Below are 144,179 nucleotides of genomic sequence, written 5' to 3'. Positions count from 1 at the left end.
ATTTTGTATATGGCGAAAATATACATAGCTTTTCTGCTATAGAAAGTACTATATATATGAACTACTATATATATGGCAGAATTACCTACTAGTGATAGGAGAATCCTTTGAAAAGAAAACCTAGAAGTTATTTTAGCAGAGAAATAGGCAACATTTTCTGTTAACCAAAATTTGTTCAGAAGTCAAGAATATAATAAGTGTTACTGAAGATTGTTAAATTTTATGGGGGTTCTTAGGTAATTTCTTATAAATTATATTGATATGTGATTTTATATGCAAATTGACCAGTGGTGGGAGTTTTGCTGTCTTTGTTTTCTTCTCTTCTATTTTGCAGCTTGTATATTTCAACTGGCATAGTTTGTGAACATGAAAATACATATTGAATCCTTAGTGAGCAGCTGATGTGTAAGGAAAAATAAAACAAAAATGCTTTAGCTTATTCCAGATAAAGACATTGATGTCCTAAGATAACTTTGAGTGAATGTGCTTTAAGTGTCAAAGCTGAAACACATGTGAGGTTGTATGTGGAAACGCTGCTGTGGATGTAATTAGTGTTAATGGGATTTAACCTATCGTGTTTCATACAGGCAAGTTCTCTAACCACCTGGCTAACGTCTATATGCTAAACCTTCTCTACTAATAAGAAATAGATTTTACACTGAAAGTGAAGCAAAATATATAAAGTCGTGCGTTTCATATATAATAAACATATACATCAATTTGCATGCATATAAAAAACGACTTCAGAGCTTTGGAAATCAGTTTTTGAAAGGTTATTTCTTTTTAAATTTTCTGAAAAAACTGGGTGGATTCATACACTTGTTTAGTATATGCATTTGTATGAATCAGGATTTTATTTGCAGACTGAGAGGCTCCGGTGCTTAAGGGAACTACTGACAGCTGAATGTCAAAACCAGTTTCTGGTTAAATGTTATCCTTGGTTGTCTTCAGGAGCACAGACTTTCCAGCCAATATTTTTTCTACAATTTTCCTGGTTTGTGCATCATGTTTTCCTTATCCTTCCCCAGACACAGCAAAAATAGGCTCCATTTTATAAGCACAGTAGTCAGCAATTCCTAGAAACGTGAATATTTGTTTTAAAAAGGAAAATACTGCAAGTGAATGATTAAAAATTCTGCTTTCAGAAGTTATTAAAATTTCTATTAGTAACTGGAACCTTCAGTTTTTTATTGCCCACGGTGTTATAACTAAGCTAAAATTCAGAAACACAGCTAGAGTGTTATTTCTTTGGCGTATTGCTTTGGACCCTTGGGGTATGGTATAAAGCACAGAGCATTCAGTGCACTGCAGCAGATTGCTGCTTACTGAATAACCAGGGGAAATAGCTGTAGAATGGAGTCAAGGGGAACAATGGTCAGAAAAAATTCTGACTAAACGGGTTTTCTTTCGCTAATGTCAGATTGCTGTAACCCTGGGATGCATTAGCTGTGATAACACTCATAAAGAGTTTCTGGTCACCTACCCCAGCCTGTACCCTAGACTAACCAACAACCCAGTGCTTAAAGGTGGGCAAGAAGTGTAGTTTTCCAAAGGTATGCCTGAGCCTTTTTGTTGTAGGCCTATCACTTTCCCAAATAAAGGTTGTTCTTGTTTGCACATCCCTTGAATTAGGGAGAAAAAGATGGACTTTGTGCAGTGAATAACTCCATGGTAGGTGGAAGATGATCACTGAGATTCCCTTTTCTGTTAATATATGATTGTTTACATGAAATTAAGTTATTCCAACAAAGGAGATGGATAGAGCTTAGTCCAGAATACCCCTCAACCAGTGACTCAGACATTCAAAGAATGATAGAGATTAAGGTTTAATATCCAAGCCTGCATCTAATGTCTCCTGGATGTCCTCAAACTGCTGGGTTACAGTTGTTCCTGTGGTGTGCTGCCTTTTTCTTTTCTTTTGTAAGAAAAATACTCAAAGGATATCAGTGGTGCTCAGACATCATCCAGAGCTGGTGTTGCTTAGTGCCTGGTTTCTGCCGTCACAGCCCTGTGGGGCACAAGCCTCTGCACAACACAGCTGCTTCTGCAGATAACCAGATATCCATATCTTGTTTGCCATATTGTCCCAGACATAACAATAGGAAGAGAACTGCCAACAGTCCTGTTAAACAAAGACACACACACCCACACACCCACCCCTTGTAATGTCTCTCCCATTATCTCTGATGTTACGGGACAGTTTGCCTTTGTGATACCTTTGGAGGCCTGTGGACCCCGGGCATGTGTGGGTGGCCAGCACAGCTCTTGCTGGAAGGTCACTTAGTTGTGAGTGTGCCTGACATAGAGCTTGGCCATCTTTGTGCCTTAAGGCTGTTGCTTGTCTGAGATCTGCAATAAGGCAAATTTGGACCTACACATCATCCTCTTGAGTGGAGATATGGTGAGGTGTTGCTTTCAGTAAATCAGGGTACATAATTCTGAACAGCTTCCTGGGTGCTTTTGCCTTGGGAAAACTAGTCTGTTCTAATTTTTAGGAACCAGCTACCAGGGAAAGATAGTGACAGAGGTGCTGAGAGGACCCCATGGTGAGAAGAGATGCCCAGGGAATAGGACCTTCTGCTTCTGCCTTCATCTGTGCATTGCTCACCCCCAGGAGAGTCTGCACACATCAGTTACAGCTCTGTGTCTGAGTGGGTGATGACACTGCTCCATGTAAGGCTTTTTTAACGTGTCTGGCTCCAATAGTGCAGGTCCATGTATTACCTGCACTATTGCTGCACGGCTGTGCTGCACTTGACTTGTGTTGTTGGCAGGGAGTTTTTTAAGTACCTCCTTGATTCAATTTGAGGTCTTGGGGTTTTTTTCTTCTGTGTATTTGTCATCTGAGTCGTAAATAACAGCACTGAGGAATGTGAGCCTCTAAATGACAGAACAGCCAAATCAAACTGGTTCATGCTAGAGCTTCCATCCATCTGTTTGTCTCCAGATGCGGAATGGGGAGTTTTGCATTCCTAATGCTGCTACCACAGGAGCACCAGTTCCTGCCTTCAGCAAGAAACCTGTTGAAAGGACCCTGGAAAAGATCTGTCTGCACTGCCTTTAACAAATCTGTTTACTGGGGAAAGATTTTACCCCTGTGGGTGTTTCCCCAAACTGTGAGCTGCTGGCAGGGGCTGGCTGTGAACTCTGAGCCTGTCCAGCAAAACTGTCAGAGCAGTGATCATGAACATCAACACCACAGTGCTGGTTTACTGCTGCCGAGGGCCCCGTCCAGCATCTATAGCTTTTTGCCCTGTAGGTAGCGTGGGCAAAGTAATACCACAAGGCAAGAATCACAACTGGATCCCAGGTTTTATATTTGGGGAATGGGGGGGATGTTTGCATTTCATTACTGTTAAGTTTGCCATTTCCAAGGATTGGGAAGAAAAATCTCTTCCCTCTTTGCTAGAATATAGAGTGGTGTTTACTTTCTCATTTTGAAATTTTCGCATCTTGTGTAACAGCTGTGCTAGGGCAGGACTCGCTCTCTGCTGAACTGCTGCTTTTTTCCTTTGGCCTTTGTTAAAATTTCTGATAAATAACAGACTGTCTACAGCTGTTCAAATGATGTTGCTTTTTCTAAGTGTCACTTTGGTGTTCATTCCCACCAATGTGGGCTTTGCTTTAGAAGGTAAATAAGGGAGAAATAGGGCTTGCTGTTGAGTAAAATTGAACATGTGGGCAGTGGGAAAAGAATCTGAAATGTGAATTGCCCAAGCCTGCAGAAGCCATCCACCTCCGGCTGTGATGGAGACACTGTGGCATCTTGGCAGCATTGCTGTGTGCAATTTTCTTTAAATAACTAGTGGGTTTTTTGTTTGCTGCAGTTGGTGTTATTTCTTCACATTTTCTCATTTGAAGGTAATCTGCTTCTAAGAAGTGATTAGTGCAATTTGTACATGGAAGGCTTCACTGGCTTTGGTTTTTTGCAGCGGCATTAGCTATGCTAGTGCTACTGGGATCACCACTACCATAAATAGTGAGAAAATAATATATGTGACTTACTAGTATACTAATCTATTGTTATAAAGATAACTTTGTATCATTTATATTAATCCATGACTTAATTTGTCTAGAGGCTTTCTCTAAAAACTTTATAAAATCACAGGTCTGGAATAAAAGGATCTTATGAGCAAGGACTGAAGATTTTCTTTTTCACACATTGTATTTCTCCTTTCCACAGCAGTAGTTCTGTCCACTTTTTGCTCTTGACCCTTGTATATAGATCCCTCTAAGAAGCTGAAGGGCAGAATTTGGTCTGGATTTGAAAAACAAATAAAATTATTGAGGAAACAATATGAGTGCAAAGTTTTATCCGTGCTTGAGATTAGAAATTAAATTTCTATAGTAGTAGTTAGGTGACGTTAATACTCAGATGAATTCAATTTATTTCCTGTTGCAAGCTGCTTATAAAGACAAAAATATATAATTTATAAATGCAAAGAGAGAGAAACGGGAATGAACTGAAGTAACTCAACTCTGTCCTTTCCACAGCTGAGGACACGAAGTAATAATTGTTGCTTAGCTAAATTATCACACAAAAGAACAGCAAGTCATTCATTTCCACATGAAAAAGCACAAAAATAGGGTTTCTGTAAGACTGATTGGAAGGTTTAAGATGAGAATGTCAGTGTTAAGTTTTCCCTTTAAAGGTGTTACATTTGCTTAGGCTGAAATCGGTCCTGCTTTTGTACGAGTGTAGCTAGTGTGAACCCATAGCAGCTGAATAAATGGAGAATCAGCACCATGGTGTAAACATTTTCTTTTTACAAATATGATTGGCCAGATTCCTCAGTGCTTCTAATTTTTTAAACCTTTCTCAAGGTTGTTGGAGTTGAAACAATTTACATCTTATATAAGGAAAAGTTTTAGTTCCAGTGTAGTGCTAGCATGCACTTACTGAAAGATGACAGACCCAATGGCCCAGTAATTCCCTGGCTGACTCCTTCGATACAGAATGCTGGCTAACAGCAGCGCTGCGAGGCAGATAGATACCATCCTGTTGGAAGACATCAAATTCTGGTGCTTTTGGAAAGAAGCTGCGTTTGACAGTTACACAGAAAAAAAAGAACTTGAGAATTTTGTGAGCATGTGCTTCAGGTTTGCTCAACATTTTGAGGTAAGTGTAAATCACTTTAAGTAAGCCGTGATGAAAGAAGTGTGTGACTAATACCTGCACTATCAGTAGACTCATGTGGGAATAACAGTGAGAAGAAGCCAAACTAACTCCTTTGGTTGAATATGACAATTATTTCTTGGATTAGAGGTGATAAACTGGGGACTTCAGCCAAAATCTGGGTGATCAGCCACTCCAGGCACTTTTCACCAGAGAGGCCAGGGACTGAGCGGAGGTAGAGGCTGAACTGTGCCCTGGTTCCTTGAGATAGTTCCTTCTCGTGAGGGTTGTGGGCAAAATTGTGACTAATGAGAAATGCATGTCCTGCTGGAGTACGTCTGCCTGTGTCTGCTGGATGAGTGAAGACCTGGAGGCCACTTTTCTGTTGCAAGTGTTTTAATGGTGATAAACACTGGATTTTTATCAGATTTTCAAGCGATGTTGAAAATGCACGTACAAACTGCTGATCTTGGTCGATCTCGGGACCTATTTTTCCTGTGACAGCTGGGGCCATCTTAGAAGAAAGCAGCGATAACAATGCGATAAAAGCATTTCTCTAGACCTTTTTAGTTGGTGAGAGAGGATGTTCAGTTTACCCCAGATAGTAGCCATAACGTGTAAACAGCACGGCTTGTACATGCTGTTTTCTGAAGCGTGGTTCAGGGAGGCTGACCACTGGCTGCTGCTAATAGCAGTGGAACAGCCACACTCCGAACGTTGGGCAGATACACATCTAGGTCACCGTCATCGGGAGCCAAAAGTGTGCGGCTGCAGCCACGTGGGGAACGTATCTTTGTCACTGCTGTTAAGCATTTCTAACTGTTGTACCGAGGCCCTACATCTGCTAGGAGCAAGATTTTTTGTTCGATATTTAAATACCTTTGAAACTGGTCTTTCATACGAGAGAGAAACTAGTGTTCTTCATTTCGTTCGTGCAAAAGGGTACTTGGAGAATTGAAGATTTTCTAGGTTCATAGGATCACTTCATCATTAGCTTTATTAGCTGGCACAGCAACCCTGTTCAGTCTTGGTAGCTTGTACTTTGGTTTGAAAGCAGAAATGAATCCAGGAATACCAGCACTGGTAGGAATCAGGCAGGGCTTTGCCATGTCAAAGCTGGTGTCATGTGGGATTTCACCTTGGACTGGCTGGTGAGAATTTCAAATGTGGAGATATTAGTCAGCATCATATGTTATACTATGTTGAGCTTTCATTGCCATGTTTTTTTTAATGAAAGGTGGCTTTTATATACTTAGAACAGGAAAGCATTCGTTCCTGATGTGTACTATCTGGACACAAATATCGTATCTAGAGATGGTGTTTTTAACAAATAATTGCATTTTCTTAATAGGTGCAATAGATAGAGAAGATCTACTCAGGCAGGTAATCCTTTGCTTTTCTGCAAAGGATTTCTACCTTTTGTAACTAAATTGTAATATTTGCTTGTGTGTTCAATTGAAATGCCCAAAGCAGAATTTCTGTATCGAGAATTAGAACTCAGGGATTCCTAATTACCATTCCTTTCCACATCAATTGTTTTTTAAACCATCTTATAAGAATCCTGCTTAAAAAAAAAAGGAAACAAACCCCAACCCGCCCCCCCCCCCCCTTTTACTGCACTGATATTTGTGGAAGAAAAGCTGCAAAAACACTTTATGCAGAGTGAAAGGTAAATGATTTTAATTTTTAAGCATAATATTTTACTTTCCTGAAATTGATCTTCTCTCTTGGAGGTTCTGTACAAGAAAAGAGGATCTGTAACCCTTCTGATAGCATTGTTTGGGATCTTTTCTAAATTTTCTTTAATTACAAATGTCTTGAATACAATGTTGGAAGGATTTATTGGCACGACAGAGCCAATTAAATTATGAATATTTTGGCTTGTGCCATATCCCAGTACTTTCTTACCTGCCTATCTTTCCATACGCATAACATTCCTATTAACTTCCTACGTCATATTCTCTGCTTCCCACAGCAGAATAGGCTTTGCTTGCCCCTTTTCATTTCAGTAGCAAACAGAACGGACTAAAAACATATGTGTGTGTGCGCATGTGTGCGCGTGCCTGTGTGGCATCCGGTGTTTACACTTTTAGTGGACATTTCACTCAGTCTTTTCCATCCCTGATGCTTTATGTGGTCAGCTGTGGCTCTGCAAACCTGGCCAGCACCCTGTGGGAAGGCATGAATAGCCCTTGTTGTGCTAGCACACCTGTGTTCTGCGCACAGCTGTTTGGTTCACAACAGGGTTGCTGTTAGCAGTTATGAAACGTTTTCACACCCCCCCCCCACTATCCACTGGTTTATAACATTTGCTGGCACTTCTGTCCAGCTTGAACTTTTTTTTTAATTTAAAGGACACCAGGATACTTTATGTATAGGAATAACAAGCCAAATTGGCACAGCATCTTATTAAAAATATTCCCACTCTCCTGTGTCACAGCTTATTCTTTTTTTGTCTGTGGTAAATCCACAACTATAAGAATAAAAATATATTTATTTTACTGTTTTTTTCCCCCTAATTATCAGACATTTTTGTGCTGGCCAGAATTTAAACAGGCTGGAACCTTACTTCATTTTTTTTTCTCCATATTGTTGGAGATGCAGAGTCACCCGTTTGTTCTGCATTTTATCTGTATGTTATAACAGAAAGTCAAGACACAGAGCAATGGAAGGCTACCCGTATAGCTAACTTTGTAAACCACCAGCACTGGTTGGATGGATAACTCAACTCTGATGAAAGGAAGATGGCTAACATCTTGCTTTACTGGAACTCTGGATGACGTCAAATCTCCAAAATGGAAAACTGAGCTAAAACAAAAAACTAAATACAAAAGGAAGTGGCAAAGTGAAACAGGGCCTCTGTACAGAAGGGAAAAAAGTCAAATTAACTTAACATAAAACCGCTTCATTTCTATAGGAGAATGCTATTTAAATTAATAGATTAGGAAGACAGCTGAACTCTTCCGTGTAGTTTTATCAGCTGTGTTTTGTATCTCTCCATGACACAGTATGTGGCTTTTTTCTGAAAGCAGGACAATGTGTTTTGACAGCCCTTGGCAGTGAGAGCAACAGTGAGAAAAGCAAACCAAAGTGATTCAAATTAACACAAGCTGGCTGTTGCAAAGCCGGACTGTCCAAAGCATTTCCTATGAATAGAGAACTTCAGATATTGTAGGGTGCAACATAGCCAACTGGGTTAGAAACAATGAGGAAGGGCTGCTGCTAACACTGCTTGCTGTGCCGCCACCTACAGAAAACACAGTTTTTCTTTGGTGAGCTACAGGGCCACTTAGCTCTAGTCCTGTTTGACAAGGTGAACAGATCCTGTACTGAGCTCTGCTTAGGACCTGCAGGGAAAATGGCATCAAGTGTAAAGGCAAAGCTTAGTTAAAATTGCTTCAGGAAACCTCCACCATTACTGTAGGGGGTGGCTTGCATGGGAATTTGTTGTCCTTCTCGATTACACATGGATGTGTGGCTATGTTTTAAACACTTTATTGCTCATCAAAAGGAAAAAGTTTGGTAATTTATTATACCGCATACATTTAGTAAAGTCCTTCTAATTCAAGAGAGGCAAGTATTTTTGGTAACCTCAGAGTTAAGAATTCTCTGCTGATGCTAGAGCAATCCCCTTGAGGTCCAGTCCTGCTCATTTGACTCACAGGTGACTGGTTTGTGGAATTCAAAGTAGCTCAGAGAAGAAACCCCTTCAAAATACATCAAAGCTGAAAAAAATTATTTCTGTCATTCGCTTCCTCTTCTGGTCATGCAAGACTATCTTTTCCTTTCATATCCTTTTGCTGTTGGTAAGAACATGTTATTTTCTGAGGTGTACAGTGCTATGACATCTATCTGTTTTGTGTGTTACAAAGTTACTTCTGCCCACGTTCTGATTTCCTGAGAATCTTCCTTTCACTTAAGTTCCTTCCATTTTGCTTCTCTTCTGAGTGTCTTCTCCCATCTCATCACCAAAAGACACTTTAGATAATTCAAAGTAACTTGTTTTCTTCTCCTTCCCACACCTGCCCACATTTGACTTTTCTTCTCATAGCCAATGCCTTCCCACTCTCATTCCCAGCTGGAAGACCCCCTCTTCTCATTCTAATAAAACCTTTTTTCCCCCCTTATGAGTTATGAGGAGGATGGTAACCCTTCTGCTGGTATTTCAGTCCCTCATGATCCATGATAGATTTTATCTGCACTGTGAAGCAAGGAATTGTTGTAGATGCAAGGAATTAAGTGATTTGCCCAAGGTCAGAAAGAAAGTTAATGGGTAAATTAAGCCCAAACCTTGTGGATCCCAATTCAGCTGCGAGAGCTGTAATAGCAATGGTATGGAGGGTGGAAAGTCCAGGCAGATGATTTGTATGCCTTACTTATGGCCAAATATGACACAAATAGAGGGACCCTGTTCCTGACGAGGAGAGGCGGGAGAGTGGGACATAATTCATGCTATTCAGATTCTGCTACTTAGCATTTGCCTATCCCTAATGGGATATTTGCAAAGTATAATATTTTCTAACAGCTGTAAGGACAAGAGAGCCTAAAATTTCTCCCTATACATAATATCCATGAAATTGCATTGAATATTGTAATGATGTGTTATGCTGCCATTAGCTCCCTGTGAATACCTAATTTGGAAGGTTAATGAAATTGACAAATGTGTGTACTGTATGTGCATTGTCAGTGCTAGTTAATGGCAACTCTCACATTTTTATTTGGGAAATTATATAAAACTGAAAGTGACAATTATTGTAACTTCATCTTTTTTGGAATCTAGCACAGTGTGCAGTTTATTTAAATAGGGTTGTATGTGTTTTAAATTTGTATACCATCATATGAAGTCCTTTGCTCATCGTGTGATTATATACTTAATTTTTGTATGAATGAGTGCATGTATTGTGGTCTTTTATAGCACAGTGGGCCAATTTTTTGGGTTTTGTGTGCATTCCACACTGAAATACCGTAAGTCCTTGTCTTCCTGTTGGCTCAACAGTGCTTGATTACAAAACTGGTGCCAGTTAATTCAAAGAGATATCACACTTCCAAAATGAATTTCCCCAGGCAAGGAAAGTATGCTAGAGTACACTGGAAGAGTATGCTCTTGTATTTTCTGTAAATGACTGAACACCATGAAAGGTCACTTGCAGCTGTTACCGCTTCCATGTACGAATTTGATGAGATCCTTGAAGTTTGGCCCCTACATATTTCTGTGGCTCTAGGAAGTAAGTACTTGTTCAGGTCAAGGTCGCATTTTTATGTGTAAAGAGTCTGACTTGAGATCTTCTGGTCTAAAGCTGTTTGATTAGACAGAGCTTCATGTAGTGAACGGTCCCCGGGGACCTCAGATTCGTCTGCTATAAAGTGAGAAGAGACATCATGATAATCCTCTGTGACACCACAATGTGGATGATATTGCCTCATCCAAGCCTTGTGAGCTGGAAAAGGGTGGACTTCCCTTGTTGATTCATTTTTGGGCATCTCTTCAACTCCTTGTGAAGTTTCTTCTGAGGGAGCAGGTGTCACAGAGGAGGGCTGGTGCCCCGAGGAGGCCGTATGTGTCACTTCCAAGAACAAAGCAGTCTTTTAAACCTGGTGCTATATTGAGCCTGTGAGTCATGAATCTTTAGATCAATAACCAAAATGTTTTTATATGTGGGGGCAGTCCCAAACAGAGTGACTCAGCGCCAGCAGTTCCTCGTTCAGCACACTTCGGTGCAGGATCTGGTTAGAGATGACTGGTGGCGGGACTGGGGCAGGGTGGTGTGCAGGCTGAGGCGCTGGTTGCAGACACAGCAGAGCCGAGTTTTCTTTTTGATACTCGCCACACCTGCCCCTCATTCAGCTTCATGCAGGAGCTGCATTCTCAGGCTGTCCAAGACGCTGCCTGCAAGTCAGCAGCCCGTTTGGCTGTCCCTGGTGTTTTTTAGAAGGTGACCTGGAGATGCTGAAGTTTACGACATCCTTAGGCTTAGATTCTGTTGTGGATTTTTCCCTTTTGTTATGTTGTATTAATAAATATCTGGCAGAATCTGGTGGAAGCACACATCTGTTCAGACCCTTTGTTGAGGATGATGCAGATTCCAGTGGTCTAAAACTATGAAGAGCCATCAAAGGCTTGACCCTCTTACACCTGACAACAGGGACCCTTTCTGCTCTTGCTCCAGTCCCGGTCGCCATGTAACATCAGGCTCATGGTAACCCTCTGGGAGAAGCTGGGGTCCATCAGTCACCCCAAAAGCACAGATCACATGTAAACATTTGCATCAGCTGTGGTTGTCAACGGATACATTGATTTGAAATAGGAAATTTGGAGCCTGGAAAAACTTCACACTGAGATTTGTCTTGGTAAGCAGGAGTGTTTTGCTCCTCTGTGGATTAATGATTTACTGATAGATCAGTAGAGGATAAGGAATGTCTGCACCTGGCCTATTAAGGGACATTTGCATTTGAAGGAGTTAGGCCAGTTCACAGTCCAGGCTCTTGGGGAGCACATAAAAAGCAGGTAACATGCTTTAGCTTTCCTCTGAGAGCTCTGCTTCTTTTATATTGAAAGGTGTTCGGTAGTTCCTGCAGGAGTGAACATATTTGATGCATATATGAATTCTTCTATGCTTTTCTGACCAATTTGCTTCTGGACTCTGTTTGCAGGAGGGAGATAGATAAGATTGCTACTGATGAATCAGATTTACTTCAAGGTCGGGAGCTAAGTTACATACTGTTAACTCATGAAATTGGAGTAACTTAGAGAAGAAAGTAATCATAAAGAAATATTTCAAATTAAATTATTTTTCCTCAGGAAGGATAATAGGACCATCAGATTTTTGGAGCTTTTTACCATTTCAAGCAGAAGATTAATGGTGAGTTATTTCAAGAGAAGATGCTGCCAGGGCACTGTAGGGTCTGGGGGCCAGGAGAGGCAGGGGACTCCCTGGGCTGACAACGAAGGAGCTTTACCATCCAGGGCCTGTCCCACCAACCCTAGCAGTGATTTCTTCTAGGAAATTTATTCCTGCCCTGCAGGTACTAGGTCCTAACTCCTCAAAGAGCATTGACTTTGTCAAAAGCTAAGATGCCACCAAGAGAAAGGAAACCTCTCTAGAAGAATGATCCCTTGCCTGTAACAGAAAAATTATGCTGGAAATTTGGCTGCACGCACAGAGTGGATGCAGAGCAGTAGAAAAAAATAAAACTGATTAACATAACAGAAAGATCTCCTGATACCTGTGGAACATAACAGAACTCCCAGCTATCAAGCAAGTGTGGATAATTTTTGATTCGTTATGATTTATTTCAATACCCAGTGAAAAAATTCTCACTGACTTCAAGGGATGCCGAATTGAGCTCAGGGAAAGATAAAATAAAACCCTGGTCATTTACCAGTAGAATCTGGAGAATGAAGGTTCCATTTATTTTCTTATAAATTCCACCAGGTATGACATACAGAAAGCCATGTTACCTACTGCTTCCCAGCTTGAGACACACCATTAGGGAATGTGTGATACCTGAGATGTGGGAAATGGTGTTACACTAGGAGAGGCAAAAATTTGAGGTCATAGTCCTGATAAGTGTGATTATTCTGTTGCTTCTTGAATATATTTGTTTCATTTGTGAAAGTCAGCATCTTTTCCTAAAATGTCTATACTATCAAATAAAAAAAAAAAAAAGAGGAAAGGATGCCATTTCTCTGAATGTGTTTAGTACTAGCCATACCTCTGCCTATGAAGCTCTTTCCCAAGCTAGAAGAAAGAAGAATTCTCTGGCATGAAAGAGCAAAGAGGTTTGATAAAAAGTCATGGTTTAACCTCTGACTTGTTAACATTTGGTTTTAAATCCATAAAAAGCAAGAATACCTATCACCAAAATTTTTTCATTGAATCAGTGAGATATAGACAAAATAACAATGTTTTTATGTGAATTTGTGCTGTGGTACCTTCTAACTGGGAGGCAAAATTTGAAATATTGCCTCTATCTGAGGTTGGGGGTCAAAACCCCTAAGTTCAGCCTATCCTGATTTCTTTGCTAATCTTCTGCTTTCACACGTGATGAACTAGAAATTAGGATATTTAGTTTTGTTCACCCGCTGACAGTATGGAAATTTTCATGGCTTTCATGGTTCTTCTGATCTTCTCTTTATCTTTTAATTAAATGTGTGTTGGACATACTCTTCAGCTTTCAGAATTTTACTCAATTTCTCCTATGACTAAGTTTGTCATAGTCAAACCAGAAGTTCAGCCAGGTGGAAGTACTCTGTCCGTTGTCTGCTACAAAATGGTTCAGACTATGTAGAATTAATTTTCCATAGCTTCAATCAAGTGTTAGCAGTGTCTTTTGCAATCCACTTGTCATTCTTGTTGCCCTGGTAGAAAGATCATCTTTCTGGATTGTATTCAAGTTATTCAGGTGCCACAGGGTTCAGCAACAGCATCACTAGGGAGGTAGAGGAGCCTGTCAGCTTCACACCATCACTCCCTGATGCGGTGCAGGTTCTTGTCATAGTACAATAGGTCACATCCTGGCTGTGCTGGCAGCCAGCGTATAAATGCTGGAAGTAAAGTGTGCCTGTCCCAGTCTTTCCTTTGTGTGCTCTGTGGCTTTAGCTCACTATGCCAGCCTTTGCTGAACTTCTAATTTGTTATTGTTTCCAGGAGAAATATTGCTGCCTGAGCAGGTTAGCCTTGTAGGAGCAGGTTTCAGCGGGCAGCTTAGTGGGATACAGGCAGCGTGTGGAATACAGGGCATGAGGGATGCTCAGCACCCAATGTTACAGGATTCTTCTTTTTTCTTGACTTTGGTGAGTCTGTCTGGGTGAATGAGGCTTACCTGTGGGAGTTGCAAAGTATGTTGCTAAGCTTATTTTTGGTATTTCTTTTAAAAATTGTCTGTGCCTGTTGCCAAACATGCGGGGTTTGTTTTCAAGACTCTAACTTCTCAGGTAAAGTTGTCATATTTATTCTGACTCACTACATCAACACATAAATATGAGATTTTTTGTTTGTATTTATTGCTTTTTGTGTATCTTTATATAGCCTGGAAATATTTCTTCCAAGGCTACATTTATCTCCCAGGTATGAAAGAATGAGTGAGAAAAAAATCACTGTATAACTTAATCTCGGAAGATGTGTTTGGGTTCATGTGTTGACTGTGATACAATGGACTACGGTTAAACCTGGGACAGATCTGGGTTTACATCTTCCGAGATAACTAACTACCTTAGTTTTAACCATCATTTGACATTAAAAAGAAATTTCCACTTTTCAACATGAAAGCCGTGAGTCATCCTCCAAGTGAGTGTCACCCGTGCAGTGCATTTGAGGAACGGTTCGGGACAGGCTGACTTGCGTTCAGAGGTTCTGTAATCTGTCACCCACTTTGCAGTACTTTAACTTACAAACATTTTCACAGGCTGCAGACGGTGGCTCTCTGCTCAAATTAACCACAAGCTCATTCTGCTTCACCACAGTTTGACCTCTCTGATGAGCCACACATTAATGTGTTTACATGTATATCTGGCTATAGACTTGTCAAGTCATGCACAGTGCAGGAATTGTTTTTATTTTCAAATGTGTTTGGTTTTGGCTGTGATTTGGCCGATCGCTTATTCTTGGTAAATGATTTCTGTGGTATTGACTGGTCAGTGGTGAGTGCTGTTAAATATTGGCCCATAGTTTTCAAAAAAACGAGAGAGAAGATAATTCATGGAGGGTGTTACAGAGTCAGGTCGGAAAAGACCTTGGGAGGTCATCTAGTCTTTCTGTGTTGGCTTAAGGTAGGCAGTCCAAACCAGTTAGCCCCCCTGCTGTCTGCTCCAGCTCACTCCTGGAGACTTGTCCTGCTCCCTGTCTGTGTGGGGATGCTCAGCGTCCTCTGACTCACCACAGTTTATGAGAACAGACCTGAGTTTATTTTACTAAGGCAAGCCACAGGCTTGTGGAAGCCAGATGAACGTCCTACTCTATTTTCTTGACTAGGTGGGTGGAGACAGGCAGAGCAGTCAGCTGAAGGTCAGAACTGAGCGAGGACAGCTGAAGCTTGCTTCCATGGCATATGCATTCACATCCTTGGCTTGAGCTTGTAACTGCTGAGTTTGGGCACCTGCTTCTCAGCTGCATCGGGTCTTTCATGGCTGACCTCAGCAGAGGCTGCTCTGAAGCGAGAAGCAAGCTGAGCCTGCAGTCCATTAAATTAATGCTTGCAAGTGGCCCCTATGAGTGGACAGATGATCAAATGTTTCAGGGAGACTGTACTGTGCCACAGGAATGCATGTTTTTGCCTGAGGCACCAATGCTTTGCAAGGTTGGCAGCTCCAGAGGCTGGTGGACCTTGCTGCTGGTGAGGGATGTGGGTGCTTCCACATGCTCTTTCTTGCGGTTCTCTTCATCCTTTGTAACAACTCCATACTGAAACATGCTTTTCAGAGCTGCTAGCTTGTTGTTGGCTGCACCTGCCCCCAGTGAAAGGTGAGCAGAAGGAAAGCTCTGATGCCCACCTTGCCAGCCCATCACAGAGTGCCAGCTGTGGTGCATTCAGTTGCTGTCCTCTACAGCGCGCAGCCCCACGTGGTTTCTGTCCCCTCAAGTAGCGGTATGGGGTGGGTGGACTGAGGGATGTGAGTAACAGCCTCCTCCAAGGCCAGGCATAAATAGATGCCCATTAGTCACCACCTTCTGATATAAACTGTTCCTTTATTTTCCATTGCCTTAGTTTCAAAGGAGATTGTCCAAATGGTCAAACAGGAACAGTCCCAGGAACTTACTCAGGGGTTTTAACTGTTTTATTTTTGGAAAGCACTTTCTCGCTTGCTTTGACATGAGACTTATAAAGGTAATGTGCTCTTCTCCCTTTCTCTCTCAGTTGTTTTTTTTTTTAGTTCCCCTGCTCCCCCCCCCCCCCCCCCCCGCATGTAGAAACTTGTTATCGGTTTCATTGTTCAGATGAAAAACTGCGTCTTGAGCAACATCTATAAATGTCACAGGGCTGGGTTTTTTTGAGTGTTTGCTGAGAACATATTATGTTTTAGTGTCTCTATCATAAATACCTTTTTGTTAATCTTTCACCCTCACTAAATCTATTACAAGCTTTAATCAACCTTTCTAAGCAGTAATAAAATGTTATCAGCAGTTGGCAGAGATTATAAGTGACAGACCCTAATGTTTTCTAATGATTGTCATTATTTAGAAGGTTGTTTGTAGTTTTACAGAAAAATAATTAGATCTATTGCATACATTTGAAGAGAGGGGAGTGTGCCTCCTCTGATAGTTTACTCTCAAGAAATCTAATTTGTAAATAATTACTTAAAAAGAAAAAAACCCAAACAAGCCAGGGCTGAATGGAAATTCAAGATCTATTTAAGCAAAAGCAGGTAGACAAGAACATGGTTTCGGCTAAAAAGACAGGATATTCCCCAGGTTAATATATTCAGTTCAAGTTTTTCACCTATTATCAACAAGATCTGAAGTCTGAATTTCCAAGAATACATTTCGCTCTTTATCTACTTGTCACCTTGTCACACACACAGAAACAGACTTCACAAAACTAATATTTTATATTATGCAAATTATTTGTTCCTTTAAGAACAAGTCAATACTCTTACACGTCATGTTTCTGCAACTGATGGAGTGGAAGATTTTGTATGGGACATAGATGAAGGTTAGTATTTCTTGGTCCCCTTAAAGTTTAAAGGGTTGGGGTTTTTTTTTTGGTGGTCCTGCACCCAAAAAAAAAAAAAAAAAAAAAAAAGGAAGATCCTGTAAGCTCTGTGTTCTGGCTGAATTTCATCTGGTACACTCAAACAAGGTACATTTCCCTGAATTTGCAATGCTGTGAATGTATTTTAATTTTTACTGTCCTGATTTGTGGCATTGCTGACTCTGGAGAAGGTGCAGCCTTAAGTTTAGCACAAGCTAAATGCTGGGCTTGTGCTCCAAGCGTGGTGCTCAGTCGGCTGCCCCCCACCTCCTGTCTCCCATGTACCACGAGTTCACCATGATGCAGTAGCTCGCTCATTCTGGGCTCTGTTGAGTCCCTGAAGCTGCAGAGGCATTTTGCTGCACTCCTGGTTTGATCCTTGGGTTTAAAGAGGATCACAGGCAGGACACACTCGTGGGCAGCAGCCTCGTGGCATCTCCTTCTCTCCTTCTTGTTTTCTCTCCTTTTATGTGACCCCAGATGTGTCTGTTGAGAAAGGGTACTTATGAAGCACTGTGTCAAATACTTGCGGGGAATGTATCTACAGTACTCCCAGATATTTGATTGTCCCCCCAAACTGAAATCCTTGCCAACACCAGGCAGGGAGCATTTTATAGTTTAATGTTGTTTCATGCCCAGTGAGTGCTCACTGCTGACCTGCTTTTAGAGGGTCTAAAAGAATCTGTGCAGGTGTTTAGGTCTCATGGATGTGTGCGCACCAGCAAGCACGCGCGCACACACACACGTGCACAGTCCTTAAGGCTAAGTGACCAGTTTAAGCAGAAGTGCAGACCAAATCAGATTAGTGTAACTGAACTGGATCTTAGCTTTTTAATCGCAGTCCTCATCCAGTCTGCTTTTAAGTCTCAGACTTGAAACTCATTCCCCAAGTACACCCTCTTCCCTGACATCAGCTTGCCTCTTGCTCAGCATGAGGATCAGCCATGCACTCAATGTGAACTTGCAAATGATTATTAATTTCTGTGTATTTTTTGAAAAGTTTGGTTTATTTCTTGTGGTGGGTTTCTGTTGGCCAGCATAGATGTTGATTCTCTTTATTCCTGTCATCACCTCTTAGGCATTTCTAGAGTGTTATGCTGACTGCCTTTTTCTGTCTCTAGTGATCTCTGTTTCTGCACATCCCAGAAACTTCCTTGTTTAATTCTGCTTACAAGGAAGGATGATATGTTAAAAAAAAAAAAAAAAAATTAAACTGATTTTTGGTTCCTTAGTAAAAACTAAATGGTGTGCTTTTTCTAAGCAAACTAAGCATTTTTAGCAATTAATTTATTTTCTCAAACTCTCCATTACCCTGGAGAAGGATTTGCATCCTGAAGATATTATAAAGTAAGCAGAAAACCCAACTTGAAAGGACTGGAAGTGTTTAAAGTTAGCATTTGGAGTATATCTGCAAGAAGCAGCAGCAATGTTTAAATGGGAAATTCCAGACTATAAATTCTTTTTCAGCTAGATTATATGCAGTACAAGTGTTGACTTTCAATTTATACCTTTGATATGACTCATTGAATGTTCTGATTCTTAGTTTATTTGTCCTGTCTTCAGCAAAATGGATTGAATATAGGGTTATCCAACCATGATGCGTTGTCTCTGTGCCTCAGATGTTACACTGATGAAATCTTAGTGTCTGGCACTATCTAAGAGGAATATAAAAAATTGATTTGGTCTGCAGCCAGCTTTCCTCCCACTCTGGAACAATGATGGAACATCTGGGAGAACGCTGTATTCATTAACCCAAATCCTGAACACTTCGCATAATACCTGATCCTGTAAGAAACTGCTTAGTTTTCCAGCCTTTGTAATTTGTGCTGGATGGAGCTAGAGCATATTCAGTCAAAGGACCTTGCCTCTTTTACGTTTTAGAGCTTTTATGTGACATTATGCTTTGTTGTAATTGATGATAACAAGATTCCCATTTGTTATCTGATTTGAAATGCCAGTTACATGCATGGTGGCTCACTCCATTCTCTCTCCTCCAGAAATTTCTCTTTATTTGTCATCTGTATTTTCAGCTGGAGACCTTAGGGCTTTATCTTGCCCATAGTCTCAGCTGAAGCCATATGCCAAGAGGCCTTTTAACTTTCCTGAGGATGGATCTTGGAATATCAGACGGGCACCAGTGTGCCACCCTTATTGTTTTTCCTGTTTTCATAATCTCCCCTTCTCACAGTGGCAGATGCACACCAGCACTGTGGCTGACAGAATAGCCACTTTCCTCCTGGGGTTTGATACTGCGCTCTGGCCAGCTGCTGTGGGGTATACAGAAGGGATGCAGTTGGTACATCCCGAAGTTTGAACGTCCTCTGTGATTTCCTAGTCTGTGCTTGCCTAAGAAAGGGGTTGTGTTTATGTCTCCTTATGACCTCAGATCCTCTGCATGGATCTGACTGTTCATGAGACTAAAAAAAGCTAAACTCCTGAACTCTTATTTAGAAATGGCTGTCCTGATGCAGAACATGGGAGCTCAGCTGTCTGTTTTAGGAAAGGAGGGATAAGGCAGTGGTTAGAGCAGTAACCTGGAACTTTTTTCTCCCTTTACAGGATGGATATGTTTTGTGCTTGACCTTGGGCGCGTCACACAGTCTGAGATCCAGAATATACTTACGTGCCTAAATCCCATTGTGGGATTTAGCCACCTGGATAGGAGAAAGGTTCAAATTTTCAAAAAGATCCTAAATCTTTCAGAGCTCCTTATCTGCAAAATGGACATAGAAGCTCATGGTTTTCTTCAGCAGGATATCATGAGAACAGATGCACCGCGTTTGTAACATACAAACTGCTCATCCTTGCCAAGCCAAACAGTGAATCAAAAGGAGGTAAGAGTGTATGCTATGCAGCTACCTGCCTCTTCTACTGATGTTTTAAAAATGTACCATTTTCTTGCAGGGTTTGGCAGAGAGGGAAGAGTGAAACAGTAAATTCCATCTTTGCATTTTGTCAATACAGCCTACCAAAGGTTTATGTAATGGTTTGTTTTTCTGTAATAGCTCAGCACCACCTTTCAGGGCCTTAACATCAGTATGGCTGAAAGAGTTAAGGCCATTAGCTGTGTGCCATAAAAATACTTAGTATCTCACATCTTCAAAGCAATGTACAAATACTAACTAATTAATCTTCAAAATAGCCTTACCTCCACACCCCACAGTCAACCCTGATTAAAAAGTAAATATTCCTCTTGCACATGTAATCAAGACTCCGAGCTCTATGCTCTAAGAGGGTAATTGACTTGTGCCTCGTTTCTGATTTTGATAAACAATTCAGAGTGGTTCAAAGGATGCAGAGCCAGAGGGAAGGTCAGTAGCAGCACTGAGGTACAGAACGAGGAGTGCTTCCTCCCCAGACGTCGTCAATGTATTTCTGGACCTAGCTCTCTTTCCATATTGATGTGAGAGTGCTGATACTTGTGGTAAGAAATACTGTGTCTGACAAGCCTGAACAACAATGAGAAGAATGCGTGACTGTGATGGTACTTTAATATATTCTTTTAGGTACCTAAAATTTCCTCTTGTCATTGCTCATATTTCATTGGTGTGCAGAAGTACACCGCAAGTCAGTTCACTTGCTTCAGTTCTTTCCTGAGAGTGGACCCATTACTGGATCCAGTGACAAAGTGTAATACTGAAACCAAATTGATGGTTAGTGCAACGTAAGGGGAAATTGCTGTACTTAAAAAAGATATGTATTTATTCATCTCAGATGAGGCTGTGTCTCTGAAAACCGACCCTAAGAACAGATAGATGGGAGATGCTTCACAACAATTGATTTGTCTCTTGCAGCTGAGACAGTGACATTTAAAATAAAAACACTTAGGTGACTTCTTATTGGAAACTGTTCTCATCAGACCTTCATATTCATGGTGCTGCATCAGGTGAAACTGCTCAGCAGTCTGAAACTACCTGCTGCTGCACAGGTGAAACTCTTGCAAAAGCACTCGCTACTTTAAAATGTTTTGGTACAATAGGGGTGTGCAAAATCCCATTGCAATAACTAGATATTTACACATGGAAACAGCTCAACAAATAAATGCTAATAAACACCAAAGTTCAGGGAATGTGAATCTCAGACCTGCAGCCAGCGCCAGGCTCACAGGCTCTGCAGGTAGCAGAAGGGAGGTCTGTGGCCCTGCAGATCAGTGCAGGGAAGGGAAGGAAGCGGCATCTACTGATCCGCTTGCTAGTCTGTGAGCTCAGCTGTGTGAACGAGGTATTGTGGTAAGTTGCTACAGTTGTGCTCACCCTTGATTTTAGAGCACGGGCACACTGACTGCTGAATCTTGTATGTATTACTGCAGATTCATGGTCATATCTTATCTGGCTGAGATCTGAGACTTAAAAGATGCGTTTTTCTTCTCGGTTGAGAACACAGTCCTCCTGAGTGAGTGCAAGAGGTCATTCTGTCCACTCACTTGCAACACATGGGTCATAATTCTTTTCTATTCAATGCTTTAAGGATAAACATTTCAGGTGCTGAAGTGTATTACTGCTGGGGATCAGAGGTTATTGATGTGTGTGAAGTTAAAAAAAGTCTGAAGGCAGGGAATTGAAATTTGTGTAGATGAGTTGGCAGGGATGGGTATCTGCATCAAGAGAAGAAATGTACTTTTATATCCAGCAAGTTTAGGCAATAGTTCCATTGTGAGCATGGTATTTGGTCTTCTGAGTACTGAAGTTGGGACTTTGAGTTACCATTGGAGTACTTGTATCGGTAAAATGCCATGTACCAGCCAGCCCAATAGTGTGCTGATTCTCTGGATGCATAAACGTCATGTAAATCTTCTTCACAGACCAGAATTTTAAACATCACAGAGTAGTTCTAGTAATGAATAATACTTATAAAAAAGCCAGTAAATTGGAACACAGTAAAGTATTAAAATATACTGTCTGAAGTTTGGGTGTGGTTGGTTAACAGAGTAAAAAATAATGGATTTTCACTGTGCACAAATTGAGTTCAGTTTGCAAGATATTCCCGGTCCTGCTTTTGAATATTAAAAATTCAGTATTTGTCACAAAACCTCTTCAGCTCAGTTCAACACACCTGGGTGCATGCCACAACGGGATTATCTCTGATCTAATCACTAGGGAAAGTGGTCTTTTCAGGTCAGGACTGAGGTCATGGTTAGATTGTAGATAGAAAATTATGCCTCCTCTCTCTGAAGCGTGCTTATTTACAGTATCAGGTGGTGTTCACTCATGTCTCCTCATTTCATCATTGAAATGCTAATACTCATTCATCAGTGTCACTGATACTCTGTGTGTGTGGGAGTATGTTTTATATTCTCAAATAGGTGGTCTGGCATTGCAGTATCATTTTCAAAGGTAGACCTTCCTTAATACGTTTAGGTGGCTCTATGTATGTATTTAGGTCAATGGCTTCAATAGATACAAAGTTTTCATCCATAATAATAATACTGGGCCTTTGTATTTTGCTTGTTATTAGTAAAGCCATGAAGCACATGTGTAAGGGTTTAAGCAATTGTAAAACATAAATCATTATCTTTGTGTTGAAATATGAAACGTTCAGATATCATGAAGCTCCACATACCAAGGATGCTCCAACAGTACAAATTCATTGCTTGCCTGCTATGCTTTCTGGTTTATATCATACCATAGCCGTATCAGCCAATAATTGATTAAAATGCATATATTTAACAAGGACAGCATTCTTCTTAGAAATGAGATGAATATTTTGAGATGAAATACTGGAAACAAGGTGAAATCCAGCTGACGGCAATAGCTGTAAAATCTTTTGATCCTTTCTGTCTCTGTGTTATCATTTTCCTGGATCTCTTTTGGTATAGCTATATCCAGAGGCTCTGTCTCTCCCAGCTCCTCCTATTCCTCCAGCCTATTATATTAAAAGTAGCTCAGCTTTTGGAAGTCCTATAGTATCAGCTTGGTGATTCTTAACTCAGGATTTAAAAACCTCTAGCAAATGTTAGAGCCAAACTGGATGCAATATGGAGACAGAAGGAGATCAAAACAGGTTTTAGTGCTTTTATTCCACTGGCCTACTCATCTGCATGTAGAAAGTAACTGATTTTCATTGGTATTTCAAGATCTTGAGACATGGTGCATGGCTCAAATTATGTTACATTCCAAGATGTCATGTGAGATTAATCACTAATCTCATGTAGAGGGACATGTCTACAACAGTGGGCAGTTCCAGGGAAAATGGAAGCTGGATGTATAGATAATGACAAAAGTTTTAATAACTGTGGCTAAAAATAGTAAAGATACAGGAAGAACAGGGACCTCTGCAACCATGGCCATGAAAATGGAAGATAAACAGTTAGGTAGAGGATGTGGAAGAACATAAATCAGTGCACTGTAACTGCTCAAAGTCTACGCTCATTTTCTAGACACGTTTAGCAGACATCAAAGAGAAATAAGCACTGCTAGGGCATGATCTGTGTCACCCTAAGTTTGACATCTGAGTTCATGTTAGTGAAGCTTCTCTTCCTCTCTGTTGACTAGCAGATGGGAGTCTAGTCTGCTAAGTCAGGCACAGACACGCACTTTATAGATAGTCAGAAATAGGTGAGGTGATCTGCGTCCTGATCATGCTGGGGACACACTGCATGGTTTTCATCCATTGCACAACATCTCACTGTGGTCGGAGGGTCTGAAAGAGCTGTTTTGTGCTGGTAGATAAAAAAGGAGAGAAACCCTCGACAAAAGGCCAGGTGGGTTTTCACGGTATCTGGAACACAGCAACATGATTTTCCCAACAAACAGTGCAGTTTATTCTGTTTCTATTGACATCAAAGAGATTTTGCTACTGCATCTGGTGAGGGAGGGGACAGAGCTGGGCCCAGCATTTCCATTTTGGAGCCCTTATTAACCTCATTTCAGAGCAGGTGAAGAGCAGAATGCAGATGTTGCTGGTGAAATAAAGCCTAGATTAAATAGTGCACATGTATCTTTGCATTAGTCCTGCTCACATATGCTTCAGGGATAATGTGTGTGTTGAACTCTGTGTTTTTTCTTGGGCACAAACCAGCAATGCGACTCTCATGTCTTCTTTGGATACCATGCACACCTAATGAGAAAACATCATCCAGTTTTGTCATCTAAATCAGAAATGATATTTTTTAAAGCTGGCAGAAAAATACGTTCTTGGTTTGCGAGTGTACAATAGTTTGAAAGGTATTTGATAACCGGAGACTTGTTTTTCTCCCTTCCCCATTCTCTAGTTTCTGTAATTGATTTTCTGCTCACATGTAGCTTGGGCTCATCTGCACCAATGTCAGCAGTAAGCACTTAGAGCAGCACGGCTGCAGCGCCACTGAAAGCCTTCCTGGGGCTCATTCCTGACATCGCAACAATGCAATGCACTGAGGTGGGAGCTGCTGGCATTTCAAAGGTGCTCAATTGCCTTAATTTTCATCGTCTGTGATCATTTGCTTAAAAAAAATAGAAGAAAAAAGTCCAAACCATTCTATTTTGCAGTAGGAAAATCTTTTCCAAGTCAAGCCATATGTTCCTGGGGTACTTGGATTAGTAGCTAGCCCTCTCTTTGTTTATAGACACACATACAGCTGGTATGAATCTCTCTCTGCATTTAACACTATTGCTGCTTAAATAGTATTCCAAAGGACAGCTCTGTAATCTGGCAGTACACTTTGCTTTGTGTTTAAGAATGGGGAAGAGTACCTGTGCTCTACTAGAATATCTCCTGAATATTGTCAAGGATAATCTCTTTAAAGATACCTTTATTGTACAAGGCAAAAATCCATCAAGTTTTATAGTCAAAGAGTTTTGAATCCAATGGGCACACAGATCCAAACCCTACTAAAGAGGATGATTCTTCTGTACACAGTAGGCAGTGGGATGTGGAATGATTTGCCGCAATATATTTTTTAGGTTGAATTTGGTAAGATTGACAACTATAATAGGCTAAGCAAACCTGCGCTCTGAAAAGAGTACTCTGTGCTCCTCATATATGAAGCTGTAGCCAGCTAGTGTATTCTAAAAGGGTGCATTCCTTTTCCCATCTTTTATACAACCACTGCATGACAAATGCTTGCACACCACAGAAATGAGGACCATTTAAATATTTAGCTACCTTATACTTTTTGGTGTTTCTCTGCCTGAAGGCGTATATGTCCAGAGACATGTCTTCTTTTTCACCACCCAGTTAGTACCTTCCTCTGCACTCAGTTACTGAGCTGGAGAAACAACTATTGGTACAGCTGCTTGACTTTAAGCTTGTGATTCATTATACAGAACAGAAATTGCAGGCACAGTAGTGGGTCTTGGGCCCACTGAATGGTTTGTTGGGGCCATTGTATGTGCTGGAGAGGAGAACAGCAGGTGTAAAACTCAGAGGAGGATAAATGTGCCTTGCTCCCAGACCATTCAGGTGTTGTGTGCATCTACCCCATTTGCAAACACATCAAGAACGGTTTGATATCTCTGGAGACCATTTGGACTGTGCACTTCCCAGAAGGATCGGCAGGCAAAGGAGCCTCTCTGGCATTCACACCGCTTAATGATGGCCCAGCATCCCAGCCCCAAACTGGGCCCAGTGTGGCATAGCAGGTATGTGTGGGACACGTGAACTGACACGTTCCCTACCATGTTACCCCAAGGCTGTGGCCCACTGCACTGAAAGCAACCTGGGATCTCTTTGCCTTTTTAAAGTCTAGGACTTTTTATAGTTGTGTGGAAGGGTGAAGGCAGAGCTAATGATAGGTGTTTAAGAAACAGTAAGATGTGCTGTGCTGGTAAGCAAAAATTTTAACCTGACATGCTTATTTCATGTAGAGGCACCAAAGACTGCGAGGGAGGGTTAAAACATCAAAAATTGTTATTTCCCACTGGAAAAGGAAAAAACAACAGTGAGTGAAACATACTTCTCAGTGTGAAGCTTTTCATTAAGAGATTGGCGTGGTGTGATATGAAAGAAGAAATCAGGGTTTGCACTGTTTTCCTAACAAATAAGAAGATTTTTTTGATGCTGAGGCACTGCAACTCGATTTCCCTCTGTAAAAGTCAAGGTTTGATTATAGTTCCTGCATTATTATTTATAGTTTAGCAGTTATACATGCCATGTCCTTGGCTGTGGCATTGCAGTTTGCACCATCTATGTCTGCTTCCTAAATTTATTGATCTCATTAGAAGATAAAAATGACAAAGATAGCTCATAATACTTCTGAGAAATGTAAAACCATTAGCAGGTCATTGTCAAAGTTATAACATGTCCTTTTAAGCTGCTTAGCAAACTGGTGGCAGCCTATGATACAGGGATTAACCTGTGCCAGGAGTGACTGAGTGGATCGCAGTGGATGGTTAATATTCAGCCTGCCTACAAAGCTTTGAAGCTGCCTCACAAAACGATACAATGAAGCGATAAACAGAAATGCATTAAAAACAAAGGGAACAGAAGTTTTCTCTTCCTGTCCTTTATCTTGGTCTCTGACATACAAGAAGCAGAATGGGTGTTAAGAGCTTTGGTCGGAAAGCAGAGTTGCTTTTTTTAAGCTGGGTTTTGCTCCCCCAGGCAAAGGTGCCTCTCGGGCTTTGCTCGCTTGAGTGCAGGCTGACCTTGGCTGAGACCCTGCGCCAGCTTTTCCTGAGGTGGCACCTTGAAGATGCTCTCCCAGAGCCATGTTTAGATGTGTAGTTTTAATAATGAGTATTTCAGATGCACGGTGCGCAGCTGTATTTTGAAGCCAGCGTTTGTTGCCCCGGGCGTAGCCCATTCCACACTGCCCAGTGCACCCACCAGTGCAGTGGGCATAGCAAGGCTTCCTACTTTTCTACAGGAGAGATATACATCTGCATTGTTATTATTGTTTACATTTCCTCCCTTAAAGAAATGGCTGCCCACACTGACTAATTGCATTATTGCTTACTGGACTCTTTGTGCTTACAGAGAACATGGTTAAACTGGGCAGACCACATACTGCTGTATAAGATTTGGGCCAGGGCCCAGGGTTTCTGCATTGGTTCTCAGGGACAAGAGCAGGATAAGTGGTTAAGGAGAGGAGGATGTGGGCAGAAAGACTGGTACCTAATGGCTGCCTTCAGTATCTTGCCTGACACTTCACTCACAGTGGAAGGCATAGCATTAGCATGGTTCAGGCACAGTTGCTGCCAAATCCCTTTATGGGTCAGTTGGACATACACGGGTGGGCTCTGCCAAGAGAAGCAAGAAGGAGAAGAGAGAAAGGATAGAAACCCAAGCTCCGGTTTGCTGTTGTTGAGCATCACGTGACCCAATTTACACCAATGCATAATTCTCCTTTAGGAGCATTTAATATGTACATTCCAGTAACAAGTAAACAAGTGTTAGGGCAATGATGAATTAGCCTAGACAACAGTTTACAGATTACGACAGGAGAGAATGAGGATAATAACGTTATTAATCATTTCAGTTATTAATTCCTTTTTTAACCTGTTAATGACTATTTGCTTATTTTATCTGTTGGGAAGTCAGAATTACCAGGAAGGGGACCCTTGAGCACTGGCACACAAACTTCTCCCAACAAAACTTGGCCCTGTTTGCTTTCTCTATGTACATAGTAGTGATGTTAATTTGAGGCAACTGTACAGTCTTGGCTAGACCACACATCTATAGACTGTAATACTACTATATTGTCTAGCTCACCAAGGTGGTTTTGGGTTAATTGGTGAATTTCAAATACTCAGAATGCTTCACAACCATGCTGTATAATTTTTAATGTGTATAAGCATTCTCAACCATTAATTGTTCTATCATTGTAGTCTGGTCTGCTAGCATTTGATTGTAATAGAAATATTATTTTCTACTTGATTTAGCAAAACAGTCTTTAATGGTTAAAGAGATATTTTCCCAGTCACAGATCTTGTAAATGCTGTTATGGGATGCAGTCAATAAAGAATGAAAAAATTCTAATATCATTAATAAAATCATGTGAGGAAAGCTGATTCAATTTTTTTCCTAGAGAATTCTGAGCTTTTTAACAAAATTTTTTGATTCTAATTCAGCTTGGAAAAAACCCAAAACATACTAACATAGTAAAATTTAAATTAACGTGTTAAAGACTAAGTTCTAGAGACTCTGGCTCTGAAGGACTTTGCCTTGTTCTCACCTCCAGCCACTGGATAGAGAAAATTCCTTAATTTCTGTCCTGAGAACAACCTCCCAGCCTGGCTTAGTTGGGGCCATGCAAAAAGCTGATGGCCACCGCTTTTAATACCATTCCCATGATTAGTGCTCCAGAGCTACGGCTGTTTCCCATGGATTTCTATCCCAGAATCCTGTAATCCTTTTGCTGAATGTCCTTACTTCTGAAGGATTAAGGCGTACTCGAAAGGTTGCAGAAAAGAACAGCAAGAACAATTGAAAGTCTGAAAATCCTGCCTGACATTGAAAGATTAAAGAAGCTCAGTGTACTTAGATTATCTGAGGGAAGGTTAAGAGGTGACTTGATCATGGTCTTAAAGTCCCAAGTTGAGAAACAGTTTTCCAATACACAGGGAATCTCCAATTTAGCAGACAAAGCCATAGCAAGATCCAGTGATTGAATGCTTAAGCTGGACAAGTTCACACAGGATATAGCAAGTATGAGACTGTAGCAGCTACAGCAGTTTTTTTAGGGTGCTGGTGGACTCTCAATATTTAAGATTTTAAAACATATCTTTACTAAAAGCTCTTCTAACTTGGCCAGAAATTATTGGGTTGGTGCAGAAGTGCCTGGGTGAAATGCTATGGTATGTCTTGTCCCCAAGGGCAACCTATACAATCATAATTTCAGAATAAATTAATTCTTTCGTAATGAATATTCCTTACTGCTACATAAAATGGGCCCATATAACATACTATCATTTGAAGTTTTCTAGCCTTAATGTCAATATTCAGAAGTTCATCAAAACTGTTCTGTACCTCTGTGTGCTTAGCCCAAAGAAAAGGAAAGCTAGTTAATATAAAAAAGTATTTTTAGCCTTTCTGAAAGCTTTTTATGCCAATCCCTAAAAAGAAACAAGAATTTTCTCAAAAAATGCAAATGCTCTGTCTAGAAGCAAGAGTATCATTTTCAGTTTTAACTGCTTCATCATTATGTATCACTCCCTATGTATAGTAAGTGCTGCATGACAGTTGTTTCTAAGAGACAATCAGGGACTTTTCCAATAACTACATAATTATATTTCATAATACATGGATTTGTGAGGCATGGGGTTTTATGTGTTCAAAGCACTTAGCAGTCATTAACTAATGCTCACAGTACCTCTGTGGAACAGGTAAGATAGTATTATAAAGTCAGATGGTCCTCAAGACCACACAAAACATTGCTAGGAGAGAAAGGAACGGAGTTTTGTACCTTCGGATCTCCAAATTGCATGTTCAAGTCTCCAATCCAAAACATTGTATTAACGATGTAACTATAGGAACGCCGTTTTTAGTATTATGTCCTAATACTCTGTCTCTTGCAATGATTTTGTTGGCCTCCTACACTAATGCAAAGAGTAGTGCTGTGACACTACTTAATTTGTCAAGATCAGCAAGATTATCCTCTGTAGTTCTTACAAGGGCTTGACCTTACTTATTGGGCTAGTCCTACTGAAATTAAATCACTGCATGAAAAGTATGTTTCATTAAAAGTAACTGTGAGGAAGATGTGGTCCTGCTTATTTTCAAAGTTTGCCTTTATGTTATGGATCAACGGCTTTATGATACAGTGGTAACGTCCACAGAGCAGCAGGGGCTAAGTGCTTGCTATGCCAAGCACAGCCCTTGCTGTTAAAAGAGTGCTTTATAAAAGGGACTACTTGAGTAACCAATACCAGGCCAGCACAAATAAAATGTATGAAAGGCCCTCTAAACTATTTAGAGTCTGTTCTGTCCATTTTGTGTGCAGAAGGAAAGTATACATGTCTGCTGTAGAAGAATATCCTTTCAGAAGGGGATTCCTTTGGCCATGGGTCCCAACACCTACCCACAGCCTTTCTTCCTACCCCTTGACCCTACGTGTCTGGCAGAAGCATCTTGAAGTCACGTGTAGGTGCTGTGATGGCAATGCAGAGTCCAACCAATTAACCCTTATTCATGAATAAATCTCATGCATGCCAGACTTGAAGGAGGAACCGATAGTCACCTATGTCATCCAGAAACATTCCAGTGCCATGTTGTGCTTTCTTACTATGTTTTCCATGAATTTGTGAAAGCAGGGCAAATGTGAAGGAGCGAGTTGTGGTAGAAACGCCGTGGAAGGAAATCATATGTTCTAGATGTGACTTGCAGTCTGGATTTATTTTGCCCTGAGTTTTGGGCACCGTCAGGCATGGCTTCTGGACTTCCTTGCTCCTAGGGGTTGTCACTGTACCTTGATGATTCAGTAGAAGACTACTGAGTAATGGACAAAGGGGGAAATGGGAGGATTGCCATACTGTCACTTCACAGACTATCACGAATATCTACCAGTTTATTTCAAAAATGGATGCCGGGATGAATAACCTCATACCAGGCCTTCTGAGTTTGCATTTTTACCACTTCTGATGGAATCTAATCCAATAACCTGAGAAAATACAAATTCTACCAGGCTGCTGGTATGTGTTTTGAATTAGGAAAGGAAAAATCTCCCCCTCCCCCAAAGACAAAGTTTCCTTTCCTCTTTTTGGTTTCTGGCACAAGACATGCAAATGTGGGAGGGAGAAAATATCCCACTCAAAAGAAGAGAGTCTTGGGAAGTCAGCAATATAAAAAAAAAAAGTTTCTTGAAGAAAAATAAAACCACCCACCAATGCAAACTCAATGTTTCACTACAAAATTAAAAGTAAGGTACAGAGAAGGCAGCAGTTACAGATCTGTTTCTTTCATGTTTTCAACTCACCTCATTCCAGGTAACTTCTGGTCAGCAACTTCCATACCACCTAGGCTCATCTCAAAGACTTAAGATGTGAAGAGGAAAAGCACCACCAGTTTTGCAGAATATGATCCTGGCAGGTGGGTGGATCAAGGACCTTTATAAGCAATGATCTACAGAGCATAACCAGATCATTAACTTTGTTGTAAATGAAGCAAGTTATTCTTGTGAGAAACAGAATCATGATACTGGAAAACACAAAGCAATTATATGGTAAGATATGTGCATCCTCTGCATTTTTCAAATGCTTATTTAAAGTGAATCTATATGATGGTATTACTGTATGACTTGCCAGTGCAGCTTACTGACCATACAATGCCCCAAAAGGAATCTGACCATTTGCAAAAATCAATAGTGACCAGCAGTCAGCAATTGAAATGGGCTGGAGAATGTCCATTCCCTTCCAACAGGTATACAAACACTTCCTATAGAGGCAGAATAGGAAATGAAGGAAGAACTTCAACATTTCTAAAAATGTACATCTAAATTATCTGTTAAACTACTCTTAGTAGCATTTGGACCCCAGATATTAGCTTTCTTCTGAACTCCAAAGTTACTCAACTCAGAAAAAAAGAGCACAACAATTGAAAGTAGTGGCAGGAGAACTGAGGTTTTCTGCCTATGTTTTGCAGCTATTTTTGAAGGGGAAGGTAGGGTCTGAATTTGGAAGCTCCATCATTGAAATCTGGGGCCATGGTGCATACTGAGAAATGGTATCTAGCCAGAGAGCCCTGCTCATAGGGAAGGAAATAAGGCAAATACATACAACTGCTATTAGTCACCACCATGGCATCATTTCCAAGTGTAAGCACTTTGGGTTTGGAGGTGTTAAGAATATTGTATTTTCAGAAGAAGCAGATGCCTTTGTGGAAAGCTGACAGTAGCCCCATACAAAAACCTTTCCAGAGCTATTAATGAGAAGTAAAGTTTCGTGAAGTGTTTTCAGCCAAAAGATTTTTTTTAAACTTCATACCCTAGCATGCTGTTCCTTAGTTTTGTGGTGCAGGATATTTGAGGAAGACCCTTTATTTTGTGAACCGTATGTCACAGGTACCACAAGAAGTACCAATAATCAAACTGTGCAGAACTGCCAGTATGTCATCATAACAGACTGATTTCTAGTATTTATTTAATCCCTTTTTCCTGGTTCTCTGCTTCTCTGTAAGGACTAACTAAAAGCCTACAAATAAATGGTCAGCTTTTCCAGTAGAAACTCATCAGTGAAGTCCCTCAAAGATATACGCTGTTAGTATATATTATATGTCAGTATATAGTCCCTGTTATTAGAAGACCTGGCAGATGAAATATTGAAGTAAAGTAGCTTACAAATAATACAAAGCTATTAGGAGAAATTTGCAGAGGAATATGATGGTACTGACTGACTGTGACAAAATGTCAGATACAATTCAGTGGTAATAGGTGTAAAGTGGTGCTAGCGTTAGATACACGGTAATGGCTGTGGCTCTCAGCACTCAAAAGAAATCTTGGAGTTCTCTGAAAACATCAGCCCAGGACTCAACACAGATGAGGGCAAGAAAGGTGGTCAAATGTGTGGAACAGCTTCTGCAGACAGAGAGATGAAACAGGCAAGGGGATTTCAGTGTGAAAGGAGGAGGTGATGGAAATCCCTGAGATCGTGATAGGGGAGGGGAAGGTGAATAAAGAATGATTCTTTAACACTTCTCACAACACTGGAACTAGAAGGCATCAAAGGTAAGCTACTGGATGGTGGTTTGAAACAAATACGCAGTGTGTAGTTAAGACTGTGAATTCACGAATGCAAGAAAAAGCTTAGACCTGCACAGAAAGTTATTAAAACAACTTCATGGAATAAAAATCCATTAAGAGCTATTAAAATATCTTCTTACCAGAGAGTCCCTGGCAACACATCATGAAGGGATGAGTGAGTGAACTGAGAAACTGTGAGTATGTATTTGCCCTGTTCTTTTACTCTTCCTTAGCTCCGTTGCTGGAAATGAGACAAAAGTCTGTAAGGACCTTTGGTCTCATGCAGCAAAACTGTTCCCGTGTTGAAGGGTACTTTCAGATATTCTGTTTTGTAATTGATATGATATGTGAAGTGTATGTGTGAATGTGTGTGGTAGCTGGTGGCAGTTGCTGTGACCACAGTGGGATGTTCAGAGCAGGGCCACTTGCTTCCCAGTCACAACTTCCTCATTGCGCCCTTTGGTGCTAATGAACCTGAGAAGAGGGAGGGGAATTCAGAGTTTCTGTGTCTTTTACTCAATTCCAGTAAAATTATGCCAAGAAATGGCAAAACTTATTTCTGTGAAATGGTGATGCTAGTGTTTTGTGGCTTGGCTTTTTTGTGTGTGTGTCCTTATTTAATTTAACCAGGCAGTCAAATTTCAATAATCCCCATCACTTTTCGACTCACTGTTTTATGTTTATTCATGTTCTCCTGGTTGTACCACTCACCAGTTCCCTCTCCTTAATGTGTTGATACTAATGCTCAGGGATGGTATAAAAAAATTGGAGGGAAACACGGTCATTTACTCCCTCTTGTCTTGTTTGTTTGCTTCAGAAGTACTTGCACTGGCACAAATAGACTTTCCTTGTGCATGGAAAGAGATAAGGTTGGGGTTTTCTGTTTTATTTGTTCTGTACCATACATACTTTCCCCACCCACTCCCTCCCTCACTTCTATACATGCTCACACACAGATGTACTTGTATACTAGCAGGTTTCAGAGAATTTCACTCAGCTGAGGAGAATGTGACCAATGTCTGGGATAAAATGTTTATATTTTCAGCATCACGAGTCATTTCCACCAATCTTACCATCACAGGTGGGTGTTTCTGGGAAGGGTGCTAAAGCACCTATCACTCAGCACTTAGGACACTGAAATAGCGTTAGCGAAAGTAGTGCTATGAAGAGCTGGGGTGCACTATGTTGTCACAAACTAATTGCTGCCCTCCCAGTTTAGCTCCATTTTCAGAAGCAGAGGAGGGATTTAGCTAACAGGTGATGCAGTTGTCTGTGTCTTTCTTGAAAATGTCAGTGTGGCTCATAGTTCTGCCTCATTGCCGTATCTTTGACTACTACTTCTCATACAGGAAGCTGCACGTAGATGGTTCGAGTGATTTTATGAATAGAGGGATTTTTCTGAACCTGCTGCATTTTGCTCAAGTGCTCTCCCTAAGCTAGGTGTCTCTGAAGATAGACGAGTGCATCTGCAAGTTTCAAGATGTGCAGTTTCTGTGGGTGGGGTGGGATGAGTGTGGTGTGGTGAAAGAAGAGAAGAAGAAACGGTCTCCAGCGTCAATAAAATTTCTGGCGCCTCACATCACTATCTGTTCTCTTACAGGTTCTGCTTTTTAAACACTGACCTCAAGAGAAGCTATGCAGGCTGAAAGGGTTATTATACGACTGGACACCTTGAGTCACCTGGGGTAAATTACTACAGTCTCTCAGTTATTAGTTAAGTCCTTGTGTTCTGGTGAAATCAGTGGAGCTTGAGTTCACTGGTGTAGTATCTGAGCCATCAAGTTTAATGAATCGTTACAAATAATTTAATCTGCACTTGCAGGTGCTATTAAAACATTTATTTTTATTTTTTTTTTTTACCAAGTGCTTCTTTTTACCTAGGAAGAGAAATCTTTCTCAGTCACAAAGGTTTAAATGGAGTAGTGGTATAGGTTTTGTTCATTAGAAAGCCTGATGCTGAACTGAATATTCCCTTCTGCTAAACTTACCTCCTCCAGAATTTAAATCTTTAAGTTGCAGGGGATAAAACATAAGGCCCTGGTTAATTGCAAATAAATAGTGCCAGAAATATGTACAGATGGTACCTGAAGTTCACTGCTGAAGACTATCCAGTAAACTATTTATAATTTGCACGACATGTATGTACAGGAAGCAGGAGAAAAACTTTTTGTGGTTTCTCACACTTGTAAAAAAACAAAACAACAAAAAAAGAAATCATAAATGAACACGCTTGGTCTGTGAAACTTCTTTTTTGGGAAAACAACAACCTGTATTTCTATTTATTTACCTTAATTAAATTAATTAATCTAACAACTCTGAAGATTTCGGCATTTTCCAGGATACAGGTATAAATATCTGGCGAGTAGAGTTGTGTATATTAAACTACATCTACTTAGCTAGTAAATATTTTGCTGCATTAGTTTGCTCATTCCCAAGCAATCAGTTGTGAACTCCAGTGTTGTAACGGGTCCACAGGGAACATTTGTGCTTTGGTTGGCACTTAGATTAAATTCATCAAATGATTTTTTTCCCCCCTTCAAGGCTGACATTTCAGAATGTTTTTTTTAAAAGGTTGTGTGCCAACTGCCGAAGTCAATTAATTAAATGGTAAATCTGAAATTTGTAGGGGAAGACTATCATTCCATTTTGCTGTGAGACCTTGGAAAAATGAACATTTAATCCACAAAACACATGGCTTACTAGAAGGTCCTGATCTGCTCGCATTGAAAGTAAAAACAAAACTCCCAGAGATTTTTTGTGAGATTAGGGATTACCTCAAGGATGGCGTTTTGCCCTGCATTTTCCTTCTGCTTTTGATACTTGGTGGTAATGAGAATATCCTTTGAGGTCCTGCTATTCTTGATAGTTCAAAGGATTCAGCACATAGTAGAAGGGAAATGTGCAAATGTGTGGCCTCACTTTCTGTATATTTGGAAGTACCCCAGACAAAGGCACGATGTGCAGTCCCAGAATCTGATTCCTATGCTGGCCAAAGAACTTAATCTCAGATCCATAAAGGAGATCATAGAGGCAAAATTCAATAAACACGAGCAGATGGTGATCCTATTCTAAGATAGCATAGGCACGACAAATCTCTCCCCAAAACACACAGTTCCCAAGGAGTGTACATGCCTTCAATGGCTGCAAAGGCAGCCTGGTTTCAAAGATTAGGCTGGACTTTAGTCCGCTGTCTCCTACTCCCCATCTCACTTTTTGTGCATTTTACTGAACTAATACTGTATTTGAAGCTTTACCAGCATAAGGTGCTTGGAAATGACTGCAGTGCACTGATTGTTCTTCAGCTGTTAGTTTTCCTGTTGTTACTTTTATATTTGTTTTGTGTTTGTTTGTTTACCCTGCCTTAAGTCTGTGGTGTGAATAAGGACCCTGTATGTGGGGCCGCAAACATGCAGGGAATGGAAGGACAGCCCAAAGGCAGTATAAAAGACAGTAGAAACAGTGAATAGGCCAGGTGGGCTGGGGAAGACAAGATAGGTGACATAGTACTTTTCTCCCTTTGCCACTTGAAATTCTTTGATTCTGTGTTTTACTACAATTTCAAGTTCAGGACTTGTACCTAATCTGTGGCCTGGCTGTTCCCTGTTTGTTTCGTGAAAGTAGGTGTTTGTTTCTTTGGGAAGAGAAAAGCTGCCTAAAGAGAGTTGTTTCCTACATAATTAGAAATTTATTAGGATTTATTCTCTAATTTAACAACTAGGCATGAGAGAAGCTTGAGGAAAGGCACTGATCAGCCATCTGTAGTAGGGAGAAGTGGTAAAAACTGCTTGTGCCAAGGGTGTTTCCAAAATACCTTCCTTGTAGGAATGTAGGTGCTTTATATTAAGATATAGGAACTAATTCTTCTCAGGATTCAAAATCTCGTACCTTCTCATACCCCTTTGCTTTATAGAATGAACAGAGCAGCAGTTCTTTCTTTCAAAGGACATGTTTCTTTCTTAGGACATGTTTATTTCTCCACCACGTCTTTAAAATTGTCCTGCCTGTTCAGATATAGGATATCTTGCGGTAAGGACATCTCATAATTTCTTGCTGAAATGGTTCCTCCTTGTGAAAGAGGCCTGCAGCTGTGATGGCCCAGGGAGACTGAGTCACCAAAGTGTGAGCAGAAGTGGGAGAACTTCAGCCCTGCTTTTCTGAGCCACTGTTACTATATTTAATTTGAGGGATGTTTGATGTAAAACATTAGCAAGAATGCCTCCAAGAACGAGGTAAACGAAGGATTCCAAGCTGTGGATAATGCTGGAAGTCAAAGCTACTTTGGATTCCTAGCTTCTTCATACTGTAAAAATTGGTGTTTCTATGTATGCCTAGAAGGAGAATCCCTGAGAGGATCTGGGAAAATATAAACACTTGAAGGACTTCAGATGATGCCAAAGCTAAGCAATAGATGGGCGGAAGTTTAGAATATTGAATTTTGGTTTAAATCCTATCTGAAGACCAAAAGTGTTGGGTGGGTCTAAAACTCAGCTGATGTGTGTTTAAAATTCCTTCCTGTGGGACGGATGTGTTGATATTTATCTCAGGGGAACGTTGGGCAGAGATATGTGTCAAGTGCTCACTTATTACAGTAATAACTGTACCATATATGGACTTAGACAGATAGAAAAGGTGTTTTAAATGGCTTGTAAAATTTGGCAGAAAACAACTTTCACAAGTGTTTCTAGATGATCAATAGTTTCCCTTAAGTGGTGTTGGGTGCTTATCTATATTGTTTCTGTGCAAAACGCCTGTTGTCTCCCTGTGAGATGTGAATCCAGTTTTCCAAGACATCATTAAACATGAAAGAACTAAACATCCTAAATTTTTTCCCTAAAGTTTTATCTCAGCATTGTCTTCATCAGTAGCCTTGTCTGCAGGAAGTGTAAAGTTTCCTGCTATGATTGTTTGACTGCTGCCAATTATCAGATCGGCTTTTGGCAGCTTTCCCCTCAACCTGCTGATTAGCTAATGTGTGGTTACTAATACAATATGGGAAACTGGTGTAAACGAGGAAGCAAAAGATTTATTAATTTCATGTGCTAAATACTGTTTGTAATATAATTATCAATACTGTGAAAAGAAATCCTGGCTTAAGAAATAGCCAGGTTTCTATGTCTTTTGTGAAATGAGGCACAAAAATTTTGTGCAGTAAACAGGTATATTTTCCCCTTGGCACACACACATAATTTTCATTAGATTCATAGATTTTAAAGGCAGAAGAGGGACCATTAGAGCATCTAGTCTAACTACCTGTAAAACGCAGGCCACAGAGTTTTATCCAGCTACCTGCATCAGAGTTAATAGAAAACAGGAGCCAAATCCTGAGCTGGATGTACAGCACTGTTACTCCACCAACCTGGAATAATGGTGGTTTATACCAGCTGAGAATTTGGCAGTAGACTTGTCAGACAATGGATTCTTTTTGCATAAACCTAAATGAAAATGGTCACATATATTTTAATAGCAGTGTTGAAAGATCCTTCTTTTTTTGAATTTTTTTTTTCAAAAAACACAAATTTTTGAGAAGTGTTTTAACCTTTAGAAGAAAATGTGTTTTTTTCCCAAACCTTTCTGGGATGATTGTGTTCCCTGTTGTAATCTAATATTGTCCCTTCACTGGATCTCCTGAAGAAAAGGCATAAAGTTAGCAGGAAAAAAAATGTTTCTCTTTAAATTGAAACCTGTGCCAAGATTTTTATTTGTAATTAATTCATGCCCTAGGATTTTAGTGGGGGAAGGAAGAACTAAATGATGTAGTAAACCCCTGAATATTCTCATAACCAAGAACATGAACTCAAAAGTTCAAAGACTAAAAGTCTCAAGAGCTAAAATGTAGTCTGTGGTTTCTTTCATTACGTTCTATATTTGGCAAAACAAGATGTCTCATCACTCTTTTGTAGCCATCTGTACATGTGTGTGGATGATGTTATTATATTTATAGCAGATAGAGCCTTATCATTTAGCTACAGACAGAATTCTACCTGCTCAGAGCTACAGGGTTTAAGAATGCACTCAGACAATATTGACATAGCCAACTCCATAACATCCTGCAATCTGCACAGAAATGAAGACTTTGTGCACACCAAAGCTGAACAAAAAACTTCCTTCCTGCTCCCCTAACCCAAGAGACTGTTTAAAGGAAAATACCAGCGTGGGGAGAATATCCTTCAGATTCCCAGTTATTTTCTGTCAGTTCTAACTCAGGAGAAGGTGGCAAAGACTTGAAGAATACAAAACATGTAGAATATATAGCAAGGGAGACAGATTCTTATTAGAGTAGCTGCTTCTGTGGACAGTCAGCAGAGAGAATCTCCTCTCATCGTATTCCCATTCTCAGTGATTATAAGCCAGCTGCTGATCTGGCTGATGAACAGTTGGAGGTGCTTTATATTTGCTTAAAAAAAAAGTAAACAGAATACATACATTTTAATATCCCATACCTTTTTCCCCTTGTGTTTTTCTTCTTTGGAGCTGGAAGTCTGTTTCAACGTGTCGCGGCAGATTTTGGTGCCACTGTCACAGGGAGAAAAAATTATGATAATGTACTGCACATATAAACATCAGAAGATGTGCTCTGAAGCTTACCGCTACACCCCTTTTCTCTCTTTCTCTCTCCGTACTTTAAGCAGGACTAGAAAAGCCAAACCCTCCTTGAGAAGCAAGGTTTCTCTTTGTCCTTACCCGGAAGGATGTAAGCGTTCGCCATCCATTAGGAAATCCTCACCTCTATCGCACCACTATGTGTTCAGTAACATCAAATTTGCCTACAAAGCTTGTGTGAACATCACATGCTTCAGCCTGTCACAAACAACATCTGCCTCGTGAGATACACCCAGCTGCTGAACCGTTCTGCCCACAATGCCTGGACCGTGCTCATTCAGCACTCCGTAAGAAAATTGAGAAAAAAATAACTTTATATCTATTTCATGCAGCCAGGCAAGACCAACCTTAAATACTCTCCCTTCATGAACATCAGCCTGTTAGCATATGTTAGGTGCTACTGTGAAATGGATCCTCAGGAATAAAACATTGGGAGCAGTGGCTTGTGAATGAGGAACACTCTTTGCAGCACCCTGCCAAGCTTGGTGATGTATTGCAGCATGTAGGGGCCACTTCTCCTCCTCATCCTGCCTTATTGTGGTATCTTCTGTCCGAAGAAAGGTGTGTGTAGAGCATGCCAGCATACTTGCACTGTGACACAAGGTAAGACAAGACAAAACATGAGTGCCATGGAGACTCTGACTGAGGTCTGTGCTGTATGTGGTGGGTAACTTGGTACGATCCTGTGTTTGTTGCCTGGTTCAGTCCTACATTTCTCAGGCCACCTCCAAGAAATATTAAAAAATAATGTTTTCCAAAGGCTGAAGTTAGGCAATTATTATAGAAATATTGGCTGTGGTTTATGGTCTTGCCAAATTAAGTTTAGCTTCAGTGAATGTGACATGAAATCTGTAGAGTATAGCCCCACCAGTGAATAAAAAGGCTTCTTCAGCCTAGTCATGTAGAAATGTCAGTAATACAAAATTCTGACAATTGTAAGAGCATTGCATTTGCAGAAGCTTTGCACTTTCAGTCTGGTGATAAAGCATCAATCTGTATATAGTTCCATTTTGTCATTTGCTTGTGGAGTACTTCTTTCCTACACTAAAATTAAAATTGAAAAGTCTTTTTCACTTTTGAGGAAAAGAGCACCGTTGAAGAGAAATTCTCCCTGGCAAATTAATAGATAAGGTCTGCCATGCTAACTCAAAAGCAAGCAAAAGGTAAAAATTGAATCTCTTTATCACAGTTAAGTCATTTTTCTAAACTGAGGAAGTAATATAGGATGGAAGATATAGGATAGATTCTCTTACAGAAAGTGCTTTTAAACTTTAAAAGATCCATAACTAATATTGGGAATGCTTATAAATTACAGTCTTCTCTTTTAGATTATGTTGCATTTATTACATTCTACCAGGACTTTATGGAGATTCTCAAGGAATTAAAGTTATATTTATGATAAAAACACGGAGCTGCTTCTAAATAGCATTTTCATCATATTAACTGTTGCCTAGATAGCAGGCATATCTCCTTGAGCACCTCTATTCTGGTTTAGCACTACAGCTTGCAAATTAATACAGTCATTATAAGACAGCAAAGCTATATCACTTACCATTTCATTATTGTTCAAATCAAAATCCATATTTTTTCAGTTTTCCCTAGGGTTACAAACTGGATAGGGAAACGTTATCATCTTGCAAAATAATCTCTCAAGACTCGCTCTCTTTGGTGTTAAGAGGAGCAGTTAATCATATTACAGTAATTTTCATATTAATAGGTACTGTGTAAAGAGAGAGTTAATGCTCTCCTCCTACATTCAATCCTCCAACAGAGCTTTTTATATATACATATATTTATATATGTGTGTATGTGTATATATATATGTGTATATATATATTAATCTGCTTGGAACTGGATTAGCACAAAAGATATCACGTCCTACTCAGTATATGCATCAGGGTCAAATCAACAGCATACCCTTAAATTTTTAATCAAAATGGCAATCTGTCATCCCTAAGAGAGTTAGGTAATGTTTAAGTGAATAACATGAATCCATACCATGTTTTAATGGAAAATGGGAGACCTTACTGCAGCACAGGAAAACACTCCACAGAGTGTCTTGCAGATACTTTACATGAGAAACTGTGATCCTACAGCATGTGTATCCACTCTAAAACAAAAATCATCTTGAGACCTGAATACTATTTTCTGAGGGATTACTTTACTTCTGAGGTCTCCTCACATACTGTCATTTTCTGAACACTACCCATACAGTGTTGTGCATTTAATAACGTGATGGTGTTATTTGAACTGGAGCTTTAACTTTGTGTGTGAGCATTTTCTGGTGCTTTTTCTTTTTTCCAATCTGCTAACCTGAGTAATGCGGTCTGTTCAGAAGAACCTGAGCATGAATTTAAGGAGCTAGACAAGGGGTCAGGTGTTTGCCTAATTTTTGACAGCCTGAATATGAAAGAGATGTGGGTCAGGTCTGCGGAGACGTCGGGGAGAGCGGGCTCGGCTCTGCTCCCGCTCTGCCCCGGCTCAGTGGGAAGCTGCTCCACGTGGGAGCCTGAGTGCTGCCCAGGTGCTGCAGCTAATGACCACCACAGAGAGCGGGATCAAGACCTGGAACACAATGCTGACTTAATGTGGCCATCTGGCTCCTGGAGCCAGTTGGCTTAGCCCATGAAAGAGCCCACGGCATCTTCTTGGGCAGTGTGGGAAGACACTCCCTTGGTAAACCTGCATGTTCTGTCAGTGGCCGCTTTCCTTTTGCTGAACTCCGTTGCTGTAATGATGCCATCTCTCTCGACACCCGTCATTATTCTCCCCACCGTCATTCCCAGGGGTTCTGACTAAAATCGGTGGAAAGTTCCCTTGGATTTTACAAGCTTTGGTACTCGGAGTTGTCTGGTTTTGACTCTGTTTTCTTTTTAGACCCACTTTGGCCACGTCCCTCATCTTCCCCCACTTATGTGTACTTTTATTTCTATTCCTGACCTGCTCAACAACTTAAATTACTTAGGCAGTGAGTCAAATGCAGACTAAAGAAATGCTTTCAGCTTTGAACTAAAATGTGTTGACAGAACTCACAAGAGACCTAAAGGAGACGTGGAGAAGTGGCATCATTTTGGGAGAAAAAAAGCTGGAAACATGATTCTCATCAGATCTGTGGACTCACCATGGTTTTGTGGCAGCGCTCCTGGCTGCCTTAATGAAGTCATGAGTCCACTAATGCTGTGTACAAACAGTTTTAATTGGTGATAATATTAACACTTGTTTAATGCATCTTAATGGTAGCTGGAATTCGGTTCTATCCGCACTATACTGGTGGAAATCAAAGGTAATGTTATTCAAACTTATGTTCTTCTTGATTAGCAGCACTTTAAAAGAAATCATACTCTAATGCACTTCTGAATTTCAGATTTTCTACTGTATTTCCATTTATAACCTGACATAATTCCCACACAGCATATGGTATTAATCTGGTGTAAACACCATGTTATGATGATACCCGAACACATACAGCTGACATGAAAATGTCTTAAAGCACAATATTTCCAAAAGCAATTATGTCTCTATGGTTGGTGGTTAGCTTGCCGTGTGAATTTTTGTTTCTTTCTGATGCATACATGAAGGTACACAGGATGAAACATTATAAAAAAGGAGGTATTTTCACTGTTCGCAAAAAAGAAAAAAATAATTCAGGATGGTCCACTTTTTTTTGGTCAGGCTTTCATAAGGAGATCTCACCTTCATGTGAACACAGTATTTTTGTGGTGTTGGAATTTCCATTGTTTGTTTTAGAGAGTGGATGTGTAGATCAGTGCATGGAATACAGTGACACAAAGTGAAACCAATGCATTTTTGTAAGAGAAAACTATGTCCAAAATAAGTATTTAAGTTTTTTTTTTTAATTCTTAGTGAAGGTAATACTCCTCCTGATAGGTATATGCCCCAGATATCAACCTCTCCTGGTAACCAGACATTTTTCAATGTTCCTGCTGAAAGGGGTGGGAGACCAGCTCCCCTTGTCCAGGTAGATGCAAGTGTGAAATCCTTAAAAAGATTGCCTAACATTGGAGTTGAGTCAATAATTTTGTTAAAAGGAGATAAATAAAAGCATGTCTTTTGGAAAGTAAATGCGTGTGGATGGTAATATTTTTGCTTGAACACTTGCCAGTAGGGCCAGATTCACAGCTGGTGTAAACTTTTCTAGTGCCATTGAGTTAACACCAGTTTGAGATGGAAAATTCATTTATTAGGATGAAGTACAGCTTTTTCCACAGATTGTTTGTAGCTCCACCTGCTACCCACACTCTCATTTTTTTTAGTCTTTCCCTTTTTTTCTTCCTCATGATCCTTTCTTAAATATGATCCAAAGACAAACAAAATGAAGCAACCTCAGTAAAACGCTCTCATCTTGAAAAGGAATTACCCAACAATTGAGCTCTGCACTCGTTAGCATCAGTATAAATCTACAATGCCTTTGTTCTAATTACTTCATATTTGCACTATGGTGAAAAACAGTAGGTTAGGCTGTTGATGGCTTTGTAAAGTGAGCATTTCCAGCTCATCTCCTATTATCCAATGCAATATCTTAGCTTTAAAATAGCTAAAAATCTTGCAACAGGGCAAGTGTAAATCTGGAATAACTCCACTGAAAATTTACACCCATGTGACTAAGAATTGCATTTAGCTCATTTGGTTGAATTCCTGTTAATGGGTTCTGCATGTTCAAGCATCCACCAGAGATGAGATGGAAACCAGCATACTTGCTGTTATCTGCGATGCAGGCAGGACACCAGAGGTGAAAGGGTAACGCATTATCACACTGTGCCACCTGGGCCATCCAACACAATTTGAGCAACCATAATTGTATTGATTACTTCTTGTGTTCATGACTAATGACCTCTAGCTGCAACCTTGCATTTTCTAAATCTTTTATATTCTGATTTAATAATAAGATTTGATTAAAAATTGCCATTAGCCAATGCCAATGATTAGTCAGCAGGACCGAATGCCGCCAAGTTCCAATGAGTTTCATTATTCTGGAATTAAAAAGGACAGAGAACTTCTCTGGGTTAATAATACAATGATTCTGTCTCAATCAGGAATGAAAGGAAATAACTCTAATGTACAAATGCAGCAAAATGTATGGCTGTTACTAATAGCTACATTTTACAGAGAAGTGTTTGAAGATTTAAAGGGACTTTGTCACAGATGGTGGGGACAGTTTGCTTTTACTTTTTATATTTGATTGGAAAGCCAGTGTCAGATGGTGTGTGAGGGGGCATTTTCCCAAAGAAGGCCTTTTCCTTTGATGAAACAAGAACGTGGGGTTTATTCAGTTTCTCCGTGCGCATCTCTGCCATAGGAAGACAATGCAAAGTGTACACAGGCAAAAATGAATTGTGATGGCTTTAGAAAATGGCAAGGGGATTTGTCCAGGCTGTTCACTTGCTGTGAATATATTAACCTATGATATTTTTTTTTTTTCCAAAATGGTGATTTAATATTTAAACACAACGACATATTGTCACATCTAGCCCAGAAAATAAAGTAGTATGCTGTTTCCTTTCAGGAGGGTAAAGTATTTAAACACACACTGATTTTTAGACATGTGTCTAAATCCTGCTGAAGTGGTCTTTTGTTAGGGATAGACTTAAGCATGCACTGAAGGGCTCTGCTGAACCTAAATCGATGCCCTGGTGTTCCTGAATGTGGGGTGCACTACAGAAGATGCTCTAACGGGGGAAACATCTGCTGCGGGATGTGATGTTACCTCAGATCCTGTTGAAGCTGGCTGAAGGACTAGGTGACATTGAAGTCAATGAGTGCTGAGAGCACTCAGCACCTTTCAGGTTCAGACACTAAATAATAGAAGACTCTTGAGGCACAGCAAAAGCATTTCCCCTCTGTCACACAGGAATAAGAAAACTGTCCTGTCTCCATTTCATCCTCCAGAAAATATGTCCCAAATCTGAGTCCTTTAAGATTTTTAGGGTGTTTGAATAAAGAAATACCTCTTTTAATTACTGCATACATAAAACTTTTTGTCACCTTCAGGAAAATAATTTTTAAGCATACTTCGTTAATAAAGTTTGCTTTTGGCAACTGTTGTTTTCCTCGCTTATTATAAGTGCCTTTAAAATGTTTCCATTAATTAAGGCTGCTTTTATGAGCTACATCCATTTAGTAAAATTACAGAAAGAAGTGCTGCCGACACATCTGCCATTGACTTCTGTTTGCCTGAGCATTTTATACCCCCATGAATAGCACAGTGGGGAGAAAAAGCCTGCGAAAGAGAATGATAGAAAGAGGTGAATTCTGTCCAGCAAAACATGGGGGTCAGGAGAGACTCGGCTGATTGCATACTCATGTTTTCCAGTATTGCATGAGGAGAGTGGAAAGTTGGTTGAACTCTAGTTACAACACAATAGCCCTCTTAAAAAATACTGATTGAAACGCTCAGAAAATAAAAAAATGCATAAAGCATGAGTCTGAATATATGAGATTGTGTTTTGGGGGAGCAGGCAAGAAGGAGTTTGATCTGAACATCTCAGTATTAACTTACGGAGGTTTTTATACACCCTCAGCTGAAAGCATTACTAGCCAGATTATAATTATAATTACCTTGGCTTCATCTCAGTGTTTATCTGCCATGACACCCACCCAGCCACCTGCCTGCTATTAATTCATTCAACACTAACTTCATCTTTTTTCCTTTTATCTTGTTTTTTTCCTGTTATCCTAACTTTAAAAAATGTGTCCGTTATTAGAAACAAACTAACACAATATTTGTTTGTCCATGACATCATGTGTTCCTTTGTTTAAAAAAAAAAAAAAGAAAAAAAAAACCCCACGAAATTCTTCATATTATAAAAATAACCTATTTGTATTTTATAGTGAAAACTGGAAAGATCTGGCATTTGACGAAAAAACTCAGAACAGCTGATAATCTTCTTTTAAATTAAATCTTTTTTTTTTTTTTTTTCATCCAGAATACTGCCAGATATTCAAATAAGAGGAAATTCATGACAAGGGGCAATAAGAACGATACACAGTGGGCTTGTAGGATTCCACTGTGGGTGTGATTCTGTACAGGTCTGGGGTATTTCTTGCTGTTATTGCTCCTGAGATGCTGAAGTTTGTTGTTTGCTGTGACAGAACACCAAATGTCCAAGTCTCCTGTAAAATGATGGTTTAAAAACATTGACCAAACAGGAAAAAAACTTGAAATCACAACCATTCCCACAGTGCTTAAAGCCTTGGAAAGGCTTAACACTGCATTCTGCTATGCTGTTTATAGGACAGAAAGCACTTCTCCCCAGTACGCCTGGGACCATGCACTGATGCTGTTGTGTGGATGTCCTTTTGGAAGATCAGTGAGTGGTAGATTGAAGAACAAACTGTAATGTGTCAGAAAGAGCTAATTATAATAATGGCTTGAGGTCAGGTAAATGCTTCACTATGTGTCTGACCCAACCATTGTTTATTATACTCCTAGTGTCAACACATTTTTACAGAGTGAAAATTAGCAACTCATTAATTTAATTTCAGGATTTAATGCCACTGTGAAGGAAAATAAGCAAGGTTTATATTGAATAGTGATGTTTCTAGAAGGCAGCATTATAAACATGGAAGTGAAGAGACTTTAAAAGCAGCTTTGAGTTGAATGGTGTAAAGGTCTGATCTTGCAATCATTCATCAAACCTCAGTTCATCAAACTGCACTTAACTTTAAGTAGCCGGTCAAGTCTTGTTCAAATCAAAAGCATGTGTTTAAATGCTTTCCGCACTGCAGTCTTAGACCATGCTCAAGCAACGTTTCTGACTTCACGGAGCCTGCTTGCCTGGGTAAATGTGTCAGGGTGAAGGCCTAATTGCCCGTATTCTCTACTGTTGATGCTCTTTTTTTCAATGGCATTTCTGCTCTCTGTCAGTTAAAGTCTGGAAATGTCAGAATGTAAGACACGTTACCCAGACCTCTGTACAGATTTTGGGGGCACAGTTCAAGCAAGAAAATGAATGAAGGAGAATTTCTAAGGGAGTATGCTTATTGCTTATTATATTTTTCAGCTCCCCAAAGTATGCAAGCTGCTGTTTATCCAATGTCGGTTCCTGACCTGTTTCAGCTAATGCAGTCTTCCTTTGGCATAGCTTACAAAGGCACAGCAGCACGTTGTGTTTACAGAGACAATAATTCTTCTCACTGTTACAGTGTTAACCTGAAGACTTCCAATACTTTAGGACCTACTAAGGCTGGAGCTTTCCCAGTTTTCCTGCTTTCTGTCATCTTTTCTTATATTGCCTTCCCCACTTCCCTCCCCTCTATCCTTTTATTATTAAAGAAGGTCAGTACTAGGGAAGTGAAGACACGCTCTTCCCAGGTCCTGGAGGATTTCTTTGCTTTCACTCCAAGCTCTACTGGTGGATGAAACCCCCTCTTCCCCTAGGCCAGAAGAGAGTCCTAGTGTGTTCAACCTGATCCCATTCTGTGTGACTGAAGGTCCAGGGCTCCAAAGCATGCTGCAGGCTGCAGGTACTGAACAGTTTCCTATTGTTTAAGCCCCAGGAGATAAAAGAAATCTGTGTCAGAGCTTAGAAAACAACCCAGATGTCTTAGCTGTTCTTCCCCAGACTTAGACATTAAGCAGCTTTCACTCCCAATGCACAATCATTGATTGCTGGGATTTTTTATGTTACCCTTCAAAATTATGGACCACTGCATGCAGGAATCCCTATTTTTAGACTTATTTTTCCTAATGATAAATTCAGGAAATATTTTAATAGTGTGCAATTATCAGAACGCGGCTATCAGTCTAAAACTTGTATCCAGCACTGTTCTGGTTTGGCACTGTGTGGCTAGCCTGGCTCTGTCTTCAAAGCCATCTTTTGTGTCGGATGGCAATTGCTGCAAGGGCAGTATGTACAGCTACAGCTTTCACCAAGGCATCGACAGCTCTGAGGCTGGGGACTGAGGGGGCAACGCGTAGGTCTTATGATCGTCCTCATTTCATTGGAAAAGGTCACAGAAGTCATCAGATTGACTGCGGAACATTCCCTCAGAGCAATGCACCTTTTGTACTGCAGAGCTGCTACTATTTTTGAAGCCATGGTCCATGCGGAACACAAATCTTTCTTTAGCATGTATATCAATGCATTAGAAATACCCTCGGGGATGGGGAGAGGCTTCCTGTTCAGTGCAGTATTTCAACAAAATATTCTAAATGAATGTAAAACGGGCAAGAAAAGCTATTGCTGGGTTTTGTTCCTTCCTTCCAAAAGCAAGTCAAGGAAAAATTGAGGAATGGAGATCCTTGACTGTAGTCAGTGTATGTGTTTTTTCATGTAAGGAGGTAATAATAAAAAGATCAATGTATTGAAAGTCTGGATTCTTTTTACATTACAAAACTCATCAGGTTAAAACCAGCTGGCAAGGAGTGCTGTAGGGACAGCACAGCAGGCTGCGGACTGTGTGTTTTAGGGGAGAGCTTTGAATGTGCCCCATGTCCTCTGCTTCTACCACATGGGCCTTGGCACAAAATCTGTGCCCATGAAATGGTCAGCCTGTGAAAAGTAGAAAGCACTTTATATAGCATATATTGCCCTTGTTTCAGAAGTATCTGCAAAACAGTCATCTACCTGACAGGCAAATGTCCTAATAATATATAGAAAATGGCCCTTCATTGCACATAAATGAGTTACAAAAAGGAAAAGCCGCTAAAAAATATACAGAGGTGTCCACAAAGTATTTTCTCCTACACTCTCAGGAAACATTTTTCAATCTCAAATATTTTCCTGTTCACCAGTGCCCTGTGGAAACACCTGATGAAGAGGTAGATCAACCCTCATCTTGCATGGGTCTCGGCTGTGTCTCACAACAGGTTTGCTAGCAAGCATCCCTGCTGCAAGCAGGTACTCTGCCTGCAGCCTCTGGCGTTAGCCCCGGCGTGCTGAACAAATCACAGCCCTGCCAAGCACCTCGTGCTGCACCTGAAAGAGAGGAGTGAATTTCGTGCAGGTCAGATCCTGCAACGACATAGCATACTAATCACAAGCCGGAATGGCTCTTTGGTTCAAAATGGCTCTTTGATTTCTCTTGATGACTGAATGAACACTGTGAAGGCTCAGTAAGGCTGAACTTTGTTACTAGGCTTGTTTGACCACCAATATATGAATGCCCAGAGGTATGAATAAACCCTGTATGGAAGGAAAAAAAAGCCCACCAAGCGAATGAATGCCTAAAACATGCTCACTGGTTTTCAGATACAGCACTATGGAATTTCTTCACAGAATTTAAAATCAGTTTAACTGCATTTGATATCTGTTTACAAAGAAGCCAGGGGAAAAAAAATAATTAAATAACTACCGACTTCCATGGCTTTTTCACAGGCTCCAAATGTTACCATAGGTAGGTCATCTTATCAGCCAATATTTCATTAATAATATAATTTTTGCTTCCACTTTTTTTTGTTTGTATTTTTGGTTTTTGTTTCTTGTTTGTATTGTGAGCTTCTGGGAAGCATGGACTTTCTCTTGTTGTGGTTTTGGAACACATACCAGATACACAATCAAGTATGAATCTTCAGACATGACTAGAATAGAAACAAATAATAGTAAATGATTATTAGTCATTGTTTTAGGCTATGTGAAAATGTACAGGAAAAAAAATCATGCAAAACTGACATGTTAAAGCACTGGAAATGGACTAATGAGACTAAGTTCTCAAAATCAGGGTAAGCCAAGGCTGTTGCTGGTTACTTCTTAATTAACTAAATGAAGCATACACAGCCAATAAAGATCTAACTTTTGCAAGGCAAATAAGCTAGGACTTTTATGGATGCCGATAAAACGAATGTTGTCTGGGCGATATTCATTAGCTGAGTGGAAGATGTCTGTAGCGGCTATGGTCCAGAAAGTTGGTGGGTTTAATGGCACGGGCGCGAAGGATTGTATAATAAAGTGAGTGAAGCTGGTAAAAGAAAAGAAGTAGCACTTCTTCAGTGTGAATATGTTTCATTAAACCAGCAGTAAATTGCATGGACTTTTATCATCTCCTTGTCTACATTAGCTAAGGTCTGACTAATGCTAGTGGGTCTACCCATTCATTTGCAGAACAGAAAGACTGGTTTACTGTTCCTCATGAGCTGAAAGGTAGATGAGGAAAGCGTAGTTGGATGTCTGCCTTCTGTGTGTGTGTGGAGGTGAAGAAAAGCATTTGTGTAAAAGCAAATTCTCAGGTATGTCTAACACCCTTTCTTTCCTATTTGTGATTGTATGATTAGACAAGAAAAATGGAAAACCTTTTCAGCCATGGTTCATTCCCACCCTGACAGTGTTCTCCTGGCAGTTTGAGACCTTTTCATACTGTGACAGGTTAAAAAGGAAGGAAGGAAGGAAGGAAGGACTGAAGTTTCTGGAGAATGAAAAATATCAGAAGTAGAAAAAATGGTAGCGTGGTCAAGAGCAGTATTACATATGTACACCTTCAGAGTCACGTGTGCCCCTTGTCTTTGGTCAGGCTGTGAGGAGGCTGGTGACCCACCATGCACCAATTGTCTTGTGGAAACCCCTGTGGTGTCCAGGAGCAACGTGATGACTAAGGCTGTTTCTCTGGGGGATAGCTACTTTGTGAATTCGATAGCTGTTCAAGTGATACGTGAAAGAGTGTGTGACTCAACATGCCCTAGTGGCTATGCAGTTATTGTGCTGAAATAATGATCTAGTATCTGTTTACTTCTTGCTCACAGACCAACTTGTACTTTGCAGAGGGCGCAATATTTTAGCTTCCTTTTCCAGTTTTTTTTGAAGGCAAGGAAAACCAGTAGCAGGGCCAGGACCAGAACCAATATCCCATGAATTTCATCACTACCACCTCCAGTGTTTCTCATTGCTTCCCAGTTGTTGGCTGTGGTGCTGGTCCACACTTATTTTTTAGATATGTTTTATGTCATGTTTTAAATCAACAAGGGTCTGCCACCCTGAAGCCTTTAGTGCTTCCAGTTATCTGGTGTCTCATGTCTCATGGAAAAAACATAGTTTTGTGCGCCATCATGTAAACACCCAATTTGTTTCCAGATACAATGGAAAAAGGCTGGAGAAAGCTCAGGGAGATCAAGCAAGTTCAGAATATGGTTTACTGATCATCAACAGATGTGCTTAGTGTTTGGGGTACACCTAAATGCAAAGACCCCACAATAAATATGCATGTAAAAGGCATATAGGTGCTGGAATAGTACAGGAAACAGTGAGAATGAATTACCAAATAGATTTTATTTATTTGTTTATTTAAATCTCCCTCTTCTCTTGTGACTTCTCCTGTAAATGGACAATGCCTGACAGAACCTGGGGCTTGTATGATTTTATGTCTGAAATGTGCAGAGCTGTGGAACAGTTAAATGGATATTAAAAAATTTCCTCAGTCCTTATCTGGCAAGTTTTGTACCTAGGCTGTCAAGCAGCAATCATTTAAAATCATACATTGTTCTTCTGATGCCAAAGTGGTGGCTAGTTCAGCTTAAAGTGGTGGCTAGTTCAGCTTAAACTTTGTATCACATGAACAGGAATATTGAATCTGAGAAGAAAAAGGAGCAAAGAGTAACTTCACGCTACTTGCAATGCTACTTCAGCACTGCAAAAGCATGTTTGGCTGTTTGCTTCCTGCAACTCCATAGCTGTTTTACTACCGGTAATCAGAGCGCTAAGTTGAATACTTGTTTTTATCTAGGTTGATAAATGTTGATGACAACTGTATAATATTCTGAAAAAGCAGAGAGAACGTTTTAGTCACTATAGCAGGGCAAATTTAGGATCTGCCACTGAAAATGTACTGTGCACATGAGTAACTGCTCTTTTGGTGTGACTCAGTTGCTAACTGTTTAGCTCTGATAACCCTAATATTTACAGTTTCAGAGCCTTTCTGGGATCTGTTATTTTTACACTGGCACATACAAAACTTCTTGAATAAATCTTGACTGCAGGCGTAAGAGATGCTCCTCAGCGTGTCTACAGCTGCTGGCCAGTTTGGCCACGTAGCTGCTGTTTCCCTTCGAGTCAGCCGAGACTCGGAATATGACAGCAATAAGTAACGAAGCCTCCCTGACTCCTTTAGAGTTAGATGCTCTAGATGCTGTGACATTTGAATTTACTATGATACAAGCTACCTGAATATGGTCATGTTGCCTCCTGATAGAAGTGGAAATGAGCCTACATCTGAACTGTGTGTTTGGGGCTGCCGTACTTGAAAGACTTTTTGGAAAAGACCCTACAACTATGGCTAACTATATTTTGTCATGAAGAACTGAAAGCATAGTAACGTCTTATTCTGTTTTCTCTAGTCATTTCTCCAGACCGCTGATTTAAGAAGAAAATGTTATCTTTCTTCCTTCTCCTTGCCCTCTGAGAAATTCATATTAATTTTTAGTTAATAGCTGAAGCATCCGGGCAAATGCAATTTGTGTTCCTGCATCTATTAGTATATAAATACCTGTCCTTTTCTCCCTCCTGCAGGTCATTCTATTTTAGGAGAGGCAATGGTAAATTTAACATCCAAGGTGTCATGACTGCAAGACTAAATGCAGGTGTAGAAAAATCTTACAGTCATGATTTCAACAAATGCTACTTTTCTATGAGTTTTATAAGGAACCGAAAAGGAAAGAATTGCACCTCTGCTGTTGGCACAGAAGCCTCACTCAGAGCATGACATGGCTTACTGACATGTGCTGACTACACAAACAACTCTATTTCTTCTTGTTTCAGCCTCTTCTTTTCGTCTTAGCTGGAGACAAAATAGCAGTCATAAAATACTTGCAGAAAATCAGAAGAGCTTCCAAATCCATGTGCGTACCTTGTCCAGATAAATAGAGTATCATTCTAGCCCAGATTTTGTTTGTGTGCAGGATCCCACTGAAGGTGACAGGTGAGGTTTTCATTGGGGTTTCTTCAGCACCTTGAGCCCACTTCACCTTTCTGGAACATTTTGGTGATGCTGTTATTTCTTTTTTAAGTAAAAAATCCTATTCTGTACTCTTAAAAGCTTTGCGTCCTAGTGAAGCTCTTGAATGCATATTGATTCTCTTGCTTCTTTCAGAGACAGAAATGTTCTTGTTCTCTGAACCTGAAACAACACTCCTGGTAGCCATGATGGTCTGGAGAATATAAACTGAGATAGGTATTTAGAAGAAAGGTGTGTATCTCTTATTAGGAGAACTGACTTGTCTGAGACACTTGGCCTTTCAGCAACAAACCAGACCAGTGGTGTCTTAGGCCATGGCTGGAGCTTTTGGCTTCTGCAACTTTGACCCAGAGTCCAGGGTGCATCCAGATTATTTGGGTACTGTAGTGATTTCAGTGTGGTATGGAGAGGTCTCCCCTCAGACACTGAAGAGCTCTTGATATAAACCACTTTATTCTGAGATCAAGGGCTCTGCAAGCTGTCCTGCTAACTGGCTTTACCATTTTTCCTCCCCTCTATGCATCTCTGAAAAGCACAGACCACCTTCTGAGACCCCAGTGCTGACACCACTAACTTTTTTTTGGTGTCTGTAATCACTTTCTTATTCTTTATTACAGAACATGTAGCAATTATGTAGTTTTCTAACATGCTTTGAGAGTTACTATGCGCACTGTGTTAATTCAGCATTATTTTTTGACCCAGGGCTGACTACAGCTATATCTACAAATTTGTGCAAGAAGCTCATTTCACTGTTACATTTCACGTAGACCACCATGCTGCTTTCTAATAGTTTGCAATTAGTTTGACTAAGGTATCAAACAGTAACGAATATCATGAAACTGTCAGTCATTAGACATTTTCTCTCCTTAATTGGTCAGTGATCTTCTTGTTAAGAAAATGTAAACACTTTAAAGTTAAAAAAAATGTGAATAAACCATAAAAACTTTCGCCTCTTCAGATGATGTAGCCATCAACTATTAGCAAGCACATTATTCCTCAAAACCAGAAGAATTACATTTTAGTTGTCAACACACATTTAAAAATAATTGGGACTAAAATGTTCTCCTTAGTTAATACCTTTGAGGATACATCTGCAGCTTGACCTCACCTCTATATTGAGCTAGTTTTGATGTTTTAATAGGCACAATATTACAACTTCACACTGTGACATAATATTTTGCCTTCAAATACATACACGTAGGCAACACAAGGAAATGTTTGTTGTCTTCCATGTGTAAGAACAAGTACAATGTAAGATAAAAATGGAAGCAAAAAGCTTAGGTAGTAAAACATATTTTATTCCTCCTGGTTTTTCCTGATGAGGTTACAGGAAAAATACACAAGTTGTTTGTTTGTTAGGTTTCCAAGCTGCCAATATGTACAGTAGAGAAAAAATAAATAAGTCAAACTTCTGACAGGTGCAGAAAGAGAGAGCTCTGAGGTAAACTCTGACTCCCCAGGGTATTTAAAAAATTTTCCTCTTGCCAGACCCAAAATAAAATTCAGTCTCTATGTCCAAGAAAATAAACAGTTCTGTTGAACTGCCAGATATCAGGGCTTGTCTTGGAGTTTTTGTGAGATACACGTAGCTGAAATTCAGATTTATTTTTTTTTTACCATGGGTACTGGACTTAAACAATACAGTTGTGTGAGAAACATGACTTTGCATTTTGGAAAGCAAAGGTTTTTAACTTATGGCAGCTGATTGACATGAGCTGTTCCAGCGATGCCCGAGGAAGCATGCTTGAGCAAGCTTATCTGACTTCTTATTTCAGCAGCTTCTCTTGGCTGGTGCTTTTTCTGGTCTTCCGGTCCCTTCCCAGCTCTCCTTTCCTTTCAAATAACTGCCATTAAAAATTCCAGTCCAGACAAAATATGTGTAAAATATTACAAGAATTGAGTCATGTGAATGTATGGGGGAGGTGATGGAGCGATGGAGATGAGGTGAATCTGATACTTACCTGCATGATAAACAATCACAGCAGTACCGTGATGTATGCCTTGGCCATCTATTGCCCAGCTGTATCAGTGCAAAGAATGCAGGGTTTGGTGATGGCAAGCTGCACAGCCCCTATTAACGTGTCCCTTAGTGGCAGGTTGTGCTGCGAAGGGATGTGCTGCTTGGCATGGAGCCATAGTAGGATCTCCACTACATTTTGGTGGAGCTTATTCAGCTCCAGTCATCTGCCCCTGCACATGCAGCATGACTCAGGGACCTTCCAGATGGCCACCTCAATCCCATTTGCCCCAACTGACATCCTAGTAAGGCCATAATTGTACCCACTATGTTTTAAAACTCAGTTTTGAGGAGGTAATCCTGGTTCTATCACAAAGTCTCATAAATTAAATTGAAATCAGTCACATTTATGACTGGTTGTTAAAAAGCTGTAAGTGTTATGAATTTATGACACTGTGCTCATATTCAGCTGTTCACTGCTTCTGCTTCTAGGTCTTTTTCTCCTATGTGGGATAAAATTTATATTTGTGGGTGAGATCATTATAAATCTTTTATGTACCACAAGTGCAATTTTAAATGTTTGCAGGCATGGAGAACTGTGCCCATGAGATATCAACTATATTTCATGGGTTATTGCTTCATAGAACTGACAAAAAAGAGCTTTGCAACTAGTATGCACTCACACACACTTCTTAAGTTTACATGTTTGACCTTTAAAAGCTGGTAGGCAGCATGAAATGTGCAACTTTTAGAAAATAAAATGCTACATGGTTCATATTTTACTTGGATGCCAGCTGGCCATGTTAATTTTCTTTCTTAGGCAAAAACACCTTCTCGGAAGACTTGCCCATGCCCAATCCTCCAAAACTTCTTGCTGATTCCAATTCCAATTGGACAAGTTCCTCAGGAGTGAGTGTAGTTTACGTACAGCTCTGTACATCACATCAGTGATGAAACACAGGCCAGCAGTGATGAATGCGTGGCTCACACTACATGCAAGCCTGTTGCTGAGTTCTGCAGCCTTCACACTGAGCTTTCCTATCATCACAGTTGTTAGAGATGATGTATTCAAGGCACCAGGTACAGAGGAATACAATTTTTTTTAAAAAGGTATTTTTTTCCTGGATGGAAAGATGTATGGGCTGGGAAGATCTTACTAGAACTGGGTGACCTGTTAATAGATGACAAGCTGTGAGCCAGGTCGTAGTGTGGCATTAACTTAAAAGAGCACTTGAAGAAATATGCTTTAATGGAAAGCACATTGTGTTGAGAGGTGGGAAGACTGGAGTTTCCTAGCTGTGTCATTGGACTACTGGGACAAATAGTTTCACTTCTCTGTGACTTACCTAGCTGTGGATTTAGCAGGGGAAAAGAGGTTAGAGGAGTTTTCTGTCCTCTCTGCCCCTGATTGACAATTGCCCATAGCACACTGTGCAGGGTGCGACAAGTCTTTCTGCTTCCTGGCTTGTATCCCAGCCTTGGAGCACTTACTGTGCTGTGCGGAGCAGGGGAGAGCCATCCTCTACAGCGCATCTCCACGGTGTTGGGGACATGTCTCTGAGACATAATTTAGTGTGAGCTTCTACAGGCTTTATCTACATTGGCACCATCCTGTTATTTACCTCATTTGCTCATTTTGGACAAAAGGCTCCTTGAGATTCAGACTGTCCCTTGCTATGTGTTACTGCTTTTGGTATCCAGTGTAAATATAAAACATAAATATAATTTGCCAAGGTCCTTGTGTCCTCTATAATACTGTGATGAGTTGGGGAAGTATCAACTAGCTTCAGGGAATATCTAATCTTTCACCTATGAATTTCCTATGTATTGTATTGGATATTGGTAATCCCCTTACTACTTTCCTTTGTTTAACAATATATGCAATCTCTTTAGCTTTTGTAATGTTTTTTACTATAGGTGTTACAAATTGTATTAGATTAAATAGGGCACATACCATTGTCTGTGTCCCCTGATTTGGGTAAATGGAATCTTGACGAAGAGATGTCAAGATGGCAGTGAGAATGTTACCTCCATCAACATTAGCACAAATGCACGTGTAAATGTTTTAAAGCACACGTACTTCCTTTGAATGTTTTAACAGCATAACCTAACTACTGAATATTCACAAAGCTCAAAATAAATTCATTCATGGTTTCTATTTGAACAAAGAGGCACAACCTTCTTTAATGCAACATTCATCCAACTTCATAGTATGCATCAAAATACATTTGGATGGTTTATGATTGATGTGGTCATCCTCTTATGATTCCTTTGGGCTAGATAGAAATAGAAATGTAGGGCAGGAGTGTCCATTACTGTGCAGCTGCTTTTCTCTGCGCTGTCAGCATAAACTAACGTGAAAGCTGGAGGGTCTGGCTCAGCAAAAATGTAATTCTGGGAAGATGAGCTGCTGTGGGGCACCTATATTTCTCTTTGTTAGCGGTGTTAGGATAGCATTAAAAGGGTGCATGGTTGAAGGGAGAAGGCAATGGGAAAGGGATCGTAGTGTCTCAGTCATGCTCATTCATGTTGTCTCTTGATCGTGATTTTGGCTCATAGTGTGTTACAGCTAAGCATTAACTGGAAAAGCTTTTGAGCATTTCTGACATAATGGAAAGCAAATGGCCCTTTCACAAAGCAGCACCAATTTCAGAGGTGGAGTTAGTTAATGACTTCTTTGCTTCAGTCTTTACTGCTAATGCCACCCTTCAGGAATCTCAGACCCTGAAGGCAAGAGAGAAAGTCCAGTAAAAGGAAGACTTTTGCTTGATTGAGGAGAATCACGTTAGAGACCATTTAGGCAAACCTGACACCCACAAATCCATGGGCCCCAGTGGGATGCACCCCCAAGTGCTGAGGGAGCTGGCAGATGTTATTGCTGAGGCACTGTCCATCATCTCTGAAGTGTCACGGAGGACAGGAGAGGTGCCTGAGGACTGGAGGAAAGGCAATGGCACTCCACTTATCAAAAAGGGCAAGAAGGACAATGCAGGAGACAACAGGCCAGTCAGCCTTGCCTCCATCCCTGGAAAGGTGATGGAACATCTCATCCTGGAGATCATCTCCAAGCATGTGGAGGAAAAGAAGGTTATCAGGAGTAGTCAACATGGATCCCCTAAGGGGAAATCATGCCTGACCAACCTAATAGACTTCTATGATGGAATGACTGATTTCTGGAAGACACACAGGAGCTTAATTCTCCCTTTCTGGTGAAGCTTGAATTCTTACTTGTTTGCTTTTCAAAGTGGGGCTTATCTGTGGGATTTAGACTGCTAACGAGCTTAGGAGCTCTGAAACTGTTGATGTCCAGACTGAAGTCTGTTTGCATCTTTCTGTAGCTGCGATCTGTCCAGATCCCAGGATCTGTTCACTTTCTGTTTTATGAATAGCTATATATAGAAGGAATTGAAATACTAGATCTAAAGGGAAGGAAGAATAGAGGAAAGAAGCAATGTTGCAATACTTCAGCAGAAGAAGTCTGTCTGATATTATTGGATGTACCTTTCACTAACTTAAACGTGTCTAAGGGAAATGGGTATTGAAGAATTTTTTTGTGCTCTCTGACTCTGCATATTTTACATTAATTAGTTTTGCCTCTTTATAGTTCTCTTCCTTAGTAGAACCTGAATCCTTAACTAAAAAGTAATTAAGCCCTTAATGTGACTGTGAAGATTTAAACAAACGCACAGGCAACCATTGCTTTCCTTAATCAGAGTAACCCCATTTATTTATTCTTTTTTTTACACAGTCTTTTAATCCTTCTAACATTCTCCAAGACAAGCTAACTACTGTCTGTGTATCTGGGGGATTGCACAACACAGCCTGCATTTGCTGCAGCTTTTTTTCACTTTTTAAAAAATCACAATCCACTTAATCTGACAAGTGAAACCTTTGATTACATGTTACCTACACAATACTGCTTTTTTTCTCGTTAAGGCAGAGAAGGAAATAAATGCAGAAATATGTCTGCTAAATTTCCAATGTAGCAATCTGTTGAAGGAAACCGTGATCCTGACAGGTGCAAACGCTGGACTCTCAGGCTTAGGGAGTCTCATGAGCCTTTCAAAGGTTTCTCACCTCACTGATCCAAAATAAACTTCAGTGCTTAGGAAAAATCAAAACAAGAAAAATGTTTTATGTAGCACAATCTGGTACAGAAGCAAAGAAAAGGAAAAAAGAAAGAGAAAGAGGAAACCTCAACAGGTTATTCCTGTATTTTGGGCACTAATTGCAATTCTTCTATGACTCATCTTTTGGAGCTGACCTTTCCCTGAATGGCTCCATTGCTGGGTGTAGCAAAAGTAATGCTACTTTTAAAATACTAGCCATGTCACTAGTAGTCAAAATAGCAATTGTGTCTCTAGTACATAATTTAACAATTTGCATAATGGGCATTGTGAACACTAATACCTTACAGTTGCCTGCTTTTACCTTAAGGACAGTTGCAGGTTTTGGTTCTTGACCAGCTTTGGAGGTTTGTACCACTGTACATCTCATACAGTTAAAAAAATGTCAGGAAGAAATATACTGTGAAATGGAGAGATATATCATGCATACAGGTTATATCAGCTGAGGTGCAGCCTATCGGACTGGAAGGCAAATCATTCTGTGCACATTTCTCATCTTCAGGTGCTAGGAAAAGCACTTCTTGAGAGCTTTTAGCTAACAGTGGACTGAAAAGAAAAGAAAAAACCCAACACAACACTGTTTCACTGTTTACCTTTAATGTACAATCATTGATCACTATCTTCTGCCTAAAATAAGTGCCTTCAGCATAATCCTTGGCCTCAGCCATCAGGTTTCAGCCACAGTGCCACGAAGATGTGAATACGAGCTTGTAGAGTCATTGTATTTACTGAGGTTTCTTTCAAATCAGCTGCTGTAAAATAATAATAATTATAGAAATAATCTGCTCCTGTGGAAGGACTTCTGAGATATTAGTTCAGCCCTCAGCACATCTAAAATTAATTGTGAGACAGATAGAAAATTCTCTGCGCCACATATGTATGTGTATACACACAAACACATATATAAATTGCTGTAGTTCATCACATATCTATACATGTGTGACTGCTTCAGGAAAAAAACCAATGGGACCAAAATGCAAGGCAGAAATAAAGCATCTTCCTGTCTCAAGTAGAATAAATTATTGCTGAATGCCAAGGTTAATGTTCACTCTGAACTGGGGTCTGCGCAGCTGGGATTCTCAGTACTGTTTGATCTGCCCTTTCAAGCTCTGATGATCCCACTAAATTGCATTTAATGGACACAGGGCTGAAGTGCAAAAAACCGAGAGGGCTTGTTATAAAACAATGGAGACGATGTAGCTCACACGCACACCTGTTCTTTGTACTTCATGAAAGGCTTTGTCCTGGCCGGGTGAGGGGGGAACATTTTCTGAAAGAGGAGCAGTAAGACTGGTACACTGTAAGGTCCGCACATATCCCTATGTCACATGCATTGATTTCACTGTGACTGTGTGTGGGGTTGTGGAAACCTGTCTGAAGGATGTTTCCTGTCATAGCATGCTTAATATTGCACTTGAGGAAAATTTTCCAGATCGGCTAACAAAGAAGATTTTTTTTTCTTGGATATTTTCCATGTGGTAACAAAAATTGTGGGGCAGCTGAGGAATGCTGGTAGTCTCTGTGGTTAGGAAATGTGTGACAGCACTGTGTAAAGACTACTGCAGGAGAACAGATCTGTATTTATATATTTTAAACCCACAATGGGCTGTCATAATCCAATTTGACCTTTGGTATATTTCCCCTCCTTTCCTGACTCTTGAGCTTGAGTTTACCTTAACTAGTTCCTACTTCAAATCTAAGAGTTGTGGCTGAGTTGGGATATTAGATAAATTCCTATGGACAGAGAAGGCTGAGGGGTGGCCGTAATGAGATCTCTCCCAGCTGGTCCAAAACTAGAGTCTTCTAACTACTCTTCAGAATTATTCACCTGGCTACTGAAGGGGGACAAGAGTAGGATGATTTCCACTGGGGTACATTGACTGTATGGAAACATGAGAATAAGGAATAGTGCCATTGAACTTTGCATTTCAGGTGCTTAAAACTCACCCTGGAGGAGCTTTAAGGTACATTTCCTCTCCTTCAAGGAAAGAGAATATGGTTTTAAGTGGTGGAGTGTTTCTTCTGGGAAACTGATAGGAAATGTGTTTAGAAAATAGCCAGCAAAGGTGAAATGGGAATAGAGAAATGCAGGATAAAAGCAATTATCTCAGCTACTGCAGGGAGGTAATTTAATTAGATGATTCAGGGAAAAGCAATTTAGCTTGGTACCTGTCCCGTCCTCCCTCTCCCTCTCCCTCTCCCTCTCCCTCTCCCTCTCCCTCTCCCTCTCCCTCTCCCTCTCCCTCTCCCTCTCCCTCTCCCTCTCCCTCTCCCTCTCCCTCTCCCTCTCCTCTCTTTTTTTCTTTTTACATTGATGTGTTGTGACTAGCAAGAGGGAACGGCAAGAATACAAAGCAAAGACTGTCAGTGACAGGTAAGTGTGTTGCTCTCTATAGTGATTGGTTTTGAGGCAGGTTAAAGCTGGCAAGCTGAGAAAATTAGAAAGAGGAGGCAAATTTAAAAAAGAAATAGTGTTGGCTTTCCAAGTCATATTCTTGCTTGAATTCCAAATGTCTGCAGGTGATGGACTTAGTTTGGCCTATTAAACATCTAACTTTCAAATCTGGATTGAGATCCAAATCACTGCTGAATGTACACTTCACTGAAGGCAAGAGATCAGATCCAGAGCACTGATCAGTGTCTGCTGCAGTGAAAGTCCATCTGTGTTTACTTAGTTCCTTATTTTATTCATCTTTACTTTTTCCAAATAATCTACTCTTAAAGGTGGTCAGATATCACAGTTATGAGAACAAAAGAAATAAGATGCTCTGGAGTGAAGTTTTCTCAGTATTTGTCTATAAGACAGTGGTTGCTTTGTAAGGCCAGTGTGCCTGCTTCATGGCTGGCCTCAGGCCCCTGCAAGTAACAGTTGTCCCTTGAAGATTTTCTGATAAATGTGTAGAATGGTGTGAGAGAAATGTTGGGTATTGTCAATGGGCCACTGAGCCAAAAGCTTTGCAAATTATGAAATTTGGTTGGTTTTTTCTTCCTATGAACTCTCTTTGATTCCACGTGCTATATCTGATTTGATTGTCATGTTTAGTGGTATAATATGAAAATGGCCCCAGCAGGCTTTTGATGCTAAGAATGGTAGGTGACTTAATGGAGCTCTATTTTTTGCCTTAAGTATCTTGTCTCCTTATGCCCCATAATGAACACTCCAGGATGGAGTTTCCTCCAAATTAGAACAGCACGTGTATGCGGCAGCTACTGTAGAGCTGGCTTGAGAACTTGCTTGGAGTGCTGAGCAGCAGTGCTTCCAGAGGGTGCCTTCATGGAAAGGACTGGGAATTACAGAGGGCTGAGAGTCAGGAATGAAGTGCTGCAGCTGCAGCGACCTGTCCCTTTGTTTATCCTTGCAGAGGCTCCCTGCAAGGAACTTCAGATGATGGTACATTACTGTGCTAGTCTGCTCTCACACTGTAAATAACAACTTTCTAATGGAGGGGCTGGCTTAATACACTAGTTTATCAGATACATATAAAAGAATAGCAAATGGATAGTTTTATAAAGAACAATGGTATAATAGTATAGCAATAGTTGAATAAACGACAGTACTTTTCCTACAAACACATGTAACTTTATGTAAACAGTCTGTATCAGTAAAATTATGGTAGTTGTGGAGAGTTCACTGTTAGCATTATCTAATTATAAAAGATGCAGAAGTACTAATCTGGTAGAGAACAAGGGACTCTGATATTTTTAGTCGAAGAGGAGGCATGGTGTGCTTGTTGGGGAACAAGATGATCTTGATGTCATTAGCATCTCTGCACAGATTTACTCAGTGACCTTCCCTAGTCATTGAGGTGAAGATTTTCAGACACAGATAAAGTGCTTATATCCATGTTTACTATTTAATAAAAGTGGCTTGATTTTCAGAGTGTTTGTGTCCCCCCACCTCCTAATTCCAGTGCAAATCACAATTACTTGCAACCGAGGTGAATTTGGCAGCTGGGACTATAATTACCCTTCATCCTTCCCACTCAATGCAACTGATGTTAGTGGTGTTCTCCAGATTTACTGAGCAAAATTTCACTCTTGGCTGAGCACTTCAGGCTAATATTTTCAAAAGCATCTACAGGGAGTTAATGTCCAGATCTTACTGAAAATCAGTAGGATATTGGTGGTTTATTCCCTTGGATCCCTTTGGGAAAAAAAGTCTCGATTTGATGACTTTGATCATACAATAGATGGTGGAATTTATTTCCACCCTGCAAGAAGTTTTGTCAGGTCTTACTCAGAGCCCAGCGCTGAAATATTCAGAGAACAGTGATGTCATACTAATGATGATAGCATAACTATGATGTGATTTACTTCCAGTTATGAAAACACAATTTATTAGCCTAACTACAGAGTCCTCTATTATGCTAACGCACTTCCACCCAGCAGTGGGAGGAAATTGTTTGCATTACCTCTTCTATTTCCTTTCCAAAGGAATGAAATTTCATATATCTGCAGAACCGGGAGAACCCCTATTCTATGAAGAACTCATCCATTCTTAGGACTGATTTAAGATGAAAGGATCGGCAGGGGAAGAACTAAAATCCCTCTCTCTTCCTTTTCATTAGCCCGGGGCTGGTGTGGTACATGATACAAGATGCCTGATGATGACTCCGGTAAAGGTTGCTGCTGCTCGGTCAACATCATGGGGAGGGATAGCAGCTGTCTGCTCACTGTGGGCAGTTTCCTTCTCATTCTTCAACTGAACGGAAGACAATTTTCCCCCATCCCAGAGGGATCTCTAATTCAAGGGTTGAATTTGAGGGCCATTACAGATCAGCTAAATCAGACATTTACAGTTGTGTCGAAGTGAACGTTCAAGCTGCTATCACAGAACAGTTCATGCAGGGTAACTTGTCACCCAACTCCCTGTTTATATGCTCGTGCACCATGGTAATGTAAAGTGAATCAAGGTAGCTAACTTTCAAGGAGACAAGGTAATCTTTGTATATGATATCTCTAAAAGAAGAAAAGGTTTCTTTGCATTGCTTTAAATATGATATGTGCTTTTTACAGTGTGAATAACATTCTTTAATATCTATATTTGGTTTAGCAACTACAATAAATCTGACTCTGGAACATAAGCCTAGAGAGCATCTGTTTCTTTTTGTTGGAAGGGCTAACGATGATAGTTCTGTTTCCTTCATAGTATATTTTTCAGCTTTCTTTGCAAAACTTTTAGTTTCCTATGAAGGGTTTTGTCTGTGTTTGCATCTATCACTGGAGCTTGTACAAACTTGGAAGTCCTTTCACAATATGCCAGCAGTCATTTTCCTTTCAGTTCTGTCCATTTCTAGAAGAAAGAAAGAAAGTTGGCATGCTGTGGGGCTTGAATACAGTATGTTTCCTCTTGTCATACTATTCCAGCAGTCATGCAAAGATCACAGATTTTTTCCTCCTCAGATGGCCATAAACCATTTTACATTAGAAGTTTTCAGGTAACTATCGACTACTAAACCAACACACAAGCAGCATGATTTATCACAGTGAACAGAGCTGGCTCAAAAATATTCATGAGTCGGTGAACATTTAGAGCTCGATCTAAAAATGTTGCATGCAAGAAAAAAAGGAGAGCATTTAATAGAAACTTCAGGCTTTAATCTCTTTCGGCTTTACAGACATGCTAGCATATGGATTCACATGTGTCCGCCATGTGGTAGAGTTTGTACTTCTCAGAATCCAAAGCAAATAACATTTTAAGCTTTTTTTTTTTTTAGGGGAAGAAAGGGACAAAATATTCAGATACTAATAGCTCATACAACAGAATAGGAAAAAACTCAGCCTACTTGATCCATGTAAATGGAGAGCGATATCGAAAGCCCCAGCCTGGGGTGTTTAAATGGACTCCCGTGTACCAGTACCGAAGAAGGAGAGGGGAGGCCAGCTAACGCTTGCATGTGAAGCCTTCAGGGCAGGAAATCTGGAAAGGGAAGCTGAGAGCTGAAAGGCAGTGGGCTGTTCCACCGGCAAGAAGACAGGTGCCTGGAAGGATGCATCGCTCTGAAGGGGAGCGGGGCACGGGAAGGCATGCTGCACCAGCTGGAGAGGACGGCTGCAGCCCGTGCAGAGTTATCCTAAGCATCCTCTCTGAGACCGTGCAGGGCTGAGCTCCAGTAACTAAAGGCAGAGAGTAAGTGGCAAATCCCAGTCTGATATACATATAAATATAGCAGTCAGCTCAGAGCAGGTGGACTCTGGCTTTCAGGCGGGATGGGCCTGACATGTCTGATTGCAGGACTGGTTATCCTTTATTAAGGATTTATTTAGATCTATTTTTTTTATGAATGCTTTATTATTTAAATGTTTCTTGTGCATATTGGAAGAAGAAAACAAAACCCCCCATATGCTTCAGTGTGTTCTTACAACCCATCAGATACAGAACATGCACCTCATTTGATCACTGTCCACTATTCAAAAAATCCCAGACAGTATATTTGTTCCAAAACAAATTACCCTTAGAGATTTTTTTAGATTATAATATCCAGGGTGTTCCTATATATACAGCAGAAGGGTTATTAAAAATAAATCAGATTCTTAATAATGGAATCATTCCCTTGAGTACAAGAGCCGAATGGCATTTGCCAGTTGAAGGACAAAACTTTGTCAAAGCGGAGATTCAGAAACTTCTAAACAAACCCAGTGAGACCCTTTCCTTCTCCTCGCCTGCTGAGGACAAACACTGGTTAGCTGCCGGGAGGTAGACGGGGAGCATGTCCAAACCCACAGTAACTATGGGTGCGATTGTTTGATAGGTGACAAGCCCAGCAGAGCACTCTGGTTGCATGACAGCTGCCCGCAGTCAGCCGCACACTGGTAGGTATAGATAGATGCATTCTCCTGGCGGGACCCTGCAGACAGCTGCATTCTTCCAGTCTTGTTCTATAGTCAGCTCACTTTCAGCGGCTTATATTGTAATCAACTACATTCTTATATTAATATGTTATAGCCCTTCCTCCTCAGGGCTGTGTGTTGCCCTGCCAAAGTCACTTGCTATAGTCAATCAGACAGACACAGCCTGATAGGTGTGTGAAGGAGACAGAAGTTTTTACTGGGAGAGAAGTACATGCGGGCTGTTGTAGCATTATAACCCCATGCTATTACCAGACCTCTGTCCTTTGAAGTATAATGATGAGTCAGATGGCATAACCATATGCTACCTTCCATACGTTTTCACTGAAGTCACTTTGCTCTCAAGGTCTATGCTGCTGGTTCCCAGGGGCCTCTTCTCCATCCGATAAGCTCGAGTGTCATACTTGATTTGTTGCTTGTCCAGAAGGTGTAGCTCCCTTATTCACCTGCATGCTGGTGGCTATGTAGATGTTGCCTAATGAGCAGCTGAGGCCTCTTAAAGTTTCTCAGGACTTTCACGTTAACCTCCTTCCCCTCTATTCCTGCACCCTGTTCCCCAAACCTTAACCACAGGAACTGTCTCTGAAAGAAAGAAGAAAAGGGACAATTGACTTTTCTAGGTAAAACCAAGTGAAATGCCAGAATGGGGAAGAGTTACAAACTTCTCTGGCCTCCAGATTTTAATGAGCTTATTAGGCCTACCTCTCAGTGTGCAGAGTGCTGTCAAGCAGGTATCATTCCTTAGGTTGTCTTGCTTTATATAGCAAGACATTGCCTACAAAAAGCTTAGAGTTTTAGAATAAAGCATTTTCTTTTTTTCCCCTCATGGATTTATAAATTAGTGGTGAGTTCTCTTTCAGACTGGAAGAGATCTGGATAGGCTTGTATCTTCCTGCATTGCACCTTGCCTATTCTTCAAGAACCCACAAAAGCCAAATGTCTGGCAGGGACAGCAAATATAAACTCAAGATACGTCAGATGTTGTCTGGGATGCTGCTGCTCTTACACTGGTCTAGAATAAGGGCAGTAGGAATACAAAAGAATTTCTGGAACTATTAATGCTTCATTTGCCCATTTTTAATTCACCTCCCACCAATACAGGTAACCATCACTGTTTTCATTCATGTTGCATTTAGGTCATCACTTGCTTCCTTTGAGATGTCAACAGCAGTAAGTTGTGGAACCTCAGCCGTTTCCTTCTGTGGACCATGCTGTGCACCCCAATGACCTCATTTTTTTTACTCCTTTTTTAAGGACAAGAACATTTTCTTACTTGTTTAGCACCAGCTATATATTTTATACCTTACAAATTACCACATATAACAATTGCTATATATAAACATAATTAGCAACGTAGTTACCATATGTAACCGTTACTGCAGCTAAGATATGATAGTTCTTTGAATCAGCAATACACCTTTGGACCATCATTAGGTGTCACCACTGAGTCTTGGGACACTATGCCAGAGAAGCTGTCTTGTCTATATGGTAACAAGACAAGGCCATCATCAAGTATGATCATTAAAGCCTTCAAAAGCATTTCTTAACAGAAGTAGAGGTGAAGTGCCTGCATACTGTCCAAATTCCTGTGCAAGTAATTGTATTCTGCTTCCCCAAACTCTTTCTGTAGCTTTGATAACAGCTCTTATTGTTGTATAGCTTTCTGAGGCTGTTGGTTAGGAATTATTAAACAGTAGATAATAAAGCAGAGCCTTGTGTAGTGTGCCACTTGTCAGACAACCTGGAGATCCACTGGAGTTGGAAGTTGCTATTTAATTGTAAGCTCGTGGTCATAAATAAATAACTTAGTCCAAGTCTCCCCTTATTTACACATGGTGTATCCTCATGGCCTTGACTGTAGCTGCACGTTGTGCAAATCGGAGTAGAATCAGGTTCATTAATTCTAATTCTGTTCTGGCTGGACAAACAGACGATGTGCCCAGACAGAATTGTCATTGCATATAAAAGAAGTGCTTTACATATTTTCAAAGTATCATTAAGACGCTTATTTGGGCTGCAGTCTAGGAGCATCTCAGAACACAACCCCAATGACATTGCAGCTGTTGTGCTTGGGCATTAAAAAGGCAGTCTTTCCTTTCATTGTAATCATTTAAAAATTACCAGCCATGTGTGGACTCTAAGAGCCTGACCCTCAGCCCATGTGAGTCAGGATGGGAGGCAAAGCATGTCTTTCCATTGAAGTGTGCATGCTTTGAATCACTTTTTGGATTTTGAGTGCCCAGCCACTGGCACCAGGTAATGGACTGGTTTTTTAAATAAACTGAAATAGCTAGAATCTGAGGGTTGTGTGCTGTGTGGTAAGCACAGCATAGGTGGGAAAAGGGCCTTTTCAAGCACTTCTGTTAGTTTAATGTTGGAATTCCTCCTCTCAGGTGAAATGAGGCAACTCTTTGATGCTGTTAGCAGTAGGGCAACCACACCCACAGCCCTTTACTGTACAACAGCCTTTTGAATTTGCAGTTATAATGTAATAGTTTATCTGTGATTCATTACAGTGTGTGAGTGTGCCTGTGTTGCCTGTGTTGCGGGAGGGGGGGGGGGGGCGGGGGGGAGGGGGGTAACATCTTTCTTCCTGCAAAGAGCAATGCTGTATAAGTGTAATCTTATCTTATGTTACACTCCAAGCAGCATTCTCTTTCACCACATGTTGTAAAGTGTTGGCTCCTTCCTCAACTTTGTCAGCCCTATTTTTGTCATAGAGGGGGGTCCCATGCTGATATTACTCCAAATCAGTGTTGCACAACTGTTGAACATGGCTGAGCGCTGTGCTGTTCCTGGCAGTACAGCCCTGGATGCCATAAAGCCCCAGGAAAGGCACTTCACGCTCTATCTTCATGTGTGGGCTTCTGCTTAAAGGATGTAGCACACAGCACAGACATTGCTAAATTGTCAGAGTTTCTTGGGTTTTATTTTAGCTTACAGTGCCTTCACTAGATTTTGTGGTGCGGGCCTATATAATGACTTATATTCATAATAATGTATAGATATATAAATTATAAATAAAATATATATTCATATTTTATGTGGAAAGGCATATTAGAGGGAGGCAATTCACACAATCAGGATGTTAGATCATGCAGTACCTCATATCAGATGGAAGAACTGTAACAACAGCTTGGTAATAATAGTAAATCCTCAGGTTTATGTAGTAGAAGCAGTTTTTCTCATGTACCCCATTGCCACCTGTCACAGGTTCATAGAAAAATTCAGGTTCGATGTGACCTTAGGAAGTGATTTAGTTCAAACTCTACTTTGCAATGTTTTTTGCCGCTTACTTTATAGCAAGCACGTTCACAATGATAGAGTGGATTGTTTGCAGTGGTAAGGTTTTGCTTCCCATAGTGATGCTTGACATCAGGTTAGTGGGCAGTGGGTTAGTGCTCTTGCAGGAATTAGTGGTCTTTAAAAGAGCCACAGCGCACACGCATCTCCGCAGATGACTGAACATCCAGAGAACAGTTTTGATATAAACGTATGCACAGAAGCCTACCCATAATATGGAAAAAGATTCTGGAATTATTCTAGGACAAGTTCTTCACAAAGATAAGTGGTATTTTAGGGAGTGAATGACAGAGACTACAAAATAATTCCCTTTCTAACCTGCTTCCATGCAGCTGGATTTTCTTCTGAGATATACATCTGTCTGAAAGAATTATCTCAGTCCTGTCTCAAATATTTACTGTGTTTAATAAGGGTGAGAAAGTATCCTTTGCTGTGGGAACAGAAATATTAAGCATTATGAAGAAAAAATGGGAGTGAACGTTACTGTAAGAAAAATTACCCTTTCAGTTTTTTAGTTTGTCATAGATATAAGGTTTATTAAGCATCACAGAAAAATAGTGTAAGTCCACAGATATTTCATATGTCAATATGAACACACTGCTGTGCTAATTGGTTCATAGAATTTCCATTTGTGTCCAAGACATGCACAGCATTTTTTTTTCTTTCTTCTTCTCCATCAGTTTTCAGTTTTCAGCACCAGCTGTAGGATCTCTCTTAGATCACCTGAGAACGCTGGAAAACAAGTCAATCCTGGGCACAGAGGTCTGCAACCAGGCTGGTTGCTTAAATTTCCTGACACAGCTGGTGAGTGTGCCAGCTCTGTTTGCAAACAGAGAAGGACTTGTGGGTGATGTGATGGTTGGAGGCCGTCTTGGGCATAGCAATCATGAAATGACAAAGTTCTTGATTCTTGTAGAAATAAGGAGAAGGGTTAGCAGAACTGCTACCTTGGACATCCAGAGTACAGACTTTGGCCTGTTTAGGATCCTGGTTGACAGAGTCCCTTGGGAAGCAGTCTTGAAGGGCCAAGGAGTTCAGGAAAGATGGACATTCTTCAAGAAGGAAATTTTAAAGGTGCAGGAACAAGTCGACCCATGTGCTGAAAGATGAGTGGTGAGGAAGAAGACCAGCCTGGCTGAAAAGAGAGGTCAGGGAAAAAAAAAGGGAGTTTATGTCCCCTGGAAGAAGGGGCAGGCAACTCTGGAGGACTACAAGGATGTCATGAAGTTATACAGGGAGAAAATTCGAAGGGCCAGAGCCCAAATACAAATTAATCTGGCTACTGCCATAAAAGATGACAAAAAAGGTTCCTATAAATACATTAGCAATAAAGGAGGGTTAAAGAGAATCTCCATTCTTTATAGAATGTGGGGGGAAACATAGTGGCAAAGGTTGAGGAAAAAGGTGAAGTACTTAATGCCTTTTTTGCCTCAGTCTTTAATAGTAAGACCAATTGTTCTCAGGGTAACCGGCTCCCTGAGCTGGAAGATAGAGATGGGTAGTGGAACGAATCCCCCTTAATCTAAGGAGAAATGGTTAGCGGCCTGTTACACCACTTAGACATACACTGCTGAGGAAGCTGGAAGAAGTGCTCACCAAGCCATGTTTAGTCATTTATCGGCAATCCTGGCTAACCAGGGAGGTCCACGTTGACAGGAGGCAAATGTAACGCCAGTCTACGAAGAAGGGCTGGAAGGAGGATCCGGGGATCTACAGGCCTGTCAGCCTTGTCAAGCATTGGAAGAGGCTGCCCAGGGAAGCGGTTGAGTCACCATCCCTGGAGGTATTTAAAAGATGTGTAGATGTGGTGCTTAGGGACATAGTTTTGTGGTGGACTTGGAAGTGTTAGGTTTATGGTTGGACTCAACGATCTTAAAGACCTTTTCCAACCTAAATGATTCCATGATTCTGTGAATTCTATAATTTTGACTTCTACTGGCAAAGTGTTCCAGGGACAAGGTAGTGAACTGAAGGATCTAACCTTAGCTCTGCTGAGGATCTCATCTATGGTCTTTGCTTCTTTGATGCTCAGTTCTATCTCTTGGATAGAGTGCATGCAAATCTGCAGATAGATGTTATCCAAGAGTAAAATTTTATCTTCACCATTAAGAGGCCTTGCAACAGTAAATAATAATAAGTAATGCAAAGTTTTAATTACGAGTCAAAGTACTTAAAATTTAGTATTTTTCAATCTGGTTTGATTTTGAATTTCAATCAAACTTGAATCAGATTGTCAGTATTAAGGATACAGGACATAGGACTGAAACAACTGCTAGAGAAGAACTGACCAGCATCGGCGTACAAAACATACCTACTGTTAATGGTTTCTGAGCTCTGTTATGCCTCATCTTTAACAGTAGTAATTTGTTCCAGACAACCAGGCACTCTTTCTGTCTTTGTTTTCCTTCCTACAGATAATAGTATCGTGTTCTGTGCACAGCTGGAATCTGAAGGGTACTGAGGAGAGGCATTATATTATAGCCACACTGTAGTTGAAGGAATTGCCCTTGTTTCACTTTCAAGGATCCTACTGTTCTGTACAAATTTGGTCTTCTTTCACCATGTCATTGAAAGTGATCTTCATTAAATAAATATGAGCCTGAGAATTAATAGACGTTTTGATATCAAAGGAAAGAATCCTATAGCAGCTTGTTTGTCAAATGAATAATGGTTTGGTTGTTCATCCTTTTGGGCTTTTGTTATTGGAAAATGTTATCTGGAGCAAGCTGAAATGTATAGACTCAGAGAATATCTTGAGTTGGAAGGGACCCATAAGGATCATCAATTCCAACTCCCTGAAGCAGGGATCTGTATTTAATTCTCTGGGCTGCATGCAGGTACGATGGTGTTGGTGCCTCTTGTCTATATGATAAGGAGGTTGAACTGCACTAACTGTTAATGGGAGAAAAGGTGGCTAGACACATTGCCTCTCCCCCTGGGAGATCCTTCCGTGGATCCCTTCCATTACAGCGAAGGTGACTGCTGCTGCTTCCAGGGACCTACTTAACGTTTGGCTGCCTAGAAATTGGTCTTTCTGGAGACAGCAAAAGGCTTTCTTCTGTAACTAAAAATGATTTCCATGTGCAAGTAATATCTGTTCAAGGACGTATGTCTGCAGAGGCCTGTTGTTTTTTGTTTGGTGTGCCTGCTTACTGATTTAAAGTTGAATTCTGCAACCTTATATCAACACAAGCCCATTGTCTCTGGAGATTGAGAACAGGGTTTGGCTCTGGCACCAGAGAGGTCTACCACAAACCATGTAATTCCAGTGTATGTATGATGTGTGACTTGTAACCTTGTTCTCTGCAGAGTAAGTGGTTTGTACATCTCTTATGGAGACACGGTAAAGAATTCCAGCACTGCAGCTGAAATTCATTCTATTTTAAATTGCCTGCATTTACAAACAACTGAGTTTCCCTTGCCCACTTCTGTATAAACAATGATTGTGGTATAAATAACCTTGAATACTTTGTAGACTGAGTCTGTGGTGGGATGAGTGAAAGGTCAGAACGAGGCTGAGAGAAAGCACTTTCCAAATAGGATAAAGAACATATAACACAAAAGCTGTATGGTTAAAAAAAAAATAAATCCCATTCTGCATTGGTGTAAACTACTCTTCCTTAAAGAAGGGAGCAATATGTGAATCCCAAACCTGGGCTGTAGCTTTAGAGACTTTCCAGTTAAGAACTATTTTTTGAAACGTCAGACTGATGCTTTTTTTCAACCCAAATGGTTTTAAAGAGTTTGAAACCCAAATTCTAAGGAGCATTTTCTCCTGTATTCTAAACATCTGTGCTGTTTATTAGGAATGGCATCAGATTTTGGCAATTCAATCTTATTTTATGTGTGGAGCTTGGAAGAATAGAACCACTCTTCCGTCAGCACAATTGCTGGAGTCTAGGGATTTCCTAAAACTGCTAGTAGAATATCACCCTGGAAGTAATTTATTTTTTTTTAAAGGGACAAGCACACAAGAGAGAAGAAAAAGGCATAAGATATGTTCCTGATTTGTGCAGCTTCAATGTACAGTGCAGAAATTGTTTGCCACTTCATTTCTACGGCCAGTTTCCTATTTTCTTAAGGCAAAATTGTCATTATATTTTAAGAAATAGCTGATTTGTAATAGTAATTACTGTAATATTACCAGCTGTGGTTTTTGAGTAGATTTTTACATTCTTTCTAATGTCTTTCTCCTTCAATTGAGGTAATAGTAAAGAAAGAGGGAGGATATTAATTTTACATTACTGTTAATTTAAGTTTGGGAAGCCTCATTAGAAGAAGTTTAGTCCTGTCTGCAGTGGAAACTGCTACACATGCTGTGCACAAAAGTATGAGACATAGAGCTTCTTATGCAAGGAGAGGACTCTGAAGTGAATCAGAAATGGATATGAAAACTGGCTTTAGTGTGTCCTTTGTAGTGCCTTCAGTACAGACCTCTTCTTGAAAAATAGGACACAAACCAAATAATATCTGCAAAACTTGTCAACATTTAATGAAGTTTTCTGTGTTTTACGCATGCATTTTGTGGAAGCTAGAAGAATACTGTATATGATATTGAATCCCAATGTTTCCAGCTGATTAGACTAATACTACCCCTCCTTAAAGCCTGGCTTATTGTATACGTTGAAGCACCTTTTATTTTGGCATGTAACCTACTTACCTACTTCTTCCCCCTTTGCACTGTTAGGGTGTATTGTAGCCTTGCCTTCATTTGAAAAAAAGTGACGTCCTTTAAGCTAAAGAGGCCTCAGCACTTCTCAGGTGCTCAGCTTCTCACATAACCAGCCTGGGGATGCCTTCTGTGGTATGTGCAGCTCAGGAGCCTAGGCCCTGGGAACAGCTGTCCCCTCATGAATCATTCATAGGGGTGAGCTGTGATTATGAATGTTCAGCTGCAAACAATGCATAACATTAAGAGAAAATAAACTCATTTCACTGTAATTTCATTCCCCCCCCCCCCCCCCCCCCCCCAAGAGATGGGGCAGAGCCCCAGGTGTCTCCATGGCAGGATAACTTCAGTGATGGAGGAACCCTGAAGTCTTGGCCACTGCTTCCTAATGACCCCACAGGTCTTCTCAAGACCTTTCCCAACAGGAGGAGGTGAAACAGCAGTGATGGTATGGTACAGATGATTAGGTGTGGACTAGGAAACAGAAACATTTGTTCATGCCTTTAACTTTTGTTATATTCTCAGATTTTGGAAAATTCATGAAAAATTAAATGGGTGACTATTTTCTGGCTGGCTGGGGAATGCCAAGTCACATGTTGTTTCTGCTCTTTGACTGGCTGCCTTCTATAGCTAATCAACACAGTGTCATTTTGAAATTCACATCTGGGAACTCTTTGAGCTAAATATGCACTTTTCATAAGCTCTGGCAACTGTAAAGCTCCAAATGCTTGAATATTCAAGGAAAATAAACACACATGCTAAGAACGTGACAAAATGGAAATCTGTGTCAAGTTTGAAAGAACACTCTAGGATATCCTCTGCCCTCTGCTCCCTGCTCTCCGCTCAGCTGTGCTCAGTACCAGGGGTAGATGGCAGAAACATGTGTCCCTTACATAAGTTGTGCTCACAATGCCCCTGAACTTTTGGCATCGGTTCAGAATGTAGTGAACTGGATCGTGCCAGTTTAAATATATCTGGTCATTTTCCAGTACGCTGCTCAGCTGTCTACCTTTCAGAGCCCTAGCTGGCATCTCTGTAAGCTCAATCTGCATTTCTGTGTTTGCTAATGCTACCAGGTTCTCTAGTGGGAAAGTGGGTAGTGTTACGTTGAGAGCAGGGGACTGGGAACTGCAAGATCTGGTGTCACTTTTTGGTGGCTACTGTGATTTCCTGCAAACTTCTGGAGCCATTCTTCTTCCTTTTAGCGTTTAGAGCAGCTTCACAGACCCCAGTCTAATGAAGCACATTTTTAATTTTGAGCATGTGAGCAGTCACATGGCATTTAGAGGACTGAGGCTTTGAACTCTTTAGAATTCAGCTTCCTGCATGTATTTCACAGTATCTCAGGATACTGAAGCACAACAGTTTAGAGACTATTGGGAGGAGTCATACAGTCAAAATGACATGCTTCAAATTTCAAAACCAAATCTGCAGACTTTGATATTGTTTGCTACTACTTGCACCAGAAACAAGAAGGTCCTTCTGAAACATTCCCAGGACCTGCTACTGACTACATCAGACTAAATCCTTGTTCTGCCCAGTGGACTCCATGATAGCATCATGACTCTTTGCTTATATCTATTTTTTTTCTCTTTTTACTGTGTTACAGGATGACTGTATGGAGACATGCACAAAGGCTGTGACAAGAATGGTCTTCAGGGATGCAACTTAGCTATAGACAGGCATAAAGGTCACTGCTTGCAGAATTTCTCTGTCCTGTGGAGAATAATTCAAATTCCAACCTGCTCTGAGGATCCCCAGTTTTGCTTTGTTGCTGTCCCTGAAAGGGTAGTAAATGAAGTTCTTTAATAATAATCGTGAAGTACAAGATAAACATGGTATCAATGGAAATAGTTAAGTCCAAATTCCTTGCTATGGCTGAATTGAAGTGCCTGTCATGCCCTGACTCTGTGGCAGAACACATTCTGAAATTAAGCTGGATAACTTAATTTCTAGCTGTGGATTCTATGGATCCCCCTTGTATACTGCAGAAAGGCCAAAGCAGAAAGGAGGGAGGAAAGATTAAAAAGACCAGTGCCAGTTATTTGGGGAAGTCATTGTTTCTCTGCATTTAGGAAGAAAGGGACACCATTTGGCAGCATGGGGTGCCACTGCGTTGGTTCCAGCTAACGATCATTGTGTGAATTGAGCTGTAAGGAGAGCTGCCCATTGACCAGCATTGATTGCTCTCATGGACAGGTGCTAATGTTCAGAGGGCAGATCACAGCTGCTTGCACAGGGTTCCCATTATCCTTTGCTGGGTATTGATTCTCCCTGTGGGATGTTTCTTCCTAGCTGTGTTAATTTTCAGACCACATATTTGCATTGGTCTGTGCTGAGAGGGACAGGCAGAGGTGCCTTGGCTATGCCTTACCCCCTTCCTTTTCACATACCCCCACCCACCACCCCCCTTGAGTCTTTAGAGATCATGTCTGTTGGGATCCAAGTTTCCTCTAATTATGGTGCACATTAAGGGATAGGCTCTATGAAGAATATCATTACTACTCCTGTAATTGTTTCAGGTGCACTCAAAAATTAATCAGAAAGTACACAATGGGGTTTTTGTTTTGCTGTAGGTTTTATTCTGAATCCTTTCTAAGCCTGAAGACTTGCTGCCTATGTGTAGAGTTCACACAAGTATGACATGGAAAGGATTGGAAAGTAGTACATGAGGTTGCCAGGGCAGGGACTGTTGTGTCCCTTTGGTACTATTTTGGCGCTGCACACAATTGATTAACTGATGGACCTCTGTTGCCATCAAACCAGAGTGGCAGAATAATACATTCATTTTGCATTGGTATAAATATCTTTCAGGGTCGAATGGATGTGTGGATTTGTCTATTGATAGGTGTCTGTACAGTGCCTAGAGCTGTGTTGGGATCTTGCGAAGTCTTGGTACTACATAAAGCTGTTTATAAGAGTAGTGTCTTAGCTGTCTACTGTAGTACGTCAAAGAAGCCTAAACCAGAATTTTTTTCAGACAAGGGAGTAATAGCGGATGACAGCAAAAATATTCAGCAACTGAGGCTTTTGTTTGTTTTGGCAACTATAATCACCTCAGTGCAAATACTGCCTCCACATATGAAAAAAATGTTACTAATTTTGTCTCTGTAACATGGAAATGGAACAACTGATATAGGTTCCCTGAACAAAGTATACCTTTACACTGATAAACAGACCCCAGTTTCCAACCTTTCCTTAAGGCATCTTTGTTCTTGAGGTCTGTGTCGAAAGAAGAGGGTACATCTGAACCCCATTAGCCCTAGGGCTGAAACAGTTAGGTTGTGGTGTTTCTGTAATCAATAAGAACCAAAAGATGTATGTAATTATCTCCAGCTCCCCAGTTTAAATGACCAGGTAGTCATTTATTGCTGAATATCCTTCAACATGGGACCAACACTTGGATTAAATCCTCTGGAACCACATCCCAACATTTGTGATTTCCTTGTGGAGTGAGCAAACATAGCATGATAATAAAAATAACTCTTCTTCAAACTTCAGGGTACCAAATTTGTTACCTCACCTGCAAGTATGAAGCCCCAAAGATCACATTCTAACACTAGGAGTTTTCTTGTTTTTCTAGAACATGTTTCTTATAGTGTATGTGCTTGGCTTTGGAATGCTGGTCTACAGGCATGAATGTTGGAGTGTCCTTTTTAACCCTGGTGTGTTCACAGTGCACATTGCAAAAATGAAGCCTGGGTGGGTGGATTAAAAAAAGGATGTGAAAATACAGAAAACACTGTATATTTGAAAAAAAAAAAAAAAAAACCAGGTAGGGGATTTTGCAGCATCTGAATAGGAGGCAGATGATGTGTTCCTCTCTCCATTTTTCCACTGCTGAAGTTGCTTTACCTTTAATGCACAAGGGGTTCTGCTCATCTTGACTTTCCCAGGACTGCAATCACTTCTGTGGTTGCTGGAGTGAGTAGCTTGTGCTGCAGTGCATGCAGGATTGAAAGAGACTGTTTAATCCTCAGTTGCAGCACATCAGCTCATTTAAGCAGCTGTAGTGATGCAAGTGTGGACAAGGGTACAAGTCATCTCATTAACTGATAACTGCTGTTTGCTGTTGGAGAGTGCAGACTTAAGCTACTCCTGAAATGAAAAAAGCCAGCTGTTTAAGATCAGCTGGGACATCAAATTAAAAAAGTAAAATAATAAAAAAACCTCACCAGAAAATCCTAGCCCAACAGAGAGCCCGAGTCTGCTCTTGCTTAAGCTTGGATAACTCAAGAGAAATGAAACAGAAATTAGTGCAGTGAAGCCAGTATAAAAGCAGTAAAAACAAGATCAGTCTGTGCCCAAGAGGGAAAGCATATGTGAATTTTGTAGGAAGAAGGGGAGTGGGAAGAGAAACATTGGTAGGGAATAGGTGAAGACCAGGAATATTTATTAGCAGCTTATGGCAATGCTTTTCCACCCTCCTAGGATCAGGAATGTGAAATTCTTTTCCATTATTTGTCATACTTTGAACAGTTGTTTCCCAGTCTGTTCAAAAGGAAACATCCCAGTTTTGCCCAGGAAAACGTCCCAGTTTTCTTTACTGGGTTTCTTTCTGGGTCTAATTCTTCTCTATGTGAGAAGGGTACAGACCTGGTGCTGCTCATTTGGGACATGCAGCACTGTATTGACGTAAAGGAAGCAAAAGGAGAGAAACCTAGGCTCTGTGGCTGGAAGGGAAACTCATGAGTTAAAAAAGAATTATTGTTGGGGGGGGATTATAAATGCAAAAAATAAATTAAAGAGTTGAGACTTAAAAGAGGCAGGTGAAGCTGAGAGACAGAGCTTTATTGAAGGGGGTGGTGAGATAGTGTGCTGTGTAAGACAGGAGTTAGCTGAAAGAGAAGAAAATAATTAAATTCAAATAGAAGGCTAATTAAAAAATAAGAGGGAGAAAAGAATATATTAAAAATGAAAAAAAGGAAATAGAAGGGAATATGAAATAAGAAAAATGTAAGTACTGAGAGGTAAGAGATGAAAAATATCTTTATCTGAAGCAATTGTACAAAATTAAAAGGAGCAGCAATTTTATAAAAGTCTTTACCTTTGGATTGACAGCTACCCTAAAAGATCTCCAAGAAAAGCAATTCAATTCAAATTTGACTATAGTTAATTAAGACACCAACGTAGATTACTGATTTGGGCAGCAATTCAATGTAGTTGTAGTGGAGTTGTCAATCAGTACAATTGCAATCCAAATTAGATACCAACAAAAAAAAAAAAAAAAAAAAAAAAAAAAAAAAGGGAAAAACCCTAAAAGGCTTGATCTTGCTTTGCTAAAGTCATTAAGAAAACTCCCATTGACTCAACGGGACAGGAAGAAACCATCCTAGAAAAAAGCCCATCATTGGAAAAGAGAGCAAAGGACAGAGGTTAAAGTCAAAGAGGTTATTTGGGCTGCAAGCCGTGATGTGAAGATGAAAAGTGAGAGCTTCCTTCATACTAGGCCCTTGCTGGTTCCTGGCCCATTCTGCCAGGTCAAGTGGAAAGCTTAGGATGGGGCTGTATTTTCATAGAATTATAAAATAACCTGAATTGGAAGGGACCCAGAAGGATTGTTGAGTCCAAGTCTTGATGCCACACAGGGCAACCTAGAAGTTAGATCAGGTTTGTAAGATTATTGTCCAAATGCTGCTTGAACATCCAACAGGTTTGGAGCCATGACCACTTCCCTGGGGAGCTTGTTTCAGTGTTTGATCACCCTTTCAGGGAAAAACTTTTTCCTAAAATCCAATCTGACCTTCCCCTGAGGCTGCTTTAAGCCATTCCCTTGTGTCCTAGCACGGGACATCAGGCAGAAGAGATCAGCACCTCCCTCTCTGCTCCCACTCTTGAGGAGGTTGTAGACAGCGTAGAGGTCACTCCTCTGGTCTTCTCTAAGCTGAGTATCCTCAGCCACCTCTTACAAGTCGTGCCCTATTGTCCTTTCACCATCTTTGTTGCCCTCCTTTGGGCACATTCTAAAATGTTTATATCCTTCTTATACCGTGGAGCCAGAACTGCACACAGTACTCGAGGTGAGGCTGCACCAATGCCGAGTATAGTGGGACAATCACTTCTTTCAGCCAGCTAGCTATACTGCGCTTAATGCACCCCAAATGTACAGCTGGCCCTTTTGGCTGACATTGTTGACTCAGAATTAGTTTATCATCAACAAAAACCCTCCGATCCCCTCTGCAGGGCTGCACTCCAGTCTCCTGTTCCCCAATCTATATGTACGTCGATTTCTCTCTTCTCTTTAAGGCAACCAGCACGGGTAGGGTAGGAAGGAAAATGTGCCTTCTTCCCTTGGTTTGGCATGCACAGGAAGGAGGCTTGACAGTACTTCAGAGGAGCGATGCTGAGCACAATACTTCCTGGAGCTACTTCAGGGATGGTGCAGCTTACTCACCACCCATTATCTCAAGCTTTTCCTGAAAATGCAGTTGAATTCCTGAACATTAAAGGGACAAAGTCTTGCAAGACCTTGAGTATGCAAGTTATTATCCATGGACTAAAATGGAAATAATCACCTATAAAGCATGTCATATACTGAATGCTCCTATTGGTTGCAGCTGTAATGGGTCGGGAAAGCAACCTCTAGCTGGGATTCTGCTCAGGTCTCAGGCCACTGGAGGAATTTGCTGTGTTCAGATCTTATCTTCTGTGCGCGCACCAGTTCCACTCCAGGGAATTAAATAGCTCTTTTTCTTCTTCACAAAGGTGTTGTGTGAGAATGGACCTGTGACAAAGATAAAATGATAAATGAATCCATTCCTGCCAATGGCACAGCCACAAGTAACGTAAAGGTCTGTGAGTCTTTCAGACAAATCTTGTTCTTGTGCAGATGGATATAACATGGGCTGTGCCTCAAAACTGTTAGTCACCTGTTGGTCACCAGGTGCAGAGCTTTGGCCTTTGGCCCCTGCTAGCCAGGGGAGGCAGTGCGTGCTGGACGGCTTAGGTACAGGGGTGCGGGAGAGGGCAGGCGGATCAGGGGGAGTGTAGTGTACAGGCGGAATTCAGGATGGTATATAGCCCAATGAGTTTAACAGCCTTGCTTAATGACATCGTTACCATACTACACAAACTCCCATTGAAATTAATGGTATTTCACATAATAAAGAATGGTGCGAATACTCAGTTATGTAGGACATTAATGTGCCTTTAAGAAGTCATAAAAACAGAAAATCAATTTCTTCTCTGTAGCTATATTTGAAGTGGGGGCTCATAATAGAAGTGCCAGCACACCTAAGCATGGAAGTCCTCAGCTTCTGAGGTTTGTGCTCATTTGTTCCCTGTCACTTTAATCCTATTAGAGGTTTTAAAATAAGAATTCTTTCCTCACTGTTTTCTTTTTTTTTTTTTTTTTGCCTGTCAAACGTAGTTTCCCCTTGGGTTTCTCCAGTGCAACACAGGACAACATAAATCTATGTTTATTGTTTTCCTATGTATACGCCTGGCTCACAAGTAAAACTAGCAATGAAGTATTTTTTGTTGTTGACAGAACTGAAAAAAAAAAAGACAAAATGAAACATTTGTACTCATCCAAAACAACATTTGTTTTCGTTCCCTCCACTAAACAAAACACCAACTCTTTAGACTTCCCAAATTTAAACATGTTTTCCTAGAAATCACTATTGGCAAGTATGTGAACATGCTGTTTTATGTTGTAAGTATTCAGGAGGGCATGGATATATTTATTAATACCTTCTCAGAGAGCTCTGTTCAGGTTTTTGGAACTCTTTTGCTCCTTGCTTACTAGCACAAGATAAACATGATAAATCCTATATACATTTCTTTGCCTTTTCCTTATTCCTCTGGTACATCATTTAGGCTGGAAGCAGGTCCTCTGGCATCCTTTAAGATAATTCTCTTGCTGCTTTGTGAATAAGGCAGTGTTTCCACATCTTGAGCTGATCCATGAGCTAAGTCAGATCCTCCCCGCTGCATGAAAGTACAGGGTTCGTTGTCCTGTCTCTCGTGACCCTTCTCCCTCACTGCTTTTGTGTGTGTCTCTCAAATCCTCGGGATTTTTCTATTCCTCATTCCTCTTGGCAGGCAGGCAGGCAACGTTCATCAGTCAATTGCTTGAGCCAAAGTTGGTCAAATCATAGTAGTTAAGATTAGCAGTTCCTCAGGGTTCCTCATCTTGAAAGAACAGCTGAGGTGAATTCACAGAAACATTTCACAGCCCAACACTTTTCCTTGTAACTCCATCAGTGACCAGAATTTGTCAGGTGTACTGGGGCAGGTTCACCAGCTCATCACAGGAGGCACCACTGCAACATTGCTGGTCACTTCCTCTGTGCAAATTTTTCTTCATGGAAGACTGAGAACTACAGTGCCTATCAGGAGACAAGTTGATGTCGGAAGAAATGGGGACTTGCAGAAGTATCAGGTGATAGATGCAATGAACTATATGCAGATACAACTAAATATATGAATATTGCATGCTGGGAAGCTGGCATCACGTCGTTCCTGAGACAGGGCACTGATCTGTGATGCGAGTCACTGGTCCCAGGGAGCCGGACCATCGCATGAGTCTGTCCTATGGCCTTATGAGGCGGTTCATTCTGGACAGTCACATGTGGAAAAGAAACAGTAGGATCTGAAGGAAGGAACACAAGAATTGCAGAAGGTACAGCTAAGTGCCCAGAAATGCTCCCAGCAGAGCAGGTAGTGATCCACTGGGCTTTAAGTCCAGCGCTGTAGAGCAGGGCTGTTGTATCACTCTCAGTTCCATAATCATCACCCCACATAACCCACATTTGTATGAAATCAGAGGCAGAGGCAGGAAGCGTGTTAAGACAGGGAGAGAAAACAGACTGTGGGGAACCGAGTGGAAGGATCTAAATGCAGGAATTGAAACAGTCAATGGAGACTGAAAAACTGCTGAGGGGAGAAGCATCTAGGTTAAATTTCCCTTGCATGACTTATATATGTACATGATGTGCACTGTCGCTATGGCACAGGTTTTTTTGTGGGTGAGTTGGTTTTTTTTTTAAATATTGTGAATAATCTGAAGCATATATTTTTTAAGATATGGTTTTTCCCCCCCTGTGCTCTGCTGAGTAGGAGGCAGTGCTCTGCAACTGCTCCCCAAGTGACCAGGAGACTGGTAAGGATTACTGGATATCCCCAAGGAATTTGGGAAATGTCATGCATCTAGGACCTCACTAAGGGTCTGGGGAAACGTGCTTGCATTCCAGTTCTGATAGCAAGATTATGTAGCCTCCTTCAAAGTATATCTTCTCCAATCAGTCTCTTCCAGAGCTCTGCCCAGAGCTCAAATCATAATCATGCAACTAAAGAAAGAAAATCTTACTCTCCAGGGAAAAATTGGCAGTGGTGAGAACTGGACTGTGGTTGGTTTTAAATGAAACTGAGTTCTGGTGAATGGGGACATGAAACTTCCTGTATCCATCTAGGAAGTATAAACTCTCTTCTTCTGCTGGAACATATTGATGCTCAGGTTTTTTAGCATCTATGACACATTAGACATCGGAGTCTGAGTTGAACCATGTCAGGGAAATGCAGAAGGCAACTGAGTTTTCCACTTTTTATCGCTGAAATGAAAGACAAAGTTCACTTTGATCAACACCTTTGATTTTCTGATATTTTAATTAAATTTTGCATCTTTGTTCATTTAATTGTTTCACATATAAAGCTAACTATAGGTTAATCTGGGGTTTCTCAGTTTTCTTCTGTGTTTTTCTTCTGGGATTCAATCACAATTACTCTTTTATCAGCAAAACACTGCTAATTCGAATACTTGGGCTTAGATCAGTCACAAGATCTCTGTTTTGCTTCCTTTTTCTTTTCCCTTCAGATCCCAAACAAGACTTACATATTTTCTTTCACTGAGTATGTTACCTGCTCCTTAAGTAAATGTAATAGCCTGCTCTTCCTGAATTCACTGAAAATTTTTAAAAATTGTCAAGTGCATCAGGTCTTGGACTTGATAGAGGTAAGATAACCTGGTTGGCTTCCTCCTTAATGGCACCTGGTGCTTTCAGAAGCCAAATGAACTATTGTTTAAAAGCCACTTGCTTTCATGCCTCTGAGTGAGTTTCAGCTCCATGGGAAATCTTAGCTTTGCTGGTCTTCTTTCACGTTATTTTGATTTCTTATTACCCCCGTTGTCTTGCAGTAGTCAGTAAGAGCATTGGGCCTGGAGGGCTTTAAACAAACTTTATTCAGGCACAGGATAGTAAGTCCTTCTGGTTTACAGAACACAAACCCCAAAGATATCCTTTTGCTCGAGTTTCTGGTGTCTGGAGTAAAAGTACAAAGTTCTCAGCACATTTGATCTTGTAAGAATAAGAAAATTATCCTGCTCATAAGGCTGGAAAAGGTTGGGAAGTCAAGAAAACTCTGCACTCAGTAAAGGAAATGATAATAATCTGCCTGAACTGTAGCCCTGTAGTGTTAGTTGGGAGCTCACGCTCAGCTCCCAGCTCCCAGCTAGCCCACATATTTCACCTAGAGCTATGAGGAATGGCAGCAGTGCTGGCTTTTAAAAAGAAAAAAATTGCTGGTAGGCTGAAGGCTCAAAAATGGACAAGAAGTTCTTCGAATCCTTTTAAACCAAGCTGTAATCATGATAACACCATTCATCATAGCAGCACAACACACACACACCCCGCCCCTCGCCAAACCAGCCCCTTTAAACACAACTCCTCCTGCTGCATAAAGTCATTGAATGAAAGATTTTATTACTGCTGTCTGTACTGTTTTTCCAGGGTGCTACCATAATAGAAATCAACACAGAGAAATCGGTAATAATCACACATGTTTCATATTGGTTCCCATGTGGAAAACATTTCAAAGGTGTCAGTGCCTGGAAAACCTGACGGTTTCATTGAATACCAGAATGAAACTCCAAGGCAAACCCTGAGGAGAGATTAACACTTGGAAGTATAAAATTCAGGTAGTAATGAGAAGCCAGGTGTTCACTGTCAAGGATTCCAAGTTTCCCTAATTATGGGCGAGTATCTAACTTTAACTGCCTCTCTCAGGTGAGCCAGTAATCCTTTGTTGACAAAGATTTATAAAGAGAAAAAAATAACAATAGGAAAAGCAAAAGAAATATGCCTCTGTTTGCTGTATGGAGAAAATATTACACAGGCAGACCTATTTCTAACTAAATTAAGACGAGAGAGGGAGTTGGAAGTCATGTTGCACCCACAGTGATCATTCTGCAAATTGCAATATGGATCTAGAATTTCATGTTAATTACATTTTATTTGAAAAGTGCTGCACTACACAGTATTTTCCACAGCAGTGTAGGCTTGATTCTGCTCTCAATTAGGTAGGTGTAAAGTGGAGTATCTCCAGTGAAGCTAATGAAGTTAGAGTAGTTTAACACTGAAATGAGGAAGATTACAATAAGGCCCTAGAGCCTGCAATATTGCTACTGCAGTTAATGATCATTGCTGCAGAATGCTGTAGTCTGGTAATTATTTTGTTCATGCAGGTAGAAAGATATACAAAACTGGCATGGACTGTGCCTGTAAGAGAAATAGTCCAGAATTCTCCAACCTAATGTTGTCTCTCCAAATTTCATGGTGTGTTCCTTTTTGTGTGTGTTGTGGATCTGTGCAAAAGGGAGTGTGTTTGGATTTTGAGGAGGCTGGTTTAGAAGATTGCATGGAAAGCTGAGCGAGAATCAAAGTAATAAAACTGCATCTTCTTTTTAATTTATCCTTTAGGCCGCTCTGATGTTAATTGCGATTGTGCGGAGAGCACGTTATTTTTGCTTCTTTTGGGGCTTTTTGATACAAACTTTAAAATACGACAGTCAGTCCCAGTCAAAACCATATTCCAAATCTTGTCTCACCAGCTGCATGGCTATATGCCAACCAGGCTTGCCCAAACACCATGTCGGGGTACGTTTAGGGCCACAAGTTGGACCCAAATTCTTGCTCTTGGGATGCTGGGTGCAGCAAGCCCAGGTGAGACCTGGTGTTGGCAGCCCAGGACAACAGTGGATATCTGGAGTTCGGCTCTCCCTGGGCCATTGTGGACACAGGAGCTACACCTGTGCTGGTAAGCTAACCTGGTTGGGATTTTTTGCAGAAGCAGTGGTATGTGATTGTCCACACTTAAACTGCTAGCGGGGTCCCTGTAATGGATTTAACCAGCACGTTATCTCAACTGTGGATGGATGGGAACAGAACATATAACAAGAACTATCCCCAAAAAGCAGTTGGGATATGGCCATCCTGTTCTGGGGGGTCTTCAGTGAGTATGAATGCCGGCTAAGCCATGCCACTTGACTTCAAAGCCTAAAAAAGATCTCTAGTCTGCTCATGGTTGTATAGTTGTAGCATGATACAGATGCAGCGGTACAGCAGCCATGAGGCTGGAGCAGAGATACATCACCACTATCCATCTTATTTTTTCCTTGAAGCCCTGTAGGGCCAAACTCAAGTATCAGCTTGGTAGCCCTGGGCTAACTCAGTGGCTACCACCATTGAGGAGCTAAACTGTCAAGGAGCTCAACTGTATGCTTTTGGGGCACAAGGGTATTCCACTTGGACAGGCTTGGATCCTCTGCCTGATGATTGCATCCATCTACCCATTGCCTGAGCAATGCTGAGCCACCAGCCCAAATGTTCTGCCTAGAGAGGCCCCAATGTCGAGGAGCACCAGGGTGCAAGGGAGCTGTAGGCAGCCTGGTGTGAGTTTAGGGTCTCAGGACATGGGCTTCTGCCTGTTTCTGGGACTGACCAGGTCAGGTACAAGCTTAGTGTATCCTTGGATTAAGTGATGTGAAGGAAATTATGGATTATGGCACCTAGCATTTTAATTCTACTTAATTCATACTTTGACATAGTCTAAGTGTATAGCGAATGCCAGCCCCTTTATTAGTATAGCTATCTGGTTTATATATATTGATATATATATACTAATATATTTATTAAAAGGGCCTTTTTTTGTGAATGTATGTCTTAAAAAACTCACCATAACAACCTGTTTTCTCCAGCCAGGTGACTCAAGCTGGACATCAATATTTGTAAAGAATTTTGAGCATCTGACAACATATCAGTGACAACAGAACAGATAAATTGAAAAGATATTATTAAAAGGTTTCTATCATCAGATTAACTGTTTCCAGCAATGCTGCAGTCCAGGTATATGCAGATTTAATAATAACTCTAACATCAGCTACATTAGAAGAGGGAGTTTAAGGCAGGAGTGCAAAGGTCCCCACAGCTTAGCTGGGAGAGGGGAGGCTGTCTTTATGTGTCTTTTAGGCTCCTGGAGATTTCCCACCTTCTGGGATTTCCCACCTTCATACACTGGGGATGGCAAGTCCAGAAATTGTTCTGTAGCTGTGCTTTGATGGGCACACTTCTGTCATTCTGTGTTTGGAGATGTTGAATTGCTGCTGACTTGTTTGTCACAATATTACTCCTAATGCCTTTTAAAAATTCCTGTGTGTTGGCTGCTCTTGCTTATCTCTCAAATGATGGTGCATTAGAAGGGAAGCATGGAAGGAGGTGGATTCAAACAACCTTTGCAATCAGCTCTGGTAGGAGGTAGGCAGGGACAGGGACAGTTTTAGGGCTTGCTCCTTTTCCTTTGCGTTTCTCTGAATAGAAGTGTGCTTCACCTCTCCCCAAACAGAAAGACAACACAAAATCTCATCAGGCAAAGGGTTATAAATTTCTTTTCATTAGGCACTTGCCAAGTACCTTGCCGTTGTTTAACCAAGACATACCCTGAGCAACTGAATTATGAGTGCCCCCCCCCCCCCCCCCAGAAAGGGAAGCCAGCTTTATACCTGGGACAAAATGCAGCTTGTCCTTAGGAAGGACATCACAGTTCAGCCTAGAAGCATGAGCTGGAAAAGGCATACTGCACATGTTCATCATGTAATCTATCTCCTAGGATGCACAACTTGAAAAGAGTTCGTATGTCACCGCAATATGTCCCCTTGTTTATCTTCCAGACAGACTTCATGTATCATGTTGATAAATTGGGCAATGCATAGGGCCAGTTCCCTCCTACTGAGGTGAGTGGGAGCCGCATGGTGCCTGATACCAAAGCTAGGGAATTATTCAGATTGACTAACATAGCTGAGTGCATGCCAGGCTTGTTTTATTTTCCTTGTCAGATCTCTTGGGGAGTTACAGAGCTGAGGGGTGATTGGATTTCAGAAGCAGACTAGAGGATGGTAGCACCACTTGCTTAGCAGCACCCCATGCAGCAACACAATTCAGGACCTGCAAAATGGGTGCAGCCCAGCTGCAGGTGCAAGGGGCTCAGAGTCCAGGGAAAACAAAATCCCCCTTGCTCTTCTGGAGCTGTTGCTCAGGGTTTATCCTTTTTAGTATTTGTCCTGGAGGGTTGCTTAAGGCATTACTCTAACATAAACAATTATTAATAATGATTCAGCAGCTATGTTACTCTGTGTAAAAGAAAACAAAACCAAATAAGGCTAATCTTTTGCAATACTAGCAGTTTCCTATAGGGACTGGTATATATCTTCCAGCCATAAAATAATTAAATCTCACTGCTTTTCAGTGGTGAAGGAGCTTGAATACACACAGAGGCTTTGATCCTCACATGTCTGATATCTTTGGGGATCTGGGTCCAAATATTAGGATAATATTTTACAAAAATGGCTTTTGATTTTTTTTTTGTTTGAATACTAAAACAAAATAATATCGAAGCCTGTTCAGTGTCAGTGCAGTGAACAACGCTCATAAACCTGGACTCTGCTGCATTTGTTCATCACATTTGTGGAGTGAAACAGTGACCATTTTCTTCCTCTGGGATATGAAGCTTACGACTGAGCAGTGTGTCCAAGCAGCTGCTGACCAGCGCCTATCTCTCTGTGGAGCCCATCTGCAGACCGTGCTGTATCCATGTCTGCTGTCTCTTAGGGGGCTCACATGGAAAAGACCTCATGTGCAGTTTCCTGCTGGGGTTTCTCCCCCAGCACTTGATGTTTGCCCCAGGAGCATTCTTTTGTAGTAATGCAGGCACAGTATTGCCATGGGTGACAAATGAACTATTTGCTCCTTCCCTGATGGATATCGCGCTGTAATGTATAGAGCTGTTCAATTATAGCAGACATTGCTCATCAGTAGGTTCACCAAGACGGTCCAGGGAAGTATTCCACTTCTGCGCTTGGGAATAGGAGGGAAAGTTAAGTCTGGATGGATAGTGGGGGAGGGTTATAGGGGATGTAGGGTTGTGTGGCTGTGTCTTTTTTACCCTTGACAGTGTTCTGCTACCACAGACATACCTCTAACTCTAAAAAATTTCCTAGTGTAGCTGTCTGGCCAACAAAGGCTTTTCATTTTGCTTCTGTCAGAAAACAAGAAGGAGTTAACCCAAGTGCTGTCATCATCATAAATACAGCTTGGAGAGTGAGGCACCTAAGTCACTAATCCGTTCTGAATTCAGTCTGGTGATGCAGAGAGGAGAGAGTGTGTGTCCAAGAAGAAAAATATTGTGTATATCAAAACACACATGAAGAAAATTAGCTTGAGAATGGGAGATGCTGAACATAAAGAGAGGAAAGCAAGAGAATAGAACCAAAGATAATAAAAATAAACAGCCACAGCCAGACTCAGATGCTCTCTCTGCCATTAGAGATGACTGAACCAACATGCATTGCCTTACTGGAAAAGTATGCAGGCAGGTGTGACTCAGGATCAGTCCAAATGTGGCCTGTTGTTCTATCTAAGGTGAACATTAAAATATAGAAATGAATAACTGTATTTTGTACCTGAATTAGTAATTGTAAAGGACTGATTCCAACATGCCTTGGGGATTTAGCCATGGAAATCCCACTGACCTTCAGTAGTGCTTATGCACCTACATTCCTTAGGCGCTTTAGAAAATCTGTGTGTATGTACTGGGCTCAAGGGAAAAGTCCACTGCTATTATTATAATATGACTCTGATTTTAAGATGTTGTAATGTACTCAAATTTATACAAATTTACCAATTTGTCAGGTTGAGGTTGTTACCATCAAAGCATAAATTTCAAATGGGCGTGAATTACTGAGACTTAACATTGTACTTTGAATTATGCCTTTTTATATTTACATGAGAGTGTGCTTTCTGAGTCACACCTGGGTTTTGTGCTGTTTACAAACTGCTCTAAAAAGCTGAGCTGAGAATATTTGCAGTCAGTTCAGTATGTCAAACAGAGGAATAGAATTTAGCTCTATTCTTAAACCATGATTATTTATGTAGCAGGCATGTTGGCCAACAAAAAGAATGAAAGCTGACGGGCATGAAAATAACCAGTCTGCTCGTACATGAGTCTTGCTTACAGTGGTCCCAGCAGGAGCTTGAAGGAGACTGTGTAAATTGTGAAACAAATGCATAGTTAACGCATGCCAGAGATGACCATTTGTGGGCCTACTTAACGCTACAAATCCCACATGGTGGTGAGGCTGTGAAAGGACAGAAAGAGCTCAAGATGCTACAGGAGTGTGTGTGTCCGTGCTTTGGGGACATAGCGCTGTTGACACTGAGTGTACCTTGGTGCATCAAGTTGCCGGTTTAACCTAAAAGTGCAGCATAAGTATAAAAAGACATGTAGCTGTTTGGATTATGCACACCCAAAGTTAAATTAAGGGAAGACTAAATTTAAAACAAATTACGGTTGTGAAATGAGGTAATCAGAAGTGGGAATGCATTGGTATTGCAACAGCCACATGCCTTATCTGATGCCTACAGGCATACATACCCACCGGTACCTGTACTGTGAGAACTATTACTTGATCACATGTAATGGTTTTCCATGAGATGCCTACCTCGTTTATCAAAAGGCATAGACAGAGATTTCTGGATGAGACGTGATAAATACTTAGTTTTAGCCTTGTTTTCCTAAAAACTAAGTCTTCTGTTGTTTTCTGCTGGCCAGTCCTCTCTCCAATGACTTTAAGTCTATTGGACAACCTAATCTAAACTTGACATGGGGAAGGGGGGATAATGCATGTCCTCAGAACCTCAGCATATTAGACATCAGAGAATCACTCAGAGTGAATCAGGTTCAGTTAATACTGCATTTCACAGTCTGTTTGGGTTTGTCACTCATAGCACTCCTCATATGCAGTCCCAGCAGCAGGCATACCCAGATAAGGAATTTTCACAGTGCCATGGACTTTCTTCTGGCAACTGCTACTCTATCAGCTGAGTACCTTGCAAATACAAAGTAAGCTTTACAGTGATAAAGGGGAAGATAAATGTTATTATCTGCATGCTATGGAAGAGTATCTAAAAAAAGAGTATCTAAAAAACAGTGCCACCAGTTTTGGATGCTTCAATGGACATTTGTGTAAAATGGGACACAGCTAGATTTTTCTGATGTGCCAAGCAGGGGTTGTTCTCAGACAGAGCTGAGACAAGTCAGAACCACTGACAGGACCATCCATCCTGTGGATTCAGGGATACACATCTTGCAGTGCTGCGCTTTTGCACTGCTGTGTTGTATCTCTGCTAGAACCACATGCTCTTTGGTGTGACTTGCCTCACTCCTTGTAAATCTACCTGACTCTACATAATGCAGCCTCAGCTGTGGCTAGAAACTGAAGAAATAGGGAATATATTATTGCATTTTCAACACAGAGTGAAAATTGTGGAAAGGTGAGAGTCTTGGCACTGAGAGTGTGAAGAACAGCTTACTCAATAGCAAGCTATTATGAAAAGCAGTTTGTCTGCTGTCAGTATCTTGAAGTGTCTCTTGCTCTCCCTCCATTCACCTTTCCGAAACTCACATTCCTGAAGCCCTGCAAACTCCTCATCTTCCAAGATCCACCTCACAATGTCAAGGCAGGCTGATGGAGTAAAGCAGAACTTTATCTTTTGGCACCTTTTTTTCTTATATCTTCCTTTCTTTTTCTTTCTCTTTCCTTTTATTTTTTTTTTCCTCTTTCTTTTTCCTTTTCCCCATGGGAAGGACTCTTTGCAGCAAATATTTATCAGGCCTCTCTAATGGGCCTTTCAAAAGGGGAAAGGAAAAAGGAATAAACCAGACAAAGCGTGAAAACTTTTGCAAAGATGAAACCAGGAGGGCCTTTATTACAGTAAAAATGTGATAGAATGGATGAAAGGATCACTGTGGTTCATACCTTGCTAGTATGGCCATCTCCTTGATGTCAGAGGTTATTCATTTGTGGAAGATTGTATGGAATCGGGATAGAAAAAAAAATTCATATTTTGGCTACTTCTATTAAGCCTGTCAGCTCAAACTTACCAAGGTTTATGAAGTGATTTCTAATTGGTCTAATTCACTTACATATACCATAGGGTCATCTATAAAATCTACTAAAAGGTATATAATATATAAAATCTTGATCTAAATAGGCGGTTGGAAGCTGCAGCATGAAGCTTATCTACCCTGTTTCTCATACAGGAAACCTTCTGGTACATGATTCTTTTAATTGCCTATATAGCATTCTGTCCCATACAGACTCAAATGAGCAACCTTGTAAGAAGTGTAACTGTATAAAGTAGAAAAAAGGAGAAAGAACACTGCAAATATTTTGCTAATATGATGATGAAACTGAAACTCCTCTTGCAAAGCTTACACTGAGCTATTTCAGGGTTTAGATATACATAACATTGTGCAGTCAAAATGAAGGTGCTTCATCCCATATTGCGCTTCTCTTGTTATAAATAAAATTTATCTGCGATATTTTATTTAATTTTGTAAAATTAATCCAAAAGCAAAACTGCATGATCTTGTATGGCAACATGACTTTGTATTCATGGCTGATTTTTTCCCCCTTAACACAGAAAAATAGTGTGGGTTGATGCAGTGTCCTAACACAATAGGGGCTAATGAATAGAGCTTGCTGCACTCAAGAGACTGCAGTTCAATTACTAGTGGTGCCAATCAAGTCAGAAATATTAACCATGGTAACAGCAGATTCGAGTTTTGTGGAATGAGGCAGTGGCTTCTTGGGGAAGATCGCCTCTTGGGAGGGAAGGGGATGCTCACAGCAAGAGCTGCAGAAGGTTGGAGACTGCTTCTTTGTGGCAAAGGAGAGCAATGCTCTGCTCATGCTACAGGGAACTTTGTACCGTTTGTGAATGTTTTCATTACAAGTGTGCCTGAGAGGTTGTAACTAGTAAGCACGACTAACTACGGGGCCCATGTTATGTGCATAACCTGTGGAGCTGTATTTCCTACATATAAGTGCACAACGTATTAGTTAATGACACGAAAGATACATTTCAATGCAGGTTAGGTCCTAAGCAGGAGTAAAATGTTGCTGAAGTCAGTGTGGGCTGAATTACACCAGTCGAAGCTGTAGCCTTTTATGAGGATTTTCTTAATATAGTGCATTTGTTCTGCTGGCTGATGATCAGAGTGAGGATCCCTTGATTTGATACAATGGCAGTGTTATGTATTAGCAGCATGAACAGGAAGCAGCTGGCGTCCTGTTCAGAAAACAATCTCAGTTTTTATTGCAGAGAACAATATTGAAAAAACAGTGTGTGTGTGTGAGGGGCCTAATCCTTAAAAATGTGGGAGTTTGGATACTGTCCCTTTTCATTGACTAGTCACTTCTGGACTAAATCTAGATTTGTCTCTTTTCACAGAAAGCTGCTCTGATGTCGGTTCTTTGGAATACAGAGAAAACCAGCTAGAGCCCCAAAATGGCTATTTTGCACCTGCCTGCTGCCTCTCCTCCTCTTCCAGCTGGTGAGTATGCTCAGTTGTGGAGTGCTTTTCCCTTTCTCTTATTCATGAAGAGATGGCACATCTTTTTGGTCAGCATCACTGAAATATTTCCTATTCTTTGTCTTGGATGCTATTAAAAAAGCCAGCTGTTAGGGATGGTTACTATGTTGTGGGAGCTTAGCTCTGTCGTTAACTCAAACTTCTGTGAAAATACAGGATGGGTTTCTTAATAACTGAAGAGTACTAGCAGCCTGTAAGTTAATTTGAATGTGTCTGCAGAGCTGATGAAAATAATTTGTATGTAATACCTCTTTCTGAGGACTGTGGGATGTGCAGTAACTATCATGATGTCTCTGTAGGGCAAACAGGTGTAGTGCTCGGACAGGGCGGCTGAATCATAGAGGTTCCTCTTGTATAGTTCAGGCATCAGAAATGTAGTCATCCCAGTCTTCTCACCCTAGGGCCCTCTTATAGTCAGACACCATGCAATCTGGGCGGATGTTTCACCTCAGCCATTTCAAAACCTGTCCCAGACTGAGAGGAAGAAAGGTCTCCACTGCCCAGAAATGGAGCTTGGGTACACTTTGTCAACACATGTTTGGACCCTAAAGCCAGTGTACATGGACTGACTTGAACATGTCCTGACAAGTTAGGAAAACTAGCCACAAATGAAGTGAGGGCAGGCAAGGCCATGTAGTAACTGAGGCTGTGTCCTGGCTGCCAGAAGGTTGAATTTTAGTTGCACTTTTAACACTATGGTCTATTTGATCTGAGACAGGGTCGCTTTCCATCATTACCTCCTTTTTACCCCTCTTCCTCCTCCTACGCTTTGTCTGTCTTCAGTATTGGAACATTTATTCAGTGTGGGAGACAGTCCCCCTTTTCTCCTAAGGAAGACTGAATCCTGGTGTCTTACTCATAGTAGAAAATGTGAGCCATCTGGTTAAGATACCCTGGTAAGACTGCTCTTAAGCCATTTCTGTTTCAGTTGCATAAGTGACTTAATCAGTGGAGGAGGTTGAGAAGCCACGTGTCATGTTTCTTAGAGCGATGCCCTAACCAGTGGGCTAAACCGCAATTTACTCACTGGACTGATGAATAACCAATTATTGTGAAAGACCACCAGAAACAGGTTGAGGAAGCTAGTGCTTAGGTTGATTGACAGTCTGTTGTTAAGACATGTGCTTAAAAAATGCAAGAACCACATTCAGGTCATGTTATGACTGATTCAGAATGGTCCCTGAAGCCAAGGTCACCTACAGGCTCAGCAGCCATTAGGCTACTGGGCTATTTTCTTGTCAGCTCAAGGAATGTTAAAATAGTGGTAAAGAGTGGCTGAATACTCTGAATGCCTAGTTCAATGTCTAGGGCATTCTCTTTAGAGAAAAGTGGTTTGCGTTTGAATTGTGTTTAATGAAGGGCAGAACTGAACCAGGCTCATGTAACTGGGCAGAGTTCTAATTCCTGGAAGAGAGTATGAAAACAGAGTGATAGATAACTGTAGAGGAATGAAGGTGGGCTAATTAGCATTGATAATGTACAACTGTGGGCTGGCTTCAGGGGCGGTGGGTTGGCCGATGTAGACAAGGTGCAGCTGTGGCTGGTTCTGGTAAGGGGTTGAGAGCCAATGAAGGGAGGGCAGCCGAGGAAGAAGCAAGAGAAGAGAGAGAACACATGCCCTGGATGAGGTGAGATGAGGAGAAGGCAGCAGAGGGACTGGCATGAAGAGTGTGCTGGTATGAGGTGGTGAAAGACCTTGTTGCAGCTTGATAGTTTGGAGGGTGCTGTGACAGATAACAGCATTATCAGCATCCAGCTCTTAAACCCTTAGTCTGCTTGTTTGGTGCAAATCCAGAAATAATTCTGGGATTACTGAAATTATACATTTTGGCAAATGCTGCATGTTATTTCACCTGATCTTTATTTGTCATGTAATCAGCCCACAGCACCTATTGACTTGAAATAAATGACTGATTGCATAGGCAATGTGTGAAAATACAGGGAACAAAACTGGAAACTATGCACCTGAAACTGCATCCTTGGCTCTCTTGGCTTCAGTGGAACATGCTGGATTATCCAAGATGTTAATTCCTTTACTTTCTACTTTTCTCCTTCTCTAATGAATCTTTATCAAATAGTATCAGCCATTTTGGCAGGCCTATAATTGCACTATTCTCTACAGTAAATGTGGCTAATAATCTGTAAATGAAAAGGCACCATCTCCAAATTGTTCTTCTTTTTCTCCAAGAAATGCAGTTAAAATAACTTTTTTTGGAATCCTTCCCCCTCACCTGAGTGGAAGTGTAGGAAAGGGAATCTGTTTAATCTTCATTCTCATGCTTTCCTGATTCACCTGGCTGCTCTTGGTAATTTAAAGGAAAACAGTTCAATAAGGCAGAGGAAAATTACAACCTAAGTTTTATGCAACGTTTTAGGATAAATGAGATTCCACTGTTATTATCCCTTACCATTGCCATGCCTCAGCTCCTGTCTGCCATATGAAGAAATGTGCTCTTTTACTTGCAAAGTATTTGTGGTAGAATATGGATTTAATAACAGGGTAAGTTTTATTTCTGACCTAATAACTAACGTTAGTTGAATGATATTCAGGCCAGATCTACTAATAACAGTATATCCTTTGTTTTTAACAATATTGAACTCTCTCTATAAAGAAAGAAAATATCTCCATAACAAACAAAAAGTCCCAACAGGCCAACCAAACAAATAAAAATTGAGGGCCATGAGTCTAGTATAAGCCTCATAAATTATTCTGCATGGGTTTTTTCTTATTTAGAAAGGTTAAGACAATAGTTTCCCTTCCAAAAATGTTTGCCATCAAAGAATATGAGCTACTTAGTTATTTCCTTGTCTGAAACTGCAGTTGACGATGTCCAATATGAATTTGCTGGACCTTTTAAATGATTGCAGATTATGAGCTATCGATAATGCGCACCCTTGTAATAGGCACAGACCCACTTCAGGTTTTTTTGCATGTCGATACGAGGTTTCTCACTGTGTTGTGTCTGAGTAGTCATTTACAGTAGAGTCATCTTAGGATGGCAGCAATGTGCTGTGCTTGGTGGAAATACGCAAGATGTTCCTGGGTATGGAGCTAAGTCATTCTTTCAACAGGTGAAAGTGAATTCTGTGGTACAAACGAAAAAGAACATGAACTTCACAGAGATTATAAACCATAAGCTCAGAAGCTGGTGGACTCTTGCCCTCAGCTGTCATAAAAAGGAAAGAACTATTGTCTTGAAATCAGCATGAAGAACTGAAATGAACTTGAGGTAGAGGCAGATTAGAAGAATGTGGAAATGGGAATTACCTTACTGCTGTGACAGTAATTTACCTGTGTTGTAGGTACCCTAGGAAAATAGGATGGCAGAGCCCCATGGGAAGCTGCACAAATTTAAGAGGGCAAAGCAGGGTCTATTTGAGACAGGAGTGGGGCAAACTACAGGTTGCCTTTACCTTATCCCTCGGCTTTCACAGCTGAAATGCCTTGCCCCTCGCTTTAGCGTGCTTAGTGTTTTCTCGTGTCTTTATCTGACCAGTTGTGGATGTGACATAGATTTATGTCCAGTCTACTGCAGAGGAACTGGGAACAGAAGAGGTGACGTTGTAGCCAAGAGGAGGAAAACAGTACAGAAGACAAAGAGTGGCCAAGATGTATCAGGAATTTGAAAAAGAAAAAGATACCAAATGCTTCCATTACCATGGTAATCATCATGTACATTAACACAAATTTCAACACCATAGTCTTTCCTATTTAATAGCTAAGATTGGAATATGGAATGGTAAAGAAGGTGATGAATTGGATAGTGGAGAGCAGATCCCAATAGAAAGAGTAAATGCAGAGATCTGTGTGCACATAGATCTTCCTCAAATAGACTATAACCTGGTTAGCAATGAGAAGATTCCTCAGTGCTATTATCCTGCTGAATATGAGGAGTTAGTTCAGGCTGTTATTTTGTTATGTGCCTGACTAGTTGTTGATCTTTCCAAAACAACAGGAACATGATCTAGTCCTCAGAATCACTCAGGAAGAGTGGTTTGAAGACTTGTGGAGGTGTGTAAATTCTAAACTGCTGTAAATGGCAAGAGAATTATTCTATTTTTAGAAATGTGGTTGCCATTATTATTGTTTGTATAACAATCCTGCAGTTTTTTCACAATTTGTACAGATGTGTTCAGTTTCAGTCGTTTGCCCTATCAGTTTTTCCGATACATGCTACATATTTTTTTTAAGATGCCTAAGTAGTGTTGATTAGTGGTGTGTGATGAATGGAAAAGGAAACTTTGCTTTAAAAGGAAGAACTCTGTATCTGTTCTATATGTGAAAGTAAAACATAGACTCTCCACTGTAAATTATATGTTGCTGTCTAGTTCCTGCTTCATGTTATGCTGAAGCACCACAGCCCAAACAACATTCAACATGTGCAATGGCCATAAGATATTGAAGTAGGAGAGTCATATATCAGTGTCAACATCAGTAACACCTGGTCAGTTAATCTCTAGGAGCTTCTGGTGCAAGTCAGATTACTCTGGAAGTATGTGTGCAGTCTCTCTCTTTTAGCAGGAAGTTGATGTAAGCATGACCTTTCTGATGTGAAAACAGGGATTGTACTTTAAAAGCACTAGCAATGATGTTGGAATGCTTCAGCTCATTTGGTTTACTGAGTTTAAAGCGATGACTGTTGAAATGTTTAGCTCTGCCATCTCTTAGTGACTCTGCAAAGGAAGAGTAAACCATGATATGGTTTTCATGTCCTTCAGGGTGCAAGGATCTTGCTGTGAAGAGCAGCTGATCACTGATCTACTCAGACTGGAATATCAGAAGGTTAGGGGGACATTGGCATTAGCTTCTCAGTCAGTACAACAGAGCTGGTCTAGGGATGTAAATAGCTGCTAGGTGCACACGATTTGCAATTTATCATTTCCATTCAGAAAGGTCTTCTATAGTAGCAAGTACTATGAGAACAACTATAGCTTGTAAATTTTGGTGGTGATGCAGCTGTAGGTTAACATGTTGAAATATTTCTGCATTGTGCCTGTGAAACTGCAAAAGTGACACATGGTATGGATAAATAAATAAAGAGAAAAGCCAAGCTTTGACAAACTGTATCCAGTAATGAAAGGTGGATAAGTTCCATTAAGAATTCTGCAGATTCATACAATTCACCTTGCTTTGCTTTTCTTCCCACCAAGAAATCAAGTAATTTAGCAGAGGGTGGAATCACAAGATCTAGACAAATCACAAAAAAAAAAAAAGAGTGAAAGATGTACCTGTATGCATACTGCTGGACTAAAATTTATTTCATTAAATGAGGCAGGCTCAGAAGTTGAGAGAAGGTGACAAGAAGCCACCTTCTCACTTCTACCTCTCCTAGGAAGTTTCAATGTCTTGAAATAAATGGAGAAGCATCCCAGGACATATAAGCAGCCAGCTTGGTGCTCCCTAAACACAGAAAAATCTAACGTTGCTTCTCCTTAGATTAAGTTAGTGAGAAATAAAGCAATATGACCTGCTATTAGCTAGATGGCTGCTTCCTCTGGCATAGCTGTTTCCAGGATGTAGATGATGAGGAGCAAACATCACCAGTATAATAATAAATAATTCAGTAGTTCTGTAGTCACCAATGACTAGTGGTCAATCAATGAAGTCATGGGTGGTGGTCTGCAGATGAAATTTGGAACTATATTAAGAATTATTTTGAGTGTTACCTTCAAGTAGAAGTTAGATTAGAAGAGTGCAGAGTAATTTTGATTAATTTGAGTGACAACAATGATCCATTGACTTTAAATGTTTGGGAAGCAGCTGCTGAAAGGCCGTCCGCATGTAGAAAATGACTGAGGTAGTTAAGAGTTTGTGCTGATTTGGGTTTAAAAGCTTATGAATGATGAGGAAATTGGAAGAAGGGAAGTCTCTGTATCAGAATTTCTGGTTGTGGAAGTAAAGCTAAAGAGAGTTAGAAATGTGGCAAATGAGGATGAAATCCACTGGTTGAGGGACTGAATACTACTACTAATAGTACTGTGTCATCTTGGAAAAATGATGTCACCTTTGGAATCCAGGCAATTAGTCAGCTTTTCTGGCACTGCGATATTATTTCAGTCTCATTACATTTTGGGAATGAGCTAGATTTATGGTGTCTGCATCCATTTTCTAGAATAACTAACAGAATACTCAATAAGTCACTTCGTTTTCTCCTTTTCTTTCTCAGAAATGTCAACATTTCCCTAGATAAAGTTGTTTATGCATGATGAAACTTGTTTGGTATTCTTCTATCTCTTTGTGCTTGAGACGGAAACCACTGTGAAGCTCTGCTGTGATAGTAGGTACATGTGTGGAGTTAGATAGTACTGGAAAACACCCACAATTACAGCTACCTGGGCTTCACACTTAAGAGCAGAGACATCCACCAGGAAGGAAGAGATGGCACTGCAGAATAAAAACTCTCCAACTTTCTTGTCCTCTTTTCTAAAAAAAAAATGGGTAATGATAGAAATCATGTTGGCAAGCAGTTCCTTCAACAGCTTTATTAATAAGTGGTTTTTGTCCTTGTAACCATGAAGAAAGGTTAAACAACCAAGTCATTAGAGATGGAGGTTTTCACTACAGCAGTGAATAAGGATTGTGTGCCCCTTTCCTTCAGCCTTTTAAAACTATCAATAGCTTTCCTAATAAGAAGAAAAAATAAATTTAATGCATTCAGTGTTTGTGATAAGCCAAGTTTAAGTTTAAAACGAGGTATTCCTTGCAATTGGAGACAATAAAAAGGTATGTAGAACGGTAAAACTACCATGCACACCACTTTAATATGGCTTTGTGAAAGAGATGTTTGCCTTGCTAAACACTTAACTATATTGACAGTGGAGCTGAGATGCCTTGCAATCAGGCATTATTTGATCAGGCAGTTCTTGTTGTACTGTACATAGCTACAGAGTTGCTTTAAATACAATAAATAAAAGTAAAATCTTACACAAGGCAGCACAGCTTAGTAATTGCTGTTTTGGAGCTCACGTCGCTGCAGTTATTTAGCTCAGCATTTCATCTCCAGCTGCAGCACAATTTTTGCCAAATATAGATAAATGAAGTTAAAGTTATTGGCAATGACTAGTTCTGTATCCCTGTTTTGAGTTCATAGATTTCATAGGAAAGGCCTTCCTTTATTTTTGTAGCAAGCAATTGTTTTGAACTCCGAACTTCTTCACGTTCCAGTACAGCACAGTGTTTTCAGTTCTACTTTATCAGACAGATACTGGTAAACAGTGCGAATGAGCAGGTTCCCTGTTTGAGAAATATACCACATGAAATGTGAGGGAGGAACAAGCTCAGAAACTGAACCTCACTCGGCATATTTTAGTGCTTTAATGTAATCTTGATACTGAATTTGCAAACAGTTCCTTTCAGCATGCGATGGCTAACTTCACAGAGGGCCAATTTCATTCTTTCTATGTAGCATGAGGTGACCTAGCAGCATGGTCTGTTGCAAACCGCCTTCCTCACTACAAACTACATACAGATGACTTTCTGGTTTCTTCAGACCTTCTGCAGAGAACAACTCCTTCCATCCAAATTTAACAAGTGAGGCAATACAAATACACATATATGATGGATACGTACTATTGAACGTGTTCTAAATAACTGTAGAAACTTTTATTATTAAATATTCTCAAGAACTGTAATTTTAGAAATATGCTCCTATGTCTTCAGATTTGTTCGATTTTATTTCCTTCTCACTCGTGCAAACATATTACACTGTTACTTTTACAGCTATCTTGTGTTTATCTGTAAACAAGTAAGGGGGCTCAGGAAATGCTGGTGTTTCCCTCTGACCCACCTGGCTGCTTTTCCTTTGATCTATGATCCCTTCTGCTAAAAGGCAAGCAGAAATGACTACTCTCCAGAAAGCAAACTCACTCGTGGAGCTTTTATTTTGAATGGATATGCATGGCAAAACACATCTCAAGAACTGCTGTGAACCGGTCTAGATATGGAAAGGAGAAAGCACTTCCTTCTTTATGTCCAAACACTGGCCTAGAGTTTCTTTCCACAGAGTTTCCATATTAAAAGCATGTGCAAATTTTTTGTCGTATGCTACTTCTGCTGTGATAACTTCACTTGGGACCATAGCTGCAGAAGTAGTAAACTCTAAAATTACATTGGGAAGATGCCTGAAGTTTGCCAGTGAGATTTTAAAGGAAAAACATATTTTCTGAATTAGTAGAGCAAGCAATTTTTTTTTTATTTTTTTTGCCTGTGAAATTTGCCTGATTCATGCAGAGTGACTGGTTTCAGCCAAAGAAAAAGCTTCTCCTTTTTGTGATTTCTCACCAGCTTTACCAACACTGTGAGTTTCACTTCATAGATCCTATGTCACCCTTTTTTTCCAAATAAAACTTAGGAGGTTCAATGAAGTTACAGGCTTTTAAATGAAAAAAAACCCCAAATAACAAAGCCACAAAACACCCAAAACTACCTAACAAAATAGTTGCTGCTGATAACACAGCAGCAAATGAAAAACAGATATTTGAATTTGCTTGCATATTATGGAAGAGGACAAATATGTTTCATTAGCTAACACAATGCTTTTCAACAGAAATTATAAAGTGATCCATTTTTCAGATTGCACTCATTTTAATATTACTTTAGAAAAGTTCAGCTAAGAACATCTCTTAGCTTTTTTGAAATTCAGGGGGTCTCACTATATAGGGTGTACAACTTCTTCCTACGGTATAAATATAGCATTTGCTCTTATACTGGGCTTTTTCATTGAAACAGCTGAAGCATATTACAAGTAGAGTGAATTAGGAATGATGGGGGGGTTCATATAAGAAATGTTGGTGAAAATATTTTTATTACAAGAATAAAACTTTATTTAAAGACATCTTTTTCCTTGAAGGCTGTCTTATGGGGAAAAAAAGATACCATTGCCCATGGAGAAAATGAAAAACATTTCTGCTTCACTGAATGCCTATGGCACAGCAATAAATTTCCAACACCAAATTCAGGATTATCTTAATAAGGACCGCTATTTAAGCCTCATGTTCTCCCTGTAATGGGAGAATTACACATATTTGGTAAAGGAGTAGACAGAGATGTTGCTAATTCTTTGGGTTTGTAAGGTGAATTGGTGCAGTCACAACAGAACCATACATTTTACATCCCCATCTCCTGTTCACTGTACTAAACCAGCCAAAAATAGTACTTTGCGATATGAAGAGGAGAAACCGGAGCTTTCTCCAGTAAGATTCTCCTTTCTCCCTATGAGAGCAACAGGTAATGGCAAATAACAGTTTTGATGTTCCAGCCAGTTTCTATAGGTTTGTTATTCCTGTTATTAGTATTGGTGAAACTTTTCACTTGTGGGCTCAATGGGCATTTTTCTGAACATTTTGTACCAGTGGACCTCTAACAAATGCAGGTATCCCTAATTTATAGCAATAAATGAGGTAGGTAGGGAACAGGCTCATTACTCTCTACTGAAGAGATTTCTTAGAGCTGGATGAGTATCTCTGGTTCCTACTGTCTCTTATGGGTTGAAGTCATCTCCCTGATAACTGTACTTTCTAGTGGCTGCTTGTACATGCCTTTTCCTGTGGGGTCCAGAGTGTGTTTTGGAACATCTGAGTCTAGCTGGCTTTTGCTGAGAAGTGCATCAGGCCATGCTCCCCACATCTCTGCAGACACCCATATATGGCCAGGCCCATTTTGGTGCCACATGGTCCGAGGGTGAAGTTTCACAGTCAAATGTAACCATTTCTCATTTTGCTTATTTAATTTATAATTAATCAACTTGACTGGAAGGCTGATCCTGTCTCATCAGCTACATAGCTGGAAAGCAGAGAGAAAACACCAGAGCCTTTCTGATACCATGGCTACATTCCTTTGGCGTATATCTCCTGGGGAGAGGTTTACCACAGGGTCCCCTGTTTGTACATACAGGGCTGCCCTCCCCCTCCGAGTGACTAACAACAACATGATGTGAAAATAAAGCGAGAAACTCCCAGGAATGTTCCTCTCCAAAGCACATGTGCACTTACAAATGCACACGAGTGAGCTCATTTACACACTGGGGCAAATGCAGGCGCCTGCACGCGCGCAGGCTCGCGCCCTGTCACATTTGGCTCGATAGCCAGTGTGGTTAAATAATGTCAATAGCAGAAAGTCTTACAGCGCTGACACTTCCTCTGGCTGTAAAATATTTACTGTTCCTTTAAAACTGTGAATAAAAAAAAGGTCAGTCTGTATACCGAACAAGGAGTAAAAAAAAAATAAAATAAAAAAAAATCCTTTTTTTATTAGAAAACACTTGAAACTTATCATGTGCAGCAGATGGGAGTAGAAAATGCAGCTTGAAGACAGTTATATAAATATATCCTTGATGTCTGTTTTGCTTTTCAATTTGCAGTGAAAAGTACAAAGGTAGAGTAGTGCGCCAGTCAGGGCTGCACTGTGTCTCTTGATATCCATTCCAGATGTTGGCTAGACTTTGTGGAGCCAGGCTTATGGCACTGAGGCTGGAGCTAGTTGTCTTTTCCTCCAGGTGTGATGCTTCATGCTGATCCCCCCACATGCTAGCCTGTCTTATCCAAACACACTAAGCTCTGTGACAGGCATCTACCACCTTTTTGACCAAAATTCACCTCCCTTCCCCCCCCACCTCCACGCTTTCCACCCACCCCAACTTCTTTCAGCTTGATGGGCTCTGCAGACAAGCCCACTTGTCCCTGCCTATCATTCTGTCACTTCAAAAGCAAGTCCCCCTAAAAAAATGAGCTCTGACGTGGTTCTCAAATAATGCTAGTCAGTTAGTAGCTGCTTTGAATATTCCTCTTTGTGTTTTGAGAGTGTCTGGAGGTACTATTTGACACCGAGTATGTCTGCCAAGCCTCTAATGGTAGTTCTCTGTTTGTGCATGCTTGTAAAGGATTTTACACTGTAATATTTTAACTCCCTGATTAAACATTGCTAAGCACAGAAGTATATCATAAATCTCGCAGGCGCCAACTCCATTTATCTGAATGTTAGTTACTGTCTACGGTGGGTAAACAAATTACAGCACAGTTTATTACAATATATGGGGCCACGATGTAGCTCTATTAATATCTTGTACCCCCTGGAAATATATTGTTGGCGCACAGTCTGAATTTTCTCTCCTGAACAATTAAAAACAAATTCTGAATGGAGGGTGGGAGGGTGTGTGTGAGAGGGAGGGGGAAGCATCAGGCACTTTCAAGGGGAAACTTGCTGGGAGTAACAATAATGAGCTGCAATATCAAATTACTACTATCCTGGGTTTGAGGTCAGTACATATTGAGCTAGTTGTAAGATATTAAAGTAGAAAGTTTTCTAGTTTGGAATGCATTAATGCTGCTAAAGCTGCCAGCAAAACAGCTAGAAAGTGTTTGAATCAGAGAGGGCAGAAACAAAAGAGAACGTTAACAAGCAAGAGCATCGGAACCTCTTCCTTTCCCAGCTACAAGCAGGACGTTTGCAGGGATCATTTTCATTAACACTAGCAGGTCTGAGGTGCACAGATCCTCCACTTGTTGATAGGAGGTGAGCACTAGAGAAATTTGAATATTTCTGAAGCCATCTACAAAAATAGTCACTTTTCTTATCAGTTTTCTTAGCCTACCTACCCAAATAATCCCAGTTATGTGAATTTATTGCAGTCGGTGGAAGCTCTGTCTTCTGAAAGTGCAGAGTAAGTGACTGATTAAAGCAGGAAATTCAACCTTTGTCAGTTCTACCAGGAGACTTTTGGGAGGACTAGTTTAACCCCATTTAAGATGGTGTGTGATACATTTCAATACAGAAGTAGGGGCAAAGAAAGAAGTGCAGTAAGTTTTTAGAAAATTAATGGCAGCGCTTAAAAATAAACTGCTAAAAAAAATGGAACAGGATCAAGATCAAAATAGTATGTGTAAATCCATGTTTACTTTCAATGTTGTAAAAGCATCACTGCTACTTGTCCTGGTACATGGAGTGGTGGCTAACAGGCTGACTATTAGTGGAGCTATACCAGTTGGAGATTACTTACAGTGGTGCGGTCATGATGGTGAAGTAAAAGAATGGTTGCTGCCCTAATTCTGCGCTAATGCCTGCAGCAGGGCTGGCAGTGCAATCTCTGATACAAACTGAGAACCCTGACATCATTTTCGGTGGGAGCAGGCACAGCGAGTTGCTATCTCCCTTCCAGGAAACCACAAAACACCAACATTTTACAGACTGGAAAAGAGTTCATTACTTGCAGGGGCAGGGCAGGATAATGTTCCAATGTTCTTAGCTGGGCTCCAGTGGCCAATAACACAAATACCATCCTTCATAAAAGCAATCAGGACTTGGTAAAAATAGAAATCTAAATATTTTTAAAGTTTGTGCGTATTGTCAATACTGTAAATCGTCACGTAAGATTGTATAGCAACTGGTGAAATTGTGCCTGTAACTAATAAAGGTAGAGCCACGGACTCTTACCTAAGCAGTTTGTCTTTACATCAAAAAAAGAAGTAAGGCTAAATTAATTGCTAGCCTTTTCCTACTAAAGCCAATGCATTTAGGCTAGGGCTGAATTCAGTTACAAGATGCGTAAAGAAACGCAAGTGCTATGTTTGTGTCAGTTTGTAAAGATCTTGTTTATATACACACTCATTGCTTGATTCAACAATGTGTTCGGCATTCTGGCCTGATCCACCAAAGCATTTAATCACGTGTGCAGGCATGTAGGCGATTTCTTTCACATCAGTTAAACTATTTATGTGCTTAACGTTAAGCACATTGAGGGGCCAAGCTTGCAGTGGAATGATTTTTTTAAAAAATGCCGTGCAGGAGAACCGATGCAGTTTGCAAAGGTGCTGTCAGGGCACGCACCATCTCATCACTGCAAAAAGAGCCTGAAGGTGCCGAGCCCTACTTGCTCATGCTCTAATTGACTCCATGCAAGTAAGGATCTCCAAGTATCTCTCACAAGGTGTTTAGGACACATCTCTTGATCACTGAGGTGGAAGGTTCAAATAAAGTATGTCCTGACTTCTAAAAGAATAGGAACCTTTTAGGAATAAAATTTGATTCTGTACCCTGAAATATTTTGGGTAATCAAACCAAGACTTTGGAAAGTGTTCTGATCCTGGGAGGACTCACCCTGTACAATCCTGTGAAGTAGAGGAGTGTTTGTCAGAGGGACGCCAAATAAACCAAAGTGTAATTTCCTGTGGTTGAGCATTTGCACCTCAACTGGAACTGATTAGGAAGGTTTGAATCTAATAACTGGAAAAAGAGGGGCAGGAGGGGTCACAGGCTTGCAGAGGTTCTTTGGAGAAGTCAGTTAACTGGTGAGGGGTGAGGGGACCCTATGGGGACAAGAGAAGATATTTTATCTTCTGGGAGAGCAGGATGGGAAAGAGGGGAGGAGATATGAACCTTCTAAAGCTGAACTAGAGAGAACAGCAGAACTGAACAGCTGAGTGCAGGAAAAGGCTTGGGGCAGAAGGGTAAGAGGAGGGTTTGCCTGCAGGCTTCTCATTGGAAGAATGGAAAAGCAGAAGGTAGACTAGTTGGTGTATTAGCCTCCCCAAGAAGCCTCCCCATAGCAGGCTATGAAGAGCCACCAAAGAACTTGCATCTTAACTGGTCCTGGAGAAAGGAGGGAAAATGTCATGGTGGAGACTGAGGTGAGCAGGCAAAGGTAATCAAGGGGTGCAGTCCATCTTAAAATATGAAAGCTTGAAAAGAACTATGGGAACCAACAGAAAGAGCTGGTACTTGGGATACTGTATTGAAGAATATGCCGGAGCATATATGCGCAAAGGTTGTAGACACAGAAAATGGCTTTGTGTTGAGACTTCAATAGCCATCTGTTAGAGAAAATGAAAAGGCTCCCAGTAAGGATGGCTTTATCCTATGGTATCTGATAGACATTTTGGAGAAAATGAAGAAGGGGTACGACAAATGGCAGACCTGCCAGACTGATCAGTTGTGGCATGGATTGTTTGTCCTTTCCACCCCATCTTCAAAGAAGAGAAAGAGACCGATCCATCTGGTGAATTTCAAGTCTGGGTGTCACCCATGGTATGAAATGCCGATCTCTCAATTTCATATTTGCAGACTCAATGACAAGAGATGAGTTTATCAAACATCAAAAGAGGTTTGAATGACTTTTTGGGCCTTCAGTGATTCTGCTACTTTTTGCACGATATTCAGTGGCATAATCATGCACTGGTGAGAATGATGTAGGTTGTCAAAAGGGATTGTAATGTTTATCGGTATGATAATACAAAACTGTTCTGACTACGTACTGGATTTCTGTGAATATTCACCAAGCATGTTAACAGCAAAAGTATTTTGATGCACATTGTGTAATAACCATTCCAAATGTCGTCAAATTCACAACTATTTGGATTTGCAATGAAAATACAATTATTTTAATTAAATCAGGGAACAAACCTCAGTAATATAGGATCTAATGTTCAATCCCAATTTATATGACTTTTGAGTTTTCAGGTGCCCTGAGACTTTCTGGCATCTCTCAAAACAAAATCACATTTGAGCTAGTGAGTATCAGTTGGTTTTTGCTTAGTCAGCAATGGGGGTTTGGATCAAGCTTTAGAGCACATGCACAATTTGAAAGGTACATTAATTAATCTTTTCATTACCACTTTCCCAGGGGTTTTCTGGAGCAATGCTGAGTTTTAAGATGGGGAGAATCAAATGAAGTAATAAGTAAAAGTTACTTCAAGTGTGGTGGCCTGCATGGTAGAAAGCATGGAAATGCTCATGAGAGAAGGAAATGAAATGAGCCCATGGTCTGAACCACAGATGTAGTGACCAGTGAAAATCATGAGCAGAAAATCAGTCAAACAGTACTAACCACAAAGTTACAACATCTGGCTTATGAAGTCACTTATCTACATTGCACTAGAAGCTGGAATGATACAGTAGACAAAATATCACATTGTTTTCCTAGCACTTACACTTTCTTTAACCATCTACTTTTTACTGTGCTAGACGGACCTTTGGTTTGACCTTTGTGCTGCTGTTCTCAAGGTCAGTTATGGGATCTCAGTGTCACACAGATCTCTTCACAGCATTTGGTGACAAACATTGGTAGGTGATCCTAACCACTTATGAAACTCAGCACTAGCTTAAAAAAAAAAAAAAGTTAAAGATTAGTTTACGTAGATTAATTGTTTGCTTGGAATACTTTCTTCAGCTCTGTGTTTAACTGTAAATTCATTCTGTGTCTTTGTGATGAATTTTCTACAAATGAATTTCTCTCATGGCTTTTATTGCTTAAGCCTCTCCTGTACTTTCCAGGGGCTGTGTTTGTAGTCTTTCCCACTGGATATGATTAAACTGACATCCCTTTTTTATTATTTCAGGAATTTAAGTAAGGTTTCTGTGTTACAAGCTATGTCACCTAAGTTCTGCTCATGCTGAATGCTGAAAGATAGACATGTTGACTGCGTGGTGCAGATCTTCAGTGATTTCATTAAGTCTCCAGAGGGAACTGTCTTTCTCCACAAAGATACAGGAAACCCCCAGGGATACTGAGGGAAAATACCTCAGCCAGCACTGGTGAAAAAAGGCACAAAATGCTGTTCCACTGATGCTATGGTGAGATGAGTCCCCAGTGCCTGCAGCCAGACTGAGAGAGGGACAGTGTCTGCACCCCTTATCCATCTGGTCATGCTTCCATGTGGCCATGAAATGTGAAAAGGTGCACTAGATGGTTTTCCCGCTGCACTCAGGGAGTCCACAGGCTGCGTGAGTCCCTAAGGGATGCTTAGAAAAGGTTAGAAAGGCCCCTCCATGTACTGTACCTTGGCATGATCGACATAAGCAGCCAAAATTCAGGGCTGTGTGAAGACTGACTGTTGTGAAAGGGAAAGCGTGTGACAGAATTACTCTCGTGACTATAACAAGAGGAGCCAGTGTGCTAAGAAAAGGAACACATAGCTGCAGGCTAGATGAATTAATTTTTCTAGGACCGTGTGTGCCACAGCCTTGATAAAACTCGTTCTCTTTGTACAATCCAAGCTGCTGTGTTTGGGTAATATTACAAGATATCTAAATGTTTTAAGCTTTCTTATGTCTCAGTAAGATTTAGCTTCTCTTTCTGGCAGATGACTTTGGTATGGTTTTTATCTACTATTGTTTTAGAAAAGCAAGACTCCTACAGCCCATTGCCTCCTCCACTACTTCTCCACACATATCTTTTCCTAGAACTCCACGTTATGGTCAACATAAACTTGCAGTTTCTCCTCTCAAAGATATAGGATAGCTGAGGTGAACAGACTGGTAGCAAAAACCATCATGTCCTACTTCAGCTAGAGTTAGAAGTACACGTCTGTGGACAAAACATTTCCACATTCAGACTTCTGCTTCAGTGTTCTCTTTACCTTGGATTGTTTCCGTCCTTGGGTCAGTTTTCTGGGTTGTCCGTGACATTTCTCCGGTTCCTGGTCTGAACCGCTGAGTTTTGCTTTGTCCTGTCTGCTCCATTTTTCTTTCCTCTGAAGTGATCTCAGAGGAAACGACTTCCTTGTCCCTTTCCTATACCTCAGATGGTCTTTAAATAAGGTGTATCAGATGATCTGTTTCTCAGTAACTAATCTGTAGTTCAATTGCTATCTTTCCTGGGAATCAGACTTGAAATAACCGTTTTCTCTGAATAGTTGCCGTCTTTTATCCAAGTGTGCACCATTTAAATGGGGGATCATCAAAATTTAATAGCTCACTGTTTTTAGCCATGAGCCAGGTGCAAGCAACTTTTCTACCACCTACGGTGGGTTTTATGTCAATATGGAAGCAAAGGATTGGAAGAAGGAGCTGAGTGTGCCACATTCCTGCTGGAATTTGCATCCTGACAGATGTCCATAAGAAAGATTCCAGTGTCAAGAAGAAATCATAGGTAGAGAAATTCCCCAAACTGTCTCAATCTGAAGTGCTGTTTCACCATATGTCTTGTTATAATTAGCACCTGTAGGATGCATATATTCAAGATCCGAGTTGATAAAATATATTCATTTTGATAGGATGATTTTATAGAAATCTAAAATATTTTCTGCCTGAGTGTGGAATGCAACTGTCCTTGCCAGCGATATGAAGTCAGTCTCTGAGATGTAAGCACAGCCGCAGAAAATGGTGCCTAACTTCACTGAACACAGTGCTCTCCTGTGGCTCCACCATACCCGCATCCCTGCCAGCAGTCTGCAGGACTCTTTAGCTCAACGTTCATCAGCCAAGAACAGGTCCAGTTCACTCCTACCATCAGTATGAGAGATCCTGTCTGTGGTAGAACTGATTATCGCTTGCTTCACAGGAACATGCCTGTTCTTTATTTATCAGTGATATGAATACATATCAAATGAAAGTTATTTTTGGGTGAGATAGGAACAGTTTCCAAATTAAATTATGAATTACCTAATCGTTATATATGCCTCACACTTGAAAGTGTGCAAAGCATAGGTGCAAGCTTGATGGGTAGTCCATGGCCTCAGAGGGACTGGAATTCACATCTCTTTTACATACAAGGTTTGGGAGGAACGAACTTCAGAAATTCTAGTTCAGCAGGTCCAAATCCTGAAAAATATTTTGTCTGGGATTATAGTGGAAACATATTGAGTGAAAAGACCAGCTAATTGTTATCGCTGTCATTCTTATGTAAGAAGTGCCTTTGGCTGCCTATGTGAAAGGAATTAGAACATAAATTCTTGACAACTTTAACACATGCTACCTGAATACCCATCTGCTTAGCTTAAGAACAAAAAAGGGGTTCATTAATGTAGTATTGAATAAATTAGACACGCTGCTATATGTGTTGAAATTTATGTGTTACAATATTTAGCACTGCTTGCTTTTTTTTTTTTAAAAAAAAACCTGTATCTTAAAAAGCCTGCTGTATTTTTCATATGAAAACCAAACAGCAAATTGGATCTGCATCTAACAAAAGAAATTCATGTTTTGAAGTTGCAGAGTGGTGGCTGACCACTCATACACATGGGCTGACTAGAAATGTTGCTTAGAAACACCACGTTATCAAAGAGAACCCAACATTAGGTTGGAGTGTTTCCCAGACAGCCGGTTAGTGGTGATAATTTGCAATGGAAAATTCTAATATCTATTCCAACAATTCTTTATTTTCTAGATCTTCTTATTTTTCCCTGTTCAGATTATTTGTCATTTCACTTCACAATTTTCTTCCAAACTCTGATTTGGAAGATAGCATAGAGGTATGTGAACTATGTTTTTGGATCGGAAAGTGCTTCAGTAAGTATTAAGAAAATGTTGTTCAGCAGAGTGAAATATATGGAAACTCCATGATGAAGGAACTGGAGTGCAAGTTAACATTATTGACATGAGGACTGACTTAGCTTGATTTAAATGTGTTCTTTTTTCTGCATACCTTAATAGTAACCACTTACCGTGGTTTTTTGGTTGTGAAGATTATAAAAGAATTTACAAATTCTGTACAAATACAGGAATTATTTATCCAAACATTGCAATCATCTCCTGGATAGAATAAGAGGAGATTTTATATTTTCAAACAGAAAAGTTATGCAAGCAGAGCAACTAAAGAACAGTGTTTGTCTCATCCTGTGAAAGAAGATTTAACAGGCTCCTCTCATACTCCAAGGCAATTTCATATTGCAATAACCTGTTGCTGTGACCCACAGCAAATGTCACTCGAACACCATGGCTGGAGTTAGGAGGAAATGGGTTGCACCGGGGTATATAGAGAAAGGTAGTCTCCAGGCAAGTTGGGTTCTAGGTTGTTTAAGATTTATACTTATTTACAATTTGAATATATAAGTTTGTGTGTATGTATATACATTTTGAATCCTATATCTTATAGAAGAGATTTCAACCCATCCCCCTTAGAACAGCTTCCAAACCAAAGCTGAGCCCCTGTGTTGACTCAGGGGCAGGAGTGCCATCTACTGAGTCTCCCATGTGAGTTCACACTTCATCTGCCAGGGTTTCTTTCAAGGTCCTTAGGGGAAGTACCCAACCAGAGTACAGCTAATTCTCTTTTAAGAAGAAAACGTTTTATTAAGCATGCACTGTAAGTTGCAGCCCTTCTTACTGCCAAACCCAAGTCTTTTAAGTCTTTCCCTACTTGCTTTTTTTTTTTTTTTTTTTTTTTTTAAATTTGAAAGGAAACATGAAAAGTGGTGCCACAGTGGTATTAAAGTGGGTTCCTTGATCAAAACAGGTGGCAAGACTCAGATACTTCTTTGCTTCTCTCCTATCTTAAAGTAAGACAGTTCTTTTCCTTGAAGCCAACATTGAATCACGTGCAGACAGACCTCAGCCCTCTTCTGGCCCTTCATTTGCATTTCAAGTTTGTTCTGAGGAACAAAATAGAAGTTTAAGTTTTATGGGCAAACAGGAATGGAGAGAACGGCAGGAGTGTGTACGTGGGGAGTTTAAGGGACCATAGGTCCTGTGTACAATACATTGTGTTTTCAAGGCCACACAGGGGCATGCATTTCCCCATCACTCCAAGACTACTGCAGTTTCAGTATAGTAAGCACAAAACGAAATGTTTAGGTTACTTACAATATAAATGTCCTCTGCCAGAGATATCCTTCATGTGGGAAGGTGAAAATGAGTTGTGAAAACAGAGCGTAGAAAACGTGTATGACAACAGAATGTGAGTGAGAGAGATGCCACAGATAAATAGTAGGAAAATGCAGATCCACATTTAAGATTTCCATATAGTCTAGAGTACTAAAATGCAATTGGTACAGTCTATACCATAGATTAAGGTATATTAATGTTCCCAAAGGAAGTAAGGGGAGGTGAGTTACCTGAAGGAAAACAATCAAAAAGCCTGTGTTCCACACATGGCAGGAGCCCACATGTCTTTCCGTACAGCTCACGCATTGTCTTCAGTGTCCAAGTGCTGAGTCCCATGGCTGCAGAGGAAAATGAACTACCTGTAGATCTTTTATTGCTCTTGCTGCCCACATATCTCTTATAGCCCCCTACGGGTACTGCAGCATGAGCAGTAGCCGCCCTGGGACCGCATCCTGTCCTTGCGGTGCTCAGCTGTAGAGTTAAGAGCAACACTGGCATCATACAGCCACCACTGGCCAGCAGCCAGGCTGGATCTGCTCCTGTAGTTGTCACAGAAAGAGATGGAAATTGCAATAGTGATGGTAGTTTTAATTTTCTCAAAGAAAACAGCTGGGTGATACCTGAGTGGAGAAGATTTCACATGAAACGGCAAGGTCTGGGGTAGCTTCACGATTGCATGTGGTACAGCAAAGTCAGTGATAAATTGGTCTGGGATTAGCAGGTATGCCAGTCAGTGTGGTACTGATTCTGTTTTGCTTCCTTCACATGAAGCACGGATCCCTTCATGGTGCTGTGCTGCACTGAAGGACATTTCATCTTAGAGCAGTATTAGTTCAGGCAACTTTGTCCTGCCTTGATGCATAGTGTAACTACGTCTTTGGTCTTATTAAAGAGAGGTTATCCAACCAGGGAAGAAACACCATCATATGCACTTTAGATCACCATGTATCCAGCTCAGGTTCTGGCTCTTACCACCGACCTCAAGACATTTCCAGTGAATCTTCAGATCCAAAACTTTAAGTTGAAAGAAACAAACCCCAAGCATTTAAAAAAATGGACAAATGCCAGGGGAATAATTGAGATCTATGTACAGGAAGATGCCAAACAGAAATAAAGAGACAAAAAGTCAAACTGATGACAGCCTTGCTCACAAGAAATAGGCTGCGTGACTCAGTCCTGAGCATGGGAATGCAGTACTGAGGATGTGACAGCTACAGTCCTGCACTTGCCATGGCTCTGGCCCCATCCGCTGGCCTTAAATAGCTTCCTGCCACTGCTGCAGATTGATTTATCTCTGATGAGGGTTAGAACTGCTGGTAAGGAGGAGCAGGGTTTAGGCATTTCTGTTTTTTAAAAAGGATAATGTAATTATTTTTTATGCTTTTTTAGCACATTGTGACAACTGCATAACTTTGGAGAAGCAAAGGACCCCATTGTACAGTCATCATCACAGCATTCTTAGAGGACCCATTTTACTCTAAGGTCAATCTACACTCACATATACATACACATGGAAATAAAAATACATATGCACATGCAGGGATACACACACACACACACACATACATATGTGCATTTTTTTAACTTGGTTTGGTTAATGAAAGTTTTCCATTGGCTTCAGCAGGAAAGGTTAAGGACTTAGAGCCTATCTAATCTTTGTGTTCATTGATGCTAACCTTTCTTTTGAAATTTAAATTCTATGTGTTCTATATACGCTCAAGTTTTGGTCCATCTGAAGTATTTATGTCCATAACGCCACATTCAAATTCAGTCATGTATTGAGCAAAAGCTTCTTGTACAGACAGCAATAAAATACTGAAGGAATAGCTAAGATATTTCAGTACTTGGGGTTGTGACATATTAAAAAAATGTGTGGGGTTTTTTGGAGGGGGAATTTATTCCTGGCAGTATTTGCCAACATGGGGACTTTGTGTTGTGTGCAATCCTACCAGTTTTTTACATTCAAAGAATACACATCATTAAAAATACCGTTTTGATCAGAAGCAAGCCCAATTACTCTTAAAACATGTATGTTTTTTCAATTAAATCAGAGTCTTTTTGCTGCAAGGGATTTTAATTTAAACAATAATGGTATGTTTTCAAGTAAGCAATTAAAAAATATATTCCCTTTAAAAGGTTAAGTATTGGTGAATTTCTTAGTCATGCAAAAACCTTCTTTTTAGTACTTTCAATCCTGTTTCAAAAAAGTCTTCATCTCCTGTGAGCTTGCTCATGAATCATTGAAAGAACACATTATTCTAAGAATAATTCTCTTTGAAACAATTTGCAAATAATTTAAGGTGTAGAATAGATTATGTAGATTAGCATCACTTTCTCAGTATTTTAAAATGCTTCTGTCTCATATAATTTTAATTTTAAAATGCCGGGGCTGGAATAGTACGTGGTTCTTGCAGGAAATCACTAGGTGGTGCTATTATATATGGTCTGCCAAGGTCTTTCTCTGTGTTCGAGCAAATGTTCAGTCTCGAGAAGAAATGCATAACACATGATACTCTATTGGAGGGACTTACAGGAGAGAGGCATTTGCTTTATGCCGCTCTGATGCCCTAAAGGTTTTGGACAAAGTTGCTTGCTGCCAGCCAGGCTTTTGTATTGGACAAAGAATTCTGAAGTAAGAGATATGCAGAACCTATATTCCATTCGGCCTTTACTTTTTCAGTGTTTGTGCACGTATGGAAGTAAATATGTAAACTAGAATATTCCCAGACTGTCCCTGACTTTTTAATTCTTATTCGCTAGGAAGATGACCTATAAAGCCCTAAGACATTTGTGCTTAGAAAAGGGAAGCATCAGCATCACAGTGAGACACCAATAGCCGTTCTTAAACAGAATGATGTAATGTAGACGCACTTGCTCCAAGTGAACCTGGACTATACACATCAGCAAGACCTATATGTCCCTTCTCTAAAAGGAAATAAAATCCAGCATAGAGGACATGGCAGGCATGTCCAGCTACCTTTCTTTTCCCCAGAAAAAAACCTCAGTGCTGTTGCAGGAACCACAGGTACAAGAAGACTGCAAGAATGACCCAGGGTTCAGTGGCTGGACAGAACAAGAGTGATGGTGCTTAGGAGCATGGTTTAGTGGTGGACTTGGCAGTGTTAGGTTTATGGTTGAACTCTATGGACTTTAAGTTTTTTTCTGACCTAAATGATTCTGTGATTATATGAGAGAAATGAGACATTTTCCTCCAAAAGTTTGATCCTAGCTCAGTTTTGCTGAAAATACATATTCCTTTGCTCTGCAATGCCCTTGTACAATGTGTATAACATTTAAATAGAAAATATTTTTTTAACTGTAATGCTCAGTTGCCTCTTTGGCCTAAATGAATGAAGTTGGTACTGTGCGTTCGCCAAAGACCACACTGGTAACCAGTTCAGTTCCGTATGACAGTAGTATTGGTTGTAATTTTATCTGTGGAGCATGGGAGAGAGAGGAAGAATTTTAGCATAATGAATAGAAGGTTGAAAAAGGAAGAAAATACCATTTTTGAGTTTTTTTCTACGTAACTTTAATTCAATCTCTTTCTATTTGTAAATTATGACAGCCTGTAACACAGCTAACTAGAAACCAGTGGTCTATCTCTTACAAAGCTTAAAATTTTCCAATAGAAATTTTGGTTCTAGTCTTCAAAAATATTACAATTTCAGAATATTATAAAAGAAATGTTTACAGATGCAACATGCCTCCATACCAGTGGATTTTTTTCCCCAAAATTGAAAAGGTATGATAGACCATGTTTAATTACAGAATATTTGTATCTTTAATTTTAAAAACACCGTCACCTCTGCTCTTTATTTAAGCAAGTATGTAATTTTTTTCTTTCATTTTTGCTTCAGAATCAGTGTTTCATTTAGTGCACCAGACAGAGTATGAACTTTCTTGAAGGGTGTTAAAGAACATTCTCTGAAGAACCTTGTCCTACAGGTGTGCATGGCCAAAGAGCCGGGGAGCTGCAGGAAAGACGAACACCTTTCTGGCTCAAGAGGTGCAGTGTCATGCAATTTTACTCTGTGACTACAGTTCCCCACAGAGTTATTTTGTGACTAAGCAAACATTATTTAAAGCTACAGTTTTACTCTTGGCCACTAACTGTGCCTTCCTAATTTACAGGGAGCTTAATATATGATGCTGTTACAGGTTTACAAGAATGCCGACTGCTAACAGACACAAATAATACTGATTGTTGCTGTGTTTGAATGCACAAAGATCTCTAAAACATAAATTATTCTGAGACAACTGGTTCTAAATGTCTCAATCTAGGATCTTCAGTTAGAAAACTCTTCTAAATAGAAAATTTTATCTTTAATATCTCATTTATTCCTAACTTGTGGATTAACAACAACAACAAAATAAAACCAACAACAACATCTAATGCCCTAGAGGTGTCAGGCAGATATAGTCACTCATGTTTGGGAATAACTCAGTTATTGTGGTGACTGGCTGGACATAACGCCCAGAAGGAAATTAAATAATCCTACACTTAGCACGTGACTTCGTGCCATCACATAGTGAGTGAAGAAGTCAAAGAGAATGAGAAGAATGAGTCAAGGTGCTGTGCAAAAATAGGAGGTGGTGCAGTTATACCATCTTGTACCACCTCATGATGTATATTCCCAAAGGAAGATGATAAGGTTTCATGGACAATACTTTATGTGGTTTGCTATTTTTTGAGTGATAGGTTGTGTAATACTGATGTCTTTTGTGTATAGTTGAATGTATTCATTAAGAAAATATAATTCAAAAACTATGTTACAGCGTAGTGTGTTCAGCCAGCTGTGTGTCCATCTACATTTCACAATGCAATGTAGATTCAGAATTACATTTTCCTAATGCGTGCATGGAAAATCTAAACATAAACCAACCCAGGAATAGTGCTAGTTTAATGCTTTTGTCTAAAATCTAATTTCATTGCAAATGCTTTCTGTTCAAAGAAATTTCTAAGAGAAAGAAGTGCCAGTCTCTATATGAAAAAAATAAAAATCTTCATGCTAATGAGGAAAAAGCCCAGCCCCCTTTCTTTGGGCTGAGGAGGAAAAAACCTCAGCTGTTAGTGATCCTAAGATTTCCAGCTTATTGAAGCAAAGAAAAAAGTTTCAGACATGACTCCTCTCCCCACACACCTTATTCATTTTTTTGCCAGATGCTTGTAATGGAGAGGAAAAATGAGGAGAGGAAAGATGTAGTTATCTAGCTCAGTGAAATGTGGCTAGTTTATTCCAGATTTTCCTCATTTCTGCCCTTTCATTCTGATAACACTTGCACATTCATTTGTATTTCACACAGGCCCTGGAGACCTGTAATAACAATATGACTGTATATTGTGCAGCTGACAGAATTTTTTTGTGTGAGATGCCTTGTTTGCCCTGTACAAAGCAAACTCTGTTCAAACGAATGTGCGTATTAAAGTTTTCAAGCCACACTATGAGTGGTAACAATTTGGACAGAGACCAGCAACTTGAATGAATGCTCAAAATTTCTTGTTTGTCATTGCTATTGTTACTCGAAACCACATTTCCAGAGGTTGGCACTTACTAGTCAAAATATTAAGGACTACATTGTCTTATCAGCAGTAACTTTAATCTGTTATAGAGGCAGGCTTAGGGGGCACTGCTCTTTAGAGAGACAGTTGTGAGGTGTTATGTCTGTCCTCTGATTTGCACTAACTTCTAGTAGTAGTAATTGATTGCTGGCCTTTATATACATGGGTAACTGTACACATATGGTTAGCTATTCTGGCATGCAAGTGAAAAATGGATCCACTGCTTGTCTGTATGCCCCACAAAGGGAATATGGAGCGTAGTCATGTTACAAAATACTCTGCATCTGGAGTTAAAGGCAATAGTTGCTCACAAAGGGGTGCAAGTCACACAATAGGCTACTTTTCAGTAATTACTCTTGAGTTATTTAGGCCCCCAGTGCATATAAAATGAATTAAAAGAAATAAATTTGAGTTGAAGGTATTATATCCCTCTCCTCTTAATTTCTGTGGAAACCTTTAAAAAATCCCAGCACCCTGCTGTTTTGGAGAAACAAGCCTAACAGCACTGAGCTAATATACACGAACCAGAAAGAGAGATTGGCTGGTTTCAGTTCAGTCACAGGCTGAAAGCTCTGCAAAAAGTGGATGAAAATAGACCCAAAAAACCATAATTGAGAAACAGGGAAGATTTCAAACTGCTTTCCTATTGTGGCTTTAATAGGTAGGATTTGTGCCTCTTTTTCTTCAGGAAATCTTGATTTTTATCATTCTCTAAAATGTGCCAAGCCTGAAAGGCTGTGTGCTAAATTTTTTTGCTTACTGTCTTACTTCTTACATCACGTAACCTATCTTGAGCCTATGTTTTTCATTCAGATTATGAACCTTTTGTGGCAAGGACTTTGATTCTTAGACATCAGTAAAACTTTCAGTGCCATGTAGATAATACACATTTAGAGAAAGATTTTGTAAACAGCATTTGTTTGCTGGAGTAAGCGTCACACTGACATAACAATATGCTTCTGGATGAGTGGGTATGAAATTATAGCCAGGCTTTTATCCCGTGCTTCACTGTACATCTGAAACATATGTATCTGACACCGTCGCTGCAAAGGCAGCGCGTGAAAGTGCTGCCCGACTGGTAAAAATGAACTGGCACAATCCCAGAAGTGTGGCTTTGATGTGCGTGTACCTTGGTGTGCAAGCCTGCTCGGCGTGATACTACGGAGATCACACTCAAGACTCTTACTGTGCCTCTGCAGGTCCAGATCAGAATCCTTAGGTCCTGGAAATCAAATTAGATTTTTTTTTTTCTTCCCATAATTTACTGCCAGTGGTGAAGGTGCAGAGGTACATATGCCAGCAGGTATATCCTCTTTTCTAGGATCCCCCAAAAATGGTCTCAGGGATGGTCCCAGGTTGAACGGATGCCTTCTCATTCCCCATGGATCATGCCTGTAGATGTGAAACAAGCTTTGTATTATCCTATGTGTATTTCTGAGTTACTTCTCTGTGCCTTCTGTGCAGTCTGTCCCAGCCAGAAAGCCACGTTTACTTCTGAGACATGCATTTTCATTCTGAAAGGTATTTTTTCTCACAAGCCTACAATAAGTGACCAGAAATGGATGAAACCTGTAATTTTCGATGAATGCCTGTTCAAGTTAATACCTCACTTTATCATTGTCTCCTTTGCACTTTCTATGCATGTCTCAGCTATTTTTTATTTGTGAATGATATTTGTTATATCCTGTCAAACACAGGATTACGTGGATTTTCTAGAGACGAATTTTAGCTTTAGTGAGCACTGTATTTTTATATACGTAATATAAAAATGCATGGCAATAAAAAACTACAGCATTCATTCTTGCTAGGACCATAATTTGGTATGAATATGATTTTTTTGCTTTGAATGATGATATATGTGGCAAAGCGAGGACTCGGGATCTCTGCCACGTGCTGCCATTTGCTGCGGTCCTGGTACCCGACATGGCCAGCTGTAGAGGGAAGGGTCCTTTTCTCTCTTGCATTTTTCATTTCTCTTGCAGAGATCCTTACCTGAAGGTAAATTCTTTACTTAAGCTGTAACTGTGGTTAGCCAATTTGTGAAGAGGAGTAAGAAAACTCCTTTTGTTTCTTCACAGGCCTGTTAAAGATTTTTCTGTGGAACGCTGAAAACAATTGAGTTATTGTGGACTTTTGTAAATGCCACTCAACAGCTTCGGGAGTTTTGCTGTCTTTCCTCATTCTAGTTCTAGGGTCTCTGTAAAAAAAATTGGTTGCACCAGAACACTCAACCAAAACTAGGTTCATCTCATATCCATTGGTTTTTCATTTCCAGCACAGGAGTCAGCTTGGTTTGGTAACTCCACAGTTCTTCTGGCTGGGGGGAAACTGAGCTGTAAATACAAAACAACAGACTCTGAATCAATCTGTGGACACTGTACTGTGTTTTATATTAGGATATTGAATCAAGTTAAAAAGACAGAGGTGTATATTGTCATGAATCAGACTGAAAAATATCTCCTGGGACTTATTCCACTCTTTTCCCTTTTCTGTGTAAGCAGTATGTTCTCAAATATGCTTTTGAATAGCAGTTAGGTGTCCACGTTTAGTCCTCCAAAGTGACCATCCAATCTAAAAGATTATTAAAATTATCATTATAATTTATCCAGTGAGGTGTATCTTGCAGGGCAATCGTTAGATATACAGCCCATGCAAATCAACTAATCTGCAGCCTGTGCTGGCTTTGGACAGGGTCAACATGGGATTTTCTGCTCTGTGTTCCCTTGGAGCCCTGGAGATCAGCATTCAGAGACACCTGCATGGGTCTGCATGGAGCTGGATGAGGTCCAGGTATGGAAGGGCTTACATATTTAGTTTTAATACTACCTTTTCCACAGCTGATAGCAGAAGTGATTTAGATAAATAGAAGGCTCTGACACCCGTGGAGCTGGGGAGCCCCGTGAGGCACAGAAATGGCAGGTTTTCTAAGTGAAGCTCCAGTAGTGAGAAGTGGGAAATGCTGCTTTCCATGATGTAATGCATCACAACTGTGAGTCATTATCCATTTACAGTGTTCCTCTGTACAGTATTATGATTTCACAGTATACGCTAGAAGGTTAGGGTTAGGAAAACAATAACATTGAAATAACTTTGATTTGATCAGGACAAATCTAAAGGCAAATTTTATGATTAAAAATAAAGGAGTTTCAAAGCTTATAGTTAATGGTTTTATTTGAATTAGAATCCCCTAAGATTTTGTGCAGAGGTGTTTATATACATTAAATATGATTGATGGCTGATGTTCAACAGATTATAAAAGGAGAATGGACTAGCTTCTGTGAGCTTTTTTGAATAGAAATATGAATTCTAGCACTAGAAAGTGGATGGATTTCTGCAGTGTGGATATTGTGCTTTTGATTCCTGCTTATCCAGTCAGACCACTTCAAACTGTTGGTGATCAGACCCTTGCCTTCAAAGTCCCATGGCAAGTCTCTCTCCCAAACCAAAAAGTGTCAGATTCTAGGACTGGCCTGTGACTAAGGATGTCTCTGTTCCCCAAAACAGACTGACCAAAGAAAGCTTCTGTAACCTAGTGTACATGAAGCCTCTTTGTCTCTGTTTCCTAGAAAATTAAACAGCTTCAGAATACAAAACCAGGTACCAGAAAATTCAGTTATTCATGCTGCCAAATTCTTAGGCTGGTCACAGTCATGGTATTTGCCGGAGTTAACTGGCGCTCTCCCAGACAATTTCCAGACAGGAATGGGGAGCTGACTTTATCCAGAGAGCATTTTAGATGCAACCACCTTGCTTTGGAGGGTAAGAGCTGAATATGGACACAGACCATTCCAAGTTTTCTGTCCTCAGTGCTAAAGGTCCTGGGCATGTTTGATTTTGCAGAGATACCAGGTGAGCTAATGTGTATAACTCACCTCCTGTGTTTAAACTGTACTTGGATGCCTTGATGCAGCTTGATATGCCTGAAAGATCACTTCCTCTGATGTGCATCCTATACTATGGCTTTAACTTCAAAGAAAATGTGTGACCAACAGCTTCACTGTACACAGAGTGGGAATCAAAGGTGCCTGATGTAACATCAACCCTAAGAGATAAATCTACCTTACTCAGTATCCCAAGCTGTGAGGCTATATAGTGGTGCTTAGACTGGACTTAACTTGGGTTAAGTCCTCTTTTTGGTGGCACTTCCAGATTTTTTTAATCTGGTGGTTTTTCAGATATGTCTGTATTCATGACATACAGATAAGTTTATATTGGCTTTAGCCATTCCTCACGTCTCTTGTCAAAAGACTTTCTGCATTGTTTCTGCTCAAGGAGTTACCTGGCACACAGAGGTTCAATAGAAGGCTCCACTGACTTTCTAGAGGGCAATTGCAAGAGGCTGTTATGACTATTACATGAAAGGTACCATTTAAAAAAGCTTAATGAGTCTGGCATTACTGACTCTGATCTCTTTGAAGAACAGTATTTGGTTCCCATTTGTCTGATGCTGACAGGACACCCTCAAATAAAAACCTATCTACAGAAACATTCAGACTTTGGGCAGTGGGTTAAAAAGGCTGTGGGGCTGGATTAAGATCTGAATGTTTTGCTTGTTCTACCCCATGTAATGTGCAAATTAAAGCTTAAAGTCCAAACGCTTCCATACTTTGTGAGAGTATAAAGTGAGTCCTGAACTTTGCTGTTCAGACCTGTCTCTAGTTAAGCATACAGTTTATTCAGGGAATGTTGTATATGAAATCACTCTTGGAATATGACACAAAATCAGAGGAAAATTATATTATTTTAAATACAAACTGGGCAAGAAATAAATTGCTCCTGACCTGTTTCTATTAAGGAGCTCAAACTTGATTAATTCTTGGCCTGGATGTTCTCTTACCTCCAGCAATTACATGCCACTATTACAGTGATTATTTTATAAAAGCTAATAAACACTATCTGGAGTTAATATTTGCTCCTGAGGAAAGTTTGCCAAAAGCTTAGAAGAAGTTTACAGAAGATTTTGCCCATTAGGTTTGTGTACAACATTTGAAATGCCAAAATCCTTTTAGCATCATTAATCACAAAAATGCAATGTAAAAACAGTTGTACCTAATAAAGCTGTAATCTGATACAAAAATAGGCAAACCCTCAGGAATTTAACACAATAGGCCAAACATTGTCCATTCCAAATGAGTTCCAGTAATGCCACTATTGACTCGGCTTTGAATAGCCTTCTGCTCTTTTAAAACAAATACATATAGATAAAATAGGATTTTATTTTCTACAGTACAGATGCAGCTGTTATTAATCAATTGTTTCACAAAGGATACTGGCTAATGCAGTCCAGGAAAGCTTTTTTGTCCAGCTTGCAGCAATTTCTTCCTTGTCCTCTAAGCTTACAGCTTGCTCTGTCTTGATGCCACTGGGGTTCTGGCTGCCCCTGACTCATGAGCACGTGTGGGGTTCACTAGGGGCTGAGTCTGTCTGGCCGTGGGGGGAAGCGAACTGTCTCTCCAGATTTCTGACCATGGTATAGAGCAAATGTTGTGGGGGACTGACTGGGGTCATGCTGTGGTGCTGCCAGGAAAGGGAGCTGGGCTGTATAGGAGCAGGCTATTGCCTCCCTGCAGTCTGATCCCTGCATAGTCGCTCCCAAAACCTGGAGCTCCAAATGTCAGAGGGGAAGTGGCATTTTAACCAACAAAGCATCACTCCCTTGCCTCCTGCTGTACTCACCTATTCTGTGGCCATCTCAGCTTAACCGAATATCGCCTGCAGTGATTCATTTATTATTATGTACCCTATTTTTCAGTTTTACGTGGGCTGGCCTGTTAAATCAAACACACTTAAGAATGAAAGCAGTATAAGTTTATTCTAGCCAAGCAATGGGTTAAGCTCTTCAGTAAAAAGTTAGGAAGACATTAACAAAAAGTAAAGAAAATGTCAGTTCAGTTGTAGTTATGTGCATAATAAGACCTGTTCTTATTTGTTTAATCTCCCTCACCTTAAGCTGTGTCTCAAGAGACCATTGCTTACCTCATGGTCTGAATGCTGGACCTTTGCAGGGCCTAGATTTAAAAGTAGTACAGAATCCTGACGGGCTTCCCTTCAGAGTTCACCCTTCTCCTTTCAAGATGGCAATCTTTCTGCCCTTTTTTTCCTTCCTCTCTCCTGCCTTTTAAATTAAGTTTCCTTCGATAGAGAGCAATGTATTTTGATAACTCATATTTTATCTTAGCCAATGGCAACACAGTTTTGACAGCTCATAAGCCAAATTTGGTTTTAAGAGTTATTTTGACTTGGCTATCTTTCATTCTCAGATTCTGACTCTCCCTACTTCTCACCTTCTCCAAGTCTGCTGCTGAAGCCTTAATTAGCTCATTTTTCTCTGGTGAGGATAGTTTAAAAACTGTCTTCACAACATTCCATGGGTTAGATATGATAAACATTATTATTTTTGCAATATTGCTGTTAGTCCCACAGCTCCAGATATTGGAGACCACACGCGACACACTAATAATGTGGATGACAGACTGTTAACAGCGTGCATTTCCAAGCTAATTCCTTCCATCCTTTTTTTCTCTGTCATAAGGATTTCTTTCATTTCAAGAGAGATGAGAAGACTGTATCCCTTTCCTTTTGATACTGACAAGAAATCAGGAGCGATGCTGCATTGCCAGGTTCTTCTTGCATGAAGAAGGAAGTAAAAACCTCTTGTCTGGCTGAGAAGAAGGCTCTTACAGGCAGTTACAACTCTCATCCTTTTTGTTTTTGCAGTCAGAGTTGGAGATACCCATTCGGAGGAGCTTTATGGTTCTCCTCTGCTGATAAGCATGAGAAACTTGATGCATGGGAAAATTGGACTTGATGATAGCTTGACACTTTCACACCTTGAGAATCAAACTTGGATCTGTTAGAGACGCATGCTGTGAATATGCTGATGAAACATATCCCACACAGAACACATCACAACCCTAGTTAAGAGGCTTTATATTTGTCTACTACAAGTTATTCTTTCATCCAGACTGCACTGAACTGCATCAAAGAGTTCTATAATAAGGCTCTGACCACATCATAAGGACAACATAGAGTGGATGATTTGACATGTGAGAATATGACAACACGTAAAACCTTCTGCCCTGTTGCTGGCCCTGGGACAGCACTGACTGACTTAGCATATCAACACTTGGGTCTCCCACACACTCTACCAGCATTTCAGGGTTAATAGCGACAGGTCTTCATTTGCAACTTTGTGGTTATGTTGAAATCTTTAGCCTACCTGATGTGGACACAGCTATGCATATTACTTGTTCAGCTGGAAAGGCTATCCAGTAGTCAGCATTAAGTGATGCTCACCAGCAGTTATGTAAATTCAGCTGTCAGCCACAATCTAAAAGAACTGATAGAAGGCTCCTCTGTTACAATTCCCCCATTTCTAGCATTTAAAATTCTTCTGTGGAGTTGGATTTTGGTCTGGAACAGTGCAATAATGTCAGTTGATAGCAAGCTTGGAGTGCGCCAGAAAGTGAGTGCTTAACCCAGAACCAGCACCTCTGGGAGTGAAGACTTCAAGAATCAGATGTTCTGCATTTACATTGCTTCCAACTTCATACTGGGGGAGGGAGAGGGATGATGGAAACCGTCAATAAGTTCAATTTTAATTTCTTCTTTAACGTTTCTTTTTTCACACTTTATCCAGTTGGGAATTTCACACAAAACATAGGACCATGTTCTTAGCCTCACAAGCTGCAGACTAAATAGTTAATGAAATGCAACTCTAATTTTAGAAGTATCAGTTCATTTGGGGTCTGTCTGGCAGGGACAATGGTGCTAGGAAGCTACAACTGGAATGAACCTGGAACAGACAGCAATGATGCTTTTTGTTTTCTGTGTGTGAGACTTGAGATTTCAGGGCTGCCAGATTTCACGCATTCCCACATCTTAACTAAGTGTCACACGCTCAGCCAGGCTGTGGGGATTGTTCGTGTTGGTCATCAGGAGATTGTATGGTTCTTGACGGGTCTTATCTGAGATATGGTCTCTATCACATTTTTAATAGCACCGATCCATTGAAGTATTATTTTCTCTGAGATTCTACTGTCCACATTGTAGACAATCTGCATCTTGTATCCTCATTGAGACATACTTACTTCCCCTGCCCACCCCCACCCCCCTAATTTAAATCAGAAACTATTTGATTTGATACTGAAAGGACATGCTTGCTTTTAATGCATGAAAACATAATAGAGAAACAATATTCTTGTTTTACATAATACTTTTCTCTATTTGAGTCTCTTGCTCTGTGCAGTTCTGTGGATGAAGAAATATTGCCCTGTTTGTTATTTGTATTGTTGTGGCACCTAACACTGACAGTTCTTGACTCCATTATGCTTCACTGCACTGAGAGAACAGGGATATATCTGTCTCCAAGAGCTTGCAATTGAAATACAAGGCAAGAGGCAATGGGTGGATACAGATGGAGAAGCCTGGAGAAATGAGAATAAAATACTGACTGGCATGATGGGGAAAAGAAGGGAAGATCACACCTTACCCAGTGCTTAACTGCTGTCAAATCTTCGGTTTCAAGGAATGGAATGAAGTCATTTTTGGATGTTTACCGCAAGACCTTTTCAAGTTAAACAGCAGTACAAATCAGGCATCAGAACATGTTTGTAATCCCATAATTGAGTTTAGGACTGTTTATCTAACATGATCATAAGAACTACTTAACACTTTCTGAAATCAGTGGTTTAGCAATGAAGAAACCGCTTTGGAGGTGGTGCAGTTGAATGAGAGTATTTACATTGCCCACTTGTAGCTCTGCCTCCAGAGGCACTCTGTATAGTCAACGCACAAAGGAAAGGTCCTGCAGGGAGGCAAAGCACCCACGTTGAATGTGTAAAACCAAACTGAAGTAGAAAGCATGAATAAACCTTGTAAGAGCTCATATTAAAGGATCTTGACAAATACTGAAATCTTCCACATAGTTCCCTTTCAAATCCTTCCAGGAATATCTCACCAGAATATTTATAAACTGTTCAAGGATATAAAAATAACATAAGTTAATAGAAACTTCTAAACCAAATTGGACCTATTTAGTTTACAAGTAATGTATGAAAGTGTTTCCACATGATTTTAGCAAACATTTTAGCAAAGATGTTACTCTACGTCACTTCTGTTCATAGTTGTTGGTTGGGTTTTTTTTTTTAACATTATATCTAGGGGCCTGCTCTCTGCTGTCTTCTTTCAGACATCTATTTTGGCTGCTTTAAATATGAAGAAGGGAAAAAAAAAGCAACCCACCATAGACATTCCTACAAACAAAACCTTGTTTTTGAAAAATGAGGTGTCATGTACAGTTTAATTTAATCTTTGTGTGGTTTTCTTTGGCATGTTGCTCACACTTGGGCTTCATATAGTGTATCACAGCAGTTCAGTTTACAAACCCACTTGGGCTACAATTGGTTATAAAAATTCTAAGAAAGTGCTGCAAAAGATCAAGTTTGCAATCTGGAGAGAAGTAAGTGACAAAGATGTTCTTCAGAAGGGGTAAGGTTGGATTTCTGGAGCACATACACTGTGAAAAGACCTTAGACAGTAATTTCACTAAATAATAGATTGTCTGTTTTTCCTTCTGCCAATACTTTCTCATTTCAATTCTCTGTCTTTTGGTGTCCATCAGTGGAAGTGTCAGGTCACACCTCATACATAAGGAAGATGTTACACTTCCGAAACTCATATATAGTGCTGTCAGCTCCATTTTTCACCCAAGAGCTTGGAAATCATGTTGCACTGGAGACATGAGGGCTTGTTTTCATGATGGCTTTCAAGCAATACCCCCCGCAAAATATATGGCCTTTTGTATATCAAAAAGGCAGTTTACACAATTGTGTAGGAAAGACCATATTTTCTTACATTTAGGAACAAAGACATGTCAGGCTTTATTGAGCACATCACTAACTATATAACTAGCATTAAACACTCTATTTGCAACTGTGTCTGTGTATTTTGTGTGTGATTATCACCCCTAGATCTGCATCCTATAAAAAGATATTTCTGTTTGCTTAATTATAAAGCTCTTTATGAACAGGCTCATCTGTAAATAGCTTGGTGCAGCTGAAATAGAAATATAATTATAATGAAGGCAGATGTTTCTGAGATACTTCTCATGAAACTTGTTCTGAATATACAAAGGAGGAAGGCTTTTCTAACCGGTGGAGTGCAGGCCAAACGTGGTCTAATCATCCAAATGTGGTGGGGGGTTCACTTTGCAGGAAAAATCTAAATTATAATAACAACAGCAGTGACAATGATGACGACAACAAAAACAACAACAATAATATTTCTAAAACCATATATAACTACCCTTTCCTTTTGCAAACTACTTTCTTCCTGAACCTTGAAGGGGCAATGAAATAGCTTTTGTAGCTTATCTCTATGGACTGGTTGCCAGAAAATGCTGGATTTTTCTTCTGCAACACTTTGTTAGATACTGATGAAACTCTCATGGAGCCACAAAGTTTAGGGTCTTCTGTATATAAATATAGCACTTCTGTCTGCCTCATTGTCTCTGTATGTGCTTTAAATTATTTAAACGGTGTCAGTTAAATAATAAGGCAATTATTTTTTTTTTATTTTGATATCCAAGAACTTATAAAACCACGGAATCCTGTTTCAAATGGAATTATACTCTTTAGAAAATCTCATCTCATCTTTCAGTCAAATCACAGGCTTCTGTACCCCTCCCTCCCTTTCATCACTAGCAGTAAATGCGTGATCCAAGCCAACAGTCCTCACTTCAGTGGAGCTGCCTTCCTGATCAGCTCCCATTTATCCCATCTTTAATGACTCACCAGCACAGCCAGTCACCGTCCCAGTCATCTTAGGATGGCAGCCCAGGCAGGTACAGCCATCAGGCAGGTACAGCCATCAGGCAGGCTTGTGAATTGGAAACGGCCAGTTTTGTCCATGATGAACTACTACAACCTAAGTTACGCTGTGGAATAGCACTCTCCAGCCCAGCTGTCTCATTTCACTGACAGCCTGTGCACGGGGGTCGTTTCTGCTGGTCTGCCCGTCTTCCTCACCTTGGTCTGCACAACTAAACGAGGAAGTATGGAGCTAGGCTGCTTTAAAACGGGGAAAGAAGAATGTGAAACAAAACAAAGTGTTAAGGACGAGTTGAATTGAGCCTGTAACACTCCCGATATCCTGGTTGTGAATATTTTTTGAACATAAATTTAGGCCTGTCATTAAAGTTTACAGAAATGGCATATAGGTAGTTGTTCAATGAGACATCAGGGATTTGATTTAAAAGGAATTGCAGTGATTTTAAAGATTGTGAATCAGGTTTTGAACGTGACTTTGGGTAGCTTGTATTAATTTGTTTTACTCTTTCCCCTTTGGTGGCAAACTAGCTGTCTTAAGGTAGCCTCTCCTGGGTGTACAAAATTGCAGACCGCATCTCCTTTGCAGACAATGTATCCTCGAGCATAAGGGAGCTGAATCCAGTTCAGAGTGATTCCTCTTGAGATGTAAACAATTGCACTTCCTTCTCTCTCTTGCACTGAACAACTTCACTGTGTCAACATCAGCTACACCTACCATGCCACGACCTGTCTCTCGTGGTTATCTTTGAATAGTCCACTGCTCAGGGATTTGGAAGAAGTTTGCATTACTAGTGTATATCTAGCATATTTCAGTTTAAGGACACATCATAGTTCTCATTTCAAAAGTCAGATCCCAGGTTGCTCCTCTGCAAAACACGCACTGGACAGAGATTTTCTAGACTGGTTGGATAATTTTGGTCTATATTTATGGTATTCTTTAATGAAGGAACAACAAACTATCTGGTCTTTCGGTGTATGCGCATCACTTCCATTAATGAGAACAGAGGTTACATATGTGCTGAAGATGAGAATGAAGCTCTCAGACTGTACATGCTTGTGCCTGAGGCCAAGCCTTGGGGCCTGACAAATCAGCCTGGCTTTCTGGTCTCTTCTGATCCCAGGGGACTTAATGTAACTTGTCTACACGTAGGGAATGGGAAAAGACAGAAATGAAAGGTCTTGTGCTTTGCCAGAAAAGAAGTATTCAGCAGTAACTCAAACATAGGAACTGAGATTAAAATTGATGGAGTGCTTAATGCCACAGAAAAAACACTGTTAATGAAATGAAAAATTGTTTTCAGTTTTATGCAGAACAAATGCACTAAGGAGGGCATTGACAAATATTTGTACATCAGGAATCATACATGTTGTGAAAGGAAGACAAACTACCCAATTGTTTCTTTTTTTATGAATGGGAAACTGAGTCATGGAGATATGATTTACTTGAGATCTCTCTTTTTCTCTCTTGCACACACACAGATACAGACAGAAATGCTAAAGGAGAATGGGAGGTTTCTTAATTTTTGACTCCTGTGTAATTTTTCTACACACACTCTAAATTTTTGAACTGGACTTCTCAGATTCCCATATCTATAAAAATGCCATCCACAGGGCGGCTGCTAATAGAATCTGCCAAGTCTGTATCAGTCATTTAACCTACCAGCTGTGAGGAGCACCTATAGCATCTCCACCCTCACCTTTTTGCCTGCTCTTCATTGTCCTTGTCAGCCTTTTTCTTCTGAGAAGAACTTCTACTGGAAATTGTATCTTTATGCAGTGGTCTCAAAGGCTACCCTACCTAAAGACTAAATGAAACAGTTTAATGGCTAGCCCTTGTTCTTATTGGGGAACAAGGTAGAAAACATTGTATTTGAATTTGGACATAGATGACAAGTGTCTGAGTAGTTTTGAACGAAAGGGAAATATTAGCTGTTTTCCACATTTCCCCACAGTTGCCTCTCTGAATTGACACTGAGGCATTGCTGCCTTCATTATCTCTCTCACTCTGTTAGATCGTGAATGTAATTTATTTCATGTTAGTAATATGTTAGTAACAATGTTAGAGCATGTTAGTAAAAAACCCCAAACACAAAAAGCTTGATCAAGTTATTTTGTAGTTTGCTGCAAATTCAGATGTATAGGGCAACAACCTAATTTTTCAATTTGTAAGAAACCCTAAGTCTGTCTCACTTAAAATGTTTTGCTGTCATTTTTTATTTTCCAGTTTCTTGTTTTCTTTTCTTACCTTTATTGTTCTGATGACTGAATAGAAATGGAACAACTTCAGAAATGTCCTCTATGAGATTAACAGCACGTTTTTGCTAATATGTGAAATTAGGAGAAATTTTTGAAATAAAAGGGGGTCCTTCCAAGGTAAGCTTATTATTTGTTGCCAGGATGCACAGAGGGGCATTTAGGCAGGAAGAACTGCATGGTTTCTGGATTACATTGTCTTCTTTAAAAGAAGACATAATGGTCCTTTGCCACTTATAGGGATTGCTATCTGTGCCTTTCAAAAATAAAACAAACAAAAATCTGTTCAAAACACTAAAATATATGTTGCTGTATTTTCCCTGTATCACAGAAAATCAGTTTTTCAGATCTAGAAGTTCCTCATATCTAGAGCTGCCTAAAGTGATGATGATTTCAGACATGTTTCTTAGTTGACTCCATGTAGCCAAATCTCTGATCTATATAAAGTCTAGATGATGGCATAGGCAGTCTTGTAAGACTGAACTGATTCACTATTTCTTTGTCTAAACAGGGGTTCCTGATACCTATAGCTGCTACTGTGGCTCATACATTCCGGTGAATTGTCACATACCCAGCTGGGGATCAGCCACAGATGGTGCTAGGGCTTACTTAGCCAATGCATGTGGTCAAGATGGATGTGGAATGAGAGGATATATGGTAGGACAGCTAATAAAACTATTGAAGCACCTTTAACTGTGTATTTAACAGTGTATAACAGTAACAGGGAAATTGTGGGTGGAGATGGAGTAGTCCCAGTACTGAAAACCTGAAGACCTTATTATCTTGACTGTGCATTTTGACTTTGGGTGTGGCTGACAGACCAATATTGAAGAGCAGATACTTTCTCCATATACTCAGTATAGAATTATTAGTTAGAGGAGTGGTGAGTCATACATTTAATCTTGTTTTGGCTTTTCCCCATCTCCCTCTAAATAGATAACTGAACATTTTAAGAGAAGACTATAACAAATGATGTACAATGAGCTTTTTAGCAATTCTGGAGAAAACAATTCAAGTGAAAAAGTATCGAACTGTGATTTGTGAAGTTTTTACGTATGTTCCGCAGATACCTAAATCATGTAAATAATGATTTTAAATACTAATGTATTTAGTAATTTTGTGTGAAAAATCAGTGATGTTTTTCTCTTGACTTGTAATAATTTGTATGCAAAAAAAAAAAGAATATAATCGGAACCTAAATGTTAAATTCTGTGGACTGCTGGATTCTTTTTATGCCAGTGCTTCTTTGCATTGGTTTTACAATGTGAAGTGGACACAAGGTAAGAAGGATTTGGAATGTGCTGTTAGAATGGGATAAAGAAGCCTGAGGGTAATTAAATTAAGCCAGTATTTTGGGGTCAACTCTCAATTAAGGGAGCTTCAGTTTCCTGTACAGCATCCTTCCACTTGCCATATATAAAAGAAAACCATAAAGATATTGTGTTATATTGTGCATTTTATTATTATATCTTGTTTATTTATGTATTTATTCTATATAATTGTCTAATACTAACTTTAAATATTAGTTATATAATATGCAATTGTTACAATAAAATATTGATATTGTGTTATACAATATAGCATGTATCACAGCATATAATTATATAATATCCCAGACGCCCGATAGAACAACATTAAGTCAGATTTTTACCACTGTAAACCTACTACAGCAGGAAGGTGTGTCTGAAATCTGGCTGAAACATTATGTCCTGTAAAGAAAACTGTTTCACCAAGGAATCCGTGAGCTACAATTGTAAATTTTTGCACTTGTAGGACACTTCAAGGAGATAGGATCTGGACCACAGCCTTCACTGGTAATGGGCAGAGCAGCTGGGAAGGGGACAAATCAAAGAGGTTTTGCAGTATGGGATCAGGAGGATTGCAACAGCTGGGGAGGGTCAGGCAGGTTATGACATTTGGGGGAACTGTTGGGTAGGGAGCTCTTCAGTGAGGAAGGATGAGAGTTATGGCAGCTGGAACTGAGTTGGCGTTGAGACATGATCAGGAGGAATTGGGAACAGTATAGCATCTGGAAGCTGATCAGGCAAGGGGCTCATATCATCTGGGGGATCAGGAAGTACACAACAGCTGGGAAGGGTCAAGCAAATACCCAACACACGTGGAATTGAACAGCAGGGCCTGGTGCCACATACGGCTTCTCACATTGCTTTTTTATGTATTGCCGCTCTCTACCTTTCTGTAAATATCCCTTAACTCATGTTCAAAATGTGTCTTTGTGTGAAAACACGGAGGCAGAAATAAACAATATGAATTTCTACTAAGAAAAAAAATATGTGGATAGCCCTTCCCAACCACAAGGTGGCTTCCCAAAGTCCATGTAATTCTAATTATTGGCTAGCGAAAGATTTCCTTCTTCGACCCTATTGCACCCACTGCCCTACTAACTGAAGATTTTTATGAAGATTTTTCCAGAAGCTCAATTGGTTAGAGGACATAAACTTTCTCCTTCAGTGGTAGCTCAGCATGCAAGGGTTCAGGTTTTGTTGATATTGCTCAATGATTTCCTGACAGACACTGCTGGTGTAGGAAGAACAACATTCATGTGTCCTGATTGGCTTACACCAGCTCTGGTTGAACTGGTGTTTTTTCTGTTACTCAACAATTATTTTACTTAGTGCTTTCCCTGTCTCAGATGTTTCTCTTGTCTATTGTGCTATCAGATACCACAGATGTAATTGTACATTTTGCATTTTTTTTCCTAGAGAGTCCACTTCCTATCTGAGGTTTATTATTTCTTACAGTCACGTCCTTCACCCATGCCGTGGCTGTCCAGGTCCTGTCTTTTTGTCCGTTAATTTTAAAAGTGAGATCTTTATGAATAAATAGCCATATCTCCTTACTCTCTATAGCTTTAGCTTCCTCTTTTTGTCATTTCTTTATGACCTTTGCTGCCATTCCTAGAAGACAAGTCTCTTTCATTGTGCTGCCTTGTATCTGCAAACAAGTGTTTTGTTTCATGCTACATTTTCATTGTAAGCTCATTTTTCAGGGACCATTTTTTAATTCTGATTTAGGTAAGTGCCTAGCATGATGCAGTCCTTCACAATAGGTCTCACAGGTACTAACAAGAATAATAAATGCTAGCAATGAGTTCTGTGAAAGCCCTGATTCTTTGCAGAGCTTTGACAAAGTGGGAAATGATGTCATATCCATCAGGCAGTTGTGACAAACACACTTAGGGTGGGAGGGTAAATTATTTTTCTACCTCTAGAAAAATCTGTAGTACTCTCTTGTGTTTTCCATAGCTGCTCATATTATTTTTTTCTTCTATAGGATCTTACTGCTTTCCAGACATGCTGTGCCTTGTCTTTGCCAATTGTTCCCATCTGTCCTGATGACATTGTGATGGAGGTTGAGTGTGTTGCTAAGCTTCTTAATAATGTCACAGTGTCATTTTGTGTTACCTCTGTCACTCTGCTGCTGTTACACTAACTTGCCTTCCTTCATCACTTCTGTTTCACGACTCTCATACTCAGGGCAGTTTAAAAAAATGCCCTCTGGATTTAGGTTCTTCTCTTCTTTCCACCATATCTAATATCTCATCTGTTCTCTACAGCTGCTTTCTGTGTTCCGTATTTATTCCAGTCATATTCTATATGGTAGAAAGTGCTGCTTGTAGGACAGATTTTTTTAATTTCCTCTTGGCATTTAGTAACACCCTATTAAGTGGCTGTGTTTACACTGCAGTTGTCAATGATCTTTTCCGGGTCCTCTGCTCATTAAGCAATAAATTCAACTTTCCTGGCTAGCAGTGTTTTGAACATTTCATGTGGCAATATGGAGCCAGTCCCACAGGGAATGGTTTCCTCTTACCAGACTGCTCCCTCCACGTGCTATACTCCCTGTTGGGTTTATCTAACTATGTCATCTCTATGAAGGATACTTGAAGCAAGCTGTTGCCTCTTTCTTAGTCACATGCAGGTTGCCAGGGAGCCTGGGGGACCCACCATCTGACATTCATAGCACTCAGCTTCTATCTGAATATGTTTGAGAATCCCACTGAAGCGTGGGATGACAAGTTCCCTCTTTCTTTTTGCAGAATTACTTCCCATCCACAATTAAGGTAATAAAATGTTTCTGCCAAACTGTTATTGTGTTAGCATTCAGATCACTATCAGTCACTGCAGAGGTATAAAAATGGCCTAGAAATAGTTTTCAAGGACATCTCATAAGTGACTTTGTTTTACATTAACCTCGGAGATCATGAAATCTGAAAAAGCCCTGGTGACCTGAGTCACAGAGAATGTTCAGCAAAAGCAGCAATTACTTGGGCTTTCCTTGCCTGCCTCTGTATTCTGCTTCAACTTTGACCTCGGCAGATCACACCCAGGAGTGGGAAAATAATTCATTGCACGATCTGGTGCGTAACCTACCTACTAAGATTGAGAACAAGGGTGCCAATTAGTGCCAGCTGTAACCATGCTTGGGGGATGTGAACCATCCACCAGGAGTTGCACCAGGACTACAGTTCATTTCAAAAATGAGTCTGAGCAGCCATCAGAAAGGTAATAATTTTCGGCCACTCTTGAATTACGACAGACTTAGACTTAATTTGGTAGAACAGACACTACTAAGGGTACTGAGGGTTAACCCTAGGCAGAGAATGATCTCAGAGATAAAATTGAAACAAATACAGCAACAGAGAAACTTAATAAACATATTGTCTTTAAGCAAAAATGGGTGGGGGTGGGGAGAAAAAAGAAAAGCTAGACAAAGAGCCTAACAAAAAAGAGGGAGTGGGTTTACAGTCACGCTGGTGTATGGTGGAAGGGCAGAAAACAATAAAATATGTTAATTCGTGATATCCTGGAGGGAGAACAGAAATCATATAAATAGAAAAAATGTCATAATATAAAGTACGATCTTTTAGCACTGATAGGATCCAAACCCCAAATCTCAAACGCAGTGCTGAAGCATGTAGATTATTAATAGATCTATGCCACCAAGTTTCCTCCCCTATACCCTTCCCCATGTCTGATCCTAGTTTCCACTTGTGTAACTTGGTGTCTTTTGCTCTCTACCTTGTTATACCCATCTACATCCCTGCTTAATTTTCATGAACAGCTTGTTCTTCTTTCCTTCATAATCTTTTACTCTGCACCATCACTAACATTAACTTTCATACTGATGACCCATCTCATGCCTTAGCAGTGTGTTGCTTGATTTGGCTTTTCATTCAACGTTCAGCTTTGGTACGACTCTGCGTCTTGCCAAAGGGCCATTCACGTGACTCAGTCACAGAATCACAGAATGGTTTGGGTTGGAAGGGACCATAAAGATCACCTCCTTCCAACACCCTGCCATGGGCAAGGACACTTTCCGCTAGACCAGGTTGCTCAGAGCCCCATCCAGCCTGGCCTTGGACACTTCCAGGGATGGAGCATCCACAGCTTCTCTGGGCAACCTGTGCCAGCATCTCATCACCCTCACAGTAAAGAATTTCTTCCTAATCACTGGTGTAAATCTATCCTCTTTCAGCTTAAAGCCATTCCCCCTTGTTTTATCACCACACACTCCTGTAAAAAGTCCCTCTCCAGCTCTCTTGCAGGCCCCTTTAGATACTGACAGGCTGCTATAAGGTCTCCCTGGAGCCTTCTCTTCTCCAGGCTGAATAACCCCAGCTCTCTCAGCCTGTCCTCACAGGAGAGGTGCCCCAGCCCTCTGATCATCTTCATGGCCCTCCTCTGAACTCTGCTCTGACAGGCCCATGTCCCCTCCTTGGGGGCCCCAAAGCTGAACACAGTACTTCAGGTGAGGTCTCATGAGAGTGGAGTAGAGCGGGGGGAATCATCTCCCTCCATGTGGTGGCCACGCTTCTTTTGATGCAGCCCAGGGTACGGTTGGCTTTCTGGGCTGCAAGTGTACGCTGCAGGGCCATGTTGAGCTTCTCATCCACCCCAAGTCTTTCTCCTCAGCACTGCTCTCACCTCAGTCTTCACGTGTTGTTTCCTTTCTGGCCTCTCATCACATACAAGAGGCTATTTCAGAATTAATCAGCTTTGACCATCTCTTGGTCTTACCTCAGCACGACTCTTCCACCTTTCCACCCACACAATGTAAGGCTGCCTTTCATGGTTTCCAGTGCCATCAATATCGTTGTCCTCTCTTCAGCAGAAGTTAAGTGCAGACCTGTTAGTGTGCTATAGGTAAAGTAAGTTAGAAAGCATGAATTATGAACTGCTCAAGAAATAGCAGCTGTTGAGCTTGTGTGCACAGCGAGGTTTGACTGCTGCTGATCAATAAAAATCAGACTCAGTAACTATGCTACCAGAGAGACCATCTGTGGCTAGAGAGCCAGAAGCTTGCTGACCGGGATAGGCACTGCTGGCTTGGAGGAGGAGAGGGACAGACAGGTTATATTCATATAACCACCAAAAGAGGGACATATTTAACTATCAGCGAGTGCTAGCTGGCAATCTGTGGGCAACAGTACCCTACTGCCCTGCCTAGATCTCTGGGAGGAAGGGTCTGGAAAGCTGACAGTGGAATAGTGGCATGTCCCTTTGTTATGTTGTTAGTGTGATAAAGTAGCATGGCTAAAAAAATGAGGTTTATTACTAAAGAAATTTGATAGTAAGGGACCAGATGGGAGTAGAGGGACAGAACCTTCTGTCTTCTCTTTGAGAAACAAAGGTAATGATAGCTTCTCTGTTATTCTTCCTGTGAACCTTGTGTTAATGTCTCCTATTCAAAACAATTCAGCCTTGTCCCTATTTCCTTTCCCAGTTACTGCTCCACTTTGCATTTCACTCCTATGTATGCTGTGTCCTGTCATTCAATTTTTCTTCCCCAAGCCCAGCATGGACCAATTTCATTCAGTCAAAATTACTCTTGTCAAATTTCAAATGCACCCTTCTTAGCCAAATCTCATCCTCAGTACTCTGTTCTCTCAACCTAGTCAGATGTCTTCGACATGATCAACTAACTATGCTCTTCTTAAATTCCCATCATCCCCTGGCTTGCAAGGTGTCAACACTTGCTGGATTTTCCTCTGACATCTCTGATAGTTCCTGTAGTCTTTCCTTTGATAGTTTCTTTTCATTGATTATCCCTAGAAAACTAAATCTTTTTCTCATTCTCCATTCCTTATATATTGCATCTCTGACTAACACATGCAAAACCAACTACTGTTTCTTTGCAGATGACTCACAGACAGAGCCCTCCTTCAGATTTCTCTCCTTTTCTACCAACAGAAAAATCTCAACTATTACACTACATCTTTGTGGATGCCAGCAAGTCTATTTAAAGGTCAGTCTGAGTAGGAATCAAGTTCTAACTCTTTAACAATTCACATTTTTTCTTTCTTCATCACTGTGACATCGTCCTGCTTGTCACTGATATCACAGAACCATAGAATCACAGAATGGTTTGAGTTGGAAGGGACCTTAAAGATCACCTCCTTCCAACCATCCTGCCACAGGCAGGGACCTTCCACCAGACCAGGTTGCTCAGAGCCCCATCCAGCCTGGCCTTGGACACTTCCAGGGATGGGGCATCCACAGCTTCTCTGGGCAACCTATGCCAGCATCTCATCACCCTCACAGTAAAGAATTTCTTCCTAATCACTGGTGTAAATCTATCCTCTTTCAGCTTAAAGCCATTCCCCCTTGTCCTATTGCTACAGGCCCTACTAAAAAGTCTATAATTCAGTGTTGTTTTTCACTTGGGCCTCTCTCTGCGTTCTGCCATCTGGGGTATGGCTAGGGCTTGTGGATGCTCCTTTAAGGTATGTAAGGTGTGTTCTTTCTCATTCTTCCACACTGTGAAAACTTTTGTCCAGACATTTCATTACACCCTCATTCCAAATTAATTCCAGCATCTTTAATGTCACTTAATAATAAATCACTTCAGAGATACATATTTGCCCTTCTGTTTCTATCCTCTCATGCTGTAAAGATAGTTTCCACAGATTCTTGCTTTGACCGTGTCAAGGAGACTATGTATCAATTCAGTGGTTTCCCTTTTTCTTTTGAATCAATTACTCTCTTGATCTTCAAAGCACTTCACAAGTTCTCCTGACTCCATTGGTATTTGCTGGTGAGATGTTGATTTCCGGCATTAGTTAACACTTGATGTAAATTTCTGTCATGTCCTTGTTCAATTTTTTTTGTGTTTTCTCCTAAGGTACACAGAGGAAAAAACCCATAATGAACGACAGTACTATTTCCTTCTTCTCCTCCAAAACTTCTCTGTAAAATTTTCCCCTGCTGAAAAATGTATGGAAAACATAGGAATAGTTTGGCAGCTAGAGTGGGATACACCTCCTCAAATGTTAGTGCTTCTTATATAGAAGGTACATCTGAACTAGTCTTGACTCCCTCAGTAGTCAAGTCAGACAGGAGTCATGGTTTTATATCATGCTCAAGTTTACATGCATCTCCCTACATTGCTGGTAAAGAGAAGCAAGCAGATAGTTCCTGTGCAGATATCATATATATATGAAACCCATTAAGTATACCTAGGATTAGCTTCCGATGCTATTTTATTCTGCTATTTTCTGTTATTTCGATTCAGGTACTTGTATTGTTTTTCCCTTGAGTTGTCAGCTCTAGAATAGCAACTTCCTTGTTTTCCATCTTTGCTCAGCCCATAATATACTATGGCTTACTTTCATAGTTCTTCCCAGGGATAATATACAAATGAGCCAAATAGGTGACTCGACATCTTCATCCTTCCTATGAAGCACTTACAGAACTGCTCAGTACTTTCAGCTGTTCATGAATATGTCAGACACGTTTTCATGGGAAAAATATTAATGAAGCAAATTGTTGTTACTTTGGAGCATTTCTTTTGGCTTGACTAATATGGTAGGAAAATGTATCTGCTGATTTGATCCTAATAAATAAGCAAGTTAAGTGAAGAAGCAAATTAGGCGGGAAAACCCCAGGATTACTCAGACCACAATAGTCAATCTCATCAGCCTAAGAAACCTTACATTCAGAAATAAGTGCTTTCCTATGTCTGAACGTGTCAGAGTCTGCTTTTTTACTAGAGTCACAGACAACTTCCTTAAAATAAAGAAGAGATAAGAGAGCAAAGAAGGAAATAAAAATAGTAAATAGTGCATGGTAAAAGAAAGGAAAATAACCACTCTTACACACAGAATAAGAAATAGCATGGCAATTTGTTTGGTCTGATACAGCAATTACTGTGCTAAATTAAATGCATTAACCAAATGCCCCGAGTGGCTGATGACATGTTGTAGTCAATTCAACATATGTGAGGTCTTCTCAATTGCACCAACATATTACATTTACACAAGTCGCATTTTGTGTCATTCTATATTGGAACCTGAGGGCTGTTTTTTCCCAACTAGAAACGGAGAGATGAGCAAAACACATCTACCATTTTACCAGCTAGCAGCATATACGTCCCAGAAACATACCATCCATCTGTCTTTCTTGTAATCTCACTGTGTCTGGTATCAATTTGGGTAGATAAATAGTTATCTTGAAGTGTTCTTCCATACTCCCAGATGTGTGAATTTTTAATTAGCTCTAATAATTGCCCTTTCTATATTGTTTCTATGAACTATGATGTAAAGCATCTAATCTTTATAAATCACATCTGAAGTAAAAATTTCAAAATTCACTGACTATAGTGGGTTATATTTATTACAAGCTGAATTGCAGCTTTCTTGCTATAGACAGAAGTGCACCTGGGATAAAAACCTAGTCATACAGTGACTGTCACATCTAATGTTAAAAAAAAAAATAAATATTAGGGCTGGAGACCTTTTGTACTGATTTGTCTTAGTAGGATCTGTAGCAACATGGTTGGCATTGCTAATCATACTAATTTGGGAATTAGTTCCTCAAGGAAAAAATGGGTATGTTCCCCAGAAAAATACTTTCGTCTTTCTGCTTTGACCTTTAGCTTTCTCTCTTCAAGTAGTGTTCAATCAAATATTCTTTCTCCCTTCTCTGCTCCAGGCACATTTGGAAGATGTAGACTGCTGAGAAAGTGCTGAAGAATCACAACTTCACTGCATGGAGAGGTCCAAAGGTGCCTTGCAGGGACATCATCCATCCAGAGGATAGATTTTAAAGCATTCCCCACTTGAAGATGATGAGGAAGAAAAGGTTAGTAAAAGTAATAGGGATATGATGAGCTTTGCTTTAAGGTGTTCTAAAAGTTTCATGGCTTTCCTTGGAGTACTGTATATTCACTGAAGGGGACAAGAATGTTTAGACCTTAGACTGACATTACATGTAGAAGCTTACACAGATGTACATAGAGGATTAAATATTTCTATAAAAAATTTCATCCATTTGACAATTCTTTCTCTATTCTTCTGTTTTTCTCCATCAGCTTTGTAAGGAGGGTGACGTATGTCTTTCTTTTTTTAGTTACTTTTCATTATTTTATTTTCCTGCAATAATTACCTTTATTCATTTACCTTCCATTGTCCATCTTCCCATTGCACTGAAAGCATGCCTTAGAAAAACAAGGACCTATCAGTTCCTTTGAAGGTCTAATGGAATATAATTTCTTGGTTTGCACTGGCATTGCATCCTGGCTCTCCTTCTTTTAATCTTATTACAAAAATATTATTATTGCAGAAGATTACAGTGAAAACTTAGGGAAAATACATTAAGGCTCCTGTGAACTCTAATGAAATGCCATTAAAGTTAATGCTGAAAATGCAATGGTGAATGGAATGGTGATAAGGAGGAAACTAGCTTAAGGTTTGACCAATGCACCTATCTGTGTACCTGAAACATTGGCAGTTTCCTTAGTAAGTGTCCAAGTATCCTCCTTAGTTAATAATAGCATTTAATTATAGCATTTAATGAGCTATAAAAGAAATTCAGTCACTCATGTAGGAGAACCACTTCCCAACACAGCTAAAATGGTGCTGTAGAAGTGGGGTGCCTTGCAGTGCTCTTTCACCGACCAGATAACCTGGAAGACTATTTACTGTAGGCAGCGTCAAATCCTAGCTCTGCTCATGTCAGTGGCAATATCATGTTTTTTATAGTATTTCGATGTCTATTTATACTGTTTAACTACCTGCATCATGAAAAGCAATGTACCAGACACAACTTCAGTAGCTCAGAGAAAGCGTCAACTGATGTCTCTTACTGACCCTTTTTTGACACGAGGCTAAAGACCGTGATGCTGACTTTTTGTCTTTCAGATGCCTTTGATATTGTGCTAGTTTTGGCTGGGGCAGAGTTAATTCTTTTCATTGTAGCTAATACAGGACTATGTTTTAGATTTGTGCTGAAAAAAGTGTTGATAACACAGGGATGTTTTAGTTACTGCTGAGCAGCACTTGCACAGCGCCAAAGCCTTTGCAGGCTGGGGGTACACAAGGAGTTGGAAGAGGACACAGCTGGGACAGCTGATCCCAACTGACCAAGGGAATATTCCATACCATATGGCATCATGGTCAGCATGTAAAGCTGGGGGAAGAAGGTGGCAGGGGAAGTTTGAAGTGATGACGTGTGTCTTCTCAAGTAACTATTAAGCATGAAGGAGCCCGGCTTTCTTGGGCATGCCTGGACACCTGCCTGCTGATGGGAAGTGGTGAATGAATTCCTTGTCTTGCTTTGCTTGCATGTGCAGCTTTTTCTTTACCTATTAAATTGTCTTTATCTCAACACAGGAATTTTCCCAGTTTTACTCTTCCGATTCTCTCCCCTGTTCCACCGGGAGGGAGGGAGCTAGCGGCTGCGTGGGGCTTAGTTGCCAGCTGGGGTTAACCCGGCCTTTCTTTAATTCCTGTGACTTCAAAATTTATGGTATCATTTGATTAGTTATAACTTTGCATTATGGGAAAAGTGTGTGTGTGTGTAGTGGTGCCCTGAGTGGTGCAACTGAATTTTCTCATGGTGCCAATGTAAGTATTGGAGTTGATTTACTGTGGTTGCAAGGCTATGACAACTCTTCTTACAGGAGAAAAAAGTAATACATATGGATTTTGCTCTCTGCTAGTAGCCAGCACAGGAATGTAGGAGGTCCTACACGAATTAATTTGTTCTCCACTCCAAAGATGTTCTTTTCCAAGCCTCAGTTAAATGAAATAAAGGAGGAAAGGCTTGAAGAAAGCCCTGAGACAGTCCTTAAGGATTTAGAGATTGCTTATGCTTTTTGAGAGCTCAGATTGTTAACAGATACTATTATGTAGTAATCAATGCTTCCATTCTCTACAAGAGAATGGAAAAGGAAGGATTGCCAAAAAACACGACCCAAACCAAACAAAATAAAACAAAAAAAGAAAAGAAAGAAAAAAAAAAAAAAAAGCCCAGAAAGTCAATTTCTAAGTATTTTTGGTAAACATATTTATTAATATAAGAGCCACTGGTTCCAGCATGTCTCAGGGAATGATTTAGGTTTTCTTCTTTATTTGGTGGACATTAGACAATTATTTTAACAAAACAGTGTGCCTAATTGTGTACCACACCCTATTGGACTCAGTGTTTCTTGAATGTAACAGGAAATGTTCAGTCTGTAAAGCCATAGAGGAGCAGAG

Source organism: Falco punctatus (assembly GCF_963210335.1).
Source record: "Falco punctatus genome assembly, chromosome: 5".
Lineage (NCBI taxonomy): Eukaryota > Metazoa > Chordata > Aves > Falconiformes > Falconidae > Falco > Falco punctatus.
Note: the sequence above shows the minus strand (reverse complement) of the source record.